Source organism: Pagrus pagrus, assembly GCF_965226575.1.
Source record: "Pagrus pagrus genome assembly, chromosome: 10".
In the NCBI taxonomy this organism is placed as follows: domain Eukaryota; kingdom Metazoa; phylum Chordata; class Actinopteri; order Spariformes; family Sparidae; genus Pagrus; species Pagrus pagrus.
In genome coordinates, this window is record NC_140194.1 from 19,880,957 (window position 1) to 20,000,571 (window position 119,615).

Below are 119,615 nucleotides of genomic sequence, written 5' to 3' on the forward strand. Positions count from 1 at the left end.
CAGGGCGCCCTGTAGTCAAAGCACCGGCTCTTCATGAGCGTGCGCGTCGGTATGTGCGTGTACCTCTGTGTACGTGCGTGTGACATACATTCATCTGTTCATCTCTTATTTGTGCACTTATTTCTTTTATTTTCTAGGTAACAAAAGCAGCAATAGCTGAGATGAGAGTAAGAATAGCCATGCCATACATGCACTAAACTCTCATTACAGGGTCATGGAAGGAGTATTATGGGATAGTTGGAGGAATATTAATGGTTTGTAGTCCTAAAACCCGGAAATCAGTTTGCATGTTGGCACATCCAGTCCCCTCGTCTCTAAGTCTTAGAGTTTTTTAAATGTGTTTTCTGTTAAATGCCTGAGATAAGGTCTGAAGATATTTACATGTTTTGTTCTACGACCTAAAATACATCATTGAATGTACCACATTGAATTATAAACCGCTTACATGTCTTAAAAACGGTGGTTGCTAACAAGTGGCTAAATGAGAGATGTTGTCACAGACTTTAAATGTCATGGCAGTGAACACGGAGGCTCATCTACTCAGTCTGTCTTTACTGGCCAACTTTAGTTACAAAATTTCTAACTAACTTTACCACAATTTATAGAAAATGTGCATAGTAACGTGTGTAGTAAGACGCTTAGTGGTGGGGATGTTCAAGTCATGCGACCGCTGTGTAATCTGTTTATAGCCAACATTAGCTTTTACCTCTTGCGATTTCATTTACGCTTCAAAAATCACAAAAGTGGTGTTCATCTGTGACGTATCATAAATTGTGTTTGCCACATAGCTTATTTTTGGTGATATTACAAAATCCAGTTAAAAAAATCCCATAGGCTTTTTGTCGAGGGAACCAGGCTGATGCTAACTTCTGGGTTAGCCTAAAAAAATACATCATCGCTATTGGAACCTTACCTGATCATTTAATATTATAGTTATGTTATGATGCATGATGTGATTAAAAGAGAAGTGAGAAGTATTCAGATATTACTGAGCCCACATCAAAGCTGCAATAAGTGTAAAAATCCTAAGGTTGCATAAGGTTAAAAGTACTGCGTTCAAAAGTATAAGCAAGTACAAGGAGTAAAAGTACTCATTTCTTTTCAGTAGGCCATTTCAGAACCGTACATATTTTATTATTGGATTGTAATTATCTATGCATTATCACTTTACTGTTGCAGCTTGTTAAGGTGGAGCTTATTTTAATTACTTTACATACCGCTGGGTCGCTTGTGAATCTTTCCCCAGGGATCAATAAAGTCTTATCTTAATCTGTAACGATACTTCATAATTTATTGATGTTGATTATATTTAACAGTTGCTCCAGGCTGGTGATGTTTTCACTTTGTGAGTCTGTCTATGTGTGTGTCATCCTGGCAAAATGTGGTCCTGGTGACACCTTATGATTTGTCATTGTACATGTACAACTAGATTCAGTGAGACAAGGAAAGAACACATATTAAATAAAATACTCATATAAAATATAAACATGGATATAAATGTAAACATGAAAACTTGGAGGAGCACCGAACAGCTGCGTCTGGATGAGCCGCCAAACAATTTGGTGCTTCAACTTGGTGTTTAAATGTCTGTCTGTGTGTGGACAGATTTTGTCAGTGCAATAACGTCACAACCATGCAAGATACAAACATGAGACTTTACAGTGTGCAGATCAAAACGGAGGCCAAGTTCAAAGATGAGTGTGTTCTGAGCAAGGAGGCCGGAGCTACTAAGGTAAGAAGTCGGTAAGGGGCCCCTTGCCACATGCTCATCACAAAGCCGGAAGAGATAACAACCTAACTCTTTGACTCTTCGCCAATCACAGGCGTGCTTTCTTACCTAACCAACTGTCTCTTAGGTAACAATGTGACTGACCGGTCATGGCCTCCAGTATACAATAATACCACTCTTAACAGCAGGTTTTTTTTAAGAATAAGATTAAATAACATCATGTTTTAACAGTAGATCTATCAGGCCTAAATTGTATATGTCGGTTAATTCCTGAATATTATATAAATACCAGCTTAAAACAGCTAAGCTACATTACTAATAGACCCACCACAGACCATGTCCTTGTAATACTAGAAGAATATTATAGGAATACCCTAGATGAAATCTAAATAGCCTTGGAGCTCAATGCTGAGTCCCAGGCCGACTGTAAGTCACTATATTGACGATTTAGGAATCAAAATACCACAGAGTCTGTTAAGGTCATTATTTAAAGTTAATATTGAGCACCACAGAGGCTTTATTAGTCTCTGTAGATAGATTATTGGAACATTTTAGTGATTTTCTTTGAGCTTTTCAAGGCCAGTGCTCAGCCCAGTCCATAAACAACTCTGCAGCATGCTTCCAAATAGATCATCCGGCCCTAAATCCTCCTCATTAGAAGCTGTGGCATAAACAACTGTTCTAACATGGCCCCTGGATCAGGTCACACTAATTAACCAGCACCATCGACCGACAATTCCCTCATTATCCGCCCTCTCATCTGATCGCATATAGGCCGTCAAGACAGCTAACGATCAACAGACTAATTAATCAGCTGATGAGGTGCAAGTGAAGCTCCGGGTTCCCTCTTCATTTGGGAGACACATGGGAGCTAATTAGTTCAATTATTAATGCATCTAATTAAATAGTTTCTCTGGGTAATCATGGTTACTGTCTCGTCCTCCATCAAACTGCACTGATAAATGGACCCACGGTGCAACAGACCCTTCTTGTCCTTTATTTTGACACGCATAAACTCCAATGCAACGGCTGGCCCAGGCTAAACATTACAGGCTATTCACAGGCCCGCACCCCATTAGGCTAATTGCGCTAAAAGCAGTCTGCCGATGACATTAAAGGTGAGCTGTGGTAAGGGCTCTAATTAGCAGTCTGTGAAAATAGGAAGGCTTTTGGGCCATCTGCTGCTTGCTTGCCTCGCCGTCATGTCCTCAGTGTGAAAAGGGCAAAGACAAATTTAGGCGATGTTTAGTGGAAGGGCTGTTTGTCAGATATAATGCCATGAGAGGCCGGGTCATTTCATACACTAACAGCCGAATTTAGAGGAGGGAAAACAAGAAAACTGCTGCAGTTTGTGGCAGCGAGGCCATATGGTTTTGCATATGAAACCACAGCCTGCTGCTTCTTGTCAGACTCGAAGGAGAAAAACAGTGTTTTTTAGACTAAGAACCCGTTTTCTACCATCTATATTCAGTTTACATTTCCATCATTTCCCAACACTAATGAGATTCTTTTGTTTCCAAAGTATAGTGTATATATATAAAGTAAGTATAGTGTGTCGAACATAAGTTAATTCTGGCTAAAGAGACACTTATAAAAAAACATAGATGTGAGATTTAACTTGAAGTTCCAGTGGTTATTTTCAGCATTTTCTTCTGATTTGTCCACTTTAGCAGTACGGTCCTACGTATGACAATGTCAGTCCATCTCTCATCTGTCATTCAAGACTGAAATATCTCACCAACCACCAGACAGATTATCCTACCTGGAGATTTTGTTCATACAGTCATGGTGCACAGATGATGAACTGTACTTCTGTTTCGAGGCTCAGTGAATTGTCAAACTCAAAGTCTGTTGTTCTCTCTGTCAGTTAATTGCTTCACAAAACGCAGCATTGATATCAAATGTGTTACTATAAAATATCACAATACCGCAGAGTACTAATTTATTTTGCTGAAGATGTTTTTCATTCGGCACATAATGGCACCAAATGGATCCTTCAACGAGAAGATAATCAGGGTGTCATAACCCCATCAGGAGGGGCGGAGAGAAGAGGACAAACACAGGAACAAAACCGGTGAACATTTTCACATTAACTTCACAAGTAGCTTTAAAGTAAAAAGAAAACTATAATGCAGAGTGCTGCTGCTGGTGCGTAGGTTTTATGCTCAAGGGCATGTTGTCTGTGTGTAACCAGCTGGGTTCTGCTGGCTTTCAGTGAACACATTTGAATAATGTTTTACTGCGAACATTATCTACCTGATCAACACCTGTTGTGGCTTTACAGTTAGCCCGACTAAGAGTTCCATAGAAGGCATCTTAACAATGAGCAACTTGTGCTGATGTAAAGTTTACCAAAGTCACTTCAATCTATTTCTTTTATCGTAAAAAAGAGAAGTAGGCGATCAAAGGAAGCATTGAAGAGAAGCATCATCCTACATTTGATATACGTTTTATTTTTTAGTATTATTATACAAAAGCTCATGAACTCCTTGTACAAATCCTCACAAATCAAGTTCAAAGACCTGCTGCATACACAGCTCTGTATGGTCCTTTTCATGGATCATATTTTGGCACTTTCTGACATTTTTGGGCAGTGTTCCTCAGCTGCAGATGCAGATCGCTGCACTTGAAGGGGATGTCTTTGATCTGTCAGCATCAAACTTGGCAATAAATCTTCAAATACAGTTTGGTAAGCACAAACCTTTCAAGGACAGGAACACAGCGTAATGCAATACGGCTCTTCACACCTTCTGTATCTGAATGAGGCCTCTGGAGCCAGTAAAGGCTTAAATGTGGGGTGATTCTGAATAAATGTTTATATTTTTATAAACTAGAAAGGTTGATAATTTTATTTTAGGTATAAGAACTGGCACATTGCCTGGTTAAAACCCTAGTTAAAAGTTGAAATTGTTTTGTCACGTGATTTAGATTTATAGTATAAAAACCAAAGGGAACAATTAACTATTTAACCATTTAAAGCTATGCAGAGGCCGACTAATATTTCTAGCATTTATTGGGCATTCAAGAGGGAACATTATCACATTTTCCTGCATTTATCATGTTTTATGCATCATTTGGTGAATCATTTCCTGTTTTATTTTGTAGCCCTTTTCCCTGCTCACCTGTGCTCCATCACTTAATGTTAATGTTCCTGTGTATAAGCCTGGGTTTCCCCTCCCTCTGGTTGGTTTGTCTGTGTGGACCCTGTGTCTGTTCACCACTCATTGCTCCCTCTGTTTCCTGCTTTTGTTCCCTGTGTTTTTGTACTTTTCTTTAGTTTATTTTTCTAGGGTTCTCCTTTGCCTGCCTTTTGTTTTTGGCTTTTTTTGTCACTTGCCTTTTATTGACTGCATTTTGGACTTCGGACTTGTGATTTTTGCAACGTGCCTCAGTTTGGGTCTTTTTTTCCCGAACATGAGGGCACTGTTTGCTCCTCTTGAAGCCCCAAAGGCCACTTGGAAAGAGCACAATTACTGAATGAACAAAGATAACAGATCATTTTACAAGACGTATTTAGTGTCACACTCCTCCCCCTGTCATTGAGGCTATCCTGGCCTCAACAGACAATTGGTCAGCTGATCTAGTTCACCTGGGCCTTCCAGGCTTTAAAAGTTCCTCTGTGCTCACTCTGTCTATCCTCCTTAAGCTGTCATTCACCTCACATGCTCTTCTTTTGGTTTGTTATATCTCCACAACACACATGCCACTAGGGCTGGGCGATATGGCCTCAAATCAATATCACGATATATTGAGCAACTCACCTCGATAACGATAAATGAACGATAAGTACAAAATCGTTTCAATGTTTGCTAAAAAGAAGGTTTTTGAAGACTCACGTTAGCATTAGCAGTAGCAGTCCTGCCAGTCGCGATGCGTCGATCCCCGAGTGCGGCGTAACATAAAGGAGAAAGCTCCATGTTACATCGGGGATCGGGGATCGACGCATCTCGACTGGCAGGACGGCTAAGCCAACGTGAGTTGTTCAAAAACCTTCTTTTTAGCAAACTTTGTGTCCACAAACGATGTTCTCAATGCTCGTGTTCAGGTGTAGAGACCCTGGTGATGCTACGAGCAGAGTTTCATGTTGTGTTGAGTCTTCTTAGTGTTTTAAAAATAGCGATTTTGATGCTACAGAAAAGTTGACCCGTGCACCTCCATTGTAAATGAGTTTGACCTGGAAACGAAACTACGGTGAATCTTAAAAGTGGCTTTTTCGTCGTAATTATGCTTTTACACAAAGGTTTGACTCGTGTTCATTCACAAAATAAGCCGAGGTTGCATTTTGGCAACAGTTACACATGAATATACCGGTAGCCTACCTACACACACACAGCCAAACAAGACAAAAACGACTTTTTTTTTCTTTCTTTTTTTTACACACCGAATATACCGACATGGGCAAAATGACGTCGGTTATCGTCGTAAATTTCGGTATCGGTAAATTTTCGGTTTATCGCCCAGGCCTACATGCCACTCATCCATGTAATGCTGATATTGCTTATTTCAAGTCTCAATTGCAAGACTGACTTAAACTTCTGTGAAGAGCAGATCCATAGTCAGGTGACATTCATCATTTAGGGAATACCAAAAGGATCACATTATGGCTGCAGTTTGTTGAGGTTTTAGCTACAAAGCTACTTCATCAGGGTTGATAAAGACAGCATTACATGGTGGGCGTAAATTAAATGCGTTACATCCATTAAAGGTGTTGAATGTTGCTCTCACATAAGACAAACGCCTGTCATCTGAAATCTTTTTGCATGGAATTTGCATCTGTTTTCCACAGAAACTATAATAGGAAGGATTTTTTAAGTTTGCCGTATGTACTGCACACAGTTTGAAAGCTGAACTTCATGTTACTTATGCACAGATTTACCCGACATTTGAGACGTACATTTTCATTTTTCTCTTTCACTGTTACGTGAAGTACTGTGGATTCTTAATCTCGCTCACTGCATTTGAAGAGTTTTGACAGCGTTACTGCAAGAAGATACCAACGTCTTACAAAACAGAATTCAATGCGCAGGCAGCAGGACGTCACAGTAAATGTAACAGGACACGGCAAGACACTGAGTAGATCACGAACAAGTCATATAACATATGAAAAGGATTACTTGTGATTCCTTTGCTTTGCATTCATTGGATGTGCAATGAAACCAGATGATCCAGATGTAACTCATCAAAAATGTATGCACACACGACACTCAGTACATTCAGCAAAAGTAACTATACAGTTTGCCTCTTTTCACAGAGGATGCATCACAGTTTTCTCATTTTTGAAACCAACTCTTCGGATATATATATACGTCCAGCAAGCAATCACTGTGTGCTCTCATGCAGAATGACACACAGTACATGGTAAAAAATTGTCCCCTAGGGCAACTCATTCAAACTGGTGTCCACTGGTGTTTTCCACGTGATTATAAGAGAAAAACACATGTTTCAGTTAAGATAATTCCACCTGCATCCTTTTTTAGTTGATTTGAATCAGAAACAAACTATAATTTCACCACACTGACATATTGTTTTCACATTTTTAAGAAAAACAAGATTTTCTGTCAGCGCTAGACTAAACAACTTGAACTACTGTTTATTTTTGCAGCCACAGAAAAAGGCACTGAGAACAGAGTGGAGTATCATCTGATGTTGTAGACAAACTCTTCTGCTCTAACGTGGATCCATTATAGTGGAGGTTCAAGTCTTTGGAAGCCGTCCAATCCCCCGTCAGTCTGACTAAGCTGCAGAGTTTTAGATTGGAGTTGGGATGTGCTCACCAGCTGTGAGATTAAGGGGAACTGATCGATGGCCTTTCTGATTGGCTCTTGCGGTGTCCCAGCAGCATCCAATCCCCTTGGTTTGGATGATTGTCCTCAGTCGAGCCAAAACCAATTCTTCCTCCACACAGGGGCCAAATAAGATCACTGACCTGAAGCTACAAGGCCACGCTTGGAGGTTCTGTCTCCATCCGTCTGCACTCCTCATCGCTCTGGAAAAAAATGAGACGGACAGAGAAGAAGATGAAGGAGACAGAATCAAATTAGAGTTTAAATGAAGAGCATTTTTGCACCATCACGGAGTTACACCTTCATTTAACGTGTATTTCCAGAGATCTTTACTATTAAGTGCTAAAGTCAGCGGTGTGTCTGCGCTGCTCTCTCCAGAAATTACCTGTCAGTCAACCTCAGCGGGTGGCACTGTGATGTCTCTTTTCTTAGATTTCCAGTTCCCTCTCTGTAGGTGGAGCTCTTTTCTTTTTCTGTTCAGCCTCGGTGGTTTATGGCTCCTGATCCTGCCGACTACACAGTTCCTCTATCTATTCAAAGAAAACTGCTGTTGTTGCTGCTGGAAATGGAAAATGTATGACTTCCTGTGCGGCAAAGGACTTTTTGGAGAGAAAATGTGAAGTCTTTCATGAACTTTTTAAGGAGTAGAGGTGCATCTCTCTGAAAATGTCACCGATCATTTGGTTAAAAACTAAAAACATTAAAGCAAGTAACGTGAATGCAGGTAATATAGACTTTAAGACATAAAAGCAGGCCTCCATGTGTTTAAATGTGTAAATGTGTGACTGATGGGGCTGAATAAAGTGTTTGCTTCACTCACTGATTCCAAACAACTGCCAAAAAGACTCCCGCACAGATTCAGCCTTCATTTGCCACCTGTGCTGCGATGATGACGAACATGAGGAGGCTGCAGTGCTTCCTGTTTGCTCTTCACCGATTATTCCCTACTTGGATGTGTGAAAGAGGCGCTGAGCAATCAGAAGAGATAATTTTATCAAAAACACAAATTTATTTAACTTGCACAAGCTGCCAGATTTCATGCTGTTTGCAGTCTGCATGGGAAAACCTGTGCTTTGCTGTGTTTTTTCTGAACTGTACTGGGATTGTACTGGAAGTGTCAGCACCAAAATAATTTATTTGTATATTAAATAATTAATATATATACAGTACAGACCAAAAGTTTGGACACACCTTCTCATTCAATGAGTTTCCTTTCTTTTCATGACTATTGACATTGTAGATTCACACTGAAGGCATCAAAACTATGAATTAACACATGTGGAAATATGTACTTAACAAAAAAGTGTAAAACAACTGAAAATACGCCTTATATTCTAGTTTCTTCAAAGTAGCCACCTTTTGCTCTGATTACTGCTTTGCACACACTCTGCATTCTCTTGATGAGCTTCAAGAGGTAGTCACCTGAAATGGTTTTCACTTCACAGGTGTGCCTTGTCAGGTTTAATAAGTGGGATTTCTTGCCTTATAAATGGGGTTGGGACCATCAGTTGTGTTGTGCAGAAGTCAGGTGGATACACAGCTGATAGCCCTACTGAATAGACTGTTAGAATTTGTATTATGGCAAGAAAAAAGCAGCTAAGTAAAGAAAAACGAGTGGCCATCATTACTTTAAGAAATGAAGGTCAGTCAGTCCGAAAAATTGGGAAAACTTTGAAAGTGTGCCCAAGTGCAGTCGCAAAAACCATCAAGCGCTACAAAGAAACTGGCTCACATGAGGACCGCCCCAGGAAAGGAAGACCAAGAGTCACCTCTGCTGCGGAGGATAAGTTCATCCGAGTCACCAGCCTCAGAAATCGCAGGTTAACAGCAGCTCAGATTAGAGACCAGGTCAATGCCACACAGAGTTCTAGCAGCAGACACATCTCTAGAACAACTGTTAAGAGGAGACTGTGTGAATCAGGCCTTCATGGTAGAATAGCTGCTAGGAAACCACTGCTAAGGACAGGCAACAAGCAGAAGAGACTTGTTTGGGCTAAAGAACACAAGGAATGGACATTAGACCAGTGGAAATCTGTGCTTTGGTCTGATGAGTCCAAATTTGAGATCTTTGGTTCCAACCACCGTGTCTTTGTGTGACGCAGAAAAGGTGAACGGATGGACTCTACATGCCTGGTTCCCACCGTGAAGCATGGAGGAGGAGGTGTGATGGTGTGGGGGTGCTTTGCTGGTGACACTGTTGGGGATTTATTCAAAATTGAAGGCATACTGAACCAGCATGGCTACCACAGCATCTTGCAGCGGCATGCTATTCCATCCGGTTTGCGTTTAGTTGGACCATCATTTATTTTTCAACAGGACAATGACCCCAAACACACCTCCAGGCTGTGTAAGGGCTATTTGACCAAGAAGGAGAGTGATGGGGTGCTGCGCCAGATGACCTGGCCTCCACAGTCACCGGACCTGAACCCAATCGAGATGGTTTGGGGTGAGCTGGACCGCAGAGTGAAGGCAAAAGGGCCAACAAGTGCTAAGCATCTCTGGGAACTCCTTCAAGACTGTTGGAAGACCATTTCAGGTGACTACCTCTTGAAGCTCATCAAGAGAATGCCAAGAGTGTGCGAAGCAGTAATCAAAGCAAAAGGTGGCTACTTTGAAGAACCTAGAATATAAGACATATTTTCAGTTGTTTCACACTTTTTTGTTAAGTATATAATTCCACACGTGTTAATTCATAGTTTTGATGCCTTCAGTGTGAATCTACAATTTTCATAGTCATGAAAATAAAGAAAACTCTTTGAATGAGAAGGTGTGTCCAAACTTTTGGTCTGTACTGTATATATTAATATATATTAAATCAATTATGTTTTCCACCATCCACCATCATTAAAGAGGTAATTTTGTGCTGATTTTCAGGTTCATACTTTTATTTGGAGGTCCTAGTAGAATAGGTTTATATACTTTAATAAAATAGTTTTAATAAAATAAAACACGTTATTTTACTCATATAGTGCATTGCTGCAGCATCCCTTTTCACACTGTGCCTTGAGTACTCCGTTTTAGCTACAGAGTGAGACATCTCACCTCCGTTCAATCTTTGGTGAGAGTTGCACATGCATCACTTAACAGGCAGGATGTAGCCAATCAGAGGCAGAGTAGGGCGGGTCATGCCGAGCAAGGTAGTGTGATCTAAAATAACGCTGCTACAGCAGTAGCAACTGTATGTCTGCTGACTGACTGGAGTGTATATATTTTAGAATAAATAAATGTATATTTATATAATGCCTGTTACATAGTGACGCACATAAGTAATGGAAGCAAAGGCTCGACTCCAACCAGGCATTTCAGGCAGTGCAGGAGCAGTGTTCTCTGTGGGAGAGAGTAACTCCCTTTGGACTTTGGGCTTTACATGCACAAAAATGCTGCATAACACAATAAAGGTAAAATTTTGCATTTTAAATTTTACTCATTTTAAGTTTATATTTTCCATTTCATTGTTTACTTTCATTTTTAAATTGATTGAGTGTGTAATAGAACAGGTCTCATAAGCAGTAAAATCATTGAACATAGAGGACAAGAGCGCACATATTTAGGATGTTTTGATAACTGTGCTGCCATCTAGTGGAAACTGCAGGAACGTTTTTCTTTTTAAAGGACAAAATCTAGTTTAATACCGGTGCATTTCTCACCTCTCCTGCCTCCAAACCAGCTATTTTTAGCAGTTACACACAGGAAATTCCTCCTTTCTGAAGGCTTTAGAGAAATACCCCCTTTCATGATCATCTAATTAAAGTTAAGCTCAAGGCGGAACTGAAGCTCCTCTCAAGAACTTAAACAGGAATCTTATTAAGCAATGTTCAACTTTAATTTCCTCTGGAACATCCAATGTTTTTACAGTATTTACAACAGGAACATTCATCTACAAAACACTGCATATGTCAACTTATTTTTCACAATGTGTGGTACATTCTTTCTTTACAGCATCACAGTTACATAACTGGGTTTAAGAAGAACAACAGCAAAGGATAAAATGACCTCATGCCCTTGGTGTGTGATTGTAGGGGTTTTCTTATGAAGTTTTAAGGCAACACTTTATGATAATATACACAAAAACGTGAGTAGTTACTGAGGATTGAGTGAGGACTGAATCACTTTATAGAACGACTTGATAGTCAATAATTCATTAATGAGTAATTCCTTAATAAATGCGATTCCAGAATAATGATGAGTTACTAGAGAACAGACTGGAAGATATGACATTAGTGAATCATTAGGTAATGATTAACTCGTAAATATCTGTGAATCAGCATAGTGACCACTTTCTTCATGAACTGTCCCTGATTAACTATGAACCAGCCGCTGAGTAGCCTAGCGATGACTCATTAATTGCTAATTACTTAATCATTAGTTTCTCTGTTTAAGTACCCTCAAGTGAAGTGCAACATTATACTGAGTAGTTACCCAATAGACTCATTAAATACTAATTACTTAATCATTAATTCATGCTGTATGTAATTATGTTTCACTTTGCTTAAAGGTACACAAAAAGAGTAAGTAATGATTAAGTAATTAGTATTTAATGAGTCGTGCCACTGACTGGCTTAGGTACTTATGAACTAATCATTACCTTATGATTCATTAATATAGTATCAGTCTATTCACCAGTATTTCATCATTATCTACTATGTTTTCCTGGAATTGTATTCAGGAATTACTCATTAACGATTCATCAACTATCAAGTTGTTCCTGATTCATTCCTTACTTGCTCCTCAATAACTACTCACTTTTGTGTACCTTAATTTAAAGTTTTATCAGTATTACAAAGTTCAGAAGTCACATTCAAGACAATTTTCAATTTTTCGGAATCTGTGAAAAGACCAAATAAATATAACAATTATTAAATTGACCAGTTGAAATGGTTACATACATTAATGTACTTGTGAATGAATATTAATGACGCCTTTAATCAGGGCTACCATAGAGAGTATAACATATTACAATCATCAGTATAGTGATCCACTATAAACAAACAAAATGGCTTTCAAAGAGTAGCATTACTATTAAAAAACAATAAAATATAAACACATGAGTTCATTAAAGTGTCAGTAAAATGCATTAAAACTGACTTTTTCCCTAAAAAAAACATTATAAACCTGCACAGCAGCAGGCTGCACAACACTGATCTGAAGACACATTTCCCCACTTTATAAATGCAGATAAACAGTTTTAGAGCAAAACTGCAACAATATACTTTAAGTAACAGCAGGGACAAGTTTGTAACCCAGAGTTCACAGTGTGAGCACTTTGATGAGGGAGTTTTAGGGGAAACTGGTGAAGAAAAATTGGCGAGAGTTGAACATTTCACTGTCACGAGCTAATCAACAGCGTTTCTGTCTCGCACTCCTCCATGTTGTGATTTCGCTGAACAGTTGTGTCTAATAGGTGAAAGATGGAGGAGAAGCTGATTACAGCCAATCAAAGCTTCCCAGTCCTCTCCAGGTTTCATATGAAAAACTGCAGCAATAAACCAGGCAGGAAATAGGCTTGGAAAGTAGCTGTTGACACCAATAGTATGGTTTTACCATTTTTGGAGTATCTGCTATATCAAAACTTGCCAAGTAGTGAAAGTTGGCGCTGAATGATTGGTCTAAGTCTTGATTATATGGTGTTTGATGAGAAGACATTTACTGATTTTGGCTGCAATTTTGATAGTTTTAGGTCATATTTATTCAAAGTTGTACTAAATTTGAGAAATTTGGCTTGTTTTATGAAAGGCCCCATCCAACCACGGTTCACCTGTTTTGGAACAGTGTGAAAAAGTGCAACTAACTGACATTTGCCTCACAATTTACCGTTTTATCATCCTTATTGGCCCAAGTAGCTTAGTAACCTCACATAATTACATCATAAGAATAAGTGAACCTTTCTGTCGTGTTTGCAGGGCCTTTAAACGAAAGACATATAATAGAATAATTTGATATACTCAGAAAAGTCAGGCATGTTTTGTATACGATATGTGGTAAATGGACCACTTTTCCAGTCTACTGACCACTCGAAGCACTTGACAACACTTGTCACATTCAATCACAGCTGATGGCTGCCATGTAAGGTGCCAACCTGTTCATCAGGAGCAATTTTGGGTTCAGCCCAGGGGTACTTATACATGCAGCCGAGGGATCTGGGGATCTAACCACCGATCATCCCATTAGTGGATGACCCGCTTTACCTCCTGAGCCACAGCTGCCCCATAAAGGGTATTGTTTTCCTGATATTGAATATTTCTGAGCAATAGCCTAGTCCAATGGTTTAAAACCTTTTCAACTTGTGGCCCCTTAAAACTAAGCAACTTAATGTTTAAATTTATAAGTTGTGAGCAAATCAAAGAGTTTTGTTTGATTGTTTGTTTTGCGTTTTATTTTTAAGAGAGAAATCTGAACAAAAGCTTAATTTTGTGAAGAAATACTTTTTTTTTCCCAATGCTATCCTGTTATGTTTACCATCTTGCAGCCCTTTCTTAGGATCTCAACCGCCCTTGTCAACAATAACCTGTTTTGTTTTGAATGGGGTGAATGGGTACACTGTAAAATCTGACAAGGGATACTGTCAACAACCATAAAAAAAAGATTTAATGAACAAAATGTTATATAAATCAGGCTATGAGTGATATTTGAAAAAATCCCTTCACATAAACTTTCAGAAAAAAGAAGAATAAAACATTAAGTTTGGTGTATGTTAAGTGCTACTAGGGTGACTTTTCTGGCTCAGAGTATGAAAAGAAAAAAAAGCAGAGAATTATATTATGGGCAAAACCAAAGCAATAGAAAGTACAAAACCTGCCAAAGATTTTACAAGACTAATGTTTGTCTGTAGTTGCAGACACCATCTAAACTTTCCCACCCGTTGTCCATATTGCTCACAGTGTGAACACAAGATTAATGTGTGCGTACTAATCAGTTTCAGACCCTGCATGTAACCTGCTGGCCAGTTCCCTTTAACATGGGTCCACACATACTGTCCCAGTACCTCCTGTTTACTTCACTGGGACCATCACACTGACTTCCTCCTCTTGCCAAACACATTGTTGATGAGCTTGGCCATGGACTTGGAGCCGCTGTAGCGTCGTCGGTCGGCTCTGTACTTGAGGTGATCCATCACCTGCCGGATGAGCTGCGTGAAGAGGTTGGCGATGTCCTGGTAGCTCTCAGCCGCTGAGACCTCCTGGAAGTGACAGCGGTTCTCCTGAGCCAGGCAGCGGCCCTCGTCCTCACGCACCTGCCGGACGTGACACAGATCCTGCTTGTTTCCCACCAGACACACAGGAACCTCTGTGTCCCTGAAACACAGACGAGTCAGCGTGTGGTGAGATGAAGAGGATGAGGAGCCAATAAATAAGCTTTTGATTCACTCAAACATAAACACAAGTGTTCTCAGTCCTTATCTCCAAGAATTACTGACGGCTGATCTACATTTATTCTCACATTCTCGTCACTGACTAAATAAATCTCTTCCCTCCACGTTATCAGGAAGCTTCAACCGCCTGACATGCAGCCTGATGGATTTTTCCAGCAGACTAGATGTTTGCAGGTTTGCAGTGAATCCCTCACATGTCATCATGAATCATTTCTCAGTTTGTGTTTGTCAGGCTCAGTCAGGACTCCCAGCATTCCTCAGATTCAAGACCGCATGAGGAGCCCTGCTCAGCTTCAAAAAAAGTAGAGCAACCATACTCTGTTTTGTTCTGTTTTTCCAGTTACAGCGCGCTCGGTTCATATACTATAGGCGTTGTATATAATTATTTGCATTTCATTGCTTGTCAACTAAAAAGTTTGACAGGTTTGAGTGAAAATTTTAAACAAATTCTTGACATTGTTTATACTTTTTACCCTTCATCTTAATGTAGTGAGCCCCACATGAGTCACAAGTCTGAGAACATATTTGCAAAAACTACTTTGCTTCAGAAGGATACGCTTCATGTAACCTCATCCAGCTCAAAGTTTCTGGAATTAGTTTGAAACAGCAGCTGCACTGATCCTACATCAGCTCCGGTCCACTGTCAGACTCACTTCAGAATAAAACAACCTCATTGTGCTTCTGACCCTTTGCAGTTGTCCATGCGCGCCTCCCGGATCTGCCGCAGGATGTTCTTGGCATTGAGGAAGGAAGTGCGGTCGCTGATGTTGTACACCACCACGAAGCCGTCTGCCCAGTCCACCGGCTCCTCCAGTATACACCTGGCCTCCGAGCTCTGCCAAGGACAACACATGCTTTTATTTTGATATCACTGAGCAGATTAAATTCAGGTTCCACAGTGTGTAAGATATGTGTCCTGTATGGCTTGTTATCACTGGGACAGATTTAATCAAATGTTCTTTGCATTGTGTTTTTTAGTAGATATCATAAAAATTAGCTTTAGGCAGCACTGGCTCAACGGCAGATTATAATATATAAAATATAACCACACAAATTTGTTAAATAATGGAATTTAGTGGCTTTATATTACAGCGGCTATAAAAAAAACATAATTCAGTTAGAAGACATCTGTGACATGTTGGCTTTAAACTGTCTTTTAGCGCTGTTGTTCGAATCAATTGCCCCCTCAAGTGGTTGCCAATGATGCTTGCTAGTTATCTAACGTTAACGTCACTAACGCTAGCTAGCTAACGTTACGGCAGTACAGTATGCAGGGGGTATACTGTAAAACTCAGCCATTTTTAATTTTTTGTCCACAAACTGCCTACAAGACTCTTAATCCTGATGAAACAAAGATACGAGGAAAAGACATGCTCTTATTCTGCACCTTTCTACAAGCTCTGGAGATGTATCATGTATTTGTCTACATAAAAATGTTACCAATATGACCTTTAATTCTTCATTTATCTCTTAGTATATACCAAACTTGTGCTAAAAATGTCTTGAACTCAGCAGTGAATACATTCATTTATTCAATCAAATGGGATTTTGGCCACCAGCTAACTTAGCCACTTATAAAATCACACTTGACTGTTAGCTAGTGGGTCCTAGTAGCTATCAGAGCGAAATCATTGTTCATTGGTCATAAAATATTCCTTCTTCCTCATAATTCTTCTCATGTAACTAGGCCAACAGTCCACATCAGCACCCTATCTCTCTAGCCTAATCAAATCTAAAGGATGGGAACGTCTGCCCACATATTCTGTATAACTTTCATTCATAAATATGTCAAAGTGACTTTAAACAGACTCAAACAAACCTCAGAAAATGTCTTTTTAGCAAGTCGTCATGATAAGCACATAGGAAGGTTACCAGATATAGAAAACAACAGACTTAGACTCAGTTATTTCTGTTCTGAGAGGTGATTTTAGCTTTTGAGCCCACAGTAAGTGTTATGCCTGCTGTTTTCCGACTTCTTCCAGAGCTATTTTTACTGCTGTTCTTGTTACCCTGAACAACACCAGCGTGCAGGCACGTGCAGAGTGAAAACAGGACTCTGTACAGGTGACCTTGAGGAGAAATAAACACTGCAGAAAGGACAAGAGGCCTAAGGACATGTCTGAGCCCTTAAACAACGATGCCTCAGCACTGTAAAACCTCACTTATCCCTTTCTCTTTATTGACTAATAGTTTCTTTATGCAGCCCAGGTCGAAAGGGCAGGACATGTTTCTTATGAAGGGCTGATGTTACAGTGAGTGTAACCGACAAAGACAATGACCGGCTCTTGTTCTGCTGAGCCAAGGGCTATTCCAATAAATTCTGACTCTGTAGTAAAAAAGGCCTCTCAGGTCTTTGGTCTCGTTGAAAGAGAGGTAGGCAGGTTATATGGCTCTTTTCTTCAAAGGGACAGCCGCTGGCACACATTGCCTCGGGATATACTCATAAAGCCTTTGGATTTCCAACTTTAAGTGCTGGACGGATCATACACGTGCCGGCCAAAAGGTAAATATCTCACCACGGTTCATTCAAGGTCGTGACATGTGCTGCAGGCTCCCCAGCAGACTGAAACAAGACAGTTTTATTGTTGTTTTGTGAAACTCCTGAAGCTCCAAAACAAGAAATTATCGTGTTTACACCTCAGCTGAAGGATTGCCTCAAGCGTCTCTTGGCCGTTGGAGACAGCAGGCTGTCTCCCAACACCGATGATATTGCCATAGCTCAAATAAATACTGACTGAGGTCTCGCCTGATTATCATATATTATCATATTATTATATAAGTCAAACAAAATGCTGGCATGTGAATTCTGATATGGAAGGCTCTTGATGTATCTTCTTGAAAAGACATCATTCTCATCTCAGATTCTCATTCATTGTCATCCGTGCATTGTGTCCGAGGGGAAAGACGCTATGAGTAGATTTCCAGCCCGCTGATGAAATGTCAGAGGAAACCAAAGTACTCAAAACAGAGAGAGTCCGACTGCGGATCTGCTTTTCTAATAAAATGCTCTGGAAAAAAACACAATATTAGGTGTGTTAGTGATATGTTGTACCTGAGAGCATGGGTCAAAAACCTCCAGGTTCAGCTGCCTGCCATCGATTGACAGTCGTTTATGGTACAGGGAATCTGTTACAGGATTAGAAACACACAAAAGTAAATAACACAATATTATTGCTATTGATTGAATTATTTAATGATAGTTGAACATTCTTTGTGCTTTTTCCTTTGTTTTTTTTTTATACAAAAATGCTAAACCATGAAAAACGCTTCACCTGTCATGTTTTACTTTTGTTTGTTTGTTACCTATTTCACTGCATGATTGGTTTAATCTTGTTTTTTATTCACACTAATCAATATATTTGTGTTAGCAATCAATTAAATGACATGTAATGTGAAGGGTTATGCTTGAAGGGAAAACTAATATAGATAATATGCGATGAAGGCTAACCTGGAAGTTTTGAATTGGATTTTGGATTACAAGCTCTGCCGCTAACACAAGTTTATGATACTTTCACGTTTTTTTCGAAGTGTAAATGTAATCACCAGAAGTAAAAAACTGTTACTAATGTTAAGCTAATGTATAGCCAAGGCTATAATCAAACATTTCACTTCAATTTCAAGCATTTTACTACACAATTACCACACAAGCACGATACTATACTCGATCAACGTACAAGTTGTAAAGTCGGAGTTAGAATAGTTTGTAACTGAAGTCAGCCTGTCTTCATGCTTGGTGTGATTACGCTTTAAGTCCCCGACAGCTTCTGCAGTCTCACTTAGCAACTTGTTAGCAACCGCAATTTTTGGCCATGTACACGCTTTATAAATCCAACGTGGGGTACTTACTGATTTATTTTATGTCATTGACGTCGAGACAAGGAAACTTAAAGTGCAAAATGATAACTAATTTCAGGGTTTAAGGACTCGGCCTCAGCTCTACAGAGTGTTTTAGCACCTTTCAGCTCTTTGTTTTTGATTTCCAGCACCTGACTCTACTTTTTTGGTCTGTTTGCACTATTCCCAACATTATCAAAGTTGTGGATTTAGCAGCTAAAGAGCCAAATATTTCCTTCAGAAGTTGGAAGTTATAAATGATATGATATTCATGATAAATGCAATGGTGCTTTGTTGATGTCTGTTGGTTAATAAAGGTGTCTGTTTTCTAACAGCTCTGCAATATTTTTATAATAACATAATGCGTTAGCGTTGTATTTACTTGTTCAACTCTTCCAAAGTGGACAAAAAAGTCGGTTAATATGGCTTTTTATTAAATAAAATGTGAGAAACCATGAAATAGTGGTAGATGGGGACTAGAATATGGAATTTATTGTTTTGATCTTCTTAATCTAACTGACTGAATAGCAACAACCGTGATGTCTGAAGATAAACTTTGTTCTCCAGGACCAAAACCAAACCAATCAAACCACAATCTGGGAACACTTACTGGCATTTGAGGCATATTCACCGATGAAGCGCCTGGTCAGGAACCGCACAAGGACAGCTGGAGAAACAGATGAAATGAAAAGCAACGAAATGAATCATGGCATCATTACCCTCTCATCCCTCACAGGTGGCAGCAGTGGGGGGGAAATGACCCTCATTCACTCCAGCAGGCGCAACACGGTGCCAAAAGTCTCTGGGATTGGAGTAGTGAAACCGAAGCCTCACATTAGAGAGGCTGCATGGCTTTTATGGAAGGCCTGTGTGCATTCTTGGCAAGCTGAATGGTTATATTTCCTCCTCTGCTTTGTCTCCAGACTGCAATCTACAAATAAAAATGACCACCGACAATCACATTCAATTAAGGGCAGAAGTTTCAATTGCTGGCAGCCAGTTACTGATGGTGGTCACGGGCCTCTGAAGGGGTTATATAGGGTTATATTAGGCTACAGCAAATGTGGATCTGGCCAAATTAAATTCAACTTTGAAGACTTTTAGGACACAACAACAACTAATATCGATATATCTAGAGAGCAGAACAACAAAACAATGAGTAGCATGCATTTAAAAGTGCAGCAAAGAGCAGAAAAAAAACATATTACATGGACACACGTGCACATACAGCCTCCAGAGGCTCCAGTATCTCCACAGTAATAGCTCTGCTTCACTACCAGGCAGTGAGAATGGAGACGTCCCATTGTTTTATGGAGCTTGAACACAGCACAGAGCCAGTCAGTCTTAACCAGTACCACAGAGTCTGAATACTGATAAATCTAATAAGACCCAAAGCAGCAACAAGGGTGTGATATCTCCTCCTCCTCTTCCTCAACAGCATTTTTCACTGAATAAAATCTGGGATGTGTTTGACCTCGCAGATTTAAGGTATGGTCACGTAAACTGTTGAAATCTTTAGAAGTCTTTCAGCCCAAAATACAGATCGTTTCACATAATACTTATGTAAACAAAGAGTAAGTGGCATAACTGTCAGCACAGTGCAGCAAAACTGACTAAAGAGCTTGATCTAGATAGTTACAACATAACTAAAATCAGTAGTGGGGAATTTCAGCTCACCTTTGAGATTGATGAAACTTGGATAGGCTATAGCCTACGTTGTGTTTTCCTTTTTACAGCCTTGAAATCAGCTCCGTTAAAGATGAGTTTTAATTTAACAAAGGTCATTCAAAGGCACGGATTCTCTGGAGGCTATTTCTGTTCAATCTCAAAAGATGGAGCCAATAGACTGGTTATGTAACATGAAACCAAAGCCCAGTGAAAATAAAGTGCTAGCTCAGTTGAGAGCTGTAACAACAACACATTTTGCAACAATAACTGTGGCCAAAAGAATTCATGGTAACAATAGTATTGAGCTGTCTACCTGCAGTGTGTCTCACTTTTGTCTGTAGTCTCTAGTAATTTTGTGCAGCAGGAGGCTACTTCACCGAGAGAGTCACGCTGCTTTCCATTGTGCTTAGAACTCGGAAAAAAACTACCTCCAACACGGAAAAGTGCAACTGAAAGGCCGTCTAAGTCAGAATTCCATGTCAGAAACTCTGCACAGCCAGAGTTCGCCGATATAAACACAAATGACATCACAGCAGTACGGCGGCACACCTAGTGAACAATTACTTTTTACCTCTTCATTACTTTTTACTTCATATAGTGTTTGTTTATGAAAAGTATACTACTTGGTGGTAGTCGACTCCTCCTGTCTTTTTTGTGCTCAACTGTTAAATCAGCTGCTGTAGTTGCTTGCGAAGTTTGCAGACTTGCCATTCAAACACCCGTTTGCAACGAGCGTCCATCCAACTTCCAACTTGCAATGGCACCATTAGGCCTACTGCATCTTCTTCATATGTTTTCCATTTTATGGTGAGTGGCAACCAGCGTTAAGAGGCGTTACCGCTGTCTACTATGCAAATGCGAAAATGAAAAGAAACAGAAAATATAGAAGACGCACTGGATTATTTATACAGTATTATCGTATGTGTAGCCTATTACTACCATGATATCAATATTTAAATGTTAAATATCATGGTCATGGTCAATATTGGTACAGTATATTGTCACACCCCTAGTTCAGTTACAAGCCTACATGAAAACATGCAGCTTTACCAGTTAAAGTTAGCCTAGCTAAACATCCAAGACAGCTTTTATGCTGAGCAGCCAATTTTTAAACTCTATTTGACATGGTTATTTCAAAAGTTAAAGAAACAGAAATGTATGCTATATTGTGCGACATTGCTAACAAGCTGCTGTGTGTTCCTGTCAGCCTTCTGTTGGAGCTTATCAACATCTTATTTGAGCATTATCTCGGCTAGTCCAGATCATCTGTGGTCTTTGATACAGTGTCCTCACTACTGTCCAGGGTGGATCCAGCCTACATCTAGAAGGTTTTCTCTGAAGCATTCATACACAATGAGACACTCAGCTGTTTTATCTTCTGGCCTCTTTACATGCGCATTAGCATACAGTAGGCTGCATACAGTCAGTGCTTATTGAGGAAGCCTCTGATAAGGTTAAATCCTCTGGAAATGAGATTTTAGAAAACACAGACCTAAGTAATGTGTAAGTAATCACTTAATATATTTTTAATCCACCTCAGCAAAGAGAGTGTCTTATAACCAACATCAAAACAAAGACTGAGGTTATTAAATTGAAATCAAGCGTTAACTAGTTAACTTAGGTTGAGTTAAAAGGATTAGTCAATTAATCAATTAACTGATTCATAGAAAGTAAATTTGGCACATTTTTAAAAACATATCTGTTTAAGTCATTTTTCTTTTAAATAACTAATTTTCTTTCTTTGGGTTTTGGACTGTTGGCTTCCTAAAATAATATGATTTAGCATCATTTATCTAACTCTGGAAACTTGATGGATATTTTTCTATATTTAGTGATGTTTTGTCTACCAAATGATTAAGTGATTCATGGAGAAAATAGATTAATTGCTACTGGAAATAGCCATTGGTTAAAGTCTTGAACTCAGATGTGATGACCTCCACAAAGGTCCCAAGACATTACAGTATGTGATTGTCATTTGAAAGATCAACACCAAATGTATTAAATAAGACTTCTTTTCTGGTAATTTACTACGCTTGCACTCTTTTTAGGTAAAGGCAAATGTAGAGAAGTCTGGAACAGTAGTAGTAGTAGTAGTTGTCCAATCCAAGCCAAAAACTTTTTTTTTTTATGCACTAAAAACTAGCATTATTTCAGAAAAACTGACTGTTGCAAGTATCAACACAAAGAAAAAGCAACAAATAGACATTTAAAATGGCATCATACATAGTACATAGGTGTTGACAGAAGAAACGCAGGTATTTAATCTAAAGCTCTTTGAAATAAAAATCACCTCCATCCACTCACCTGATTTCCCAGCCCCCTGGCTTCCCAGCAGGGCCAGCTTGATGTCGTTCATGCCTGTGCTCTGTCAGGTCCTCAGCTGGCTCTCTGGCTGACGCTCTGTGTGTGTCTGGTATCTGGGTTAGCGTCGGCACACTAAATGCTCCTTACAGTCGGGCTGGATGGGAGTACAGGAGTACAGGACTGCCCCCCTCTCCTCCTCTTCAAAGGGCTGTTTCACTTTATAAAGCCGGTGGGAGAGGAGATGGGGGAAAACAAGCGCCCCCCTCTTCTCTCTCTCTGTCTGTCTGTGTGCCAAGTGCTCCTTTACTCTGTCACACCTCTCCTTTCTCTGTTTTCTCTCTTTCTCTCTCTGCTCTCTCTTTATTCTCTCTCAATCAATCTGTTTTCCTTCTTTCTTTCCTCTCTTGTGTCCATATATTTCTCTTTTCTGTCTCTTCCCCCTCCTACAGTGAGGTTACTCGAAGGTCATGGCTGACTAAACCCATTGTGCCGTTCCAACTCTGGCACTGTAACTGTAGTCTGGCTGCCATCTATGGACATTTGTGTTATCATAGTGTAACGTTATGGAAGTCCATTCCCACCAGGAAAAGAATAAGATGAATTGATGTATGTTAGGAATGAGAAATATGAAAACGAATTAACATTATTGCAACTTTGTCAAGAAAATATGTTTGTATAAAACTAATTTGCAACAGCAAACAGATTCTGAGAGAAAATGCCCCCCTGAGATAAACGTTTTATCAACGCTATGAGGAAATGTTTGTAACATACGTATCTGTCAAACTGAAAAATAAAGAAAGCATCTGCGAAGCATTCGCTGACATGTTTCAGTTGCTTGTTCAATGATTTCCATGCATCAAATAAAATATCCAGGCCTATAGCAACTTAAAAATGATAAACATTTCTTATGCTAACAATGGTATCAAATCCTTCAATGCTGTGAAGTAAAACTAATCAGGCAAAGAGTAAGAATAGTCTTAGCCAGTCATAGCCTTATACAAAGGCAACATTTTTAGATTTACTTGGTCTGATTTATAGATGTTAAATTGTTGTGCATTTTTAGTAAAGATTACTTTTTAAGTAATGATGATAAAATAGTTTTACTTATGATACAATACACTACAATATGATACGATACACTTCAATACGATACACCACGATACAATATGATACGTTACAATATGATACGATACAATGTGATACGTTACAATATGATACGATACAATATTATACGATACGATATGATACACAAAATACCAAACAATACAATACACTACGATACGATACGATACAAAACGATACACTACAATATAATACAATATTATATCATACAATATGATATGATAAAATATGATGCACTACAATACAATACATCACAATACAATACATTACGATACAATAAGAAACGATACACTACGATACCATACCATACCATATCATACATTACAATATGATACAATACAACTTTATTGTCAGTTTACACTGAAATTACTTTTTCATCCTCAGGCAGTTCTGTTCAAGACGTTTGCACACAGGGTAACCATACAGTTACACATATAACACATTCATAAAGACTTACCAAACAGTCATGACCATAAAACAAATCTCATCTTTTCTTCATATTCAGATCTTAGTTAGCTGCACACTGATTTTGGTTTAGATAGACTGATGTATAAAAGTAAAATAAACTCTTCAACCTGTTGCATTTGAATGAGAGTGACTCTACAAATACTTTAATTTTTCTAGAATTGCATACATTTTTGACTTACTACCTGTAAGTGGGACCTAGTATTTCTCTCAATGTCTCAAAATTTTTACTTAAAAATTAAACATAAACATATTGCCAAACATAATGTTTCTATTAATCTAATAAAGACACATTTTAATCAATTTTAACATTTTAATGTGTCAGGCAAGTTGTCAAATGTTCATACTCAACATTCCTGCAGAACTTTCACTGATAACAGATTTCCTTTGTTTGTCTAAGATATCATGCAATACAGTATCCACCAGTCATAACTTGGTATGTATGATAAATGTTTTTGTTATGGTTATGTTGAGGCACACAAAGCACTTTTCAAGATTACAGAAAGATTGTTGTCTTAGTTAAATATTGAAAAGGTCAACAGAGACTTGAAGCACAAGAGAAGTTGTGTTTAATTTAACTTTCAACCGAAACCTGTTGTCTAAACCACACCGGGGCTCGTGGAAGGCAAGCCCCAGTCCTTGTGTCAAAGGCCTACTGTACACTTTGCACTGATTTAGTGAGTTAATCTTAATGTTCTTGTTTTATAATTCACAGCTTTTATCTTTTTTGTGTCATTGTCTGGCAGTACTGGGCTTCTGTATGAAGTGTCCTCATATTTGAATCAAGAAACCATTATATTTCCTCAGGTGGTGGAGTTGTTTTTGAACGCTCTGCGATAAGATCTGGCAACTTCACGCTGAGTCCGGTGTTAAAAATCTTCTGGCTTCAAGGAAAAGTCATTTTATTGAAACTGGTCGATGTATTTTAGTGAAGGGGAGGCAGTGATATGATGGGGAAAAAATGTTGATGACTTTGGTTATGTCCGTGAGTCACAGCTCACCAGACTGAAGCAATATAGTAAAGTTGAGTGGTTGAGTGCAGCGTGGACGCAAAACCATGAGAAGGCCAGCAATAAAAAAACACTGATTAGAGCATCAGTCATTCTCCTGACATCAAACTGAATCGATCCAGACGAGCAATCCATTTTCTTCAGCTTCAGCCACCACACAAAATGTGGCACATACAGCCAATAAATCATCCTCCAGTAGCTTCGATTTCACACACTAATGTCAGCCAACGAAATGAATATTCTTTAGACTGAAACCACATTTTTGTCCCCCCTGACCCTCTTGCATGCTCCGTCTGGGCATTTTGGGCCCATTTCCAAACTGGCTTCATTTGATCTGGTATCTGTTTGCATGCAAAGTCGGTGACCCTCTTCCAAAAGAAAGTCTTAAATTTTACCCTCAACTTTAAAGAGGGCTGTCATAACTTGGCTGCGCTTCAGAATTTCACAAACACACTGTTTTGAGCCTTCACCTTGGGTTGTTTTAGTCTATTTACATAGTTACTTTCTGATTATAATAGCTGGAATGAATACCCCAAAACTTATGATCTTCATATGGATCCTTTCAAACATTACATAACTAAACAAGGCTTTTACAGTCTGTTATAAATACTGTGCATTACTCCAAATGTTATTCTTTGTATCAAGAAAGCTGTCAATCAATGTGAGAGTGAAGTAATGCTCGCTTTTTGGAGTTTGTGCCAATCTCTTCTTGTTGACTTTAGGATCATGGAGTTGAACCTTTTAAATACTGTAAAACAAAAGCTGTAATGATACAATGAAAACAGCCTGACCACATTATGTGCGTCCAAATCCGTCAGAACGCACGGCATGCAGACTGGATGGGCTTTTGAAATGTTTATCGAGTTTTGATCTTTCAACGCAGTGATGTTTAGATATCATATACCCTGCGAATCAGCTTGCGTGAGGCTAAATAATTTGTACCATATAACTTAAAGTTTGGGGGGGTTCAGATGAGGACTCGTGGAGAGATTACTATTGCATATTGGGGAAATATGTTCGCCTCAATCATTCCTAATCTTAAACCAGTGAAGTAAGACTTTTAATCAGCCTTGAATGCTGAAACACTTGAGCTCACCGACCTCAATCATCAGAGCATGCACCTCAGGAAAACAACACGCTCCAAGAATACAAAAAATTTAAGAAAATCACTTTTCTTTTCATTCTTCTCATCATCAAAACTTCTCAATAGACATCCCTGTTGTAATCAGGAAAAAACAAATTCCTTTGTTTTACTTCCAAGGCGAGCACACAGTGGAAAGCCTAGCCATCCATGGCAGCTTTTAATCAGGCAGAGAGTGAAAGACCATTTCTTCCTGAGCTGATCAACACGTGGCTGCAAAGAGGCTTTCACATGGGACAACGTCATGTGCCCACTAAACTAAACACACCAAGAGACACATTTTTCTCACCAGCTGCATACACACACACACAAAACCTCAACAAATCATCATCAAAGGGCACCACAGCACATCAGCAACATCATTACATAACGTCTGTGAAGCAGGAATCTGTCTGGAAGCTTTCTGTTTACTCTGTGAAATGAGATTATCTACCATATGTGACATGGGAAAAGTTATGTTGGACTGGAGGTTTCCTCGTGGCTGATAGCCAAACAGGAGATGCCAGTTAAAAACTAAATGGTTGCTGTTATTAAATGTCAGATTATGTGGGCAGCCCTGATACTCTTTTCCACAGATCTTGGAAAAAAACAAATTATCAGAAGTTTTATTTATGTGGCTCTGATGTACAATTATGTCATTTAGTTTGGATTACCTTTCCTCTGACTTGGTTTAGTGACTTTGAGAAACAAAATACTGATTAAAAAAATGTGGGGAAAAAAATTGGATTCAGATTTGACATCAGATAGTTTAGCTTGATGTAGTTGAGGCTAGTTATTTGGTTTATTGCAGCCTAGCTTAGTTCTGCTTTAACTTAACTTAGCCTGCAGGTTATGTGGTTTAACTTAGCTTAGTGATGTTATGTTGTAAAAACAAAATAGCCTAATAATGCAAAAATGCTCATTGTATAAAAATAAATAAGATGACAAATGGAGTTGAAGCATGTTGTTGTAGCTTAGCATAGCTGTTTTATCTTAGCCCTGTTTAGTTCAGACCTAAGCCTAGTTGTTTAGTTTGTAGTTTAGCTGAATTGAGTTGATAACAACAATAAACTTAAAATGATCAGCATACATTTAAGCCCATGTAGACATGACTAGCAAAGACGGTCTAAATTGGTGAAGCTTTGGTTCATCTTTAGCATTGTTGGGTTAGCCTCAGTTTAACTAAGCTTTGTGAGCTATGGTTTAATTGGACTAAATCGACCTAATGATGTTAAAAACAAAATAATACTCCCAAAATCCTCAAATACATTGATAAGTTATGAGTTGAAGCTTGTTTAGTTCAGTGTAGCTTAGGATAGCATCAGAGTTTGGTTAAGTTGTTAGCCTAGTTCTCTCATTTATATCTTAGCCTTAGCTTAACTTACATTGACTTAGTTTAGTTTAATTTAACTTATCTTAGTAACCTATAAGAGTGTTCAGAATAAATTCATGAACTAATATTTTCAGGGTGAAGCTTGTTTAGTTCAGTGTCGCTTAGGTTAGCATCTGAGTTTGGTTGTTAGCCTCGTTCTCTCATTTGTATCTTAGCTTAGCTTAACTTAACTTAGTTTAGTTTAACTGAACTTATCTTAGTGACCTATTCAATTGTTAAGAAAATCTTCATAAACCAAAACGTAGAGTGGAGCATATTTTGTTGTTTAGTTCATGATAGCTTAGTTTAGCGTAGCTTAGTTTGGTTGTTTAGCTTAGCCTGGCACTAAATTTGGTATAACTTGATGTATGCTTTAGTCGGTCTATGTCGCCTAATAAAAACAAAATAATCTAATAAACCCAGAAAGACTGACAAAACAAACATATCAACATGTACAATACAATAAATGTGATAGCCCATTAAAACACCCAAACACAACACAGTATAAAATGGTTGCACAAGATACAGACAATGTGACTTAACCTAAGTCTTTTAATCATAAAGAATAAACATCACATAGGCTGACTTTAAGATAAGTTTTAATGAAAGGGTGCATGCATGAATTGCTTTATGCCACAAAACCAGCAGAGGGTGCTGGTCTTTTTGTGTAAAACATCCATCCAGCAGCTGCAGGTGATGGAAGGAGTGAATACATGGAAAAATCCCTATTAGGTTTATTTGTCTTTTTCCAGAAAGCCAAACAGTAACGACTTTTGATGTTGTTGCAGGAGATGACGATAAATGTGACTTGAGCTGGCAGCTATCAGTCATTTTGACAGAGGTCTCACTTGGTATTTGTTCCAAGGAATCTGGATTAATGTGACTTTGATGTTCAAAATTGCACCTTTAAATACAAAACCCATGATAATCCTTTACTGTCCCGGCCTGTTGGTTCAGTTGAAGTCATTCCTTCCTCACATGAATTCACATCAACATCTTGAACATGTTACTGTATGAACCCTAATCCTGACAGGAACAGGCTGGACTGATGAAGAGCAGAGGCAGCAGCGGTCCGACCCAAAGACATCGTACGACACCCATCATTCTCGTCCTTGTGATTGGCCCCTGCAGCCCCTTTTTCTTCGTCCTCTTTCTCTCCAGTTTGATTCCCAAATTTGGGCATCAGTCGAGATGTTTCTGAGATGTTGAAATTATGAAGCGAAATGACTAATGACTGATGGTGTGCTGGTGGTCATAGAGCTTGGTCTATTTTTATGGCCTCAAAAGCATCCAAATCTCCGTCTTTGGCACGAGAGCATTCTCAAGCCAAAAACGAAAAATTATGTGAAACATTATCTTCTTTTTGTGTTAAATCCTCGAGCTTTTACATTTCAGATACAGTCAGAAATAAGTTAAAATATGTCATTACTCAGCCAACTTCCAAAACTAAGAGGTGCTGTGTATATATCAGCTCTGCTCTCACCTCTGCCCAAACAAAACATCATACACTTATCCCACTCCCAGACAAGATAATTCAAGAAAATAGTGCTTTAATGCAATAACTTATCAAGACTGTAAGAGAGGAAATGAGCCCGAATGACCCTGAAGAGTACCAACCAATCTTAGCGGGCAGCTTTTTGGAGGAATCTTAAACAACAAAGTGATGAATGAAAAATATCAGGTGTCTAATCGTGGCTAATGCATGCTCTTGAGTTTGGTGTAAACATTAGATGTAGGTGTTATCGCTAAAGAAGACCACTGCAGCCGGAGGAGCGTCCTCCTTTATGTGTGATTCACCGAACTTCAGACGATCTTTTTGATGTTCTTAAATGAAACATCTGCTCATTGCAACACAAGAAAAGAGGGAGAAAGAGGGAAAAGAAAGGGGGCAGACATGTGAATGAGGTTTACTGGACTGAATGAAGTGGGTTTAAAAGACACAAGAGGGGAATAAACCTCCCTTTGAGAACATCTCATGGTCAATTTCCCTCATTTTATCTTAACATTAGCCACAGGGCTGCTGGCCCTGAAAACTCCCTCTCATGTTTCTCTGTATATCTTCATTCAATGGCCGACAGTTTATACATCCTAGTGGATGTAAACACAGATCAAAGACACCATACAGACCGGAGTAGAGTGGGTTTTGCAACAGATTTTTATCCATTTGAACCTCTTTTATTAGGTTCATGTAGTAAAAGCACTCCTTTCTTGATAGATTATATTTCATAGAAGAGCATTTTGGCAAAAAGTATGAGCTTTCTGGCTCAAAAGGCAGCCACTTTGTGTTTTTTCCTGTTTGACAAATTACGCTGAGCTGAATCCTGGAAGAACAAAATGTCCTGAAACACTTAAAAAACAAAGAAGAATTTTATGTTGAAGAGCTGAAAATTGAAAACCACAATCAGACACTGAAAGCAGCAACCCTCAGTGAGCAGACCGCTGAGGACTGCAGCAGAGTCCAGGAGAAACAAAGGCTGTCACATCTGCTATGAATCCACATCAGGGCCGATCAGAGGAGATTCATGTTCTGCTAACTCCAAAGAAAACGTGACAGGAAAAGATACATGTACTCTTTTAAATCATGAATCTGACACTCGGTTTAAGTAATCTAATAGTTTCTGCAGCTGTGAGCGTGACAAAGAGACTATTTGTGAAAAGACTCTTGATTTATTAAGACTCTAAGTATTATGACAAGATGTCTTAATAAATGGTCTTAAGTTTCTCAGTTCTGATAAGCCATGAGCAAAGGTTCATCTGTAAACTCACCTTTGTTTATAAATCATGAATAAAGAATAGCAATCCATTATTTCTAAAGTTTTAAAAGTGCAATATGTAAGAATATTAGTTTAAAACATACAAAAAAATACAGAATATCAGAATAACAATCAATCAAAACGGTAGCTACAGTTGGCAGTTTCCCTACTGATTGTCTCAATTTGTTTGGATTATGAATTCTCCAGGTGGCCAATTCTTAAATATTGCCCCTTTAATTGTTAATTAGTTGTTCAGCTAAAATACAATTAAATACATTTTGGTCAAGATGTCCTGCAGCCCTTTTCCATAAAATGAGCAGTCAGTACATTGGAGGGGTCTTCATGATGAATTAATGAGCGAGCTAAAAAGATTTTCCACAACTTGGCATCCCAAACATTTTTCTTATTAACTAATATCAACATTAACATAATTAATAATGCTTAAAAACCCTCAATGTCCTTCTTGGTCTTATTTTGTATATGGAAGGTGAATAGAGTGTATATAGTCTTTATTATAATAATATATAATAATATATATAATATTATAATTATTATTAATAGAAAGAAGAGTGTACTTTTTATTATTTGATTGTGTATTACTATGTTGCCTTGTTTAATTTTCTTATCTATTAATCAATCACTGCTGTCAGGTGCTGCAACAAGTACATTTCACCAGCGACAGATCATTAAAGTCTTATCTTTACAAAGGGTGACATCAGAAAGTGCTGTCTTACCATTTTTCCTGTAACATCACTTATTATGTTGTGTTATGAAACATTCAGTTATGAAACAAAGAACATAAGAACTGTGTCATTTTAATTGAAATGTTTACTTGTGTGGATGTGCGGTGGAAGAAATTATGTGAGTGTTTTTGAGCGATCATTTCCTCGAAGTGATTTTCATTTTTATCTCACTGTGGTTGTCGGGAAATTGACTCCAAGCAGAGAGAGTTAATTACAAAGAAATGTGTCAGTTTTAACCACAGCCTGTGTCCCTGATTGACTTGTGTGTGTTAGATACAAGCACGCCCCCTGGTGGAGGAGATGCACATTAACAAACAACAACAAACAAGAGAATTGACCTCAAACCTGTTGAAAACATCAGAAACATAATGAAGTTTTAATTGAAACCACTTTAGAAAGAAAAATCCTTGAGACTCAGTATTTCTTCTCTGCAAATAAGATATTGATATTTGTTTTATTTTGCTCATTTCAGTCTGCTTAATTCTCCATAATAAGATTCATGAAAATAAAAAAATAAAAGTACAAAATGATTGAAACGGTTTTCAATATCAACACCTGACTTAACGTGCTCTCCACTAATAAATAGGCATTCACAACATACAGCTCTGCACGTATTGTTTAATCTAGTTACAGGTAATATTTCTTCCCACTGAACATGCATCTCTTCTTCCTGTAGTTTTCCTTCCTCTTCCTGCCAAGCCACCGGAGCCGAACTCTGTCCGTTGTGTCCTGGCTGGCCGATGGGAATGTCCGGTCAGGAAAAGTCTCCCTCAGTTTGCTAAAGAAAAACACCTCCAGGTTTCGACCGGCCTGAGCCACCTCTGAGTCCGGCTGCACAGCAAAGAGAGATAAATGTATTTAAAAAAACACAAAGATCAGAAGCTGTTTTACTTACCTTAGTTTAAAACATTATTATCCACTGGTAGTTGACTTAGGCTAAGACACCTGCACACTTTACAGTGGTTAGAAAAACATTTAGAAGATTTTCATTTCTCAACAAAGAATTGTTGTTTGATAGATTGCCATGAAGTTTGGTGCAGACATTCATGGTCTCCAGAGGAGGAATCCTACTGACTTGTGATAACCTTCTGACTTTTTATCTCGAACCATCATCAGATTTAAATTTGATTCTGTCCAAGACATTTCCATTATTGCTGAGAATAATCACTGTGACAAACACAAGTTTATGATGCTTGCACGTTTTGTTCATCAAGATAATCTTCTCAGATGAACACCACCTTTGTGATTTTCGAAGCATGAATGAAATCGCTAGAAGTAAAAAGCTAATGTTAGGCTTTAAACAGACTACATCATGGTCACGTGACTTAAACGTCACCACCACTAAGCGTCTTACGACACAATTAGTATATATGTTTGCTGTAAATTGATCAACCTACAAGTTGTAAAGTCAGAGTTAGAATAAACCTTATTTCAGGCATTTAACCAAAAAACTATTCTCATAGAAAACTCATAGACTTTGAGACGAGGGAACAGGATATGCAAAAACTACAGACTGGACCACTCTCTTACAACCCATATGTATTTCCTTGATTTCTTATAATCGGTATCGGCCCTGAAAAAGCCATATCGGTCGACCCCTAGTTTTGGGAGTCACTGGCAATCCATCTATTGAGTCTTTTAGGTATGAAAATATATTCCAGCATCTAAGACTGCAGACTAAATGTCAGAATCAAAATCAAGCCTGACATTTAATCTTTACTGGCAGTGGACACGGCCTGACTGACAGTCTCTACATAAAGAAATCAAAGTGGAAAAGTGGCCTAGTTTTCTGCTCCATGTGGAACTTATTCCCACAGGCTATAGTGCAGAAATAATTCAATTACACTAGAAATTAGATTAAAGCTGTAAATCCACTCAGATTCCAACGACCTCATGACAAACTTACGTAATTGAACGTAGCACAGTTCTTGAACATCAGCAGGACGTCATCGACAAACTGCTGGGCAGTGAAGTAGTGGAGAGTGTTGCTCTTGTCCAGTTTCCTGCGGATCACTGACAGGTTGATGGGCCTCTTAATGATCTGGTAGTAGTTTCGGGCCTGGAGCACATTCACAGAGATGAGATCATCGTAGCAGAGATTGTTTTTACTTCAATGTCGCGGTTTGTTATGAAAGTTAAGTGGAACATTTTATATGTACAGTACAGTGAGCCAGTGTTTTCTCAGGTAACTTGTTATAAGTATTACATTCTGACATCACTTTGTGCTGTTCCTGCCCTGCAGTGTTTTTAAATGAGGCCAGTAGTTCAGGTCTGCAATTACTAAGTTGTTTTTTATAGGTCCCTTTGTTCCATTCGATCAACAGTACTTGAAATGAAAAAGCCTGGAAGAAAAGAAGCAATTTATCAGGATGAAAATTAGGTGAATTTGATGTTTGCGACAGAGGCATTTTTTTCACTTTTGGTTCATGTTCAAAAGGAGAAATATTATCTCTTATTTTGTAGACAGACATGTAATGTTGACATGTTACTCAAAAACATCTTGCTGTTAACAGTGGTGTCATATAATCCTGATCCTGATGGTCATGACATGAACATAGTAAAAGTGTATCATTGAACTGCACAGGATTAGTGATGTATTTTATGTTATATTATTGTTGGGTATTAAAATGTCAATATTGTATTATTAATTGTCTGATTTTCTTTCCCTCATTGTGGTCCTGAAATGTTTTAATCCTGGCTGAAAACATATGAAGCACTTTTTAACCTTGCTTTGAAAAGTAAAGTATAAATAAAGTTTATTATTGTTACTATAAAAACACATTGTAACTTTCTAAAGTAAGAGCTCTATCATGTAGTTATTATACATATTCATATATTATATTATTATTATATATATACTGTATATGTATACATATTGTACAGTTTTGCACTGATATATGTTATTCACTATTTTCAGGGTGATTTATTGGATGTGATTTGTAAAGAATAAACATGTTACAGTATTAAAGAGTAAAGACTTCAGTGTAAATCTGTTGGACTGACCAGAGGGCTGACAGGTTCATGGAACGGAGCGCTGAGTGTGTGACTGTACAGCAGCAGAGTCAGCTTCTCACACCTCTGAACAAAAAACACAAAAACACACACGTCACTAAAAACTTCCTGTTCATCTCCTCATGAGCTGATATCATATCAGAAACAACTGTTGAAGAGAGCTGTAGAAACAACAAAAAAACAACTTTGTGTTTTATTTTTTTCACTTTGAATCCATTATAAAATAACTGTTTGCTTCATGTTCCCTGATCTCATAAGCACACCTTAGTCGAGTAAAGACATTAATACTTTTTATGGATAGTACTCTTATATCTGATGAGTGTCAATCAAACTGATTCCTCTCTGAAGCTCACCCTCTGGTCCTGATTGGACAGTGCATACAGAGCTTTGACTCCCCCGCAGGAGTTCATGTTCTCACAGTCGTAGGTCTCCATGGGCTCCTGGTCAGATCTGCACAGCGTACACACCCAGTCACCTCTGTAGGACACACAGGTTTTTCAATAATTCAGAGATGAAAAATACAGTGTCACATTACTTGACCATTTATAATTGATCACTTGTGTAGCCAGAGCCTGATTTTTCCTATGACCCATAACAAAACTCCACTGTCTTTCAAATAGTAGTAAAACCCAGAAACCCAAAGAGTATGCAGGCCTGCATGTTAATGGGCATATTAGTGGAGTATTAATTTATTATTAGACAACACATTCTCTTTTTCAGAACAAGGGCTGAAATCTGAATAGTTTGTGCATGTAAACAAAGTCAGTGATTGTCAACATAAACGTGTGTTCAGCTGCAGCACTTACAGTGGGAAGCTGTTGAGAGGAGGTAGGTGACAGACCAGGTGGTAAACTTTGGGGCAGCGGTCACAGCAGAGCAGATCTCCACCGTTCAGACACACAGCACAGAAATCTTCACTCTCCATCTCCTCAAAACCTGGTCCAGGTTCAGGCTGCTGACTGGAGGAGCCCTCCACCTTCAGTGAGCAGCAAAGACCAGGTTTCTGATCCTGACTGTCGTCCACTTGAACTAAATCAACTTCACATTTAGTTTCCACTTGAACTAAATCAACTTCACATTTAGTCTCCACTTGAACTAAATCAACTTCACATTTAGTTTCCATTTTAACTATATCCTCTTCAGATCTAGTTTCAGCTTCATCCTCCAGCTCCAGGCATGGATCTTGATCTGCCTCTGGTTCTGGATCAAGCTCGATCACCAAGGTTTGCTCTGGATCTGGATCCAAATAAAAGGTTTCTGAATCGGTTCTCACATCTGGGTCCCATTCATCAGATCCAGAATCCAACAGGATGTACGGCTGATCTGGATTAGATTCACAGTCAAAGCCCGAGTCCTGCTCTGGTTCTCCAGAGGAGGAGGAGGTGTCAGGACAGTATGGTTCAGTCCAGGAGGTCAGTGTTGAATCTATTTGGCTGAGATCAGACGATTCTGCTGGTTTGGACTCAGCTTCTACTATCTCCAAAAAGTTTTCCTCATTTTGACTGAAACCATTCTGCAGACGGGAGCAAAGAGAAAAAAAGTGAGCTCATGCTAATCATTGACTCACATTAAAGTGTGTAGACGTTCATCTTTACCTGTTGATCCAAACAGCAAGCCTCACTGTGGAGCTTGGCTTGCGTGTGGCATGGCAGTCTTACCAGAGACACCACAGGCTGCAGAGACGATAAAAACACAGACTGGAAGTTCAGACGCTCCAAGCTCACAACAGGTATGCAGGAATTACCCAGAATCCTTTGAGCCTCTGGGTGAATCCTGTGGAAATAAATGAAGGTTTGGGTGACTTAGGCTGGATCACTGTCTCTCATGGTACCTGCCAAAAAATTGGTGTATATGGGCTGATATATCAATACTGGAAATGTTTACCTCCTAATATCGGTTTTGGCATCGGCCCAAAAATCTAGTCTCAGTCAGGCTCTAGTTACTTCACATAAATCCCTTTACATCCACAAACTATCATCTGTTTATAAGACATTGGTGTCTGCACAGACGGACATGTTAACAACTTTTTCCCGGCGCATATAAGGGCAGATGATGAGCAGATTTGCCCCATGCATTAATTAGGTACTGCATGTGATATACAGTACTTCACTCAAAAAATATATTCTTACAAATGTGTGAACACGTGTGTATGCAGACACCCAAATAAAATGAAAAACTATGTGTTAATTAGTTGGCTTTAGAGGTGCATGTTAAAAGGTTTCTTTAAATTTTAACAGAGCCAGCCGATCTGTTTCACCTCTTCTAATCATTACGCTCAGCTAAGCTGATCTCCTTAGGCTCCGGCTCTGTACTAAATGCCTATATATAAAAGTGGTGTCAATCTTCTCATCCAAACAAAAATAAAGAAAAAAGAAAAAGCAGAAAGGCCTTTTCCTCAAAAAAAATACCATGAATACATTTTCCTGTTGTGTTGTTACGAGAACATGTTCTCCATGTTGTCATTCATTTTACCTTATTCTCTTTAATAAAGCTGCTACATCTTTCCCAGGTTGTCTTTGTCGTTTTTCAGATGGAGATGGCGCTCTGCTTTTTCCATTACAAGACTGGTTAGACTCCTTTAAAAGAAAAAAAACAAGAGAGGTTTAATGCTGCTCTCACCATAGCAAATGTTTAATGAAATATCAATAACCATTCAACAATCTTCTCCCACTTCCTTAACACTGTAAATCTCATGCAGTTGTGGTGATAACCATGTTAATCATTAAAGCCTCTTCTAACAGTCTGTGTCTGTATTACATGTCCTGCTGGGAGGCTTGGCTCCTCTGCTGCAGTTGCTGGATGTGAACCAGTCTCAGTTGGGAAGCCCTCCAGTGCCAGCTGTACTCTTAACCTGGCTACCAGTGGTGACAGGGTGGCCCTCCTGTGGGGGGAGTAGCCATGGCGCCTGTGAGGCAGGTGTGCCATCTCCAGGAGATCGGGGGCCTCTTGGGCTGAATAAACAGATGAGAAAACACAGAAGAAGCTGCTGGTTTGAAATCTCCTGTGTGCTAAGTGTTTGACGGCGAAATACAAGAATCAAAACAAACAAAAAAACACCTAATAAACGGTAGCAGACGCAATAGAGTTACCATTTGACTGCTCATTTGTGCAAGAAAAACAATATCTCTTTTTCAGTCAATTTAAGTCAAATGAATGATGATAACACGTACAACAAAAATACACAAGACAGTATCATCTTAAAGGAATCAGGTTTAAGTTGTATCATAGTCGTATCTTACCTGAAAGTGAATGTAAGCAATTAAAAAACAAGATGTCTGCTTCAGAAAGCCAGGTGAATGCGTCTCCAGGTGGATGTGAGCAGAAGAAGAGAGGGATGGCACCGTTCCATGTGTTTAGTCTCCAGTGGGACACAGATGATCTGATTGGTGGAGAGCTGATCCAACACTTTTGTCCCTGGATATTTCAACACTGAGTCACTGCAAGCAAGTGTATCATGTGAAGCAGGTTTCAGAGCTCATCATGTGAGGCTATTATTTGTCTTACACTGTCACCAGGGGATTCCAGGAATAAAGCGACATACAACAAACATTAAACAAACTTAAAATGATGTACACGCACTTAAGAAAAATACACATACAGGTACTCACAGGTTTGATGAATCCGGTCACGTCTCGATTGTGAAAATCTTTCCTTCAGTTGGATGTACAACAGTGTTCACTCCCAGTTATTCTGACCAATGACAAGTTACAGGCTGTAAAGTTGACTCAAGCTTTGAATAACAGACAGCAACTGTATGTAAATCAACATTCACTCTGTCTGATGCGGTAATACCTGGTAACCTGACGATGCAAAAAGCAGCACAGTCAACCCATTCATGTGTTTTCTATTTTTATAACCCTCTAGTGAGTCTATAATTTAGTCCCACGTTTACTATTCTCCATGAAATAGACCCCAAAAATGTCATCATATGGCCTGCTGTGTGAACATTTGTTGGCGTGCTCATATTTAGACAACACCCCTGCCAGCCTGGACCCTCACCAGTATGCATTCAGAACCAACAGATGCACAGAAGATGCCATATCCACTGCCCTCCTCTCAGTCTCCACACACCTGGAGAATAAGACCAGCTACATCAGAATGCTGTTTGTTGATTTCAGCTCAGAATTCAATATAATCTCCCCCATGAAGCTGATTGGAAAAATTCACACCCTGGGCTTGAAATGGATATTTCTACCCAGTCGTCTGAAAGAGAGCATGCATTGCAAAATATCTGTGCTGTATACTGACAATTGTGTCATTTTTCTCCAAAAGTTAAGGAGCAGTTTGCCACAGATTGTCTCCATACAGTATTCTGTAATGGAAATATGTATATATGTGTGCTTCAAATGTGGCTATATTTTGTTGTTCGATATCTCTATGAAACATAAACAAATGAATTCAAGCTGTTAGATAAATGTAGTGCAGTAGTGTGAACAATGAACATGTCTGATGATGCAGGAAATGCAGCCTGTCCAACTCGTTTCTGTCACAGCTGACCTGGTTTCTCTTAATTTTCACACAAGATACACAGGCGTAACCCAGATGAGGTTTCAGTGTGCACATACATATATCATTATGTGTTACTACCAGTGAGTAGAAGTCATAAGAGAAGTAGGTTGTGGTGGGAAGCATGTTAATAGGCTGTGTATGCCTAATAAGGAAGGAGGTATCTGAAACAAACACCATGCGTGCTCAGTCATCACTACATGGAAAAATGTATTTATTCAGTCACTTTTATTTGAACAGGTAAACACAGTGGCACCTCATAAACATGTTGTTATAACAACAGTGTCCTGTTTACATGAAAGTAGCCTAAAGTGGTGAAATAAACAGAAACAACAATGAAAGTAGACTGCTTAAATTATATTCAGATCATCAATAATATAATATGATATATAAAATATATAACAGAGATATTACAGCTGACAGCAAAGTCTAAGAAGATTAGACAAGACAATTATTTGAACATAAACATGATGCTTATAAGTAGGCGTTGGGCGGCTGTACTTCCGTCAGCCATCACTGAGCGTCGCTGTGTATTTCTTTGCACTTTGTTGCCAGGAGCCAAATCTCGCACAAAACCGCGTGGTTTCCAAATCCCGTTCCTCTTTCAACTAGCCTCCAAGATGGTAGGTGTTATCATGTATCCCTGTGCTCTGAAATTGGGTGAAATCTATGCCCATCCTTGTTAATTCGTACAGCAAACTATCATCATATGGCGGTTTACAGTATGTCCATATCGTACGGTCACTTACAGGGCGTTATTATCGTCATTTATTAATATTATGGGTATTTCTGAGCGGTTCCATATATGAGAGCTCGGCTCTTCATGGCCCATGGCTGAAGCAGTTACCCAGTATGGTCCTGTCTGTAGTTACTCACATGTGCTAACCGCGTATATTATACCTTGGTAAATGTGACAAAGGTAGTCGGGGTTAAAAATGCAAAAGCAATTGTGTTTAATTTGCTAATCTTTCATGCTGTTGGACGAGCTAAGCATTGGAAGCACCGGTAAATGCAGTTGAATTAGCATTAGCTTCCTGGGATGCTAGGCAGCATGAAACCAGTCAGTTACAAAGCAACGCGGCTAAACCTTTACTAATTTGTTTTAGGGAAGAAACGGCATGCGAACATACGTTTTTAATTTGAATTCATTAGTTAATTAGTTTTAGATTGTCAAGGCTGTTTATACATCGACGTTACAGGTTATTTGGCTAACGTAGCTAGCTCCACGGGCTATGATTGTACCACGATTGTTAAAGCCTACTAGTTATTCTAACTTCTATCAAACCTGTCTCGACAGCCCACCAAGAAGACCAAGACTAGGAAGCTCCGAGGACATGTCAGCCACGGACATGGTCGCATTGGTGAGTTTTGGTGGTCATAGTAGATGTGTAGTTTTCTGTCGCTGCATTTGTGATACGTGGTTAACATGAACTTCTCCACCCTACAGGCAAGCACAGAAAGCATCCTGGAGGTCGTGGTAATGCTGGTGGTATGCATCACCACAGAATCAACTTCGACAAATAGTAAGTGCTGCATGATGACATTCTGGACATGTGTTGTTTTGGAGAAAAGTTAATGGAGTCCTGATAACTTGCCAATGGGCTGACATTAGCCTGTGCACTACCTGTGGGTTTGACTTAGTAATAGCTGATTGTGTTGCTCAGCTTTTGTATCTGAATGAAAGCAGATCAGTAAATTGAAGTGCAATATTCTGACATTGTATAGATGGATGTTTATCCGTAGTGTTGCTGTTAGTGTTGCCCATTTTGCATTTGGTCAGTAATTATCAAAAAACAATGGTGTTTGTACCACAGGCTAAAAATGGCAACATTTAGGGCAGAACATTTATTAAAAAGGTTTTTTTAGTAAGACTATTAACAAGGCTTGCGTATTGTATGGTAAGCACAACAGTAAGTGAATTTACTTCTGAAGGAGGTGTCGTGAAGAAACACAGCTGGTACTGGTGTTTCAATACTGCAAAACACGCTCAAATTCCTTGTATTTATAAACACATTTGGCCAATAAAGCTGATTCTGACTGTAGAGGCTAGAGTCTCATCCTGACACTAATCATTGTCTTGGTGTGCTAGAGTTCTCTTAGAGTGAAGACTGGTCCTATTCACCGACTGGCTCTTTGTAGGCCAGTCAGCCACATGGGCAGTTACACACTAATGTCTTTTTCTCAGTCTGCTGTACTCGCACTGATGCTGCAGCCCCAGTTAATCAAATTTGGGGGACTTAAAAGTACCTGAGGAAATGTTTTTAGAAATGATGCATGCTTAGAAAAATGCCATGTTTCTTTCTAAGCTAATTTTGTCTTTGGCTAAATGAAATGGTGTGAGGTTGTGTCCTTAACTATGTGTCAACTCTACAAAGATTGCAAGACAAGCTGCACCTAAAAATATTTACTTGCCAAAGTGTTATCTTTATATAGAGCTACAGAATACAACCAACAGTTTTCCAGTTAATGTCCTCTAGTCACTGTTAATTTTGCCAACCTGAATAGACAGCAGTTGACCTTTGTCTGTCCTTCCTGTGTCTCCTCAGCCATCCTGGGTACTTTGGTAAGGTGGGTATGAGACATTACCACCTGAAGAGGAACACAACCCACTGCCCCACCATCAACCTGGACAAGCTGTGGACGCTGGTGAGCGAGCAGACCAGGGTCAACTATGGCAAGAAGCCCGAAGGACCTGCACCCATCATTGATGCTGTGCGCGCTGTAAGTGTTGGCAGATATTTTCATTACTGAATAAATGTCTCCAGCCTTCATCACTCATAAAACAATGGCAGAGGGTGATTGGGTCAGTTGGATTTTGGATGTCAACTCTCCATGTCTTGATTTTGCTCACTGGTAACTGAAGCCCAGTCAAAGTTGGGGCGTGTCTGTGTGTTATGGATGTTTCCCTGGTCATCGTCTTTGACTAAGCTAGGCCAAAAGTTCCTATGAAACGGTTAGTGGAGTGCTATTTGCTCCGGCAGCATCCCTGTCTTTATACATCCAAGGCAGCATCATTAAAATGTAAGTGTTTATAGGACCAAAAATGGCACATGTCCCCAATTGCTGGATGAGTTGACTTATAATAATAAAATAATTCATTTTTGCTAACTCAAATGTGCAAACTCCAATATGGATTAATAAGTATATTAAAACAATTTAAAACATCAATTTGGACTTAATGGGAACTTTATCAAGTGCGACTCCCTGTACTGGATGCACTGTTATTGATCTTGTCTCTGACAAGCGTATTTCCAAAGCTGGCTTTGTTCAATGAGCGTTTTCAATTTTTGCTATAGACATGGAAAGCTTAAATCTCAGATCTAAATCTTTAATTCTGTCACTATATTTCTGTCCCAACCTAACATGTAACAAGTTGTATCCACTCTTGGAGTACATATGCAAACAAATACAAACAGGAGAATAGAGTGATAACTCGCACAGCAATGTATTCAGATGTCTGAAAAGGAATGGCTGAACTTTGCATTGGGTCAAGATTTGTTGAATGGTCTTGCATACACCACTGTAAATGTGTTGCTGGACATTGAATTCATTTTATGCATGTTGTTGAAAACAGTAGTTGACCCATTATCTTGCAGAGTTTGTGTCCAGTTCCAGTCCTTGTTAACAGATGCTGTGAAAATACTGTGACGCAAATAGTTCTTGATGAGCATGGTAGAAAATTGCAACTTAACCTACTGTATGCCATGTTTTTTTGTACATAAATTTAGCACAGCAGCATTATGTCAGTTATAATGTTCTTCATGCAGATGTGGTTGGTGGTTATCCGGTTGTACTAATATTGCATTTTGAATTTCACAGGGTTACTACAAAGTTCTCGGCAAAGGCAAGCTGCCCAAGCAGCCCGTTATTGTCAAGGCCAAGTTCTTCAGCCGAAGGGCCGAGGAGAAGATCAAGGCAGTGGGGGGAGCCTGTGTGCTGATGGCATAATGCTCTTGTCAGTGTTTTTCCAAAATAAAATGTATAAATGGGAACTACATGTTTGTTTTTGTCTATGCCTCTAATGCCCTTTTTATATACGGTGTGATATGTGCTACATTTTGAGCTTTTGCTCGCAGTATTTTTTGCTTGCTTGATAAGCTCCACTTAGATATTGACAGTCTTTTTGAATACTCTTCTGCTCAAATGAAATAAATAAGTATAGTCATTAGTGGGGTAAAATATTTTTTTGGCTGAGTAACTATTTTTTTTACAGCCACTTATCACTGCAGTTATAACTATTGGTTACATGGATGACAGCATCCAGCATGATATGTAAATTACTGTCATGGACAAAAAAATATTAACATTTGAAAACTGATATAGGAAGTTTGGAAAGAGATGGCAATGGTCTGCAACCTTTTTAGCTTGTAGACCATTAAAAAGACTCTTTCAACTCCTTGATCCCAGGGTTTGCATCTATGAGCAGTCTAAGCACTGACTTCCCGTCCATTGTTGTATTTGAATATTTAGAGAATACTGTAGATTGAAAACTAACCCGGGTTTCTAGATCAGGCTAAGAGAAAAAGGTCTATGTTTAGTTTAAAGGCATGTTTTTCTTACTGAGTTCTAGTCTCCAAAATGGGTACAGGGAAAGCTGACCACTTAAAATTAGTGAGACTTTTAAAAACATTGAGGAAAGATAAGTGTTTTCATGAAATAATTTAGGTGGGGTTTTTTATTATTATTTTTAGAAAATGACATGATTGAATTTCCTTCCAACATACATCTGAGGAAGAATAACTAAGATGTAAAAAGATCATGTCCACGTGACTTTGGGTGTTTGGGTCCTCCAACCAGGGGGCGGGGTTTAACATGCAGGATTTCCTGTCCTGTCACTTGAAAGCAGCACGGCGGCGGTGTGAAAGCTGAAGTTTGCAAACGAAATGAGGAAAACACGAGAACTACGTGCACACTGACTGAATGAAGAAGCGCTGTTTTCTCTGAAAGCTTGTATTTATGGTTGTATTTCCGTTCGGAGCCGCCCAGCTCTCCGTGAGTTGATCAGGTAAATAGTAAATAATCTCTGCTCGAGGTTTGTTGTCGGCGCGTAGAACGCTAAAGTTATCGCGACGACACGTTGACAGAACGCGACGTGTGCGAATGGAACGTTAGAAGGTCTGTGTTCTAAATGAAGGTGACAGTGACCGCTGATTGGTTAAAATTGAAAGTGAGAAACAAATCTTCCGCTTTCTACTGTAGTTCAGTGGGGCGTTAATCTTCACGCATGCGCTGTGTACCAGCATTGACTTGTAGCCTACTACACAACATGGATATTTGTTGTCTTTGATCAGGAGTTTGTGAATTAAACCGCCAAACTTTGACGATAATGCATTGATATTTCACAGATAATATAATCCATTTCAAATGTTATTAATTTAAATATGAATTGACATCTAATTAGGCATGCGACTTTATGTTCTAAATTAATCCGTCTATTAGTTTTGCAATTTAACGCTTATTTTGCGATTAAAAAAAGTGAAAAATGTCCATCAAAGTTCTGTCAAAATGCTTATTTTTTTCTTTAAAAAAATATAAAAACAGGGCAGAAGGCAGGAACTACCATAACATTTGCATGTTTGCTTAAAAATAGTGGATTATCAGATACTCAGATACTGCGGTTCACGACTTTTAGTGAAAATGTTCATTGTTGCATTTTATTTTCACTAAAAGAAAATACATACATTGATGATGATGTTGAGGGGAATAATTGTTAATATGTTGTGACGCATTTTACTTGGGGTCTATTCTGGGGTCTATTCTGGGCCAAGACCCGTCCTCCATCCAAGTTTCATGGAAATCTGTCCAGTAGTTTTTGTGTAATCCTGCTGACAAACCAACCAACAAACAAACATACCCAGGTGAAAATATAATCTAGGGGTAGTAATACTAGTTAGGAATATTTCAAGTAAAAAGGAAACTGGCTGAGTGCTCTCTGCTTGTTCCTCCTCTCAGGTGAAGGGCACCTGAGGTTCACTTGACTTGTTCATGGCGAGCCAAGCCTGGCTGGAGTCTTCTCTGCGGCGCTCTGCCAGTCTGGGCCTGGAGGTGCTGGAGCGGGCCTCCAGGCGGAGTGTAGACTGGACAAGCGCAGCAGCATCCCAGACCCCCACTACTACAGACGAGGACACAGAAATCCCTGTCAAGGTGGCAGCATTTTTTTTTGTCTATTAACCCCATCATTAAATTAGGATCCTTTGCTGTGTTTCATTTGTGCTCATCTTTTTTCATTTCTCATGCTCTTGTCATGTATTAGAGAAGACACAAAGAGCTTGATGATGTCTTTGCAACTATCGCAGACTTCATGGCACAGACGACCCATCAGTGCAAGGTCAGTGATTATTTGCCTGCACCCACATGCTTTCAGCTACAGACATGTAGTATAATGAACTAAAATGTAAATATTCTCCGTGCTACAGAGGTTTTATGAGTCTGGCTGCTGCACTGCACCCACTGACACTGAGAGGAGCCACGTGTCCAGGTTTCATACACGGGCAGCAGCTAGAACGACGACACCTGCACCGTCAGCCAGAAAACATGCAAGGGCTCCATCCAACAAAGTAACAATAATCTACTCTCCTGTAAAGCGTTCATCTTTATTTTAGCTTATTGGAATCATTTTTCTCACCGAATTATGAAATTGCAATTTCAATACTCACTGGTATTTTAGACTTTAGTCCTGAGAAAATAATCTGGATCTTAAGTTTTCTCAGTTTTCTATGTTCTTCATCAGCCACGTGTTTATTTCATCTTTGCCATTTATTGCACCGGGGGGTTGAAAGTGACTGTGTAGGGCATGTAAGACCCGTTTGAACTTAATAATGTAGTAAAGCAAACCAAAACAATGAGCTGAAACCTGCAAAAAGCCGGCAAGTGTTGATTCACCAAAACTAAAGTTGACTGTGAAAGGCTCCTCCTATCAATAATGCTTCCGAGACTTAGTCTTGTCTAGTCTTAGACTTAAGAATAGTGGATCTCAAAACTACCCAGACACATTTACAGACGAGAAATAAATGTCCAGAACTTCTTGTAGAAAAAAAAACATTATTCAGTTTGTATTTTGAGACACATATTGGTAGTTTTGTATCAAATCCTATGGGACTGCAGATTTCTTGGAGGCTGTGTTTGTAAAATCCTTCTCATGGCTATAAATGAAACGTTACTCATTTACCCACTATTCAGCTGTGTTGCAACAAAAGTTCACCTCTCTTTTGTCACAGGGTCGTGTGTCGGCAGCAGGTGAAGATTTCTTCATCGAGGTTTCCCCAGGGACGTACGCCGTCACTGCTGGCCTGCCAGAGTCACAGCAGCAGACTCAGCTGGTCAGCGTCAAAGCTGGAGAGAGCATCGACCTCACCTTCAATCTCTGACACCTCACCGGATTCATAACTAAACTGACCAATGCTATTTAGGCTGTTTGTGTGTTTATTGCCCGTTTTTTAGCTGATTTCTGCTTTAAGAGATTTTACATCTTTATTTTGCAACGTGTTTTAATTGCTGCATATTGAGAAGCCATATTTTTATTGCACTTATGAGTATTTTATTATATAGATTGTGTGTCCAAATTCTGCCCTAAAGACTCATGTATTTCAGTATTTTTACCTGCACTAATACCATATCAGTGTATTATTTGTATTTGAATAAAGTATTTTTATCATCTTTTGTTTGTTTTTACCAACCTTACATAGGTATCTGGTGAGGTTTTGTCTTACACTGACATATTATGTGTAAACAGCCGAAGCATTGTTGCCAGAGAAAGGCCGCAGTCCCGCTGGTGGTCGAGGTTTGAAGTTGGTCGTTCCAAAAACATCTCTGGTGTTCGCTCTTCTTCCTTTAGCACCCGGAAGTGACTGAAACAGAGAGCTGTGATTGGGCGAGGCACTGATCTGTGGGACAGGGAAGCTGAACCTTACAGGTTGTGATGTCCTCTTCGGCACTGCACTCCCTGCAGATAAATACAGAAACATAGCAAGATGAGATCTCATGGGGCTGTTGATCTGACACTTAGCATCTGACTAGCTCAGCTGTGGTGTAGAATGGCTTCAGATAAACTAGAACAAGCAGGGATTTAAAACAGCCAAACTGGATTTGACTGCTCCGTCTTAAGGAGCACAAATCTGAGCAGCATCATCATATAAGTTGAATCAAATTATTTTGGTCACTTTTGTTTAAATCAAGAACCAGACCAATTTAAAACCAGAATGCATCAGTCTGGCAGTGTCTGTGTTTCCCACCTGGTTGTCTGTGTTGTGGCTCTGAACCAGTTCTTCTCCAGTACCTCCAGGGAGGACGCTGCTCTTTACTCCTCAGATTCACTGCAGGAGGAGACAGTACTCTGGTCTCGTCCTCAGAGAAAGACGAAGAGGAGGAGGAGGGCACCTCAGGGTCACTCTTCCTCACATCTGTATCTTTCTCTGCCCTCTCAAATCCATCCAGTCTTCCACAGCTGGACCTACAGCTACATGGCTGGTGGTTTGTGACTGAGCAGCAGTGAGGTGAGGACTGACACCAGTCTCTGCAGAGCAGCTGAGGAGTGCAGGAGGAGCTGCGAGCACAAAGCCAGCTGCAACAACGACCAGAGGCTAGTGTTGTGATCTGGAGCTCCCTGACTATTCGGTCATGATGAGAGGCTGAAATGGGTAAAACCAGAGTGCCAGGAACCAGAGACACACAGCTGTTCCACATCAGCACCCGGAGGCTCCTGACACCATCAACTACAACAAGCAACACAGAGTGGTTTACTGAGAGGGGTTTACATTCATTCATTCATTCACTAGGGCTTTTTGTGTGAATAATAATGTTATAATAATAATATAAAACTACCAAAGTTAAGTTTAGTAAAGCTTTAGATAACTTGTTACAATACGTTGAGTATTACTCAACACAAACTCTACTGACCATCTCTGCACTCCGTGGCGGCCATCACTCTCCCCGGCCCGTATCTCCTCAGATCTGGTTCCCATGGCGATAGCACAGCATCACCAGGTACCAGACAGCGTGTGTGAGCGCCGATGTGGTTCACCATGTCGAGGGAACAAACCAGCTGCCTCTGTGAGGAGACAACCCCCAAACTGGTGCTCCCTGGGTGGTCAAACTCAACAACCCAAACTCCTCCGCGGCCCTGAGTTTAAACACGTGGTACGAGGATGTCAGCGTACATTTTAAATTGAATGACTTGAAAAGACTTTGAGATTGAGTTATTGACTTTCAGATTACATTTTAGGGTGTTTAGAAACAGTGTAGACACAGATTCAAACTTTAGGAGGAAGAGAGAACATTGTAAATGAAGTCAAAGCAGACAAAATTAAGTTTTTAAGTAATTATTTGGTGTTGAATTGTTTGTTGGAACTTACGTCTCTGACCCACAGACATCAGTCAAGATTATACTATCACATTAAACTTCTGTACTGCAGCTTTCTGCCTTCACTTTCATACAGTATCTTTTCACCTGTACTTGCTGTATTACAATGCCCATGTAGTAGAGGCCATCCACCTCCCTCCTGGCCAGCACTCGGCATCCTGGGAAGAACTCTGGACTCAGGGTTTGGCCAGACAGCATGCAGGAGGTAACAGGACGGAGAGGATTACCCAGACTGCACCTGGGAAGCCAAGCAACAGCTCACAAGTCATTGAGCTGATGATTTTTATTGATAGCAACATCATACATACAAATAGTATCTTAAATTTACCGCCCTGTGTGTATGTTTCTGTTAGAAAGGTCACCAAATACGTGTCAATGTTGGTGACAAACCTGAGCAGAGGGGATGAAGTGTTTTGTGGGATCAAGACTGAAGTGGAAGGACAGCGACACTTGATTGAAGAGAGTGTTGGCACTGATGATTGGCTTTCCTCGATATACAGTGGAATCACCTGACAGCGTGCATGGAAACACACATATGTAATTACAGACAGATAAAGCCATTTTGATTGTAGACGTGTTGGAGTTTTTGATTTTTTTCTAAATATTTCAACAAAGCATACAAAATAAAGCGTCAGTATAGTATTGATTTGACTAATTGTGCTTTAGACCTTCAAGAGAGTCCTGTGTTGGGATTCAATTTTTAAAATAATCCACCATTTTTTTACCAGTCCTGCTTGGTTCAGCCATACCTTCTCCAGACCTCCATTCAAACCAACTGGAATTGCATAACAGCTCCCTCCTGTGGCTTGCGTCAGACACTGCAGGTAGTGTTGAGTGTCTCTGTCCAGCTGACCACCTGAGTGCAGCAGGTAGAACACGTTCACCGGCCTCCCAGCTGCCAGGGTAGGCAGGGCTGTCAGCAGGGCATCCGGACGGTCAGGGAGGTCTGTGCAGATGAGGTGGATGGCGTGACAGGCAGCGTCAGTGAGAGCCACGCTCAGGGCGGACAGGAGATCTCTGCCGGGGCTGCAGCTGATGGAATGAATCCAGGACAGAGCCATGTAGACTGTGTCAGGAGCACAGGGAAGCATGTGGGGGGACCAGCAGGTCAACTGTAAAGCAGAGAGAAAAAATCAGTCACTTCTGAAAAATATTAAGAAAACAATATTATCTACAGCAACTTTTTGTTAAAATGAATGTCAAAACTTATTTCGGTTGATATTTTAAGTAATTTTTTGAATATCTTAAACTAAAATCAACACATTGAATAAACATAATGCACCTTCAAGTTGTCCTTTAAGATGTTGGTGTTTTAATGAGCAGTCAGTCCCACCTCACCTTGCCTGAGAATGTCATGATGTTGAAGAGAGAGTCCCTGAGTGAAGCCTTCGTCAGCAGCGTCTGGATCAGCAGGCGCTTCACTGACCCCAGAACAGCCCTCATGTTCTCTGAGCTGGCCACGACAAAAGTGATGTTGCATCTCTGTTTCCCCAGAAAAAATGGAATCAGTGCAGCTTCAGAGGCCAACATCTGCCTGGATGCCATCCCTGTACGACAATAATGTCAAGAAATGAAACAATTTTCTCTTATTTTCAGTATTTGTTTTTCTAATGTGACAGTTAGGAGTAACAGGAAAAATGGCGTGGAATTGATTTGGACCAGATTTGGACCAGTGTGTAGGATTTAGTGGCAGTTTAGTTTGCATTAACATAAAAGGCCAGGATAACTTATCTCATAGTTATTAACAACAATTTCCAGCAATTTGAAAATGTTTGAAACTACAGCACACACCAAATTTGAACGTCAACACATTATAGGTCAAAGCCGCCAAAAACACCAACTGCAGTCAGCAACAGCAAAGAGATGAAGATGGAGGGAAATCCCCCAGACTCCCTAAACAAATTTTTACTTTCACTGTTGATCTCACTTCCCCCTCTCTATGCAAATAAACACGTACATCAGTGTGACAAAGGGATACAATGTTTTTTTACACAAGACATAAATAACTAAATGTGTAACATGCCGAATTTACAAGAAGGCCCAAAAAATAAATAATTTGCCATAGACAGCGCTTCATAATTCTTATAAAGTTTCTCCTTACTCAACAAGTACGAGTACTTTTAGTAATTTCTAAAATGTGTGCATGAGAAATGTTACTCATTATTATTGTTTTAATGAATAAGTTTAGCTATGAATTTTACTCATAATTAAGTTTTGGAGAAGAAATCATACTCAGAATTTTAATATTTACAATACACATGAGGTCATAGTACAAACTTTATTTTTCCATAACTGAATAAACAAGCTGTTCTCGGAGGAAAATAAGGTCCCCAGAAAAGTTTGAAGCTTGAAAGGTGGCAGGGTCCGCCAAAAATAAACAAAGTAGAACAGTAAGACATTGTGTTGTCCTTTAAGGTCAGTGTTACTTTTGTTATAAAACAGCTGCTGTTTGTTTCCTTAATGTGCCCAACAACTTCAATCTCATTTTTTCTAATGAGCCTCCATGAGGGTGTAAAACACTGCTATCAACCGAAAACACACTTTGTATACTAATGCTCTGAACAGAAAGCGGTTAAACACACGACTCTCCATGTTGTGTTTCTTTAATTTGTCAGTTAACACACAGAGAAACTGAGTGGCTACATTACCCGCTGTTTTCATGTTGTCAGCTGCAGACGACAGCCTCTCCTCACTGTTGATGTCTGTTTCCATGGAGAACTCTTCAAGACTGAGTCAGTCTTCTTCACAGCCACTGGAGGGGCTGTTCACCTGCCAATCAGCTGAGCCGAGAGCGTCACCAAACACTGCTGTCATGGTACGGTTGCTGTGGTGAAGTCATAGGTCAGCTGAGCAATTAAAGCTGCTCTTCATCCCCTCCTGACCATGCAGGGGTGAAAAATCTCTGCTGTGTATGTGTCACGATTCTTCCTCTAATTAACAGCTTTAATTGGCCCGGTTTCATAAATGGCTCTCAGATAAAATAGCACATGGACAAATTATGTAGCTGAATTTTCTGTGACAAATTAAGCAAAAATACGGACACATTTTCACATAATTTGGGATTTTATTTGATATTCAGTGCTTCACTTTGCTACAGTCACGTGATAAAACATACCACAAGTGTCCTCTGATATTCTGTAAACATTAAAAGGCAGTGACCTCAATGTAAAGACACGATTTGGACTAGAAAATACATTTAGAAGATTATAAAATACAGTAGATAAACAGTTGTTCTGTGCTAAGCTTATTAGCAACACTCCTTTAACGATCTTTGTTCTCCAACGTTAATTTCCACCTATAAATGTAGAATACAATGTCTGGAAGAACAATACAAGAGCTATAAATCACAATTCTATTAGAATTTTAAAGTCTACGGCACTACATGCTCTGATAATAATAATTTGTTTACCAGCTAAACAATACGTACTACTGTAGTGACAGCTAAAACATGATCATACTCGAGGCTACAAGAATGCTATTCATCGGCGATGCTACATGAGGAACTGTTAATGGGAGCAGCTTCTGTGTAAACTGCTGCCGTTATGTAAAAACAGGTGAAGTCAGTGCAATGATCTGACTCAAACTAACAGGCAGAGAGAAAGTGAGAATTGATGAGGTGAGAAATCTGCAGTTCCCTTAAGAGGCGTCTAGTTGTAAGAGTAAATACTTCTATTGCTTTTGGTCACTGTGTGTGTTGTAGGTGAAGAGAAGTCAGTATCACAGGTTGCTGAAGTCGTAGGAGCTGTAGAAGAAGAAGAAGAAGAAGAAGAGGAAGAAGGACACTGGAGTTAGTATCACTTTAAAGGAGACCTCTTATGCTTTTTTGTTATTTTGCTTCTCATGCCTCTCTATAAACACTCTGTTAAAGGTAATCAAATCTCACCTTTCATTGAATGGCTTTTCGACGAATTGAACTTGCTCCCTCACGTTTGTGCCAAACAGCAACATCTTCTTTTCAGTGTCAATTACACACTGTGGACAAGATAATATACCAACATATCACACATTAACATGAAGGCAACTGCCTTTCCTCCCCACAGAACAAATGTTAACTTATGCTGCTCCTCCTGGGAAGTAGATGATTTACCTTGAGTTTCTTTAATGTCTTGTTTCCCAGGGACATCAGTGGTCTGTTACTTTCTGCAAATAAATGGAATTGGCAGACAATAATATTATAATATCATACTTAAAAGTGTATTAAAATCACCGGCTACAGTCACAAAACTCAAGTTATCTTTAATCCTATTCTTCCTCCTTACCTATTATGGCAAAGGAGCACATTATTCGGAGTTGCCCGACGGTGAGGCTGAGCTCTCTGATGTGTCCGTCGATACAAAGCTTCCGCTGAAACGGAAATCCCTCCGTCTCCATTTTGTTCTCGTCGACCAGTTCTTTCAAACTTTGACAGAAACAGAACATTACTCATTGAATACTGAAAGTGACCTGATGTAAATCAAATGGAAAGATCATGAACATCTCACCCAAGTCTCTCCACAGTTACTGAGGACATCAGGTTCAGTTTGCAGCCGGTGTCAATCAGCAAGTTCACCTCCTGTCCCAAACACTGTGAACACACAGAGAAGGCAGAGGAGAAAATAATGAGGATCATAATTTATGCAAAGGGAAATATGTGTTTTATCCAAAATAAAGCACTGTACACTGTACTTGATGATACAGACTCACCTTACAGGGCACATAGATGAAATCATCCTCCTCCTCTTCCTCATCCTCATTTGAATTGAAATGAGTACAGCTCAGAAGGATGTCTCCGTTGTTTGGGGTCACTCCGCACATGTTCATCCTCCCCCGGGACAGCTTGGCCTCCAGCAGGCGCTTCTGGAGGATATGGTGTGGCTGCTGCAATAAAAACAAAAACAATACAGTCAGAAAATGCAGCCAAGTTGTCTCGTCACTGTGGAGCTGGATCTTAAAAACAAATTAATAATCTATAATAATCTCTGCCATTGTGATCTTCAGAGACCTTCTTCAGCGCCTGGTGAACATAACCTATAGATTAACTCAAAAGATGTTGAATAAGGGAAAATTTAGCAGTCAGTACTTTCCTATTGTTCACTTCTGTTCTCTGTATCTTGGATACTGGAACTGTTTGTGTGACGAAAACAAGAAGCATATTATATAATGTGAGGAAATCTGCTGCTCTTTTCATTCTTTTTTTGCACATTGCACATTAATCTTGGGAAATTTTGCACATTGTTCATCTACATGAAAATTGCACAGGTATATGCACACAGATCCATCTGCCCTTAGAAATAATTTTCTGGCAATACATGTACTTCAGTAAAAGTAAAATTATACAGACATATACTGTATACTATGGGTATTATGGGTACTATGAAAATTATTGGATCATCAGTGTTTATTCATTTTGTTTTGTTTTTTAATATGATTCCCAATTTAAAAAAATCATTTAAAAATGTACTAATTTGGCTCTGATGCAGAATGTAATCTGCAAAGTAACTGTAATAATTATAATAATAAACTTTATTTATATAGCACCTTTAAAAACAGAGTTCATAAAGCGCTCTGACAAACGAGCAAAAGCAGGAAACTCAGGAAGACAATCACTGAATAAACACCCAACAGTCAAGCCAAACACAAGGAAGCCTCGTCTGAGGTGAGTTAACACAAGAAGGCAGAACATAAAATGTAAAAACAAAAAAAGACAATATGAGTCATTACAAGTAAAAGGAATAAAAGCCATAAAACAGACAGAATCACAGAAAAAGAAAGAGAGAGGAAGAGTAATGCAAAAATAGAGATAAATGAAATAAGAAGACGACATCGCATCAGAGAATTAAGAACAGATTCAAAGATTAAAGGGAATAAAAAAGACAAGATGGGATGGTGGTAGATTAAGAAGGACGCAGTGTCTCCTCCATCATTAGTTCAGCCTCCTGTGGTAAATCCTGTATTTTGGTTGAGGCACGAGCCTAAAAACGTGCAGCAGCAGCCTGTAAGAGGACGACGCTGAAGTTAGCCTCCGATTCGCCAGCTTCCGATTCGGCACTTAAGGGGAAAGTTAAGGGGAAATTAACGTAACGTGCAGTGCGACTGTTTGTACACTGATTGTCTGTTTTTTGGGACACTTCTTGATGTAAAAACATTTTAGACATTTTAGGTAAGACATTTACTTTACCTGACACCCGCTACTGTATTTGTGAAACGTTTATTTTATTTGTGAAAATGCAATAAAGGCAGATTTCACCGTTTTCTCAGCATATAGACCACATTAGACCTGGTCCAGGTCAAAAACCACTGTACCCAGACTTCTCAAATCTGGATTAGATTAATCTACAGGCCCTGAAGATTCATTATAACACAGTTTCTGATCTGTGAAACCTTTATTCTATTTGTGAAAATGCAATAAAGGCAGATTTCATCGTTTTCTCAGCATATAGACCACATTAGACCTGGTCCAGGTCAAAAACCCCTGAACCCAGACTTCTGAAATCTGGATTAGATTATCCTACAGAGGCTAAACTTTCATTATAACACATTTTCTGATCTGTGAAACCTTTATTGTATTTGTGAAAATGCAATAAAGGCAGATTTCATCGTTTTCTCAGCATATAGACCTCATTAGACCTGGTCCTGATCAAAAACTACTGTACCCAGACTTCTGAAATCTGGATTAGATTATCCTACAGAGGCTAAACATTCATTATAACACATTTTCTGATCTGTGAAACCTTTATTCTATTTGTGAAAATGCAATAAAGGCAGATTTCACCGTTTTCTCATCATATAGACCACATTAGACCTGGTCCTGATCAAAAACTACTGTACCCAGACTTCTCAAATCTGGATTAGATTAATCTACAGGCCCTGAAGATTCATTCAGACACAGTTTCTGATCTGTGAAACCTTTATTCTATTTGTGAAAATGCAATAAAGGCAGATTTCACCGTTTTCTCAGCATATAGACCACATTAGACCTGGTCCAGGTCAAAAACCCCTGAACCCAGACTTCTGAAATCTGGATTAGATTAATCTACAGGCCCTGAAGATTCATTATAACACAGTTTCTGATCTGTGAAACCTTTATTCTATTTGTGAAAATGCAATAAAGGCAGATTTCATCGTTTTCTCAGCATATAGACCACATTAGACCTGGTCCAGGTCAAAAACCCCTGAACCCAGACTTCTGAAATCTGGATTAGATTATCCTACAGAGGCTAAACTTTCATTATAACACATTTTCTGATCTGTGAAACCTTTATTGTATTTGTGAAAATGCAATAAAGGCAGATTTCATCGTTTTCTCAGCATATAGACCACATTAGACCTGGTCCTGATCAAAAACTACTGTACCCAGACTTCTGAAATCTGGATTAGATTATCCTACAGAGGCTAAACATTCATTATAACACATTTTCTGATCTGTGAAACCTTTATTCTATTTGTGAAAATGCAATAAAGGCAGATTTCACCGTTTTCTCATCATATAGACCACATTAGACCTGGTCCTGATCAAAAACTACTGTACCCAGACTTCTCAAATCTGGATTAGATTAATCTACAGGCCCTGAAGATTCATTCAGACACAGTTTCTGATCTGTGAAACCTTCATTCTATTTGTGAAAATGCAATAAAGGCAGATTTCACCGTTTTCTCAGCATATAGACCACATTAGACCTGGTCCAGGTCAAAAACCCCTGAACCCAGACTTCTGAAATCTGGATTAGATTAATCTACAGGCCCTGAAGATTCATTATAACACAGTTTCTGATCTGTGAAACCTTTATTCTATTTGTGAAAATGCAATAAAGGCAGATTTCATCGTTTTCTCAGCATATAGACCACATTAGACCTGGTCCAGGTCAAAAACCCCTGAACCCAGACTTCTGAAATCTGGATTAGATTAATCTACAGGCCCTGAAGATTCATTATAACACAGTTTCTGATCTGTGAAACCTTTATTCTATTTGTGAAAATGCAATAAAGGCAGATTTCATCGTTTTCTCAGCATATAGACCACATTAGACCAGGTCCAGGTCAAAAACCACTGTACCCAGACTTCTCAAATCTGGATTAGATTATCCTACAGAGGCTAAACATTCATTATAACACATTTTCTGATCTGTGAAACCTTTATTCTATTTGTGAAAATGCAATAAAGGCAGATTTCACCGTTTTCTCATCATATAGACCACATTAGACCTGGTCCTGATCAAAAACTACTGTACCCAGACTTCTCAAATCTGGATTAGATTAATCTACAGGCCCTGAAGATTCATTCAGACACAGTTTCTGATCTGTGAAACCTTTATTCTATTTGTGAAAATGCAATAAAGGCAGATTTCACCGTTTTCTCAGCATATAGACCACATTAGACCTGGTCCAGGTCAAAAACCCCTGAACCCAGACTTCTGAAATCTGGATTAGATTATCCTACAGAGGCTAAACATTCATTATAACACAGTTTCTGATCTGTGAAACCTTTATTGTATTTGTGAAAATGCAATAAAGGCAGATTTCACCGTTTTCTCAGCATATAGACCACATTAGACCAGGTCCAGGTCAAAAACCCCTGAACCCAGACTTCTGAAATCTGGATTAGATTATCCTACAGAGGCTAAACTTTCATTATAACACATTTTCTGATCTGTGAAACCTTTATTGTATTTGTGAAAATGCAATAAAGGCAGATTTCATCGTTTTCTCAGCATATAGACCACATTAGACCTGGTCCTGATCAAAAACTACTGTACCCAGACTTCTGAAATCTGGATTAGATTATCCTACAGAGGCTAAACATTCATTATAACACATTTTCTGATCTGTGAAACCTTTATTCTATTTGTGAAAATGCAATAAAGGCAGATTTCACCGTTTTCTCATCATATAGACCACATTAGACCTGGTCCTGATCAAAAACTACTGTACCCAGACTTCTCAAATCTGGATTAGATTAATCTACAGGCCCTGAAGATTCATTCAGACACAGTTTCTGATCTGTGAAACCTTTATTCTATTTGTGAAAATGCAATAAAGGCAGATTTCACCGTTTTCTCAGCATATAGACCACATTAGACCTGGTCCAGGTCAAAAACCCCTGAACCCAGACTTCTGAAATCTGGATTAGATTATCCTACAGAGGCTAAACATTCATTATAACACAGTTTCTGATCTGTGAAACCTTTATTGTATTTGTGAAAATGCAATAAAGGCAGATTTCACCGTTTTCTCAGCATATAGACCACATTAGACCAGGTCCAGGTCAAAAACCACTGTACCCAGACTTCTCAAATCTGGATTAGATTATCCTACAGAGGCTAAACATTCATTATAACACAGTTTCTGATCTGTGAAACCTTTATTGTATTTGTGAAAATGCAATAAAGGCAGATTTCATCGTTTTCTCAGCATATAGACCACATTAGACCAGGTCCAGGTCAAAAACCACTGTACCCAGACTTCTCAAATCTGGATTAGATTATCCTACAGAGGCTAAACATTCATTATAACACAGTTTCTGATCTGTGAAACCTTTATTGTATTTGTGAAAATGCAATAAAGGCAGATTTCATCGTTTTCTCAGCATATAGACCACATTAGACCAGGTCCAGGTCAAAAACCACTGTACCCAGACTTCTCAAATCTGGATTAGATTATCCTACAGAGGCTAAACATTCATTATAACACATTTTCTGATCTGTGAAACGTTTACTGTATTTGTGAAAATGCAATAAAGGCAGATTTCATCGTTTTCTCAGCATATAGACCACATTAGACCTGGTCCAGGTCAAAAACCCCTGTACCCAGACTTCTCAAATCTGGATTAGATTAATCTACAGGCCCTGAAGATTCATTATAACACATTTTCTGATCTGTGAAGCCTTTATTCTATTTGTGAAAATGCAATAAAGGCAGATTTCACCGTTTTCTCATCATATAGACCACATTAGACCTGGTCCTGATCAAAAACCACTGAACCCAGACTTCTGAAATCTGGATTAGATTATCCTACAGAGGCTAAACATTCATTATAACACATTTTCTGATCTGTGAAACCTTTATTGTATTTGTGAAAATGCAATAAAGGCAGATTTCATCATTTTCTCAGCATATAGACCACATTAGACCTGGTCCTGATCAAAAACTACTGTACCCAGACTTCTGAAATCTGGATTAGATTATCCTACAGAGGCTAAACATTCATTATAACACATTTTCTGATCTGTGAAGCCTTTATTCTATTTGTGAAAATGCAATAAAGGCAGATTTCACCGTTTTCTCATCATATAGACCACATTAGACCTGGTCCTGATCAAAAACCACTGAACCCAGACTTCTCAAATCTGGATTAGATTATCCTACAGAGGCTAAACATTCATTATAACACAGTTTCTGATCTGTGAAACCTTTATTCTATTTGTGAAAATGCAAAAAGGGATAATTTCACAAAACTTTCACAAAACAAGACTTTAGCAAGACTGTGCATTTTCACAAATAAAATAAACGTTTCACAAATACAGTAGCGGGTGTCAGGTAAAGTTAATGTCTTACCTAAAATGTCTAAAATGTTTTTACATCAAGAAGTGTCCCAAAAAACAGACAATCAGTGTACAAACAGTCGCACTGCACGTTACGTTAATTTCCCCTTAACTTTCCCCTTAAGTGCCGAATCGGAAGCTGGCGAATCGGAGGCTAACTTCAGCGTCGTTGTAAGAGGCCTGTAAGAAGAGGCACACCCCCTGTTTAGATGTCCCGAGCTTCTTCAGTCCATCCAAAGGCAGCAGGTCAGCTGAGTCTTTATGGAGGAACTGGATCGCCTGTTTCAGTCTCCTCTGCTGCCTCAGAGCCGCAGCATCCAGGACCACCGAGTCCCCAGTCTCCGTCCGCATCCCTGTGAGCATGTCTGCGGGTTTGAGAGGCAGAGCGGGCCGGTGTGTGTCTGTGTCTCTCTGGTGTGTGTCTAATGAGGGATTCCCGATGATGAGCTCAGGCTGGTGGAGGAGAGGAGACACCCCCATCATAGTTAGTCAGAACTGCGGAGGTTAACCACGCGACTTCCGGTCAAAACCTTCAGAATAAAACTCGAAGAAAAAAAAGAAGAAAAAATACTAGTGCAGTATAAAGTACAATACAATCATGATTGAATAAAAGTTAAAAAATATTGTGTTAAAATATCACTTCGGTAATAGTGAAAGTTACCTGTTACCTGTAGCTACCATTCATTGGACTATATAACTTAAACTGTTGCCCTTAGGAAGTAGCCTATTGAATAAGAGCTTTTACTTTGGCGGTGCCATCCTGTCTGTTTTGTGTCTGTGGCAGCTTCAACCTGTCTGACAATACTGGAGCCAATACGTCAGTTTATGGAATCGTGACTCCTTAGTACAAAAATTGATGATTTGATGGTGAAACAACAGGATTTTACTGCCATTTGAAATTTGATTCCTTTAAGAAATATTAATCAGATTTTCACACAGCTCTTAAATGGAGAAATGCTGACAGAACAAACGATGAAGGTATATTAGAAATACAGTTTTATTGGGGAAATCCTGAGGGGAACAGAGTCAAATATTTTGTTTGCAAATCCACATTAGTTACTTTATTAATGTTATTATACTCAATGGTTCATTGTGGGCTCTATGGGGTTCTTTAAGTGAAGCTGCCCACTCTGCAGATATGTGCTAGTCTCTTGAGGAAACAGGCTTTTTTTGCTTTTATCTTTTAATAAACCTGGGTCCAAATTAATTAAACCTTTAAAGGAAGATGTTACTTCCGTGTTATATGAACACATTCCAGTTGTAGCGTTTCGCACTTAACTTGTACAATATTCTTGATAAACTAATGTTTCTAACTAATGTTAACCTACATTGTTTAGTGTATGTTTGGACTGCCAGATTCACAACTACAAGTGTGACAAGTGACATTATATCTCAGTGATAATCTCTGTAGTATTAAAACACCTCTTATTCCTCTGGTATTACACACGTTTATCAGAAGTGTCTTTACTGGCTTTCAGTTAGTCTGGGATAAATAGAAGAGTTTTGTAATTGTCTAAATGTATTCAAGGACTTTCCCCCTATTATTGTGCTGTGTCTACGTTAATAGAGTCTCTGCTGATCAATAAACTCAGAGCTTTATAGGTCTGAACATAAACTTTACTCTAATTCGATCATGTACAAGGATTATTTTACTTATGATTATGTAATTAATAATATTTTGCTGTTGTCTTTTTGCTTTATTCTGGATGTATTTTAAATTTGAACTGTTTTATTTCTGTAGAAGCAAAATAAGCTGCATTTCTAGTAAAGTAAAAGGTGCTATAAAGAAAGATTAGTATTATTATTACACTATACTTGTATATTACCAGCACATACCGATATATTAAGCCTGTAGGTTTTGCATTGTATAGCTCAGTTCTTCTCAAAAAGCATCTATACAATTGTTTATTTGCTTTGCCTATTATGTTTCTTACTTCCTCTTTGTTTGTTCTCTCTTATGTTTAGTGATTGATGTGACACAACTTCCACTGTCTATCTATCTATCTATCTATGAGTAAAATCCTGTTTTTGACAACTCGATTGTTTGTTTCTTTCAGGTGTGAAGCTCTGAAGTCTGTACTGACAGATGTCAGCTGGGTGTTTCGTCCCTCCGAGCCTCTTTTCACTGCATTGCCCAGATTCCCCCTTTTTTTCCCACACGACCTTGTTTTCAACATGGATGCCGAAAAATCTCCCCACACATCGCTGTTTTTGTTGCTGCAGAACACATGTAACAACATCCTGTGGCACGACGTGGCCCGGAATGCACAGCCTCGGTTGATTGTCGTCTTATGCTGAAGTTTAAATATTTATTTTCTACGACGACGCAGCGCATTTACAGTGAAAAGCCCGAGACAATACGAAAACCGACGCGGAATGGCGTCTGCTAGGGGCCCGGGAAGCTGAATAATAACAACACGTGCTCGAACCGGACATTGTTGGCCAATAGGAGCGGGAGCTGTGATCCCTCCAGCCAATCACCGTGCCGAAATTGCGCGTAGGCGGTGCATCGCTTGGATGGTTGTGCTGCCATACATGTTCCCGGTGTGGGGACATCGCGGAGCGTTTCCTGCACTGGTGCATGGTGGTCGAACAGGAGGAATTGTTGGAAATTTTTGGAGGTTAGTATATAAATTGGTTTTTACCCAGTATGCATTATTCCCACAGCCATCTCTGCGAGAGGGAGTGACAGGATGCGGCATGGAATCAAGAGAAGAACGGGAAATACTGTTGTGCCTTAAAATAAAATTGACATCCACCGAGTCAAAATGCTTATGTTATCATTAATTAGCTCATGGATTCCCAGTTCTTGTTTCCTAACTGCGTCGCTAGTTAGACGAGCGCGGTTAGAAGCTTCACGGAGGCAGCTAGCTAGCCCTTCTGCTGTCACACAGTCGGCTTAGATTTCAGATACCCTTTTCAAAAAGCTGTTTTCGCGTTCAAGACAATCTTCAAGAGGCAGTTTGCTAATAAGCGCAAAAAAAAAGTCGTGACAGCGCTGCTCCGCATAGTTAGCGATGCTGTTAGCATAGCGGCTAACCACTACTTCGTTGTGGCAATACGCGGCTGTAACTGAGCTGTTTGACAGCCCAAACATCATGTCAGTGTGTTAACTGAGCAGCATCCGTGGTGCAACAGAGCCGGTTCACTAAATGTATTAAATAATGTTTGATTACAGAGTGACAAATGTGGCAAGTCATACTTGTGCTACACGTTAGCTAGCTAGCCCCAAATGCTATATTCAAATGAACAAGCGCCAAAACAGAGCATCGTTGACAGTGGATAAAGTAAGAGCCCTTTCAGACAGTGAGAACTCATTTGCTCAAAATACACTTGTATAAATTCTCAAATGCTTCAGTTTATTATGGGAACATATACCGGAAGCATCTACGTCGGTAATAAATGCAGCCAGGTAACTCCTGAGTCAAATAAGGTAAACAAGGCTAGAATACCAAGAGGAAACAGCCCAGGAGCTTCAACACTCTTGAGTTGAGGGTGTCTGGTTTTCATTATTTAATAAAACGTTTGTCTGGTAATATGAACCATGAAAGCAGTCATTAACATGATAAAGGCCTTGAGGTGGTAAATGCTTTATTACATGAACTTGAGGCCCTGACTTGAAGTGAAGCCTAGTTGTAAAACCTTCATTATTGTGTGTTGCACATTCTTACATTTGTGTGTTGGATCAAGTTATTGCAAAGCATTTCCAGGCACGTGTCTTTCAGCATAGTAAAATTGTAAACATTGAACTTGTGCCATGAGGCCCCATGTATGTTGACTTGGCCTTGGAAGTGGCTTATCTATGCTGGTTAGTGACAACACCCCATCATCGAACAAGTGATGAACATCTGTGCATCACTCGCAGTCACGTCTTGCAAAGTATTTTCATCCTCAATGTTTTTGTCAGTGTTTTTCTTTGTCCACAGAATAGAACAGAAGAATGGAATATCTTTATTATCATCGTTCAAGTACAACAAAATTATGCAGCTTCTGTACTGGAAGCTATTAAAACAGAATAAAAAAAATTATATGATTATATAGCACTAAAATTGCAAGAGTTAACCTTTTTTAAATCTCCTTAAAAGCACTTGATTCATATAAGAACCAAATATGCTAGAATTAAATATGTCATAATATTTTTGAATAAATACCTTGATATTGATGTTGTAACAATATTGTAGGGATGTGACCATCAGTACTTTCACAAAATATTAACGCAATGAGATTTTTGATAAATGATCATCAGTGATCTGGATATAATCACTATATGGGTAAAGGGAAGTAATAGAATAAGTAGAAAAGTCTGGTAAGTTCAAAAAGTGTCATCACTTTACTGTAATGCAGCCTTAAATACCAGGAATAGATAACACTATTGCCATATCAGGATATAATGAAATCCAGAATCAAGACGATTTATGGTCTCATACTGCAGTAATGATAAAAAATACTGATATATTACCCCTTATGTCCAGCAGTAGTAAATGCCTGGTGCTATGGCTCAGATTTGCAAAGCATCAAGCATTCAGTTAACTGACAGTATTAACACAGTATCCAGCCGATGTGGGAGTCTCCATAGAAACACAATGTAGGTGAATTTATTAATCATGCAGAACTGAAGAAAATAAAAAATAGCAACAGATTGATTTGAAACATTATGAACAGTGTCTAACAGTAGTAAATTGTGCGAAAGCTCAGATGTGTTTACTGACAGCTTACTGACCTGTGAACACCAGTATGCATTTAAAACGTGTCTCCTGTTTGTGTGTCGCTGCAGCAGCTAAAGCATGCTCTTGGCCCAGATAAACCGGGACTCGCAGGGAATGGCAGAGTTTCACGATGCAGACGGGCAGCCGGTCACCCTCTGTCTGACAGAGGCCGTGACTGTGGGGGGTGAGTTAAATGTCTGGGATAGTGGACAACTGGCTAAATTATTTCATATTTTATCTGACAATTCCTTTATCAAATGTAATACTGTTTGCTGTTTGAGCTAATAAGACAAACTTTGTTAATACAATGCAGAAAAATGTAAATCTCACAGTAGACAAAAAACAAGTACAAGATGCATGTTATAGATAACTAGAATACCACCAGCATATACTGTACAGAACATCAGCATTTGAGCATCTACTATAAACAGTGGATGTAGAAAACAAGTATTTTATTGTCTTATACCTGTCCCTTTGAAAAAGCTGATCGTACAATGTGTGCTTTAATGAAGCTTTAAAACCTTTAGTACAAAGTTGCTATGTACAGACAAACCTAACCGTTTATTATTTTTTCCTAGATGGTGATCAGATGGAGAGCATGGACACAGTGAGCTTGCAGGCCGTTACTCTTGCAGATGGATCCACCGCATACATCCAACATGACTCCAAAGCCGCCTTTTCAGATGGACAGATCATGGACGGCCAGGTGATCCAGCTAGAGGACGGCTCCGCTGCCTACGTTCAGCATGTGTCGATGCCTAAAGCCGGTAAGACACAGATCCCAGCCATATCTTAGGGCAGAGAGGACAGTATTGGTGTTATACTCTGTTGCATTGCAAGCAGTAATTTATTTGTAATTTATCTGGATGGCATAATGCTGTCTTGCAGGACTGAAAGCATACATAAAGATAGCTGCAGTCAAGCAGAAGTTACTGTTGCTGAGGTCTTTCTTTTTTCTGTTGTAGGAGGAGACAGTTTACAGCTTGAAGACGGACAAGCAGTTCAGCTAGAAGATGGAACAACAGCCTTCATTCACACACCCAAAGGTAAAAAATGTTGTTTTTTTAGATTAAAAGTGTCTCATACCAATAATTGTATTGAATTACCTATCACTGCATTAGGATAAAAAATAGCTTTGTTATCTTTCATCAGATGATTATTTTCCGGTCATTCTACAAGGCATTTGTGATGAAGAGTTCTTTTTTTCCAGTTCATAGTTTTTATTCTCATTTTTCTCTGTTTATGATTAATTTCTGATTCTGATTCACACACACAAAAAAACGTGCAACACCACACAACTCAAAATGAGCGGAAAAGAGAGAAAAATATCAGTCTACTTTTTTTCCCATGATTCCCTTTTACAACCTCGAGAGAAGTATTGTACCATTAACTTGCTAATTTAGGTCAAAGATTATCTACCCAGTCAGTTCGTGGACATTGGAGTATGTTTATGAACACGTGACACACATTAAACCCTTATACAGTGTCCTGTAGCTGCATTCAGCACAGATCTGTTTCTGTGATTGCAAAAATTGGCCATGGTGGCATTTCTGATGGACTGACACCAAAACCCAATGTTTAAACCCTACCCAATGTTTCATGATGTTCTCCAGGTTTGTTTGTTTATTCATGGTAATAAAACATGCTCAGTCAAATTAAACAAAAAGACCTTGGAAGGGATAAGATAGCTCAAGGATTTGCAGACCTCCTGGTCTTGATTAGTCCTGTTTTATAGCTAAGTGTTGTTGTACAAAGAAACAGTGAGTTTGACTACCATCATCCCTCTTGAGCAAACAACCGTCTCAGTTCTCAGACTGGATCTGAGCCCAGTTTCCTCATTGTGTTTCTTTCCATTAACATCCATCTCTTTGTTCCTGTACAGATGCGTATGACCAGAGTGGCCTGCAGGAGGTGCAGCTGGAGGACGGCAGCACCGCCTACATCCAGCACACAGTGCACATGCCCCAGTCCAACACCATCCTGGCCATCCAGGCTGACGGCACCATTGCAGACCTCCAGGCTGAGGCCACGGCCATCGACCCTGAGACCATCAGCGTGCTGGAACAGTACACCAAGGTAAACATGCTACATCCCTGTACCAGTGTGGCACTAGTATGTGACACAGAATGTGTGATTTGTTCGTGTTGATTTTTTAAAAAAATTTGTTGTTTTGGAATAATCTTCATGTACTGTATAGTCTTTGGAAAGTATGTGCTAATATAGACTGTATTTACTTTTGCTGATCATATATATAAACACATTTTTGCACATTTCTCTTAGATGTGGATGTTAATAATTCTGACAGCATTTACTGTAATAAGAAGTGCCCTTTTGTCTTGTCTGTCAGGTGGAGAACATTGAAAACCCTTTAGGCTCCTTTGGCAGAGTGGAAGCAGACAATGGCGTCCACATGCGGGTAGTGTATCTTCTCTAGATTTGTTTTTTTTTTTTCATGACTTTTTAATCCATCGTCCAGGTTTAACAGCAGAGTCTAATTCATGTTTCTTTCAGATTGTGTTACAGGGTCAAGACAACAGGCAAGCAAGGGCCTCAAATGTAGGCGAGAAGTCCTTCCGCTGTGAATACGAGGGCTGTGGAAAGCTTTACACCACTGCCCACCATCTCAAGGTAACTGTGGGTTGTTTGTGGTTGTGTGAGCATGGACAAGTTTTTCTGTGCTGCTTTGCTTGTGCCTACTCAAGTGTGGGATTGTTTAAAGACAACATTCCCCTTACAGTATCTTCATATGATGTTGTGAGCTACTTGTTTGGTTTTTCTGCCTCACTGATACAGTTTTGTTTATGTGTCCTGTAGGTACACGAGCGCTCCCACACTGGAGACAAACCATACATCTGCGACTATCCTGGATGTGGGAAGAAGTTTGCAACAGGTAGCTGAGGAGAATTTTTGCAGAGATTACTCATTAACTTTAATCCTTTAAATATTTTGTATATAATTTACACAGTGGAAAATGTCAGATACATTTTTTTGTCAGATAATTTGGAGTATAAAAAGATCCAGCCCACAATAGAACATTTTGCATGACTTTGAAGTACGTAATTGACTGCTGATGACAATGATGTAATTACTATGGTGATGTTTGAATAAGGGCTTAACTAAAAGTCATGACTTAGTTTCTTTCTCTATGGTGTTTTAAGGGTATGGACTGAAGAGTCACTCACGCACACACACGGGGGAGAAGCCATATAGATGTCAAGAGTTGAACTGCTGCAAGTCTTTCAAAACCTCCGGAGACCTTCAAAAGCACACAAGGACTCACACAGGTACACAACCACATCCCGGACCAATCATAATTTTGTTGCGTCATATGTCTGGAAAGGTGTGTAAATGTGTCATAAATGTGTCATAAATGTGTCATAAATGTGTCATTAGTCTGGTTCAGGGTTTAACTGCTGTTTGTTACTGCTGGGAGCTGAGATGATAACCGCTACTAACACAAATAACTGATTGTCACAACTGGATTGTTACTTTGGTCAAAACTACGAGGTTAGAGTCACGTACCACTGTTTTCTGAAGAACACAGATTGGGGTGCAGCGCCTCCGTCCAGAATAGCCTCAACAAATTGCAGGGTTTTGTTAGCAGGATGTGTGTGTTTGAATTTTTCCTCAGAGCCACTAAAGTACTGGAGGAGTTTTCATGCACATGATCATCATGAGAGGCATAACACTGAGAGGCAGCTTTTTATTTTTAAAAAACAATATTCCTGGGGTTTTAATGTCATTGGTCATTTAAATTTGAAACAGACAATGATGGTATTATTGTTGCTGTTGCAAGGACAGCCAGATCACGTTCCGTTTCCTCAGGGTAGCAACTGCCAACAACACATGAAAAACTGGAGTTTATTCATTCATTTAGTCAATAATTAAGAAAACAGTAAGTTAAGTGAAAGCAGAAAGAAATGGTGCCAGGATGCCAGCCCGACTGGATCGTCAATCAGTTTTCCTTTTCCCGGGGAACTAACCTAAACGCTGTAATTTTTCTATAGCCATTACATTTACTTCAGGGTAATACATTGCCGTAAAAAAGGTGTCTTTTTCTGGTTTACAGAGTGATATAGCTAACAGAGAGACACACAGAATACTCAGAATATTTCAGTATGAGTAATGTCTAACTGTCCACATCATTTTCCTCCTCAATTTTAAAATCAACTCACAGTCAAGTTTTAATTTTCATCCTTTTTTTACACTTGAAACTTGTCACAGCATTATTGAATATAGAGAATCGATTGTGAATCAACGGTACTATCCAGATATCAACAGATCGATACAACAGGTTTTGAAAAATTATGGGGACATGGAATAATGATTGATAAACCCTGACATCATGTTTCTCGTCTGCAGGAGAGAAGCCTTTTAAATGTCCAGTCGAAGGCTGCGGCAGGTCGTTTACCACCTCCAACATCCGCAAAGTTCACATCCGAACACACACCGGGGAGCGGCCGTACTACTGCTCTGAGCCAAGCTGTGGGCGGTCATTCGCCAGTGCCACCAACTACAAGAACCATATGAGGATACACACTGGTGAGTCCTTTTACATAACAGTCTCCAACTAATTTGATCCATTCCTACCAACATGTATCATGAAACTATGGTGCTGTATCCGACTCGAGAAAAACTTCTAATATTAAAAATGAAATAATAACCTTGGTTCCTCTTTTCCAACTACTTTTCTATTCCTCCAGGAGAGAAACCATATGTGTGCACAGTGCCTGGCTGTGAAAAGCGCTTCACAGAATACTCCAGCCTTTACAAACACCATGTAGTTCATACACCCTGCAAACCTTACAACTGCAACCATTGTGGGAAAACCTACAAGCAGATCTCAACTCTCGCCATGCACAAACGCACAGCCCACAACGACACAGAGCCCATCGAGGAGGAGCAGGAGGCGTACTTTGAGCCGCCAGCAGGTCAGTGGAAATATAACGATATAGAAGAATTCCTAGCTAAAAATATTGTACAATAAGCAAGACAATTAATTAGCAACTAATTGATAACTTGCAAGAATTCAGTAGTTTCAACTTAGTATAACTGTTTGGACACTTTGGTTTGTCGTACCTGATAATAATTTGAATGGCTGGTTAAAAAAATGCTAAAGAATTGCATTTCATTAACTCAGACATTTGAAAATTAGAACATTTGAAACTTAATTATGTATTAATTTACTCTTGAAAATAAGGACACTTGTTAGTTGCAGCCTTACTTAAGTCATATCATCTGGTTCTGTGGGTGATATCAATAAGAAATGGGTTCCCAGAAGGAAACACCAGGTTATAAATGCATGTCGTGAAAATGAGAAGATACGTAACACCAACAAGACTACTAAAACATATTAAACAGAAATTGGTGTATATGAAGCAAAAATATTGAATTAAACTAAGTAAAATATGAAGCATGGGTTTAAAAAAAGTGAACAATATGAAAAAGTACACAACATGTGTATAAATCATATAAATAAAGTGGAATCTGATTATGTAAAATATTGACAAACAAAAACTTTTCATCTCCATTCAGATGCCATCGATGACCCCAACGTCAGCTACACAACGCACGTGGTTGAGGCAGATGACTCTGGCTCAGAGCAGGTTCCTGTGGAGAGCTCAGACATGGTTGGTCAGCAGCATGTGGCCTTGGTAACACAGGAGGATGGCACACAGCAGCAGGTAATCACTAGTAGTTTCAGAGATTCAAAATAGCTTCATGCTGTTTGGCTGTAAGAAGGTGATAAATTTGTCTTTGGTGTATAAGTTAGTTAGGGTCACCACTGATCACAAACCGTTTTAGGCAACTGGCGACATCTGTGGCCGGAGGCATTATGTTTTCAGGTTGGTTGTTTGTCCCATTCTTGTGAACGTTACATCTCAAGAAAGTCTTGTGGGAATTTCCTTACATTTGCCACAAATGTTCCCTCAAGGATGAACTGATTAGGTGGTCTAAGGTCACTGTGAGCTCACAACTCAAGAGTTATTTTGCTAATTATAAATAATAATGAAGTGATGACATTTTATATCCAAAAGGTCAAAGGTCAATTTCACTGTGAACACTTTTCTGGCCATTATTCAGTATCATAACTTAGGAACAGAGGGGCAGATTGTGACCTGTGATCTGGTGACACTAATCTTGGGCCCACTTTGAAATTGTTGATCGTAGAGATCTTCTGTGCAGACGGGTCCAACGTGTGTGAATTTTGAATTTGTAGCATGTTTGCAGCATCACCCTTGTTTGAGGCATTGTGTAATTTCATGGTTACAACTTCTTGTTCTACCAGAATCAGCTTTTGGCTTTGCTGATATTGAGCTTCAGGTGATGTTGTTGTACCACGTGATGAGGCTCTGTATCAGTCCTCTGTACTGCTCTGTAAAAACAGTCTCTAAGAGAAGACGACATGTTTCTAACTGAAAATGATTACAGATTACTTCCATTTTGCCCCACAATCTTTTAATACTTTTTTACTAAATACCTTCAAAGTCCTCATTACATATAAGAAATTAATCTGGACAGACATGGATGTAAACTACAACTTTACTGGTCGGCGGAGGCATGTGACCATGAAGTAGTAATTTTTGTTTTCCATAATATTGGATTTTGTCACATGCCCACTAACCCCTCCAGGCTGCAACCCTTCTTTCATTGGTCTAACCATGATTTCTTGTGCCTTCTGTCTGTTATGCATTTTGTTTCTTAAACAAAGAAATCAAGGCCCGATAATTATGAGGTTAATACGTTTCAAAACAAAACATGACCATGTCGTACCACTGACTGAAAACATATTGTGCCAGAAGGACTGACTGTGAAACTGAATGTATTGTGTCTCACATCAGGTCAGTATCTCTGATGCAGACTTGCAAGCTATGGGTGGCACCATCACAATGGTAACCCAAGAAGGCACAACCATAACCATCCCAGCCCACGAACTGGCATCGCAAGGTGCTCACTCTGTTACTATGGTAACAACAGATGGCTCAGACGAACAGGTAAACAATTACACAAGTTAAACGTTATCGAGGGCTTTCCCTCATTGTTATGTTATTTGTTTATACATAGCTTCATTTGCTGAGCTGACTATTCTCAGAATGTTAAAGGAACTTCATAAGAACTGATATTTTTAGGTAATCGTATTATCATATTTTAAAGATATAATATATAACATTTCCACATTAAAATGTCTCAAAATGACTAGACCTTTGAGTTTAGCACTATATTTTTGTTTCCAGCAATGTTCAAACACAGAGATGTCTTAATTTTACTCAAGTTAACGTTGTATTTCATTTGGTTGCCTGTCGCTTTAACTGCCAGGGAAACATTAAATGACAGGTCGGAGCGAAGTCGTTGAATATGACTGAACATAACATGAATTAAATTTTGCTACCTGACGACATCACCAAACTACATTTTTTGTTTTTATAGTTTTGATTGAGACACCCCTAGCGGCAGAAATGACATACTGTGCTTTTAACTTAAACCATTTAAACTAGACAAACAGCCGCACCGCCAGTCTCTTTCAGGCATCTGCCCATTTTTTGCTTGGTTGTTGGAAATTCAATTCTTCATGGTGCACGACTAAATCTCTGCTGGACCTCCATGATGGCGCATCTAATTGATCTGTGACCTTTGTGTACGATGTCTCTGTCTCCCTCAGGTGGCCATCATGACACCTGACATGGCCTCGTTCCAAACGGTGGAGGAGGCAGCCTACAGTCAAGACCAGGATGACATTCATCCTGTCACATTACTGGCCACCTCCAACGGCACTCACATCGCTGTGCAGGTTGGTAAACTGACACCATAGAAGTACATAAACTGGTGTGGGGAATTCCAATCTGTGAAATTGTTAGTTCACTTAATAAAGAAGAAGAATGGAGATATCTGCCACTCTATCATCATTTGGGTACAGAAGCACATTAAATTAATCAGTGATAAGCCTTGGTATTGATCCTACAGAGTCTGCTCAGCTGCATTTGTGCTCTGATCACTTGTGTTTTTGTGTTCTCAAGTACTCAAGTAATCCCACCCCAGACCCCTCCCTTTTGTTCTATTTACGTAAACACTTCATTAAAAACCATGAGTAGGTGGGGCTCAGCTCAGGGGGTGTAGGTGTGTTGCTGCCCTCCTGCTGGTGCATTTGATTTGGGATCAAACTAAACCAAAACTTAACAACCACAGGCGGTGTCAGTTAACATGTAATCCAAATTCAAGATGACCCAACCAGCAGCGTCTGCCTTGGCACCAGTACAAATGCTTATCAACAAAAGCAGAAGGAAATTACATTACAATTTCTTTCTTTTTTTTCTTTTTCTTTTTTTTTTAAATTGTGCAATAACAAACATGACATGACATTATAGGGAGATGATAATTTTTCATTCATTCAAACAAAAATGTATTTTAACGACAATCCTGATTCCAGAAAGGTTCGGACTCTGATGATTCTTCTGACTTTACATGTTGCAGGCAAAACATTCATAAAGAGTGTAAATTTGCAGAAAACATTAAAGGATAAGTACCGTTTTTTACAACCTGGACCTTATTTCTGGCAAAAGATATGGTCATTTACTCACCCAGATAACTTTGGTGTCATTCGGCGTCGTTCGGACGAAATTAGATCCAGTGTAGCGGCGATATATCCATATAATGGGAGTAACGGGGCATCGACACACAGCCTCTATATAACACATTATCTGCCACGAAACTAGTTCATTTCATCAATATTTTGTTATGAAATGCTAGCGCTATTCCCCTCTGAGTCCGGGCTCGTCTATTGTCAACATCCGGGGTCTGTAGGCTGATCTACTACCTCTGACCTGGAAGATGTCGTCTCTGAGCTGCGCGCGCACCCGCGACAGCGCGGCTTGTTTACCTGTAGCTGCTGCTGCTAGTTTGACCCCGGATGTTGATAACGGACGAGCCCGGACTCAGAGGCTAATAGCGCTAGCATTTCATAACAAAATATTGATGAAATTAACTAGTTTCGTGGCAGATAATGCGTTATATAGAGGCTGTGTGTCACTGCCCCGTCTCTCCCATTATATGGATATATCGCCGCTACACTGGATCTAATTTCGTCCGAACGACGCCGAATGACACCAAAGTTATCTGGGTGAGTAAATGACCATATCTTTTGCCAGAAATAAGGTCCAGGTTGTAAAAAACGGTACTTATCCTTTAAAGTTACCAGTTTGAACATTAAATATATTGTCCTGTATTGGACTGAATATAGGTTGAAAAGGATTTGCCAATACTTGCATTCTGTTTTTATTCATGTTTTACCTCACTTATTTTAAATCAGGGTTGTACATCATTCAATTTAAATACTGTATAACTATTCTGGCCAAAAAAACCCTGAGGGGCTAGGATGTAATCAGAGGTTGCAGGTCATCCTGAGAAGCACTGTTTTCATTTACCCCTTTCTGCTCTTTCTGTCATGCTAATTATAGAACAAACACTCTTTTCCATCTTGTGACAGTCATCAGTAAAACTCAGCAGCCTTACATTAGTCACAGTCACAGGATGGTATTGTCTTTTGAAGGGATGACAGAGTAAATTACATCAGCAGTAGTGATCAATGAACAGTTGTGGCTATCAGCATGTTAATCAGTCTTTGATTTATGTGCATTGTTTTCTGTTTCTCTGTAGCTCAGTGATCAGCCTTCTCTGGAGGAAGCCATCAGAATAGCATCAAGAATACAACAAGGAGAGTCGCCGGGCATGGAGGATTGATGGACTCATTACGGACTATGATTTAGGATCAAAACCATCTCAACTGGACTTTATCAACGAGAGAAATCTTGAGTCTTCCTCCATGTTTTTTTTTTTTTTTTTTTTGTCTTGTTCCACAAAAGACCTTAGCTTTTATGTGTACATAGGATTTTGATAACTGGAGTTCTGCTATGCTATTTTGTCCCTCAACCAAAAAGATGGGAGAGGGGAAAGATGATTTCTAATGTTTATGGTGCACAGTGCACAGTGCAGTGTACAGCTAATGCTATTTCTAATAAAAAAAGATTGTGTGAATAATTGACTGTTCCTGATTTTGAACACGAGTCTATGTTAAACTTTGGTCACCTTCAACTTTGCATAGCTGCAAAGGTAAAAATACCTACAGCACATACAGAAAAGAGATGTGATACACTGTAAGGGTAACATAACATAAAAGTTAATGGAAACAATGAAAATCAGTTAATAGTATTAATAGTACAATATCAATGAAGTAATAATATGAATGCAGAAATTGTTATTGATATATTTTAATATAAACAAGCAATTCTGGAAGGGAATAATTGTTTATTCAGTGAAGATTTTCTCTTCCCTTCCAATGACTTCCCCAAAAGTACATAGTGCACCTTTAATGCTGGTGGATCAATTATAAAAAACAGTACTTACAAACTCATGAATAAGTAAACACTTATAAATGTGTAAACACAACAGAAGAGAAAGGTCTTCAGTGACGGATTTGAACAAACTTCATTTTCATGACTGAATAAACAAACTGATCTTAAAGGACAACACACTTTTGTAACGTTTTTAAAGTTATTATATATATTTTTATATATATATTTATATATATATATATATATATATATATATTATATAATTTTATATATTATTATATAATTTTATGTATTATTATATAATATTATTTATATTTGGCGGACCCTGCCACTTTTCTAGCTTCAAACAGTGTTCTGGGACCCTATTTTCCTCTGAGAACAGCTTATTTATTGAGTTATGAAAAAGTTTGAATTTCTTCTCTAAAGCTACACAGTGCTGATGATTTTAAATTGTGTTTGTACGTTGGTATTACTTGTTATTTATATGTTGTTAAGTATGTTATGTTTATATGGTGGTAATGCTAGTATTGCATTACAGATCAGAATACTTAATCTGCCTGAAAATTATTCAGTTGAAAATTGTCAAGGAGCTTTCACTTGATTGGGTTTTCAAGTTGAAAAAGTGAGAGAGGTGCAGGTTTTATTCAGATTTAGAGGTGGTGTTCGGCTTGGATAAATGTTGTCCTGTATAAAGTGGTGGTTACACTGCATTTTGACTTTGATCTTTGTTATTACCGCGGCTTCTCTCATCCTGCCGTCTCAATAATGGACGCATTGTCTCGGAGGTAATGTAACTGTGTGGCTGCGGCCACATGAAAGATACGCGTTCGCGCCAGTTTGTTGCTTTGCCACCGATGACGTAACGCCTCCCGAAACCTCTCTGGAACGCCCATCTTTCAAAATTTCTCGACGCGCTCTGATTGGCCGTTCGGGGACATGTGACCAACGGTCGCGGGAAGTCCTTTGCCACGCGCGTGATAGGAAGAGGACAGCGCTTGACTCATTCAAACGTTTTTGTAAACATTGGTTTGGTTTTATTGCGGAAAGACGTGTTTCTGTGTCATCGGGCCATCGACAAGGTACTGACGGATACCGATACTCGACTGGAGCCGGTAGTTTTGGTGTTTGTTTTGCGTTTAGGAACAACTTCGGACATTGCTCTCACGGTGGAACTAGCTTACCAACGTTAGTCCGTGGCCATTTCTCAGCGTTGGAGGGGCGTGTAGGAGTTAGCAAACAAGTTAACGTTTTCTGGGATGTTAACGGACCTTTAAGCGATTTACTTCAACTTTTTTTAATTAATACCTTTATTTAAGGTAGTTATAAGTTGACTAGCTTTGTGTTTTTACTACAAACGCCACTGCCTCTGTAGTGGGGGTCGAACCGCGTGATTTTCCCGTCGACGAAGCCGGGGTTTAAATCCTGAAAATGTCGAGCTACAGTCGCCATCGACACGGATCTCCTTCCCCGAAACCTCGACCAATTTGTCAGAAACTACAGTTTACATCCAGCGATGGCGAGGACGACCCGATTGAGGATGTTAACAACAGCACCGGAGGAGAGTCTGGCTTCACGGAGATGGACTCCCCGATGCCAGTGCGACGGGACCCCGTCGACAAACGGCTAGAAGGGAGCAGCAGCCCCCTGAACCAGTCCGGTGGGGACGACGACGTGGAGCTGTGGGACGAAGAGAGTTACGGTTCTCCGTCTCATCTGCGGTCACCCAGCAGCGTTATCTTCGCCAACTGCTCACCGTCACCGAGGAAAACGTCTCGGCTGTACGGAGGGTCACCGGAGCGGTCCTACGTCCAGGACGACGGGGAAGGATCCAGCTCCCCGATCCCGGACTGCCCCGACACACCTCCACATAAAACTTTCAGAAAACTCAGACTTTTTGACACACCACACACGCCAAAGGTTAGTATTTTGTGTTATTAACATTCTTTTTTTAATCTTACGTTTTTCTATAAAACAAAAAGGTTGTTTATTTGTGTTTAGGGGCAGAATTTACTTGCATACGAAACTTTTTTTTTTTTTTTAATTTTTTTTTTATTATACATTTTAAGGCATTCATTTAAGTGATCTTGCAACAACATTTCATAACAAATAACAAATACAATTCCTTCTCTATATTTCTCAAGGGTATATTGATTTTTCGAATGTGTCTGCTGATGAATCCTGTCAGGTGTTGAACTGGAAAGAAAACCTGCAAAAATAAGCAACATAAAACATTCACATACCAACAAGTCATTTTTTTGAATTCCAGGGGGATACTGGGATATTTCTGCTCTGTCAGTTACCACAGTGACCCACTTAATGTACCACTGTACTATTGCATAATGCTCTCTCTGTAGTCAGCCAGATGATTTGGTGACCTGGATTTTCATGTCTTGGCATGTCTCAGTTAGTGATTACAGCATTACATAGCATTGCCCTTTAAGCATTCAATTTTAAAAAGTATTTCACAGGACATGGCCATATATTGTTTGATCACAATCACACTCTGAATGATCAAGTAGATGGTCTCCCTTTCATTGTTTTTTGTTTTTTGAGTTGTCCTCTCTACTGCTGCTCCCAAGTATTAACAAAGCACTAAATCTTTCTTTTACAGAGTTTACTGTCCAGAGCGAGGGGCTCCGGTCCAGGATCCTCCAGCAGGAGAGTTGCCCTGTTCAAGAATGTGGAGCCTTCAGGAAAGTCAATCACAGACAGCAGCAGGAGACAGCAGACCCCTCTGGTTAACTTTAACCCCTTCACCCCCGACTCCCTTCTTATCCAGTCGGCCACACAGCAGAGAAACAACAGGAAACGGGCACACTGGAATGAGTACGTTGCACAGATGTTTTCTCACTAATACCTTTATCTTTAGAGAGGGATCAAACCCCAAAGATATGCTGTATTTGAAGAGTTGCCAAGCTACAATCTATATTTTGGTTACACATTTCCCACCATGGTCAGTTGGTGTGTAGTCAGTTGCACCTTTGTCATCACACTAATGCAACAGCTGTTAATCCCACAAACCAGAGCTGTGCTAACCACCTTCACCTGTCATCTTGAGCACAGATCAGACCTATTGTTATAATAACCAGATACGTTAAAGCCGTTGACTAAGGCCAGGGGGTTTGGCTGGGAACCAGGACCTCATGGTTACTGGTGAACTCTGCCATGTGCTTGTGAAGCCCCCAGTGCTGCCCCCTGCTGTACAGAATGCTGACCAACATCCTCTATTGTCTTTAATCTTTCAGCTCTTGTGGAGAAGACATGGAGGCAAGTGATGGTGAGGGGGAGGAGGAAGTCTTGCCACCGTCCAAGGTAATTAAATGTTCATTGGATTTGCAGTGAAAACATGTAGGTGGGAATAAAATTAATTAATTTTTCTTCATTAGACATAGCATTTTGCAGGACGTTTCACCTCAAATTTGGTTATTGATTCTTCTGTTGTTTTTCCAACTGGTTGAAATTAGTGGATCAACAAAAGTGTAAATTTGTTGTGAAACTCTTCTTCTGCCCTCAGAGGATCACTATGATGGAAAGCAACATGATGTCCAGGTACACCTCAGAGTTCCTCGAGCTGGAAAAGATCGGCTGTGGGGAGTTTGGTGCTGTGTTCAAGTGTGTGAAAAGACTCGACGGCTGCATCTACGCCATCAAAAGATCGAAGAAACCTCTGGCAGGATCAGTAGATGAGTAAGTTGAGTTCATAACAATATAAAAAGATCTTACGGAGGATTATGCCTTCATTTAGAGCTGCAATGATTAATTGAGTAGTTGTGAACTATTACATTTTAAAGGAAAGAGGATAGTCAGAACTTTCTTTACTCTCCTTTGGTTTGTGGACACAACAAGACATTTCAGGACGTCATCTTGAGCTTTTGGAAATCCTAATTGACATTTTTCACCATTTTATAGACCAAATAACTAATTGATGAATCGATTATATCATTGACAGATAAATCGAGAATGAAAATAGCTATTTGTTGTGGTCATTCCTTCATTTTTTCATCTTATTTCTGGGACTCATTGTAACCTGATTTGACAAGTAATGCATTACAAAGTGGTAGACATGCAGATTTTAAGTCAAACTGCCTCTTAATGCTCAGTGTAATACATAGTACATAATGCATCCAAAAGTCATCCAAGTGCTCCTTTGCATGACTCAACTGGCGCGATTACAAAAGTTGTTTACTGGGAAGACTTGAGGCACTTTTTTCCTTTCATTTTAACGACCAAACTTTGTTCAGGCTCGTCTTAATTAAAAAGGTCTGTTCCCCTCCTCCACAGACAAAATGCTTTACGGGAGGTGTATGCCCATGCCGTGCTGGGCCAACACCCCCACGTGGTGCGTTACTACTCAGCCTGGGCAGAGGACGACCACATGCTCATCCAGAACGAGTACTGCAACGGCGGCACGCTGTCTGACGTCATCACAGAGAACTACAGGCGGCTCAGTTACCTGTCGGAGCTGGAGCTGAAAGATCTGCTGCTGCAAGTCACACGAGGACTCAAGTACATCCACTCGACTTCTCTGGTGCACATGGACATCAAGCCCAGTGAGTAGTAATCATAGTCAGATTATTATCAAAGGAATTATGCAGCTAATGCTTTGGAAAGTAGATCTGTATTTGAGATTTGTGTAGAGTTTGAGTCTTCACATGAATGTTTTCTGGTCAGAAGCTAATGAAAATTGTAACGTCTTTGTCCCAGGCAACATCTTTATTTCACGGAAGTCCGTAACCAGCTGTGATGAATGTGATGAAGATGACATACTGACAACCAGCGCCATCTACAAAATAGGTAAGCTTCCTCTACAGTTCTGTCATTCCTATTACTGATATTTTTAAACTCTACTCACATTAGATGGCCAACTTAAATCTGTACTGTTTGTGCCTCTCCAGGTGATCTTGGTCATGTGACAAGAGTGAACAATCCACAGGTGGAGGAGGGTGACAGCAGATACCTGGCCAATGAAGTTTTACAAGAGGTTTGTCACCTTACTTAAAAAACCGCCTCTGTTTTGGGACAAGTAAAGCTTCACAGAGGTGTTAATATTTTTCTGATTTACTTTGTAGGACTACAGTAACTTGAGGAAAGCGGACATCTTTGCTCTGGCTCTGACTGTGGTCAGTGCCTCAGGGGCGGAGCCTCTTCCCACCAACGGGGACAAATGGCACGAGATCCGACAGGGAAAACTCCCTGCCATCCCTCAGTTGCTTTCTCCAGAGTTTCTCAGTCTGCTCAAGGTAACAGATGACTTCCTTTCTTTCTTTTTATTTCTTTCTTTAATCTCCTTTTTTTCTTTCTTTCTTTCTTTAATCTCTTGGAAAATACATTTTAATTTAAAAAAATTAAATGGTAATCATCTCTACTTGGAGATGTCTTTGTACTTTCTTGTAAATCTTGTCAATGTTAAGCAGCTTTTCCTTTTATTAACTTAGTCTTATGTTCTTTACCCCTCAGCTGATGATCCATCCTGATCCAAGTAGACGACCATCAACTTCTGACCTCATCAAACACCCGGTGCTCCTCACTGCTGCCCGAATGAGTGCAGACCAGCTCAGAGTCGAGCTCAACGCAGAGAAGTTCAAGAACGCACTTCTACAGAAGTAAGTTTATAACAGCACAGAACAAACTCCCAACTCGCTACACTCAATGTTTATCAGACAGATTTTGATTACATGGTTAAAGTGGTTGGACAACTTGTGATGCAAAATAATAAGCCCTGGATTGGTTTTGTTATGAAAGGTTAAAACTATGTAGAGAGTGCATTCACAGATATTCTGAGGTGTCAATTTAATAGTTGATCGGCAGAAGTAATGTGCCGCTGCTTTGCTAATTAACCATTAAAGCCATTTTCAGGCAAAAATATGAACTATTGCCATATTGTAGCACCTCAGTTGTGAGGAATTTCTGAAGGGAATAATCAGTAGGTAGTTTGATGATAGTGATATTGTTTCAAGTCTTTTTTTTAAAGCAAAGGGTGGTTGAGCAGTTCCACTAAATATGAATATTTTCTGTTTCTCTATTGACAAAATGATGAATCTCTAATAAAAATAATCGCCCTAATTCATCCAAAGAAACTGTACCTAGATGTAAGCGGTCTGAATCCATCTTAACTGACCTTTTTTTTTATCTTCCTCAGGGAGCTGAAGAAGGCCCAGCTGGCCCGGGCTGCAGCAGAGGAGAAGGTTTTGTCCACTGACAGGGTCCTGACCCGCTCCACAGTCCAATCGAACCCCAGAACTTCCAGACTCATCGGCAAGAAGATGAATCGATCGGTCAGCCTCACCATCTACTGAGAATAGAATCCGCCCTGACAGGAAGAGAAACGCAGGCTCATGGACCTTTTAACCAGAACCATTCAGATGAGACTGTCTCTTTTTGTGTTCGAGGAAAACCCTGTCAGTCGTGGTGCTAGGCCCAATCAAAGCTGCAGACTGTTAACCACACCGAAGTGGAACTCATCTCGATAGACTCTCATTACCAACATAGTTCAGCCCTTTTCTTCCATGGACTTTTTTCTTGGATAAATTCTCATTCCTCAAAGGTAGTTACTGTACCTTTAACACTCTGTCATTCCTTAAGTTTGCATAGACGTCAGCCTCTCTCTCCATTTCTGTCCTTGCACTTCCCTCGACAAAGCCGAAGCCTTTTGGCAGCGGATCGAAGCCGCAGTGAAGCCCTCTTCAGTGTGAATGTACTTGCCGTAGCCGTGCGCACCTTACTGCCTGTCAAATGCCTGATGCTAGGTACCAGAGGGTCTGAGAACTGACGATTTCTGTGTTTGTAATGGAGCACTTTGGAGGCAACATGTGGAACTTGCCACATTTTTTTTTTTTTTTTGTTTTAAAAAAAAAAAGAAAAGAAAAACCTGCTGCTATTGATGTTTTGTGTGTATCAGGGTTTGGCCAGTTTCAGGTTGGATCGTTCTCGAGGTCATTGGCTCTTATTTTCAAGTAGCAGGAGTCCCCCTGTTCAATGCCTTTTTGTTTTTCCTGGTCAGATGGAAAATGGCTCATGCTGTGATCAATGAGGAAAATCATCTAAAATCAGTGACATGACTCATTATCTGTGAGGTTAGAACTGATCCGTAATGTTTGAAATCCCCTGTTGATTGGTGCTGCCAACCCTGCCTGTAGCATTAGAACAATCATTGTCCTGTTTTTGGATTCTCATGTGTTCCGTTTTCTTTTCCCACAAGGCTCATCTTCAGTTACTGTTTAGAAGCATTCCTCGTCTTTCTGTTCTTGTAACCTCTAACACAAAAACCCTTTTCTGTTGTTGTAACCTGTAAATATGTTCTTTTAATAAATTCTCACCTTCTACACTTTCTGTTCAGTTCAGTGTGGTGTTATGTGATGAAGGAACTTCCCTTCACAGATATTTTAAATCAGTCCGATTATAGTATGAAGAATTTTAGTTGTCACAATACAGTCGTAAACATCACTCTTAAACTTGTATACTTAAATACTTAATCTATACATGTACATTAAGAGCAGAAACAATGATTATTTAGGCATAATGGTAAAAATCATAAATGTAATGTCACTAAAGTGCCAGTGAGCTAATCAAATGTGAGGATTTTTATGTTTAGAATGTTATATTTTAGGGTTGTTTTTGGTCAGACTGACCTGAAAACAATTATAAATCAATTGATCTAATGCGCCAATCATTTTCCAGTTGGTAGATTTGTGGAGGTTGGACTTGAAAAACTGCAACAAGAACAATTTTAATGTGACATGTTGAATTCTGTTCAGTTGAGCTGGAAATAAAAAGCTTTGCAGTTATGGGAGATCTACATATAGAGAGACTGTGGCCTCCTGGTGGGCTGCAAGAGGTCATTTACAATAAACGTTTTAAATTTTCAGTTTTATAATTAAGTTTGAAATAACCATAAAACATTTATGTTAAAAAAAGTCATCAGAACTGGTAAAAAAAAAAATTGGTGTTAAATAATGTGTTATTCTTTACTTATCTTTAGGGAAATACTTCATCCTAGACTCTTGAGTTGAGTACAGTTGTGACTAAATGTTTGGGTAGGCTCTGTAAGATTTTCCAATTTCAGCATTGGCCATTTTATTCCCAAGTTTTGGAATGGCTGACCTAGACCTTTATAAAATAGACTTACCAAGAGAAAAACACACAATGGCCGCGTTTCCCAGATTCGTTAAGAAGCTCTTAAGTGCTAAGATCTTCTTAGGAGCGCTCTTAAGAACGCTGTGAAAGAAGGATGCGTTTCCCAGAGTCGCTCTTAGCTTAAGAAGATCTTTCACTAAGAAGGAAATGTAAGATCGAGCTGACCCACTCTTAACAGCCTTCTTAGCGACCAAATGCTCAGTGATCAAGCGCGTCAGGGAAATTTATATCCTCCACTTTGCGAAATAATAAAACAATGCTCAGTGTTGAAATGCGCTCATAGCTGCGGACCACTGGCACAAGAAAAAAAAAATAAGAAAATGGTAGATGAAAAAAAACCTTTTTATTGAATTACACGTTTAACTTTTCCGCAACATCTGCATATATGAGTTTATAGTACTACACATAAAAAAAACAACAACCCTGTGGCATTTCACAGATATCAAGGGAACAGATGTATTAAACTCAGCTGAACCTCATCCAGAGAGGCTTCCCCTGCTACTCTGCGTTGCCAAAGTCCGCGCGTGTGAGAAACCACGGCTGCAATACAGCACATTCTCCCTGCGACCCAACAGCGTCGCCGTGCGCGAAGCCAGACGGTTTACATAAATGCATACGTGCGTCAGCACTTCTCCCCTCTGGACGTGCTGTCAGACCGGGCTGTCCAGGCAAAGTACCGGCTGCCCCGTGCGGAGATCCAACGGCCGTTGGATCTCTTTGCCTGGACAGCCCGGTCTGACAGCGCGCGCACACACACACGCACTTATGCGCTGATAAAGAGGTGGGTGATCGATCTGCCTGGCATCGATTGATTCAGCACAGAAGCAGCGCGGTGGACAGCTCCCACTAAGAGCTTCTTCAGAAGCTTCTTTGGCTTGATCTTAAGGTTCTCCTAAGAAGGCAGTTAAGAACGCATCTGGGAAACACCCGCATCTTAGCGCTCCTTCTTAGCCGAACCCTTCTTAAGAGCCTTCTTAAGTCCTTAAGAACGATCGAATCTGGGAAACGCGGCCAATGTCATTGAATACTGCATTAATTTAATGTGTAGCACTTTAGATCAATGTACTCTCTGACATAGTCCAAGTCTCCTGAAGGCCAGAGATCCCAGACTGATTTGAAACGATATTATTTACACCGTAGATGTGCAGCTGAACTGATGCACCTGCTTCAGACGAGGTGTGAGCTTACACTTTTACCTTAGCAGCTACAGTGAAGATTTTCAAATCAATTTGGGATCTGGAGACTTTGATTATAGACGTCAGCCTCTCTCTCCATTATTCTTCTTTTTTTTTTTTAAAGTCTCCATCTATTTCAGCTGGTTTGCTGTGAAGCTCCAGAAATGTTTTATGAACTACGAAACTTCATCCAACTTTTCATCTGCATGAAGGTGAGGAGATAAAGACTGAATTTTCCCTTTTGGTCGAACTTTTCCTTTAATTGTAATCTATTACTTTTAGCTTCTTTTGGTACTTTGACTAGGCTGTGTTTTGATGGTAACATTTACAGTTTGAAAGCAGGACTCTTGCTTGTGACAGATACAGAGATTCAGATTCAGATTCAGACAACTTGATTAACCTCACCGGGGCCGCAGCTTACCTTGCACACATACTAAAACATACAGTAACATGTAGACACAAAGAAAGATTAGTAATAAATAAAATTAAAATTAAAATTAAATTAAATATGCCAGGGAGTTCAGTGGAATAATATATTACATATCTATAATAAATAGATGTTGTTGTTAGTTTGTATGTATAGTATACAGTATTTTTACACTGTAGTACTAAGTTTAAAAATACGTTTTATATATATATATATATATATATATATATATATATATATATATATATATATATATATATATATACATATATATAAACCGTTCTCCAGCGATCCACACATGAGTTTGTTGTGTTCTCTCGCTGAGTGGTGCTGCAGCTCTTCAACATAATAATCATGCTGAACACGCAGCAGTGTACGTGTGTGTGTGTATGTGTGTGTATGTATGTGTGAGACAGCGGGTCACGTGACTTTTCCTCATTGTGTCCCGCAGACAGTTGAGCCTCACGCAGTCAGAGAGGAAGAGACTCGGCCTCAGACAGGAGTCACAGGTGAAGTTGAGCACTATGTCGCTGCGGGACGAACTGTTAAAGTCCATATGGCACGCGTTTACAGCTCTGGACGTGGACAAGAGCGGGAAAGTCTCCAAATCTCAGCTGAAGGTAAAAACACCGACATGTTTCTGAGGAGGCTGCTGTTCGGAGGAGCAGGAAACTCTCCCACTGTAGTCTCACATCATGTTATCTCGAGGCTCAGTTTAAAAACATCTTTCTGCGCTGTTTATGTCGAACCGAACGACTTTCTTTATGGGAAAATCAACAGTGCGTTTGTGTCCGTGAACGCAGCACAGACGCACCTGTTGGTCGTTTTTACTCTGATTGATTCAAAGACGGAGCGACTTCTGCATGTTCTCGTAGAAAAGCTACAAATACAAAGTACAAACTATTGAATGAATAATGAAGTAAAACCAGTGAAGGTTAGCTGAAGAGATTTCTGTCTGTGTTTAACATTAAAACCACCTGCATCACAACAAGAGACACTGAAGTATCTCGAGGAAAACATCAGTGATGCTGTCAGAGTCAAATAAAGCCCTTAATGTTGGTTAAAGTCATTAAAAAGTGTGATTAAACGAACCCTTATTTTCATGAGAGCAGGTTTCTAATTAATATTTATCAGATACTTCACTTGAGTAAAAGTACCACACTGTAAAAAATACTCCATTACAAGATCTTAATATAGTAAATGTCCCCTGTGACTGTTATACTTCTATATATCATTGGATAATTATGACTGGTGTACAAATATAAAATCAGGATTGTACTGCTTGTTGTTGGTTGCAGCTCATTTTTTAGAGTAATGCAGCTAATGATATATCTCATTATGGATTCATCTGCTTATTAGTTTTCTCCATTAATCGATTGATTGTATTGTGGGTAACTGACGGCTCTTGTCACTGGAATTTTAGAAAAACAAACAAAGTGTCACCTTTTGTAATACTTTTAGTTTTGTGGAACAGACAGTTCAAACCTCAAAATTATCAAAATGATTAAAAGGAAAAGCAGCAAATTTTCACATTCATGTTTTTTGTATGTAAAGATCTTAATTGGTAAAGAAACTAGTAATGAAAGCTATCAGATAAATGTACTGAAAAATACAGTGAATTAAGATAAAATATCTAAATATTGATATTGAATATGTACTATAGCATGAGTACTTTAACCAATTCTAGCTGCGTTTCACTATCCTTCTTGACACATGCACCTCTGCAGTGCCCACATAGCCCCACCTCCTCCAGAAGTAAATACACGTAGGTGCTGTTGTGCTTTACACACAGTACTCAAGCCTTATAATATTTTTCTTTTATTAAAACTCTGAAATTTTACTCCCTCGATGTTGTTGAAATTTTCCCCCGTGGTATCGAATATTGATATCTTTCAAGGTCTTGTATTGAAGTTTGAATTTCCAGTATCCTGACTCCACTACTCCGTGACTCGACACTCATAGAAAGTGGCATGTTAAGAAAGTACTTAAGTAAAGGACAAGTACCTCAAATTTGTATAGTACTTGAGTAAATGCACTGAGTTACCAATGTTGTAAAAAAGTACCCAAAAGTCATGAGTAAATGTAAAGATATCATGTTGAAATATTACTGTGGTAATATAGTAAATAATAAAAAGTAAAACTAAATAATACACATAGATATTGAGCTTTTCCTTATTGTTGGAATCAATGGTTGTTTAGTTTTTTTGTTGTTTTTTTAATCTGATTTGTACTTGAGTAAATCACTGTTAGTTACATTACACCACTGATGGTGAGTAATCGGCCCATAGAGCTCATCTGTGATTGTTGTTATGCTAACACAACATTTAGCCTCCATGTCGGAGAGTACTCTGGAGCACTGACCCATATTCATGTCACATACTTCTCCTGCTGTGACCTTTTTAGAGGGAAAACTAATAAATGTGTTGTTTATATGGGGCAAATTAGGTCTGTATCAGTGGACGGATCACAGCCAAGTAAAACAAAAGTCAACCGTTTTAAAATTTCCTGTGGATAACTCTGATCATGTATACAACTCTATGACACACCCACATGTTTCCAGCCAGACATTGTTCAGCAGTTTAAGAGAAATCAACAATAAAGGTCAAGTTCTGAGGTCAGCAGCCGTTTGATCTGAAGAGAAAGCGCTCATCTTTAGTTGTATTATTTAGAAGTTTCCTCGACAGACACTCAGCTGTCAGACATGTTTGATGTGTCGAAAGAGGTGAAACTCCCTCCTCTCTGACTGGAAGTTAGACAATACAGCATTCCCCCCTATGTCTCTAATGTGAATGTAACATGCTGTTGAAAGGCATTCTGGGAAATACAGGAAATCACTGACTGTGAAGCAGAAATGTGTGTTCCCTGGAACATTTGAGCAGCAGAGTTATTCCTGACATGTGTCCGACTTCAGATGGAAATCTACTGAAATATCTCAGAGTCAGATTGTGTTTTAAATAACTCTGTATATACTGTAGTAGCTCTGACAGTTCCTGGAGCACATCACATATGAGGAAGTAATTATTTTGTAAGAGCAGAATATTTAAAGTTTTTTTTTCTATTTTAATTTAAGACACTGTCACACACTAGTGAACAGACGATGGCCATCTGAAACCACACTGCTCAGTTAGCTGAAACACCAGGTGAAGCTTCCTCACTTTTGGTCAGTAAACTTGTAATACTTGATCGGTCTCAAGACCACTTTTTGAAGGTTTTGGTCTCGCATCCGAATCAACCACATTTATACTCAGTCTTGTCTCGGCCTCAGACAAAGAGGACTCCCGAAATTGTTTGATACATTCTGTAACTCAAGATGGGAGATGATGAGAAGACGAAAGTCACCAAGAAAACCTGACGTTTGCCCAAAAAATTGTATTGTGTCGGGTCAATGTTAGGAACCTACCCCTATGGTTTGCATTTTCCACATTGTATTGTATATCATGCAGTGTTGGACTCTCAGTGGTCCTGGTCTTGACTTAGTCTTGTCTCCGTCTCGATACACTCTGGTCTTGGTAATGACTCAGTCTTGTCCTACTTTGGTCTTGATCTTGCCTTGGTATAGATACACTGGTGTGGATGACGACTTCGTCTCTAAAAAAAGACAAGGAAAAGATGGGGCTCGCCACTTGTATGAGTATTGTAATCTTTTGTTAAAACGAATTTCATACAATTTGTATAGAAAAAAAAGTCAAGGTATCAGTACTGGTATCTAAATGTATTTAACAGTACCCAGCCTGAGTTAGTCCTATAATCCAGTAATAAACAGAAGAATTTCCCATCGTTCCAGGTGCTGTCTCACAACTTATGTACAGTGATGAAGATCCCACATGACCCCGTGGCACTGGAGGAGCACTTTAAAGACGACGACGAGGGTCCCGTCTCCAACCAGGGTTACATGCCGTACCTGAACAAGTTCATCCTCGATAAGGTATCATAACATTTCAGATGATACTCCCAACTCGATACTTGAATGTTTTCCCCGTGTTTTTGTTAGTTTTCTTCTGTGGTTCTGTTCCACCCTGAAATACATGCACAGCTAAAACCCCTGCCATGGCTAATGCAGTAAACTTAATGAATGAATAATAAATAAATAAGGAATCAAATAATTCAAAATATATAATGTAAAATAAGTGATTGCATAAGTATTTAGCCCTTTTAAAAGTTACTGACCTAATTCAAAAGAGGTCAAGCCAATTGGTGCTAGTAGTCTCACAATTAGTAAAATTGAGATCACCTGAGTGCACCATGAAGAAAAAAGAACACTCCAAGCAACTCAATGAAAAGCTTATTGAAAAGTATAAGTCAGGGGATGGATACAAAAACATTTCCAAGTCACTGAACATCCCCCGGTGTTCAGTTAATCATTAAGAAATGGAAGGAATATGTACATGTGTAGAGCAGGCCATTAAGATTTGGTTAATTCCTCGCTGTATTAAGGTACAGCAACCACTTCAGGGACAAAGTCAACATGCCATAAATCCTGTCCACTATCCCTATCCACTCTGATGTTGTTGGGGGTTCTTTAATCATCCAGTATTTAAAGAAGGTATTTGTCACGTCGGCTGAGTTTGGTTGGAATCTTACCTAAATATATCATACTGAAATCATGATTGATCTCTGAGCCAAATATTGATATTATGTAGTCTTTCCTTTTCATTTGAACTGTTTAAATGTGATTTGTTGTCTGATTACTCAGCAAATCTTCAGTGAAGACACTGGTGACATACAACAGGAGTCCACTGATCGTTGCATAGTAATAGTTTGCAGTGCCGTGTGTGACACGCTCGATTGTGTTTAACAGTCATTGTACTGAGCGGAGCTGAGACGGCAACACAAAACCAGTTATTGAACACTGAGTCAATTCATTCAGCTTCCTCTCTGTCCCTCTGTGATGATGTCATAACGGGTCACAGCATGAATGGAGCGGCGGCGATTGTTTAGTCAGGCAGCATGACAAGTGAAAGAGCCGTTCTCTTACTGAACTCTGACTGTTTGGAATTCTTCTCATGTGATGTCATAACGCTGGACGACTTGTTGCTTAGCTGCTGCTGTCATGGCGATGGGTCTGGAATTCTGTTGTGTCATGAGTAGATTCTCTTCACGGTCTTATTGATAAGATTGTTTTCGAAAAGAAAAACTAAAAGTTGTCTCTGGTCTCACCCAGGAAAACAGAAACACAAGCATGTCCACGGGATTAAAAACAAAAACAAGACACGTCACATCAATGAAACAAACATCTCCCAACTTTCCATCTGTCAGTGCATTCATACCTGTAGTGTTCAGCTCATACTCTCATATTTAAGTTTACTGTAATTGGTTGACTACATAAATGGGATAAACAAGCCCTTGTAGATTGTTTTCAACATTGTTTTATGTTGACAAATCAAAAGTAATACATCTATAAAGCTTTAAGAGAGGTGCAGAATAAATATCTCTTTTCCTTAAAAACATTACTATGATTGTGAATTAATAATTTTGAAAAGATTTCAGTTCTTTTGTTTATCTTTGTATAAGAATTCTGACAGCTGGTTCCAGCTTCTAACAAGTTTTGTGAGCCAATAGTATACCGCTGTTGGTATCATGTGGCATCCATGTTTTGTCAGCGACAACAGTGTTGGTAGTTGCCAGTTTGAAGGAAAACATAAATATGTAAGTTGGTAAAGAAGTCATGTCCCTTCCGGTGGACCCCATGGGACCTTATTTTGGAAAAACTTTGTATGGTAGTGAATGGAGACAAATAATGTTTTTGATCCCACTTGAACTGTTCCCTGTCCTACACATCTGATGTTTGTAAATTTAAAAGACTATTTTCCAAGTCAAGAAAGTCACAGTTTGTCGTAATTAAAGTAAAAATATCATCCAGTTTTGTGTCTCGCTCAACATACGTCACCAACATGACCACTAACTCGGCACAGAAAAGGTACTAAAAAGATAAAAATCACAATCTGGTCATATTGACAACTGCAGTTATGTGAAAGGAGAGTTATTCAGTTCTGTGAGCTGCTAATATACAGGAGCAGCTCTACAATGTTTAAGTTATGGGTTTTGGTGAAAGCAACTGTTGGCTGACATCAAAAGTAAACTCTCAGATCAGTTTTGCAAATCAATTTTAAAACTCAACAACTGGTTCACCATTTGAAGGCAGAACATTGAGAAAGAATGATTACGGACGTTTATTTGATCAGCTACTCTAAGCAGAGAAGTTAGGCGCTTCATTAGAGACGTATACTGTTTATGTCGGACACTCGTGACCTCATGGTGTTGTCCTTTCCATGAATCTGAACAATAAGACTTTCCCTCAGAGAGATCTTAACAGTGAATTGTGTGAGTGTTGTTTGGAGGAGGTTCTCATGGTCAGTGCTGTTTTCAGGAATGACTGCAAGACTCAGCAACTTCTGAGCAACTGTGGGTTTTTCCTTTACCTCCTGTGTTTTCTCATTAGTTCCTCATTCCAGTCATTAAGACATTTGAAGAAAGTTGTACGATGAGTTTTACCGCCAACAACATTGCATCACTTGTCTGTGTGACGCACACACACGTTAACAGACAGTGTCCTCTTAAAGGGTTTTAAATCTTAATACACACTGCAACAGCATCGTATATACAGGATATTTAGTATACAAACCAAGACTTGTGAAGCATTCTGTACACTTTATACCAAAATTCAGCCTGGCCCTATTTTTCCAAACCTTTTGGATTCCCTCTACAATTTAAAATTAAGTTCTGTTGGCACATCATGAGTTTGTAAAGACTGACACACTGGACGTTCAGTCAGGATTCAGAGGTTAAACTTTGTGGCATTGACTTCACTCTCACTCAGGAAATGTAGACTCTAGATTAAGCTCCAGGAGGAGAAACATGACGTCATGGGCAGACGTTATTAACCCCCCCAACACACACACTTTTCCACACACAACCGTCCCACCCACCCATTGAAGTGGAGGTGACGGGGCTATGGAGAGCGAGGGCGTCGGTCAGTGTATTCAACTTCTCTCACTCCCGAGGAAACTCCACCCGGTCACACAAGGAAGCTGTGTACGTATGTATGCAGGAGAGTGTGTGTCTGAGTGTAACCAGAAACTGAAAATGCAGGAAAACAGGACTCCTATTTTACACATGATGGAGCTGCTAAAAACTGAAATCCTTCAAAATAAAAACAAACAAAACAACCCCACGTTACTCCTGTGGAAGTAATGCTGGATGATGCGCATGTGTGTTACATTCTCATCCTCACTGACTCACTTCACTTGTCAGTAACAATGCAGCAGAAAATAAAGAGCACACTGCTGATTTTTTTCTTTATTAGAGGACACAGACTGACTGACTGTTGAGCTGAGTGATCTGAAGCACTGACTCACTGACGTCTGTTGATTTGGCAGCAAAGACAGAAGTGATGTTCAAGATCAATTTATGGTTTGATGGAGCGTCACACTGAAACAAGCAATCCTCTGAAACAATGAGCCTGAAAGTGTGTGTGTGTGTGTGTGTGTGTGTGTGTGTGTGTGTGTGTGTGTGTGTGTGTGTGTGTGTGTGTGTGTGTGTGTGTGTGTGTGTGTGTGTGTGTGTGTGTGTGTGTGTGTGTGTGTGTGTGTGTGTGTGTGTGTGTGTGTTTAGGAGAATGGACAATGTTAAACTTCTCTCCATTTGGCCTGAAACCGGACAACCTCACTTATTTGCTGGCAAATGATGCAAAACGTATCATCTGAAGGATTTGTTGTATCAACTGCATATTGTTTTTCCACATTTTCTGTTATGTGACTGCCTATTTCTCACCTAAGATGTTCTCAGAAACACATCTTAGCATACGGTTTAGCTGTAATCAAGGTTTGTAAACTGGACGTTGCAGCCATATTGCTCCTGTATTTAGAAAACAGACTGAAAAATATCTAACTGTTTAGATGATATACGATATTGTTTGTAACCTGCCAGCCGCCATACTGTTTCCTGCTTAAAAACAGACTCTGAGCCAAAGCCAAGTGCCGCTCAACTACAGAAAAACTACTGAACTGGTTTCCATGAAACTTGGTTGGAGGATGGGTCTCAGCCCAGAATAGACCCCATTAACTTTTGGTGCAGGGCGGATCCAGCGATTTTTGTCTTCAGTGGGAAAGGGTACGACTGGCATTCATTCCCGGGTCAAATGACTCTGTATGTGAAATGAGTCAATCGCCTCGCAAGAAATCTAAATCACCAAATTAGGAGATGCATGGTTTTACTGGACAGTGATGGTACATCTTCTGGTTTGGGTGAACAGAACTATCGCAGTTGCTGAAGTTGAACGAACAACCCAACCAACAGCTGCAGATGTTTTGCTGATTTTGTGCTTATAGGTATTAAAAACTCTTCTCATTTCTCCTTTTTACATGACTTTCATGTCATATTACGTCTTCATCTGCTGAACACTCAACTCCCCCTCTTTCCTGGTGGTTTCATTTACAACAGAACCTGTGATTAAGTAGCTGATGATCCTGTTTAACTGGTAACAAGCATTTTGATTGTCCTGCTGTTTAACCAGACACCACACCACAGTGTTTCCTCTGTGGAGTTTCTGTGTGAGCTGTAAATGCCTCTGCAGGTTTGGGATGCAGGAGATAAGGCTGCAGTTTGGATCCTGAATCCTAATGAACATGTGGCAGTGGAGAAGGAGCAGGAGGGGAGGCAGCACTCACAAGGCTCTCATTGTCCGAGTGTAGAGGAACAGAAAAAGACAGAGCAAAATCCAGCGAGCCACGAGGACAAAGACAAACAAGACGAGCATGACACATCAATGTTAGAAGAAGCTCTTTCATTACAAATCCAACTGTCACAACCTCACTACTGTCCCCTCCCCATCTGTCAGCCTGCCAGCATGACTCTCTGCAGACAGTCTGCGCTGACTCAGTCAGTCTAACAGCAGCAGGATGATAAAGACTGAACCTGAACATCCTCATCCTCACATGAGAGATAGTCACACTGCTGAGTAACAGGACAGACCAGAGTTGTTTTCACAGTGACACTCCCCAAATCTATTTTTAGACTGTAAACACCACATGTACCTTGAGTTGAGTAGTTTTTTTTTTCTTACAAAAAAGAAACAGCAACTGTATTCAGCTTGAATTAATGTCAGTTCAGTGTTTTACCTGTCAACTCTGAGAATTATTGTTAAAATGAAAAAACTGACAAAAAATCATACAAAACATAAAAAGCATTCAGACAAAAAAGTGAAGGCCTTTAAACTGCATGTAAACAATAAAACCTCTTTAACATCCAGCACAGGTTTCCACACAGTCACTCACCCTCAGTTAGCACAATAGAGAGTTACATCAGATCCTGTGTAGCTGTAGGAAAGTTCACTCCAACTGCAGTCGTTCACTCTGGCTGAATGTCCCTCACTGCACAGAAAATGAAAATAATTACACTGACGGGCTTGTTTCGGTCCCCACAGTGCTATTGAAGAATCACCGCAAAAAAAATGACGCCACTAAGTCGTTTACAAACCATTTCATTTCTTATAACTTCTTCACAATAAAAGCCCCCGTTATTTAGTCATTTAAAAGCTTTTATCATGAAGCAGCATTACAGGAAACGTGTTTTCACCAGCAGTGACTAAACATGACTCCTGAAACAGCTGAAAGTGAAGATGCCAAAACAGTAAAACTCAGCAGATGTTTGAAAGTACAAACAGGATGAGAGAAACTGAAGAGATTCAGTAAGAAGCTACAAAAATACTGAGAGCTGAACACACTGACTTTCGAAAACGTCTTTCTCTCAGGTTTCCTGCACAGACATGAGTCTCCTGGGGAGATGGGTGCTTGTTACGGGTTGGATGTGAGTCGTCACCGTGGCCCGCTTGGAGGCGGGGTGGTCTTATTTAAAATTCCAATTCCTAAAATTCAGTCATTATCTTCTCACCCTCATGCTGATGGAAAGTTGAGTGAATTTCTGGAGCTTCACAGCAGAACAGTGGTACAGCATTCCCCTAAACAACTAAAGTAGATGGGGACTTGTTTCTCATCAGAGGTACATTTACTCAAGTATGTACTGTAAATGTACTTAACTACAATTTTGAGGTACTTGTACTCATTTTCTGATACTTTACACTTCTACTCCACGACATTTTGGAGGCAAATATTGTACTTTTTATTCCGCTGAATCAATATGATAGCTTAAGTTACTAGTGACCGCATCAGAGCCAAAGTAGTGCACTTTCAAATCAATTTATTTATCGCAAACTTATTCTGATTGACAAACAAATGCCGAGTATGGGATCTGACAATCGTCCAGGCCAAAAATCGATTGATTCATAATATAATCTACCTTTAATTGTATTATTGATAGTTAATTACAATAAATATCAGAAAATGTAAGACTTTTACTGAATTGCTGTTTGTATATGTGACTAACTTCCAGAATAAGTAATATTTAAACATGATATCTTCACTAATAGCCCCTGAACATTTCTGTTATAGAAGTTGGAAATTCATTAGGTATACTATACGTAGGTATATTATATGTAGAGGTATAATAATTATCTGCCTGCAGTGTTCCTGTCGATCACTCTTGATACCTGACTGTGCCGTCTTGGCTTCAACTCAAATAAACTGTTATAGAAAGTTGTTTGTTGACCAAGATACAAGAGCAGAATAACCTCAGATCTGTCACGTTACACAGTAAACATGTTATTTATTTTGCGCACTGCCTCCTGTTATAGCTGCTCACATATCTGATATTATTTTATTATTTATGTACATGTGTGGAGGAGAACATCGTGGTTATTAAACCAGGTTCTGCATCGCTGGTTGCTCAGACCACACTAACGACCGCACCACATCTCACATTTATGATGCTGGTAGTTTTGAGTAGTAAAATTTTCAATGTGACGCTTGGTGAGTTCAGTTTCAGTGTCACTTCATGTTTTAAGCTGAAGTTGTTCTGGGGGTTTTCTGGTGATTTGTTTGACGGGACGACTGCCAGCAGGACGAGATGTGCTTCTAATCGGCCTGCCAGCAGTCTCCATGGAGACGTCACTGTTCAGCGGCTCGAGGAGAACATTTCCCCTCCACAGCTCCGATTGTACCTTTTCAAGAGCTTTCCTCGCATTTAACTCAAGAGATTTTTATTTTTTCTCTGAAGGAGACCACTCTCCTTTCACTTTTGTTTTGACAGGATTCGTGGCATCTCTCTAATAAGGAAAATACACTGTCAACATAGAAAGTTAATGTGTTTTTATGTGGACGTTAAGTTCACATAAAAACACATTAACTTTCTATGTTGACGATGTTTTAACATCTTTTTTCTCCAATATATGTTACAAATATTCAACGACCTGGCCTGTTTTAATAGTTATATCCTAATTTGTACGAATACATCATACTTTATACAGGGTTTTATGTGATTTATAAGCAGTAAGCCATTGACATTTAGAAATCATTTGTCTGATTTCTACATTTGTTAATATATCGCTAACTTTTATGAGTTATGAATACATTGATTTTGATCCAGATCCTTTGCAAGCGGCAAAACAATAATCAGTCACAACCTGGCAACTTCCTGAACCTGGCAACCTGGCAAAAGTTGTTCTCATTAATGGATTATAACTCATCTATAAATGATAGGACACAATTTAGTAACATTGACAAAGCCAGTTGTTACAACTTGTTTTAAAAAAGGAAAAGTGATTAGTGAGAAAGTGGAGACACTTATATTAAAAAAAAAAAATCTTCTAGCTTGAGCAGTGCTTCGCAAATTGGGCATCAGGGCCGCAGTGGTTTCCAGATTGAGGGTCCCTCTCACAAGATAAACGAAAGGATGATTGCTCTTCGGCCCACAGCCTAAAGAAATATGAAGCTCATGTACTTCACTTTAAAGGGTTGCAAGCCAAACAGTTTGGGAACCGCTGACCAACATGTTTTACTATTGGAGACGTCAGCACGGAGAACATTTGACAACTTGGGAGGTTTAATCTCATTTTCCTACAAACTGTACGGCATCTCGGAAAACAAACTGTTCTGAACTTGTGAACTCTGACTCACCAGCGCTGTTGTTCTGTTCTGCTGCAGGTGACAGATAATTTTGACCGTCAGGACTTCAACAAAATGTGCTGGACGCTCTGCTCCAGAAAAAACATGGACCAAAGCCAGCTGTTCATCTCCAACGACGACGCCTTCAAGATCTGGAGCATTTTCAACTTCCTGTCTGAGGACAGATACCCGCTGATCATCGTCACTGAGGAGGTGAGTGTAAACCAGTATTTTCATATTTTTGCACCAAAAATGACTTTTTGTATAATAAACCCAGTGATGATACTTTTCAAACTAAATTTCACTTAGTTTTTCTCTTCCAAACTTTAGTTTCACCTTAAGCCAGTAGTCAAGTGTCTTAACTGAACCACTGTCACCAGGTACCAACATGTAAACTGGCTCAGTACTGGCTGATGAATCTCTTAGATCTTTAAAACACTGGAAAACACTTCCTCTGAAGCTATCTGAGGAAGAGGAAGTTGTTAATGTAAATGTTCTTGTAGAATAAAATCAGTCAGCGTTTGTCAGTGTTAACTGTCACGACTCTTATAAATGGGCTTTTGTTCATTTGGAGCTCACATTGGTCAGACATGAGCTGGATATGAGTTGCACTGGTGTAGATGTGGTGCTTCACTGCTGCAGTAATCGGCCGGCTGAAAGCTTCTGTTACTCAAGAGCAGAAAAGGAAGTTTCCAGCTTCCTGTTCTTTAACAAATGCTGGAAGATTTATTGTTGTTCAACAAGCATCAGAGCTGAATCACAGGAAGATTGTTTGCAAAAGAAATATAAATATCTGTGCTTCAGCCAGCCGGTGTAGAGATGAACAGAAGGAAAAAAAACATGACAGGGACAGTTATCGTCAATATAAATTCACAGTTGTATGCTTGAATAAAAAAAGTAGAAAAACCTCATTATCACGCCTGTGTTTTTACGTCTTTGCTCTACCTTATGTTCGCTGTATGTGTCTCCATGCACAGATTGAGTACTTCCTGCGTAAGCTGACGGAGGCGATGGGGGGCAGCTGGGTGGAGGAGCGTTTCGAGGACTACAAGCTGCAGCTGAGCTCAAAGCAGCAGAGTCTGAGCGCCTGGGAGCTCATCAAACTGGTGGGCTCTGGTCACTTCAGTAAGGGCATGGACCGCCAAACGCTCTCCATGGGCATCAACGAGGTCTACCTGGAACTCATCCTTGACGTGCTGAAACAGGTAGGCACAGACAGACCATACAGTGTCCGTAAAGGGTCATGGGCTAAATGACATTCCTTGCTGTGTTCTTGTTCAGTACAAATGCAGCTTTAAATGATGACCGGGTCAGATTTACTACAAAATTATTCGTAATTATTTAAACATGTCTTTGATTTCGCACGGAAGCAAACAAAAGATGGACCGCGACCAACAGTGTCTTTTTCCTGGCCTAGGCAATAATATTCACAGCAATTTTGTCACTTATGGATCATGTCAAGCACCCACATCCTCCTTGCTCATGCCAAATAAAAAAACAAATGGATAGTAAACCGCAAAGGGGCAGCGTGATCATACAGGGACAAGACGCAACGCTTCATCTCAGTGCTCCTGAGCACGAAGCCAGCACTTTTCTGCCTGGAAAAAAACACTATGTGGACTCAGGCCCTAAGGCTAAACTAAATTATCTGTATTGGTATCCATACTCGGAATGGGCGTGGCTTAAACCAAAGCTGGTGGGACTAACCTGAAATTAATGTGGGTCTAAAAGGAGTTGGTATATTTATTTATTAAAAAAATATTTAAAGAACAGCCTCAGAATTGAACTTCAGATCAATGTTTTTGATCACAACAGTACAAGGTCATTTATTCATCATTATACAACACATGTAAACTCCTTCATGTTACTGAAATTACAGAACATATACAGTATATAGTTATTTATATACAAAAATAAATAAATATAGTGCATCTTTTGAATCTGAATCAAAGTGAAGCAACAAGATGGTAATGATAACGTGGTCGGCATCTTTACATCAAAGGTTCGACATCTGGGAAACACTGTCCATCAACTTTAATTGTGTGTGAGCATCAAGCATCGATGTTGTAAACACAGAGTCCACCTCTGCCTCCACTAGAGTCACGGCTCTGTCGGCTACGAACACGGTCCGCTCTTCGAATGCATTGTTTTGCCCATTGCGTCAGTCCCATTTTGTCCATTTACTTTTCCTGTGACTGGGCATTAGCCAGGAGCAGCAATAAACCAAGCTAGCTTAGCCTATTCCAACACTCTTTCTCCCTGGAGCGACCCGGCCGGTCAGGTTGGATGGGGGAAAGACACTGTGGGCCATGATGGTCTCAAAGTCTGCTGCTCTTAATCCAAAACACCTGCTTTCTTTCTCCAATGACAATGACAGTATTTCTGCCATGACCAGTACGTGTTTCAGCGATAAAGCCAAAAAAATCTGTCTGTATTCAAGGATGTTCTTTGGTGTTGGATATATGATAACATTTTATTTTTATAAAGTTAAAGGATAAGTCTGGTGATATTCTATATTTTTCTTTTTGTCAACATAACCCATAAAAAGACAAAAACAAACAATGAATTGGTCTGACTAACAAGTACTGTCTGATGCAGATACAAACACATCAATGAGCCACACTGTGATGCTGGGTGACATGTTTCTTCATTAGAGTGAAGATACTCAATTTAATTTATTTTGTCTCAATCCCACTTAAAACTTCCTGCTGTGGAAATATTAACCAGAGCATGAAATATATAATTACAGTCCCCAACAAATGCACCACTGTTTGATTAATGGTTGTTTTAACCTTCTGTGCCCAGTTTTTCAAGAAATTATCTATCTTTAAAAAAATGAAACTATATGTTTGTGACCTACATTTAACCCATGGGGTTGGAGTACCACAGGCAGGGTAGGAGAGTAGCTGAGAAATGTATTAACACAATAAGGATGACACATGTTGAATTGTTGCTTAAACATAGTCAAGCCTTATTTTCCATTTAAAGGTCCTCGCAGTGAGGTCATGACTGAAGGAGCCTTTGGTTTGACAGAAGTGTTTCTTTTGTCATGTCAAAAGTTTTGTGTTTAGTAAGAATTGAACTGTACAACTTAAGAAAAAGTATTTTCAGTGATTAAAACACAAAGAAGGAATCAAATTAAACACAAATATAACAGACAGAGGTGGCTTGTCATTGGAAGAAATCTGAATTAAAACAGCTCTTCCTTTATAAAAAAAGGAAGTGAGAGTTTGTGGTCATGTGGGGCAGGGCTGTATATCTTCTTGTGAAAGCATGAGTGAAGGTTACGTAGGTCGTACAGAGACAAAAATAAAACAGCACCTGCAGGCAGAAAACATTCATTATTTTCAAGGTGAACTAAAGAATGAACAAAAAGATTTAATGTTCGTTCATCATAAAGGTGATCCAGTCTGTAAGTGATCATTTTATAATCAATGGTTTAAATGACCCTGATTCATGTTTTCCTTTGTCTCTGCAGGGCTACATGATGAAGAAAGGACACAAGAGGAAGAACTGGACGGAGCGCTGGTTCCTGCTGAAGCCAAACTTCATCTCCTACTACGTCGGCGAGGACCTCACTGACCAGAAAGGAGATATCTTACTGGATGGAAACTGCACCGTGGAGGCAAGAGACCGCTGTTTTTATGAAAACTCTTCCACCTGTCTGATATCTGAAACCAGTGTGTACAAAATATCAGCATATCACCTGCAACTGATACTTTGTGTTCACAACTGGTGCTGTATGAGTCAATCAAATCATAATCAGATATAATAATTAATTGGCTATTAAAGGATTCAATTAGGGGATTGATTTCCATGTTATCTTATGTAAGTCAGGGTGAGAAGTTCAGCTGATAAAAGAGAAAAGTCAGAAGGATAAAAAGAAAAAAATTTATGAAAGTTATTGGCCCTTGCGTTGCCCAAGACAGTGGTTGCGCAACTGCATGTTTTGGTGCACTCTTCATGTTTGCTCAAATGTTTGTGTATTTATGTGCTGGTATAATCATTGTGTTGTTTTCGCTGCAGCCTCTGCAAGATAAAGAAGGAAAGAAGTGTCTCTTCCTCATCAAGTCGTCACAGAAAAGCTTTGAAATCAGTGCATCAGACAAGAAGAAGAAGCAGGAGTGGATCCAGGGTGAGATAATCCCAGACATTAATCCTTTTATTACTTAACAGAATCATTATTTCAGCCTCAATGTGGTGACTCAGTGGATCATATTTTACTCATAATGTCTCACTCATTCACTCTCTTCTGATTCATATGCGCCTTTTTGACCTTTTTTTTTGTCAATGCAGCATTTCAGTGATGGTAAAGAAACGATTTTTCATTTGAGCTGCGTCAAGGTCATTTAAAGGTCATTTCTGGTATTAAAAGAGTTAATTTGGATCTGAACCAATGTGTTCAAGCCAAACAACAACACAAAGTAGCTGAAAGAGGCAGCAGTATTCCAGCAACTACCATGTTTTGGGAGGTTAAATCACTAATTTTATGAATGGAATCTGGTTGCTTTTAAGGCAACAATATAGTCAAGTCAGATAACAAAAGTTATCTCATGCCACTTTCCAATCTGAGCAGGTCTAGACCACTCTTTAATTAATTAATTTACTGAGACCCAGCACACTTGATGTTTCTGATCTCATCTTTAACAAAAAGGTCGGTCTCTGTAGGAACCCTTTACATAATGTTTCAGACACTTACAATAACAGTTTAAGAGCCTATCAGTAGAAAGAAAAAGCACTGTTAGTGAACGTACTTTGATGTGTACGGTAAGTTGCAGCCAGTTTCAAAACTTTTTGTCATTTAGACCCCAAAAAAAGTTAAAATAGGGCCCATAAATTAGTAATAGTTAGTCTCTCACTTAGTTAATCTCAGGGGGAAAACTTGTTCTAAATTAGTTTATATTTATATATATATATATATATATATATATATATATATATTATATTTATATTGATTTTAAAACCCCAATAAATCTTCAGAAACACTGTGAAATTCTTTGTTAGTTAGCTGACCAACAGCTAAGTGAGGTCAACTAAGTTAAATATTCTCTGATTATCTGGACCCTACATACATTCACAGACAGCTTTCAGTGAAACCACAACATAAATTTTACGTCGTCTCCATCTTTCAGCCATTCAGACCTGTGTGAGTCTGCTCCGTCAGGGCCGGCCGGCGCCACACCGCGAGGCCCGACAGAAGCGACGGGAGCTGCGACTGAAGCAGCAGGCCGAACAGGAAGAGCTGGAGTTGAGGATGAGGGAGCTGCAGACGGCCAACGAGGCTAAACAACTGGAACTGGAGAACATGAGGAAGGTAAGGAGAAGACACTCAAACATGCTGAATGTTCCCCCTGTGAATCCAGTCTGTTCAGGAAACGTCTGGTGCAGTAGTTCCTTTTTGAAGTATCCTGAATTTAAAAAAAAAGCTCAAAGTGGAAGTGAGAAGGCCAGGAGTGACCCTTAATGACAGGGGAAAGATTGTACCTGTGTGTGCCAACAAGATGTGCATATTGGACGGATTATCCACAGTCTAGTGTTGTTTCAGAGATTGTTCTACGTGGTTAAATTAAAAAACAATCAGTGGAGTTTGGAGGAAAAAAAAGGTGCTCTCTGAAAGAACCACACATTCGTACTCAAAACAAATGGGGGGGCCAACTGTAGCTGCTTTTACATAGATAGCTCAGTTAGCCTTGCAGTTAGCAATTTGGACTGGGAGCTCTGGGTCCAGGAGAGTGTTCGTGTCAGACATGTGACTCATTTGTTAAAAGTCTCATGTAAGTCCCAAGACATTTTTTCTTGGGCAATTTTTTTTTCCTCAAGTCGAGTCCTAAGTTAGGCTGGTTTCGACCAAATCCATTGGTGTGGCAAAAATGTTTTTTCCCCATTCATGAGAGTCCAAGTCACATACAGTTGAACTGTAACACAACTTCATAATGTCAAAACTGCTCACTCATCACATTCTGTTGGTAATTTTAGTTGATTTTTTTTGTTTTCAACTAAAACCATAAAATATTGCCCGTTTAAAACAGGTGAACGTACAGATGTTGCAGGAATTAAAACAGAAAAACCAAATAAGTTACTACACTTAATAATCTTAGTCTTAAGATTGATTGAACATTACATTTTGTTTTAAAACTGCATGAAGCTCTCATTAGTTTTTGTTTTTTTTAAACTGGAGGGCTTCCTTTAGTAATGTGCATCAAGTTACGGTTAAGTTTTTTTCCATTATTACAGTGTAAAATGTAATCCTTGTTTAAATAACAGGTTTGAACCACAGTGATTTAAGACACGGAAGTAAGACATTTAAAAACAAACACACAAAGATAAGGGGTCCACAAAAACTAACCCCACTCCCAAGACAAACAACTCAAAACACACAGGTGGATTAGCATCATAGTCCTGTGATGTAGTGACTTGGAAAGAGAGAGACATCAACCAAAAAAATAACAAAACAGCAACAACATGTCAATATTAATAACGCTGTAGGTGAGACCATGGTGCACCTGAAACACCAGGATATGATTATCTGTTTAATAAGTGACTAGCAGAAGAAAGAAATCAAAGAGCAAAGCAGGAAGTAATTTACTGTTTAGTTTGTTTGTGAATGCAACTGGAGGGATTTCCCTTGAGGGAATTTCTAAAGATGCAAGATGAAAAGGCACTTTAACAATTTCAAAACGTTAAGGACTCCTGTTCCAGGAGCAGCATGAAGACAAGTTGTTCCCAGGATGTATTTTAAGAAGTACAGACAGAGCAGCAGCTTTTCAGTTTGAAAAGGACTTTGTGTCCTTTTCAAGGCTCTGTGGATATTAAGACTCACATGTTGTCATTTTCACAGCTGACTCGGCATCTTTTCTGTTCTTTATCAGAAAAGTAAACTGATCAGATTTCTACTCATCTACTGTCCTCCGAGCTCTTTTGTACTGTAATCAGAAGGCAGCATCATCAATCATATCTTGACTCAAGATGACAGATGAGGAGTTTCTGTCAACTCAAGGAGCTCAATCTTCACAGACAGAAAACTGTAGTTTGATTTTCACTAAAGGTTACGTTTAGACCAACTGGCAGACTGTTAAGGAAAAAAAGGTAGCTCTCATTTATCTGTAGGAGGCAGATGTAGAGGACTTTGGTGTAATGCAATCAAATATCTGCAAGCACATGTTCCTGGTAGACTGTGATAAAACCATTGCCCCCATGATAACTTTCCTTTCTTATATTATTTCAAAATGCAGTGTGTTGGCATCTGATTAAGGAGGAACAAGGCTGTTCCAGGCTTTCAAAGTAACTAATACAATTCTTAAATCAATTCAAAAACTAACCAATGTAAGGAGGTGAGCACAGGAATGATGTGGTCATGCCTTTTCGTACCAGTAATGAGTCGCGCAGCAGCGTCTTGAACCAGTTGGAGACTGGGTTATATTGGAGTTAAGTGCGTTATAATACTAGATCAAAGCATGAACAACATGACGATCAGTAAGTGATAAAAATGACTTAATTTGAGAGAGTATCTTGATGAAAGAAACATGACTGGACAACACATTTGACTCGACTATCAAAGTACAGGTTGGCGTCAACTGACATTTACATTGTTACCATAACAACCCATGCTGATAGACTGGTGACATAAATTCTGATTTGATTACTTGCAAATGACAGTGCGGACAGTGTGTCTTAAAGATCTCACTTGAGAAACAAATCTGGTTTACCTACAGTTTGAACATAGCCATGGTAGACCGTAAGGAAATACTGTACAGATATTTTATCAACAAGTTTGCTGTCATGATGTCTGCAACTAAAACAAACACAAACTGGTAGTAGCATGCGTTGTCTGTAAAACTCTTGTAATAGACAGTAATTTTTCTGTTTCACACTGCTGGTTTCAGTCACACACACAGTAGCTGCTGCGTTTCCCACAACAATCAAAGTAGGTCACCTAAAAACTCTGATGGGTCTCCTCTGAAACTCACTGCAAGCTCATGAATACCAATAATAGATCCAGTACGCCCTGCGGCCTCTGACTGATGAATGGTCTGTCACCCGCTGCCAACAGAGGAATGTGTATTGAACCAGGGAGGAGAGGGGGGCAACATTAGTCTCCATTAAACATGTTTTCCCAGTAAATCTCCTTAAACCTGACTCACACATGTCTGTTGACACTCCTGACTGACTGGTCGTGTTTAAATTCGGAGATTATGTGGATTCCCCAAAAGCGGATGATGAACGGCTGCTTCCTGTTAATGAGGTAAATGGCTATGAGGTTAACAGGAAGTGTCACATAGCTGAGGGCTAATGTCACACAGTCGATTGAAACATATGATTAATGCTATTACTAATATGTTACAGGTACATTGTCTACTTATAAAAATAAAATGATTTAAAATACGAAAACATTGTTTTATTTTCAGGGTAGTTTTTGGTTTGATTGATTGACAGGCTGAATGTATATTTGTAAATTAATAAACTACATTTATAGTTAATTAAACTTCAGTAATTTCACTGTTAATGAACAATTAATACTTTATAAACCTTTTATCAAACAATTGTTTCTTGGAAAGTTACATCTAATGTTTATAATATTTGGGAAATTGTTATTAAATACGTTGTGGTTCATCTATAAACATGATCTGGATTGGCATTGTTTAACAGCAATATAACTTTTATTGAGTTATTAAAAAGTTGAATTCAAATAAAATCAAATATTTTATTTATTCAGCCCAAAATCACAATCACATTGCCTCAGTGGGCTTTATAATCTTTACAGTGAACAACATCCTCTGACCACAGACCCTTGATTCAAGTGAGAAAAAAAAGATGGAAGAAACCTCAGGGAAGGATCACTCTCCCAACTAAAAATAATAAATAATAAAGTGTTACCTAATGTCATGTTTTTTGTTAAAACTGTTGTTGAGGCGTTAATTCAACAGTATGCTTATCACTGCGGTCGTATTAAGCGGTGGAGTTGTACTGGATTGCATTGTAGTGTAATGTGTTTCTGATGTTCTACCCCCCTAATGTTGGTAAATGGGGATCATTGTGAAGTTCAGTTCAAAACCACTGTAAAGTACAACCTCAATAATACACATATAGTTATATTAACACCTCTCTGACAATAAAAACTGAACATTATTATCTTTGTAAGTGTAGATTTAATGGCTGAGCAGTTGAGCTGGATTGTAATGGTGTCCCTTATAAAGTGGCCACTCGGTGTATTTCGAATATAATGTCAGAGTTTTTCAGGAATATGATGAAGAACAGATGCGTGAAACTGTAGATTGAAGCTGGAATAATTCATAGTCTTTTTTGTCAAAGTTATAAAGCTGGACTATATGCATGGTTCTGTTTTATAAATGTCAGCCATTGTGAAACTGCTCACATTTACACAAGCCTCATTTCCGCTCCCAATGAGCCGTAAACTAATGCCCTTAATGACTCATATCATTCACTCTTACATACTATATACTATCCTTATCGTAACTGTAGAGTTCTGTGACGCTATCTTGCACGGTTATGAATCACATGATGCATTTTTTTTTTTTTTTTTTTAATTTAGCAATGACAGCTATGCTGTTGTCGGACTATTGCATCTGGATTTGTAAAGATCAACAGATCATTGGTTTTATACCCTGAAAACTGTCATTCACATTGTCAAATTCTTCTTTAAAAAGATAGGGGTATTTTACAACAACAATTTGACTTTATCCTGGAGGCTTTTTACAGGTCAGGGTCAGGCAAGTTCAAGTAACATTCACGGAAAATAAAGATTCTAGAGTTGAACACTAAAAGTCCTTCAGTGATTTACCATGGAAAAAACAACAAAAGACAAATTCAGTTTGTTACAAAGTTCGATTTCTCAAATCCGTCCAGAGTAAACCCATAATCTATCCATCTGCAGCGCTGTCAGAGTCAACAGGCACCAGTCAGTTGATCATCTTCAAGCACACATGCTGTCGTGGCTTGTAATGTTTTAGTTTTTGTAGTACATTCTCACCACATGCTTTTATAAATAACGGTTTCTGTGTGGTTATCTGGTACCTGGACTTTTACTTTTACTATTTCCTGGTATTTGCACCGTCCACTAAACTTTATCAAGGGGTAGACGGGCATTACATGTTAAAGCCTGTTTTTTTAATTAAAATGGAAAATTAAAAAAAGCTTATTTTTAGCTGAATTTTAAATATTTGAAGCATTCATGAGCTAACATGGTCAGTTACATTTTCTCAGAGGATAATATTCTTTATCTGAACTGAAAACACAGTTAGTAGGTTACAGTTACAGCACAAGGTATGTTGCGGCGATCTACAGGGTTGTGAAAAACTGAGATGCAGCAACAGTCAGTCAAATTAGTTCACAGTGTAGTTGTGTAACACCCAGTGAAGCGGAGAACAATGGTTCGTCTTTGTCTGGGGCGACACTGCTCCAATGAAAGCACAACAATCTGCCATTGAGGTGAAAGTCTCACATAGACGGTTTCATGAATGCACAATGAATATATGTCCACACAGAGAGAGACTCAGGGTCCTCTTTAGTGGTCACACTGTGCTGCTATAAGTCGTGCACTGTCACGGTCTTGAGACAGTTCACAGCTGGGTGACACGAGTCGGCATGAGGTTACTGTTCGGACACAAGCACGAGCTAATTAACTTAAAGATTAATTTCTCCTGTAGTATTTTCTTTAATGTATGAAACAATATAGACATGCCCCAAAGTTTTTTCCTTCAGTTTACTTCACTTCCTATAAAACTTGGTTGGTCACATTTGAGTTCTTCAATTGGTAAAAGCAATCAACAACAGGCCACGGAAGAAAAAAATAAAACAACCAAAAACGGATATATTGATATAGAATTTTTTTTACTCTTGAATATCGGCATCAGCCCCAAACATTGAGTATTGGTTGGGCTCTAATACAGAATGTATATTTGTATATTATACAAAATGTTCCTCAGATGCTTCTCTCTTTATCTGTAATATCCTATTTATTTATATTCTGAGGGAGGCAAAGGAGGAATTTCATTGTGCTTGTTTTGAACAGTGGATATGACAATACATGGTTGGTTTAATTTGATTTGGTAGGTACATTGAGAAGAATGAGTGACCCAAAGTTGAGGTATACTTCTAAGTTTTTCTCACATAATTGCAATTTAGGTTTTTACAAAGAAAGAGAACCTTTGTCAAAAAAATGGTTGCATTAAAGTTTATAGTATAATACTCTGCAGTTTGTTGTCATTACAAGGTTAAAAACTTGAGTCCATGAATATATTTTGTCACGGCATTTCTCAATTCCTTTTGAGTTTCTGTTTACTCTGTTAATTTATTTTTAGTGGACACTAGTCATACATTCTCAATTCCTCTTTAGATCTCATTTTGTTAAAAGGGATTTTAGTTTTTTTAGTTTTTTATAATTGTTCAAAAATAGCACATTCGCTTTCGTTTGTGTATTTTAGGCCACAGCTTGTCTCAAAACTCCCTTAAACATTTCAAACATTTCTATATGTTTGCCTTCTTTATTTCTGTTTAACATATATTTCACCTGAATTTGAGGCTGAAATATATGATGGCAGAAAATAGAGGTGTTTTAAAATGTACTTATATCAACCTTTCTTTTTTTTTGACTGCTGTCTGTTTCCCTTTTGACCAGGCTCTGGAGGACTCGGCGGCAAACGCAGCAGAAGAAGAACGAAGGCGCCTTCAGACCCAAACTGAACTTCAGGACCGCTACAGGATGGACCTGGAGAGAGAGAAAATGGTATGTCACTCCTCGTCATCCTCATTACATCAGAACAAGTGATGGAGCAACTGCAATTTAAATACAACATCCTCTTTTTGGTACACTGCAGGGAGACAATATTTTAGCTTAACATTTATCAACAGGTGTCAGGTCATGAAATGTGAAGAAGATTCTCAGGCAAACAACTAGAAACAGACATAAAGTTAAGACACACTACAGCTCGGGTGAAGGTCATTTAAAGCTGAACCGAAACTTGACTACAGACGAGTCATTTCAAGTTGTGGTGATGTCCTCATTACACTTTAAATAATACAGTATGTGGTGAAGATGTTCCGGTTCTCATCACTGTAAGGTATGTTTGATGAAATTAACCACTGAAGACACATCTATACTTTGCGTCAGTGCCTCTGGTGATTAACATCTTGACATGCTCAGTGGACAGCAGGGATGTGGTGCACCAGCAAACATTGTTTATCATCCATCCGTGACTTGATGGCTGGTTTTCACGAAGAGGCAACATGAGTTGTATAACAGAACCAAGCCTCACATTTTTTATAATAGATCCAACTTTGACAGGTGTACAACCTCACCACAATAAAACAACAATCTTGAATCATTCATTATAGAACTTAAACTAGCAATTATTTTGGTCAGTAATTAATTTGGAAATTATTTTTATGATTGGAATTAGGCAGTGTTTGACATTTTGCTTGATAAAATAACTAAAACGATGAAAACAATCACATTTATCGCCTAATCACAGGATAGTGTACTTTTGTATACAATATGTGTACTTTACAGTGCCAAAGAGTTACATGCATAGTGCACCACTACCGAACATAAGCTGGGCTGAAAGAGTCACTTAAGGGAAAAACTGATGAACAAGGCAGTCTTTGGAAACCTGAAATTCCTGTAGGAAACTCCTAATTAAATAAAAATGTTAGAGAAACCTGCAAAATTGTTAATATTGACACCTAGATAAAGTTTTTCTCTGTATTTCCTGGTTCAACAGGTACGGCAGCAGATGGAGGAGCAGGTGGCCCAGAAGTCCACAGAGCTGGAGCAGTACCTGCAGCGAGTTCGGGAGCTGGAGCACATGTACGGTCAACTTGAGGACGCTCTGGAGGACGAGAGGCGTGCGAGACAGGACGAGGAGGCCGTCCGCAGGCTGCAGGCACGGTCAGTTAACAAAGAGAGAATGAGGGACAAACGCTTTGAGGCTCCATGTATATTAGAAAAGTGATTTTGAACAATCATATTCAGGAACCAAGGAAAAAGTGAAGGTTATGTATAAGTCAATTCAGGACATTTAAAAAAAGTCTTCATCCGTACATGAGGCCGGGCTCAAATCGAAACCCAAAACCCAATCGGTCCAACTGGTGTCAGATAAACAACACACACTGCAGATGTGTTGAGCCACTCCTAGCTCTCTGTTATTAGCAAGTTTCTCTGTTATTTGAGAGTTTATTTTACCTTAGATTCACTGTATAGTTAACTGGTTGTGGGGATCTCTTTAGTGTGAAACTGTCTTCTCCTGTTTTTTTTTAGTCACACATGCAGCAAGACATTAGACTTCTACTTCCCTCTCTCCACCACATTTCCCCCCTTGTCCTTCCTTCCTCTCTGCTGACATTTGCTTTCCACCTCACGCGCGACTAACCAGCACTAAGCATCAGCACCACTGACCACAGTGTTTAAATTAAACCACTGTGTTACAAAGCGAGCGTCTTTTAACATTAACATCATCCAAACAGCCTATCATACAAGGGCTGTTCAATCTTCTACCTCACTAAATTTCAATAGTTTCATGTAAAGCTTAGAATAACTATAGTATAACTGCTGGGTTTACCAACTCAGCAACACAGGGCAAATGAATTAGAAGGAAAAGAGACACTAGGAAAATTTAAAGCTATTATGACAGAATAGTTGCAGAAAGATATGTCATACCTGCACTGTCATTGTGCACTGAGCTGACTTGATAACTCTTTTGTACATTTTCTCACCCCCTGGTTCCTCTTGGCAGAGTTCTGTGTGTCCGTTTGATTTCCCAAGATGTACAGTCAAAAACAAATGAAATTAAATGTAACTTTTTCCCCCTTCTTTTAAGTATAGATCAACAGATTATTGGTATCAAGTATACAAAATTGGCCTTAAATTTTGGTTCATGTTTCAGCCTTTTGAAGAAGATAGGAGCTTTACTATCTGTTTGATAAAGATTATAAACAATGCAAATTACATTTATCCTGCAGTGCAATCTGTAGTTACAGTTACACAGGAACTGTAATCTTAAAAACAGAATCCATTATTGCACTATAGCACCACCTGCTGACTCACCGACAGGCCACAACCCCCTTCAGTTACAATAGATGTATACTTTAGTTGCCTCATTTTATTACTTGAACATACTTATTAAAATATTTGAGTTGATGTTATTTGGTTACATTCATAATTTCAAATGTTGGGATTGTACTGCAACTAATAATGTTGTCATGGGAAGTCAAAAATGTTGGTTGCTGGAGGAAAATGTATATATGCACGCTTCATGGAAATATGTATGCATGTACGCACCTTGAAAAATATCAAAATTTACAGTAATACAATAGGTAAAAATGAATTACTTATCACCCACCTACAATGCAGTACTTAGTTCCCTCCCCCCGACAGCCTCACAACCATTCACGCCTGGGCTCACCTAGCCCTAGCAACCCATGTGAAGGCCAGTTGGATCAACGACCCACAAGTGGCCCTAACAACTCTGAAACTCAGAGCTCACACGTGTCCTTAACAACTCTGTAAGGACACTCCCACACAGAGTTTAAATACCCCAGTTAGTTAGAACTGAAGAAGCCTCATGGAAGAGAGGTGAAAGTTCTTCAAGAAACTAAAACAAGCCCATTTGCCTACGATACAGCACTTTATGCTTACCATGACCTGGATGACTGAGAACCTTCATCAACATTTTAGTGAATTTAATTCTGAAGGAGGTGGGCCTATGTGGGCACTGCAGTGGTGTGTGTTAACTCAATGTCAGAGAGGAAAGCAAGGAAGCGCAGCTGGTACTGATGTGGATACTGCAGAAATGAGTATTAAAACTGTTTTAACTATTCAGAATTGGTGTATATCGATATTTCGATAGTTAAGACAACACTGACGCATGCATGGTGCTCAGTTAAGGTTATTATATTCCTTAGCATTGTTTAATGTGACACACTAATCCTGGCCCAAGACCAGCTGGAAATAGAAGAACTATTATACTCTTTACTAACCTGTGTTGATGTCTGTGTGGAGCAGGTTACTGGAGGAAGAGGCTACAAAGAGGGTAGAGCTGGAACAGATCCACCTGCGGCAGCAGCGCGCCATCTCAGAGACAGAGGCTGAGAAACAGGAGCTGGAGAAGGAACGTCTGGCCAAGGAGAGCGCCCTGCAGGCAGCCATGACACAACTGGAACAGCTGGAGCAAGAGAGGCAGGGCGCGCTGGAGCAGTACCAGGTCAGCTGAAAGCAGTCATAGTCATGGTGTAGGGACTACAAGTAGCCAAGGGACAGCAAGAGTGATGTGATTGTATTAAACAGTATGATTTTTTATATATATATAAAGAGTATTTTTTATTACTGCTAGAATGAACAATAATTTGTTCTAACAGTAGTTGGTAACAGTGATAACTCCCCATCACTGCTGTTATTTAGGATGTGAGAGGGTAAAGTAAATCAATAGATCTGTCTACATTTACAAAAAAAAAACAGACTTCAGTTCTTGGTAAAGTTGTTCCGTGTCTTCACCACTGGGTGTCACTATATAACCGCTGGATGGCAGGCAGCTTTTTAAACACAATAGAAAATCATGACAGGAAGTTAATACTACTACATGTTATTTGTTGATGCAGTACTAAAAGTGCTGTTCGAAGAACATAAAAAAACATTGTATTTCATTACTTGTTAATCACTATGTTGTTTGTTTTGTGTCTGTATCTCCTTGTGTGAACCAGACGGTGATGAAGAAGCTGGAAGACGCAACCAACAATACAAAGACCTGGAAGCACAAGGTGGCCGAACACGAGGGCATGTTACGGCTCATTCAACCAGGTAACAGCAGCACACTAACACTGTTTTGTTTTTACTTCTATCTTTGGGAGGACCAATGTGAGACAGACTTCGAGCATGGGGACACTTTGTCCAGTCTTCAAAGGACTGTTAAAGGCTTAAGACTGGATTTTAGGGTTTTTATTGTAAAGTTATAATCCTTTTCATTGCATCAAAATGAGCGGGATACTAGCGTATTTTGGGCCTTCTATGTATAGAGGGATTTATAGTGCCAGTAAAAGTAATGTCTCAGCAGTGCAGCCTGTAAAAGAAGTCTCCTTTGCTAATATACCTTTTTTAACTCATCAATGTTGTCTCTCTCTGTTCACTCGCACGAACCAGTAAATATCCTGTTATGTCTCTTGTCAAAAAGCCATACGTTTATCAGACAAATGACGGTAGCCATAGCAGTTTTCATTGATACTTGCAGAGTCTGCCTTTCCCGGGCAGGACTCAAATTGCATGGTCACATGTCTGGTGGCTAAAGCTTTAGTTGTGATTTTGACTTGCTTGCTAACATGCTCCTCAAGGGAATTCTCAAAGATAGTAACATTGGCTAAAAAGCGTCATTAAAGACAGACACAATCAGACACAGGCTTTGAACTGGATACTTCTATTGGATAGATATGTTACATACACCATAGGAGTTTTAGCTTTGCCACCACACTTAGCCACTTCAACCACTTTACATTTGTCAAAAACTGTCACAGTCAATCAAAAAGGCAGTTTTGATTAGGGCTTAGCATTAGTTTGCAGCCAAGTTACCAACAATGAAAGATTTTCAGCCTCCACATCAGAACGACCAACATAACACTTGTTAAGAAAAATAAATAAATTGGATCAGGCTCAAGTGCTATGAGCTCAGCTAATTGGCGTTTCATTGACTAATCTGCTCCTCAAAGCAAAGTGCACTCATACTTACGCACACTGTGGTCACAATAAGTGGCTGTCAGGAATTCAAGTTCAGTGTACCGTGTTGGACAACATTGTTAACGGAGTAACAAACCCTCAAAGTCTGCAACAGTGCCCGTTCCCAGTTAGTGTACACTCAAAAAACAAAAGAGGAGTGCGGGACAACAACTGTAGGAGAAGTGGCTTTATGGCAACAAAGTGTGCAACGTGGCGTTGCGGGAGCATGGGGGATATGGATGACCAGTCAGTGTGAGTCAGAACTAACAAGCCATGAGAAGCCACTGTCAGACTCTCCACTGGAAACACAGGATGAGTTTCAGTGGAGAGTCTGATGGAGCGTTGACGGTCAATAGGAGCACATTTTTGGCCCTCTGACAGAGAGAGTCACTGTTTGGGACCTGACCTGTGTTGGAGCTGCAATAATGTCTACACACTGCTGTATGTTTCTATAGAGTACTACCAGTGGATAGTTATAGCCACACTGTTAATTGTGAAGTAAGGAGTGAGTAAGGAATAAAGTTAATTCAATTCATGTAATTCATGTATGACACGGTCTATCTGCACTTTACAAATAGAAAGAACAAACATTTCCCACTTTATTTTAAAAGACATGGTACTGTTCCTCTAAATGTTTTACTGACTGCACAGGAACTATTCTACAAATACTACAAATTACTGTTGCTACACTGTAGAATAAAATACGATATTAAATCTCCTGAAAAAATAACAAACATTTTGTTATATATTATATTCAGCTGATCTAAAGGAGTCAGTTTGTACAGCTTTGAATACATCATTAGGTAAAGTACACCAGTGCACTGTTTTTGTTAGCCCTGCATAGCTGTTTGCACAGTGCTAAATGTGAAGTTTTTTTGTGACACATTCGGTCTCCCCAAAGCTACAAACTGACTCCTGCCATGAATAAATTTAATGGCGCCTTCGCCCTAGTAATTTCCCAATAGAGTTCATTAGTGAAATTAGTGGAGGAGAAATAACTTGGCTCTTTTTAAACCTGGGACTCTCTTGTCATACTGTCTCAGCCAACTATGTACAGACTGCTCCCTCAAAGCAGCTCACAGCCAAACAAAAAAAGAAAGAAATCATAACAATGAGATATCTAAATTCCACAAATACTTTTGGCTGGAGGCTTCGTATTAAGAATGTTGTTTACTACAAAGTTAATTGAACACTTTAATGTAGTTAATATCAGTCTGTCCAAGAGGGTTAAAGAATTTGAAATGGTTGCACACTTTTAAGAGTTCATCTGTTGCAAGTAAAGTCATGCTCAGCTGAAACCTAAGAGGATAAAGCGCATTTTGTGCAGTTACGTTTTATCATAAATGTGAAGTTATAGCATTAATTAATGACTTGCCAACATAACATACTAGTGCTCACTTTTGCTTCTCAGCCACATTTGTATATTTACATCTGGTTTAATGATTAAGAGCCTGAGCTCTATTTAAAAGCAATGAGAGATCGAAAAAAGGTGGTAAAAATAGCATAAGAATGTAAATAAAAGCCTTGTTTAAAATAACATGTTATCATATATTATTATTATTATTATATCATATATTAACACTGAGTTAAACTAACTTACATATTATTATTATGTATCACAAACTGTTTCCTACGAGTGTCTATAAATGACCATAGCCTACAAATAATTGTAAGCTATGGTCCTCCTTGAATGAAATATTCCTACCTTGATGGTGAAGAGTCTCTTGAATATTTTCCCTCCAGGTTCAAAGGGACCAACGAAGATCACCAACTGGGGACCAGCTGCCTTTTCTGATGCAGAGCTCAGCCTGAGGGAGAAGAAATGGCAGGAGATGAAGAATCAGCCGACCCAGGCTCAGTAGAGAGCCCCTGTAAACCCTGAACCTTAAACAGAAGACAAGTGAGGGCTGCTGGGATATACTGGCTGGTGACTGGATTTTCAGTGGATCAAAATGTGAGATTTACCAGGATAATGTAAGGCATTTTCAGTTAAAGGGGACTGTAAGTAATCAATTACCCTCTTAAGTGTTGCCCAGTAAGACCCACCGCTGATAGAACTGGTATTTTTCTAAACAGGTCTCTGTCTTTGCAGGCCACCATAGATGAGGGAGCAGTACAGACACTCACATTTTTGCATTGTGAAACTAATTCTAGCTGGCCTCCAACAAAAATACTAAGTGAAGAAGTGTTAACAACAGAAGAAATGCTGCAATAATAAAAGATTGGTCTCCCTTCGTTGCTAAATGTGCCGATTGCTGTATCAGTTGATCGGTCTTGTATAACTGAGCAGCAAAGTATGTAGATTGTAGTGTGTTTTAAGTCTACTGAGGAAGGAGTTTTCTTTACAAAATGGTTTACAGGGGATGTTAAAAAAAAATTGTTGTAAAGGCGAAAGAGCTCACTTGGCGATGTTGTGTCATTATACAGATACAGTATGTTGGAGCCAAAATAACTTTAAATAGTGCCTTGGCCATCTTAATTTTTCTAAAGTTGCATAAAGCTGACTGAGTGACAGTCATCCCTTCTACTTAAGACCATCTGGACTCCTGTAGGACTAATGGCAAGCTCACTGATAAAAGCTACAAGTCAGAGACGCTGTCAAATATGTAAGTTATATTAAGTGCCTTGTAAAAAAGTGTTAGTTAATAGGTAATAAGCCCCTATAAGTCTTATAAAATGCTTATTAACATTTATAAGACTGCAACTGTTAATAACAACATAATAAAACATTTGTTACATTTATAAGCACTTATCAGAATCTAGTTAACAGTGTATAGACTGCATTCCTTATTACCATTTACTAAGGCTTATTACACAGACCTTGATATAAAGCATTAGCTAAGAGCTGAACACGACTAAAATCCGACCAAGTTAACAATATACAGAATTTAAATCTGTAGAGTTTATGATGTGCAGCTTATTTAAAGTCGTGAGTGGAAAAAAGTGTGCACCACTACCTTTTATCATTTTCTCCAACTTTGTCCTCACTGTCCGTTTGTAGTATCTATGAAATGCACTACTGTTGATCACAGTCTGACCTGGCCAATGCATGTTTTAGGTTCAGGCTGTTGTAAATTGAAGACATGGTGAAGTTGTAAGATCCACAACTCTCTTTCTTGTAACTATTATCCTCTCAACACTTGGGGACGATTCTTACGTAAAAATATAAGGGACTGTTGTACATATTTTAACAAAGGTTTCAACAAAGTTTTTGTTTTCTGTACTAAAGTTAATCTACATGAAGGCACCATCAGTAGCACCTGAGGATGACATGTTTAATGTATGAAGTCAATGATGTTTAACAAATTGTTATTTGAAAAAGTTGTCTTCTAAAAAACAACCACATACGATTCACTAAATTATTCATCGTTAACATCAAAGTGCTTTTCTTATCCAGTTTGCCTGACCTAGGTTTATATCTGTCTACAGAACTGGCTCTTAAACATTTCCTACTTGTAAACACTGTCAGAAATAGGGCATTTTGCTGAAGTCTCGTTGCAAATAAGAATGCTAACTGCAGATCATTTGTACTGTGTTGTACTGTAACCATCAGTGCCTTTGATAATGTCTTGAATGAACATTGTGATTTATGGTTTTATAAATATACATATGTAAAAATACAAAAAAACCTTAAGACTAAAGTATGTAATAAAACATATCTTTAATAATTAATTAATTGGTTTGAGTAATCTTGAGTAATCTCTGATTTCAGCTTCTTCAATACAAATATTTTCTGGTTTCTTTATTACTCAGTTAAAGTAAACTGAATATGTTTTGTTGGTGGACAAAACAAGACATTTGAGGACGTCATCTTGGGCTTTGGAACACACTGACATTTTTCACCATTTTCTGACATTTTATAGACCAAACATTAGCCAGTTTATTGAGAAAATAACTGACAAATGATTCAACAATAAAAAATAGCCATTAGTTGCACACTACTCTGCACTGCATGAATGCAGTGAACACAAATCAGACGTAACACTACAGCAGACCAATATGGAAGTACACATGAGCATCCACGACTGCTGCACTTTCAAAAACATGTTTGAACCTCAGTTAGACTATGCAATACTTCATGTTGTCATTTCAGAAATTGCCTTGACCTCATATGTTCACCAGATGGTGTTAGAGGGCCACAAACACCACATCACTACAGAAAGCAGTCAGAGAAGTAAGGTATTTCTAATACCTAAAGAGCCACATTTACTGACTGTAGTAAATGTGTTGACTGTAGATCATTTGGGGACAAAGTAATTATAGAGAAATGGTGATTTCATTTCCATGACTTCACTGTCTAGAGCTTGTACTTTCCAAAATATAGCCGATCACCGTCTTCTGTCTCCTGCTATGCACGATACAGACAATATCAGGATCATGTGCTGTTCTATAATTGTGTAATTGTAATAATGCATAATTCAATTGTCATCCTCTTTTTGTAATGTCTGGTTGATAAAGGACAAAAAGTAATTTGAGATCTGGGGCAAGCAGGGAAGTTTTAATCTAGACTAAGACTGAATAAAACATTCCTGTCAGTCACAGGTACACACTACAATATCTAGACAGAACTTTATTAATTATCAAACTAAGAATTTGGGGGGGGATTTGTAATGTATGCAATTTATTTTATTTGCTGTTTCAGTGTTTTTAATGTTTGATTGTTTTTCTTTTACTACTATGGACTAGAGTTGGGCAATAATCATTTACTTATCATTACATTAGTGATGACACAATAACTGAGTTCCAATACCAAAACTATACTGAAAGAAATACCTTAGAGAAATATTTACTTTTTTTAAATGACAAAGCATGTTGTTTTTTTTTCGTTAAATGAGATGCCAAGATTCTCAAATGCTAAATGTTGTTGTACAATAACTACATTTATGCTAGACAAGATTTATTGAACAATAAATATCATCTGTCTGATGAACGATAATGTGAACAAAATTTGTGCTGAAACGATCAATCAATTGATTAGATGACTGACAAAAGGTATTGCCAACTATTTGATTTTGAAAATAAGTGTTAGTTGCAGAAAGGGTAAAATAAATTTAAAAATAAAAAAATAAATATTACAATTATTTTGAAAGATATTGTGATTGCAATACGATTCAGAATTGGTGGTAATTATTATTATAAAATATTGTGATCAACATCTTGATGTTTTGATTTCATTCATGTTGTCAACAACTAGCTGACCATGATCTGGATGAAAGTAACCAAACTGTTAGTTTTCTACCAACTGGGAAGTTCATTGCATCAGGGCAGATTAGGCTGTAAATAACATGAATCAAATAAAGCTACCAACCAAAAAAGTTACTGTGATGAACTAAATGGGTACGTCGTCAGACTACCTGGAGGTTTTGTTTGACCAAGATCTGACTGTCGCGCTGCTTCAAACACAATGAGCATCTAATCCTGACAAGATTCAATGTGTAATGTGTGTCGACACTGCCAGGATCACAAAAAAACCCTGCAGTATCTAAGAGTTATGCAAAACAGACTTCCTTGTAAAATCTCCACTTTTAGATCAGCCCCCCCTCAAATGATCCCCAACTAAGTTAATTCACTCCATCCTCCCTCCGTATCGTGCAACAGTCGTTAATTTGAGTGAGACGCGACAGACCAAACAAACACACACAAAATACATTCCCAAAAATCTGCAAGCCAGATGCGCTCGGCACATACCACAGCTGCACTAACATTGCTTTATGCAAGAAGATGGCCTGTCATTAACGCCAAGTGCCGCGCCGGATGTGCTTGGTCAGCCCCCCCAGCCCCCGCCTCCCATCCCTCTTAACTCCCCCCCAAAACCCCCAGCAGCGTCTGTATCCCATCATCCCTCTCTCTTTTAAACATCCTCGCACTCATCAGCCTGAGGTTATGAGGCTTGTGGCACGCGTGCTGCATTCCTGGGAGGTGATGCGAAACAGAAATGCATTAAATTCCCGATCTGGAATCCATCGCAGGGGGTTATGTGTGTGTGTGTGTGAGTGTTTGTGTGTATGAGGGGCAGTTGGGGGGGGTTCAGGTTTGAAAATAAAGACAAGGCGGGGTTAAGGGGTCTCACTACCCCCTTGAGTACCAGAGCATCTGAATTTACAAAGTGTCTGAAGGCGTCTGAGGAATTCAAAATATATAGGGTTTGAAAGTTTTAGGAATTCTGGGTATTTACAGCGAATGGGGTTCTCGGGAGCCCCGGGGCCTGTGGAGGTTTACGGAGCAGAGGGGCACTCTTGGGACAGTAAAATAAAATGCCTGCAGAACATTTAACTTCCATTGCTGTATCGCATACGACAATTCATGGACCCCAGGGGTGTGATACTGCCGTATTAAGAGTTCAGGGAAGCATCTGGCAAGAGAGCAGACAAAAATAGCATATCACTGCATCTTCACATTATAGATCTCTATGGAAGATTAAAAGGTCCCCAGAGAATTTGTGTAAGGGTCAACGACGCAAACAGATGTCCTCCTCCGCCTCATAAAAATGAAAAACACAGAAAGTGGGTCCAGAGAGCGAGGAATTAACAGCAGCATTCCACTTCACACCAACTACAGTGACTATTACAGTAAAGTCTCAGTCTCACTGGTGGAATTTCAGTTTCAACCTCATTTCACCTGCGTGTCATCCCTCTTATCCACCAGCACATGTTTCTCTCCATCACCCTCCTGACATTTCACAACATCACATTAAAGCTGGATTTGTGTAATGTGGGACTTACACCAATGACTGAAGGTTTTAGTTTAGAGATTTCGTGAGGTTCAAGGGTGCAAGGAGACGGAATTTGGGACAAAGGATCTGGCTCCAATCAGCGCATCTGACTGAGGTTGACTCTGCACCCACAGGAAGGCCGAGCCCGGGGCCACAGCAGGGAAATCAAACCCATCTTTCTCAATTGTTCATTCCAGATATAAATAACTTTTGACAATGTGAAGAGCCAAGCTAAAGGTGAGCCCTATGCCACTCTGACCTCCCATTTGTATTTTTACCGTCATAGGTCTGAAGTTACTCTGGATACATGTGGAAGCACATACACATACACATACACGCTGACCTATGCTAAATCGTATGCAAATGCATGCACAGTGTCCACACCTGGATGCAGACACATAAATGCCCATACTCAGATGTATGAATGCTGCATGCATACAATCATACACCTTAAAACAGAAAAGTAAGGCATACAACTAAAGACCTTTACCTAAATGTGTTACAGACACGTACAGCTGCACAAAAACACATGCACTCATTTTTCTTTTTTTAAATTCAGCCCGATATAAACTATAATAAGTCAGCACGGAGTTGACTGGTTGACTATGTGGTGCTACTCTATCTGTGAAGAATGCTTTACGTGACGAGACAGAAAAACTTCAAAAGTAAATGTCTCATCCTCTTCCTCCCCCATGAACACAAAAGAATGTGTGGCAAGGCGCAAATATAAAACACAAGTGT

At 39.2% G+C, this 119,615-nt stretch overlaps 9 protein-coding genes across 14 annotated transcripts; 5 read left to right on the forward strand and 4 right to left on the reverse strand.

Annotated features, from left to right (window-relative positions):
- Positions 1-11,345: 11,345 nt before the first annotated feature.
- Positions 11,346-22,782, reverse strand: rerglb (RERG/RAS-like b). Its single transcript, XM_084364194.1, has 5 exons — positions 22,688-22,782; positions 19,326-19,382; positions 17,934-18,007; positions 15,568-15,716; positions 11,346-14,804 (listed from the first exon to the last, which is right to left on the reverse strand). Exons 1-5 carry the CDS (start codon positions 22,737-22,739, stop codon positions 14,519-14,521), a joined length of 618 nt encoding a protein of 205 aa, XP_084220320.1. The 5' UTR covers positions 22,740-22,782; the 3' UTR covers positions 11,346-14,518.
- A 9,022-nt stretch (positions 22,783-31,804) lies between these two features.
- LOC311264240 (E3 ubiquitin-protein ligase TRIM33-like) lies at positions 31,805-41,349 on the reverse strand. 4 transcript variants are annotated; one of them, XM_084364949.1, is made up of 13 exons: positions 38,872-39,003; positions 38,284-38,355; positions 37,893-37,974; positions 37,524-37,698; positions 37,042-37,235; positions 36,757-36,860; positions 35,880-36,057; positions 35,558-35,797; positions 35,091-35,260; positions 34,638-34,761; positions 34,276-34,350; positions 33,179-33,331; positions 31,805-32,103 (listed from the first exon to the last, which is right to left on the reverse strand). In XM_084364949.1, the coding sequence occupies exons 5-13, from the start codon at positions 37,207-37,209 to the stop codon at positions 31,900-31,902; spliced, it is 1,416 nt and encodes a 471-aa protein (XP_084221075.1). In that variant the 5' UTR covers positions 37,210-37,235; positions 37,524-37,698; positions 37,893-37,974; positions 38,284-38,355; positions 38,872-39,003; the 3' UTR covers positions 31,805-31,899. The 4 variants fall into 4 exon arrangements, with proteins under 4 accessions (XP_084221075.1, XP_084221072.1, XP_084221074.1 ...); XM_084364946.1 differs by having other exon boundaries at positions 35,091-35,797; XM_084364948.1 differs by lacking the exons at positions 38,284-38,355; positions 38,872-39,003 and adding an exon at positions 41,288-41,349 and having other exon boundaries at positions 35,091-35,797.
- rpl27a (ribosomal protein L27a) lies at positions 39,243-42,782 on the forward strand. 2 transcript variants are annotated; one of them, XM_084364950.1, is made up of 5 exons: positions 39,243-39,413; positions 40,088-40,151; positions 40,238-40,313; positions 41,337-41,511; positions 42,610-42,782. In XM_084364950.1, the coding sequence occupies exons 1-5, from the start codon at positions 39,258-39,260 to the stop codon at positions 42,736-42,738; spliced, it is 600 nt and encodes a 199-aa protein (XP_084221076.1). In that variant the 5' UTR covers positions 39,243-39,257; the 3' UTR covers positions 42,739-42,782. The 2 variants fall into 2 exon arrangements, with proteins under 2 accessions (XP_084221076.1, XP_084221077.1); XM_084364951.1 differs by lacking the exon at positions 39,243-39,413 and adding an exon at positions 39,422-39,525.
- Positions 42,783-43,609: 827 nt separating this feature from the next.
- On the forward strand, positions 43,610-46,446 carry akip1 (A kinase (PRKA) interacting protein 1). The gene is made up of 5 exons (XM_084363980.1): positions 43,610-43,795; positions 44,743-44,934; positions 45,044-45,118; positions 45,207-45,347; positions 46,008-46,446. Exons 2-5 carry the CDS (start codon positions 44,776-44,778, stop codon positions 46,155-46,157), a joined length of 525 nt encoding a protein of 174 aa, XP_084220106.1. The 5' UTR covers positions 43,610-43,795; positions 44,743-44,775; the 3' UTR covers positions 46,158-46,446.
- Positions 46,447-46,482: 36 nt separating this feature from the next.
- Positions 46,483-50,831, reverse strand: cUnh11orf16 (chromosome Un C11orf16 homolog). Its single transcript, XM_084363979.1, has 8 exons — positions 50,797-50,831; positions 49,487-49,695; positions 48,898-49,260; positions 48,539-48,657; positions 48,236-48,386; positions 47,686-47,908; positions 47,022-47,501; positions 46,483-46,732 (listed from the first exon to the last, which is right to left on the reverse strand). Exons 1-8 carry the CDS (start codon positions 50,807-50,809, stop codon positions 46,509-46,511), a joined length of 1,782 nt encoding a protein of 593 aa, XP_084220105.1. The 5' UTR covers positions 50,810-50,831; the 3' UTR covers positions 46,483-46,508.
- Positions 50,832-51,196: 365 nt separating this feature from the next.
- On the reverse strand, positions 51,197-59,165 carry LOC311264455 (nuclear receptor-interacting protein 3-like). The gene is made up of 7 exons (XM_084365325.1): positions 58,864-59,165; positions 52,832-53,005; positions 52,630-52,712; positions 52,408-52,547; positions 52,236-52,288; positions 52,032-52,120; positions 51,197-51,890 (listed from the first exon to the last, which is right to left on the reverse strand). Exons 1-7 carry the CDS (start codon positions 59,146-59,148, stop codon positions 51,866-51,868), a joined length of 849 nt encoding a protein of 282 aa, XP_084221451.1. The 5' UTR covers positions 59,149-59,165; the 3' UTR covers positions 51,197-51,865.
- A 514-nt stretch (positions 59,166-59,679) lies between these two features.
- On the forward strand, positions 59,680-73,403 carry znf143b (zinc finger protein 143b). Of its 2 annotated transcripts, none has more exons than XM_084365323.1 (15): positions 59,680-61,286; positions 63,440-63,555; positions 63,950-64,138; positions 64,337-64,417; positions 65,254-65,447; positions 65,719-65,787; positions 65,883-65,999; positions 66,186-66,261; positions 66,530-66,655; positions 67,734-67,913; positions 68,075-68,302; positions 68,907-69,055; positions 70,214-70,366; positions 71,032-71,160; positions 73,023-73,403. In XM_084365323.1, exons 2-15 carry the CDS (start codon positions 63,450-63,452, stop codon positions 73,104-73,106), a joined length of 1,881 nt encoding a protein of 626 aa, XP_084221449.1. In that variant the 5' UTR covers positions 59,680-61,286; positions 63,440-63,449; the 3' UTR covers positions 73,107-73,403. The 2 variants fall into 2 exon arrangements, with proteins under 2 accessions (XP_084221449.1, XP_084221450.1); XM_084365324.1 differs by lacking the exon at positions 59,680-61,286 and adding an exon at positions 61,303-61,952.
- A 1,270-nt stretch (positions 73,404-74,673) lies between these two features.
- wee1 (WEE1 G2 checkpoint kinase) lies at positions 74,674-81,046 on the forward strand. The gene is made up of 10 exons (XM_084364928.1): positions 74,674-75,634; positions 76,329-76,543; positions 76,963-77,029; positions 77,232-77,404; positions 77,999-78,267; positions 78,422-78,511; positions 78,613-78,698; positions 78,787-78,957; positions 79,175-79,320; positions 79,857-81,046. Exons 1-10 carry the CDS (start codon positions 75,146-75,148, stop codon positions 80,011-80,013), a joined length of 1,863 nt encoding a protein of 620 aa, XP_084221054.1. The 5' UTR covers positions 74,674-75,145; the 3' UTR covers positions 80,014-81,046.
- Positions 81,047-83,907: 2,861 nt separating this feature from the next.
- On the forward strand, positions 83,908-115,834 carry swap70b (switching B cell complex subunit SWAP70b). The gene is made up of 12 exons (XM_084365099.1): positions 83,908-84,072; positions 87,237-87,377; positions 95,488-95,661; positions 96,426-96,653; positions 98,927-99,073; positions 99,475-99,583; positions 100,581-100,762; positions 107,084-107,191; positions 108,186-108,352; positions 110,465-110,663; positions 111,160-111,256; positions 113,906-115,834. The coding sequence occupies exons 1-12, from the start codon at positions 83,977-83,979 to the stop codon at positions 114,022-114,024; spliced, it is 1,767 nt and encodes a 588-aa protein (XP_084221225.1). The 5' UTR covers positions 83,908-83,976; the 3' UTR covers positions 114,025-115,834.
- Positions 115,835-119,615: the final 3,781 nt, after the last annotated feature.

Bases quoted from the DNA above. Each gene is read 5' to 3' on its own strand.
- rerglb (XM_084364194.1), bottom strand. From the start codon at position 22,739: ATGAACGACATCAAGCTGGCCCTGCTGGGAAGCCAGGGGGCTGGGAAA. The intron at 19,383-22,687 runs GTGAGTGGATGG...CTGTTTCTCCAG, and splicing joins CCAGGGGGCTGGGAAATCAG to CTGTCCTTGTGCGGTTCCTG. The intron at 18,008-19,325 runs GTAAGTGTTCCC...ATCCTGTAACAG, and splicing joins TGAATATGCCTCAAATGCCA to ATTCCCTGTACCATAAACGA.
- LOC311264240 (XM_084364948.1), bottom strand. From the start codon at position 37,209: ATGGCACACCTGCCTCACAGGCGCCATGGCTACTCCCCCCACAGGAGG. The intron at 34,351-34,637 runs GTGAGCTTCAGA...TTTTTTGTTCAG, and splicing joins TGTCCAATCAGGACCAGAGG to AGGTGTGAGAAGCTGACTCT. The intron at 32,104-33,178 runs GTAAGTTTGTCA...TTTGCTGTGCAG, and splicing joins ACTGTGCTACGTTCAATTAC to CCGGACTCAGAGGTGGCTCA.
- rpl27a (XM_084364950.1), top strand. From the start codon at position 39,258: ATGATGCTTATAAGTAGGCGTTGGGCGGCTGTACTTCCGTCAGCCATC. The intron at 39,414-40,087 runs GTAGGTGTTATC...CTGTCTCGACAG, and splicing joins TTCAACTAGCCTCCAAGATG to CCCACCAAGAAGACCAAGAC. The intron at 40,314-41,336 runs GTAAGTGCTGCA...GTGTCTCCTCAG, and splicing joins AGAATCAACTTCGACAAATA to CCATCCTGGGTACTTTGGTA.
- akip1 (XM_084363980.1), top strand. From the start codon at position 44,776: ATGGCGAGCCAAGCCTGGCTGGAGTCTTCTCTGCGGCGCTCTGCCAGT. The intron at 44,935-45,043 runs GTGGCAGCATTT...GTCATGTATTAG, and splicing joins ACACAGAAATCCCTGTCAAG to AGAAGACACAAAGAGCTTGA. The intron at 45,348-46,007 runs GTAACAATAATC...CTTTTGTCACAG, and splicing joins CAAGGGCTCCATCCAACAAA to GGTCGTGTGTCGGCAGCAGG.
- cUnh11orf16 (XM_084363979.1), bottom strand. The intron at 49,261-49,486 runs GTGAGGTGGGAC...TCTGCTTTACAG, and splicing joins TCATGACATTCTCAGGCAAG to TTGACCTGCTGGTCCCCCCA. The intron at 48,387-48,538 runs GTTTGTCACCAA...TTGGCTTCCCAG, and splicing joins ACTTCATCCCCTCTGCTCAG to GTGCAGTCTGGGTAATCCTC.
- LOC311264455 (XM_084365325.1), bottom strand. From the start codon at position 59,148: ATGATGGGGGTGTCTCCTCTCCTCCACCAGCCTGAGCTCATCATCGGG. The intron at 53,006-58,863 runs GTGTGCCTCTTC...TTTTTATTGCAG, and splicing joins TCGGGACATCTAAACAGGGG to CAGCCACACCATATCCTCCA. The intron at 52,121-52,235 runs GTAAATCATCTA...TCTTGTCCACAG, and splicing joins AGACATTAAAGAAACTCAAG to TGTGTAATTGACACTGAAAA.
- znf143b (XM_084365323.1), top strand. From the start codon at position 63,450: ATGCTCTTGGCCCAGATAAACCGGGACTCGCAGGGAATGGCAGAGTTT. The intron at 64,418-65,253 runs GTAAAAAATGTT...GTTCCTGTACAG, and splicing joins CTTCATTCACACACCCAAAG to ATGCGTATGACCAGAGTGGC. The intron at 71,161-73,022 runs GTTGGTAAACTG...GTTTCTCTGTAG, and splicing joins GCACTCACATCGCTGTGCAG to CTCAGTGATCAGCCTTCTCT.
- wee1 (XM_084364928.1), top strand. From the start codon at position 75,146: ATGTCGAGCTACAGTCGCCATCGACACGGATCTCCTTCCCCGAAACCT. The intron at 78,699-78,786 runs GTTTGTCACCTT...TTTACTTTGTAG, and splicing joins CCAATGAAGTTTTACAAGAG to GACTACAGTAACTTGAGGAA. The intron at 78,958-79,174 runs GTAACAGATGAC...TTTACCCCTCAG, and splicing joins AGTTTCTCAGTCTGCTCAAG to CTGATGATCCATCCTGATCC.
- swap70b (XM_084365099.1), top strand. From the start codon at position 83,977: ATGTCGCTGCGGGACGAACTGTTAAAGTCCATATGGCACGCGTTTACA. The intron at 87,378-95,487 runs GTATCATAACAT...GTTCTGCTGCAG, and splicing joins ACAAGTTCATCCTCGATAAG to GTGACAGATAATTTTGACCG. The intron at 107,192-108,185 runs GTATGTCACTCC...CTGGTTCAACAG, and splicing joins ACCTGGAGAGAGAGAAAATG to GTACGGCAGCAGATGGAGGA.